Raw genomic sequence first — 143,549 nt, forward strand, 5'->3', positions numbered from 1 at the left:
ATCATTTCATTTCTAACAGTGGAGGCTGGTGGGAGAAGCTATAGGCGGACGGGCTCATTGTAATGGGTAGAATGGAATATTGGAATGGAGTCAAACATGGTATCCATACGTTTGATGTATACCGTTCCATTTATACCAATAATATATGCTGTTTAGCAGACCAATTTATCCAAAGTCATGAGTGCATACATTTTTACATGTCGGTGGTACAATGCAATGCCACTATCCTGGCATTGCAAGTGCAATGTTCTACCAAATGAGCTACAGAGGATCACATTTCTGTACTGTAGGCCCTAAATATTTTCTCAAACAGATGGTCTATTCCCATCTTGTGGCAAAGGATTTGTTTCAACATCTAAGCAAGGACTATAGGACTGAACTGTGCTTGCTATATTGGATATATTACTACAGGGGACATTATTCACCGTAGGCCTATAATCACAAACTGACTTCTTGTAAATTGATCTTTATAGGGGCTAATGGCCAATGCTGGCTTAAAAAAAGAAAGACATAGCTACATACTTAAAAAATATATGACACATGCATACATTGTCTATATTTATATTTTATAATTCTATGCAACCTAAACACACAGCCAGCAACAGACCCCCAGAACTTCACGCTACATTGGCGCGCTCCACTGCATGCGTTGCGCAGTTTACCGCATAATTGTTTGCCTAGTAACAATCCGTAGAGCAGAAAAAGACCATCGAAAACGATGGTCTTACAACATCAAGCCGTTCCTGAATATCATTCCGCCAAGTACTATATTGATGGGGATTGTTGAAGGAACCTGAATATATATCACATTACGGTATTATTTATGCATATATAAAACATATGTTTCAAAGAATTGCATACGGGAATATAATTATTATCCTAGTAAAGTGCAAAAGTGTACATATATCAGACTGGCTCTCGGAGACCGGAAGTCACAGAGGTACTATTTCCTGTCTGTGCTAGTTGGTAAGTTTAAATGGGATGCTTTCTTTTTCAATTACTTGCCTTAAAATATAATGTATATTTTGCTTTGCATGCTCATTTTGGGATGATGAAGTCGTTAACTAGCGAATGCGTACTCAAAAAGTAAAAAATATATTTATTTTGTCGCCATACTAGCTAAACGGGGATGTGAGGGGTTAGCGCGAGTGGTTTCTTTCTCTTTGGGAAGCAAGCTAACGTTAGCTAGCCTGGTTACTAAACCACAGAGTTTGTCTTTGACTAAAGCATCTGATATGGTTACTTTCTAAGTTTGATTTAATGTGTGTAGTTTATAGCAGTAATTATGCGAGGATTGTCCGTGTTCGAAATATCCATATCTTACTGTTTATCTATTTTATTCTACAACTTGCATGCTATAGATTGTCATCTTTGTGTGCCTGACTTGAACTAGAGGCACGTTGCTAGTATCTTATTTAACTAGGTAAGTCAGTTAAGAACAAATTCCTATTTACAATGACAGCCTAGGAACAGTGGGTTAACTGCCTTGTTCAGGGGCAGAACAGCAGATTTCTACCTTGTCAGCTCGGGGATTCGATCTAGCAACTTTCCGGTAACTAGTCTAACCACTAGGCTACCTGCCGACCCAGTATGGTAACGACTTATAAACCAAGGGTCGTTACCGTATGTTATGCTAGCTAGTTGAATCCTAGATCCCTGTGGTTGAATAGTATACATTTCGGTCAGTTAAATTCAGCCGTACGCATTTGCTCACTGACCATAGTGCTGGAAATGGTCATACGGAGAATACATTTGTAATTTTATGAGTACCGTATACAAAGACTGCGCGGTTCCTTGCTGTCATACTATAGAGAGTTTGCCTGTTAGAGAATTGTTGACACGTTCACTTGACTTGTTTTGTATGTTAGTTACTCATGCAAATCAAATGTCGTATTGTTACTGATTTCTTCCATTTTCTCACACGCAGCGCACATTTATTCTCTGTGAGATAGGTGCAGACTCTTGTCTGCTCTACACAATCGTAACCCTGTCTCTCCCGGCGGGAACCATGGCCTTCGTGCCGACCCCCAGCCCAACGGTGGTGGACCAGACAACCCTCATGAAGAAGTACCTGCAGTTTGTGGCAGCTCTCACGGACAACAACACCCGTAAGTGAATGAGAAACTATGATAGTTGAGTGTGCCATAGTCTGAGAGTCAGCACGAGCCTGAGAATTCTCCTGTGCTCAGAAACAAAATTATTTGCGTGATTTGATGTATACTGTAGCTGTAGGTGCTATTGGTGAGTTGTGGGCATAGTTATTCAGTAATCTAAGGTTTAGGTATAATCTCTACAGCAGGGGCAATGTGATGAGAGCGATATTCTTTAGTCCAGAATAAGGTACTGTGTATTTGTGAGTGACTGAGTGAGTGCGAGTGTGTCTGATAAAGTACCTTAAAACAATCTGGGCGCTGTAAGTAAAACTGATAAGATCTGAGTGTCCCTGTCTGCTAAGAGATGAGAAGTATATGATGACTCATTGTGTCATATGAACTGTTTTAATGTTGTTACTGTATCCTCCAACACTCAGCTGATGAAACAAAGTTGAAGATGATGCAGGAGGTCAGCGAGAACTTTGAGGTAAGTTTATACCATAGGATAACTAGAATGGGTATACCCATTGTCTGTGTTTCTACTACAGCTGTAAGTCGCAACACTGTTCACTTATCTTGTCTACATAATGAAAACTGGTCTTATGTTAGTGGTGATGTCTTTTTCAGAATGTGACATCATCACCACAGTACTCCACCTTCCTGGAACACATCATCCCTCGCTTCCTTACCTTCCTCCAGGACGGGGAGGTGCAGTTCCTGCAGGAGAAGCCCACACAGGTAGGAGGACATTAAATAATTTAAATATTTATTTGCTTAAGGACTGATGCAATTTAAACATGAAGGCATTGAATGCACAAGAATCAGATTCACCTTGTATTACTTTAAAACAGCAACTGAGGAAGCTAGTGCTGGAGATCATCCACCGGATCCCAACTAATGAACACCTGAGACCTCACACCAAGAACATTCTGTCTGTCATGTTTCGCTTCCTGGAGGTAAGTTGTCACTCGCGTCTATGACAGATATGATTTATGTTGCATCTCGTCTTTTCAGCAGAGGCGATGTGATGAGAGCGATATGCTTTAGTCCAGAGTAAGGTACAGTGTATTTGTGATGGTGACTGACTGACTGAGTGCGTGCGAGTGTGTCTGATAAATGTACCTTAAAACACTCTGGGCGCTGAAAGTAAAACTGATAAGATCTGAGAGCGCCTGTTTGCTGAGAGATGGGAATTGTGTGGTGGTGGAATGTTCCATAGGAACCAATAGTTTCGTAAATCTATCAGAAAGGTTTTGTCCACCCCACACACGCGTACTGGGTAGACAAAACATTAGGAACACCTTCCTAATATCGAGTTGCACCCCCTTTTGCCCTCAGAACCGCTTCAGTTCGTCAGAGCATGGACTCTATAAGATGTCGAAAGCATTCCACAGGGATGCTGGCCCATGTTGATGCCAGTGCTTCCCTCGGTTGTGTCAAGTTGCCTGGATGTTCTTTGGATGGTGGACCATTCTTGACACATAAGGGATACTGTTGCGTGTGAAAAACCCAGCAGCGTTTCAGTTCTAGACACACTCAAACCAGTGCGCCTGGCACCTACTACCATACCCCGTTCAAAGTCACTTAAATCGTTTGTCTTGGCCATTCACCCTCTGAATGGCATACATACACAATCCATGTCTCAAGGCTTAAAAATCCTTCTTAAACCTTCCTCTCCCCTTTATCTACACTGACTGAAGTGGATTTAGGAAGTGATATCAATAAGAGATCATAGCTTTCACCTGGTCAGCCTGTCATAGAAGGTGTTCTTAATGTTTTGTGCACTCAGTGTATTTAGTCCAGATACTTATCTGTCCCTAACCTGAACTGATTGACTCAGTGTTGTCTTTGCATTGCATCGCTCGTTGTTTGCTTTCAGATTGAGAGCGAGGAGAACGTGCTGATATGCCTGCGTATCATTATTGAACTGCACAAACAGTTCCGTCCACAGATCTCTCAAGAGGTGAGAACCTTTCTATTCTCCAATCTCACTTTGTGTTGATGAACAGAAGACCTGCCTACAGTGTCTTGCCATGACTCTATCTCAATTCCTCTTTCCATGATTCCTTGCATCTTCTTGCCTCCTTAACCGTATTGGATCAGACCTTCTTCTCCAATGTGTTTTGAGAATAAAGTGAGGAAAGAAGATGTGAGGAATCAAGCAAAGATGAATTGTGATGGAGCCCATGTCTGGATGCTGAACTGTGCTCCTCTGATCAAGATATTAACTCTCTGCTGTAATCTTTTATTCAGATTCATCACTTTCTGGATTTTGTGAAGCAGATCTATAAGGAGCTGCCTAAAGTAGTGGTAAGAACAGAAAAGCAGGTGGATTATTGAGTGGGGAAATGTTTGGTCCCTGAGGATGTAGGAATCATGTTCTCACTTTTGCATTCTCCTTCCCTCTTGTCTTTTTTCCCTGTCTCTGTTCTTGTCCCTGCTCTCTCTCAGGCTCGGTACTTTGAGAATCCCCAGGTGATAGCTGAGAACACTGTGCCTTCTCCTGAGATGGTGGGCATGATCACCTCAGTGTTGGTGAAGACCGCCCCAGAGAGGGAGGACAGTGAAACACGCACAGTGAGTAGACCTGTCCTGGATACTTCTATCAACTGTCTGTAACTCCTCTTATTACCACTTGGTGGTGTAGAAGCACTGGCAAAGCATCTCAGACCAGGGCTTGTTTTCCAGGTAGAAATGTAAGGCACAGAGCTCATGTGATTCATCATTGAATCATGTCTGTTCTACACAGTATATTTCTATCTGAATGTTCCATACTGTTGTACCGATCCTGAATATAGGCTGGCATTGCCCTTGCCTGACTGTCTTCTCCTGTTTATTTGTTTCTCCAGCACACCATCATCCCACGGGGGTCCCTGTCCCTGAAGGTGCTGGCTGAGCTGCCTATCATAGTGGTGCTCATGTACCAGCTGTATAAACTGAACATCCATAACGTGGTGTCTGAGTTTGTCCCCCTCATCATGAACACTATCATGCTGCAGGTTTCTCCTCAGGCCAGGTAAGAAGCCTGTGTGTGCGATTGAGTCTGTCTTGATTCTGTCCTTTAGACAATCATAATTGTTCTTTTTGTTAAACAACCACAAGAACATGAAATGGTATTAAAGCATACATCATTATTAAGGGTACAGTGGAATTGTTTGCTTTGTATGTAAGGAGTTATTGTAAACCCTAACATGTAACTTTCAGGCAACACAAGCTGTATAACAAGGAGCTGTATGCTGACTTTATCGCTGCTCAGATCAAGACCCTGTCCTTCCTGGCCTACATCATCCGCATTTACCAGGTACATATACCCATGTTGAGCTTTTCACTTCCTGTGCCTGTGTTCAATTTCTCATTTCCTTTTCTGTATTGTCTTTACCTGGCACATAGAGTACTTAATGCCAGTTTTCATGGAACTTTCTGTTTGTGTATATTGTGTTTGTGTGTCCCTCTGACCAGGACCTGGTAGGGAAGTACTCCCAGCAGATGGTAAAGGGCATGCTGCAGCTGCTGACCAACTGTCCCTCGGAGACAGCCCATCTACGCAAGGAACTGCTCATCGCTGCCAAACACATCCTCACCACAGACCTTCGCAGCCGTACGCATTGACGCATGCACACACAAGCATGCACAAACAAATGCAAACTCGTTCACTCAGACTAATTCTGACACTTTATTTTCATTCTGTGTTGCAGAGTTCATCCCTTGCATGGACAAACTTTTTGATGAGTCCATACTGATCGGGTCTGGCTACACAGCCCGGGAGACACTGAGGTAAGGCCACCCTCTCATCAGACACCAGCCTTCATCTTTCATTAGTCTCCATGTGAAACAAGCCGTAGCTATCAGACCTGGCAGATCTGTGGCTGGTGGAGTATAAAAAAAGGGAAAAGGTGTCTTTTAATGCTCTTTAAAGCTCCGGCACCTTCCATGCACTGATTATAAGTTGCTCTGGATAAGAGCCTTTAGTGTCTGCTAAATGACTGAGATGTTACGTAAACTTTAAAAACTTTCCATTTGATAGTGAACTCTTCTGACCTCTCCCTTCCCCCTCTCTCCTGTCACTCCAGACCACTGGCCTACATGGTAGTTGGTGATTGGACTCTTAACCCTTTCTCCCCTACAGACAATGTAACATAAAATGTAACCTTCTGTTTTGATTGTGGTGAACTTTTGCAACTCCTCTCCCCCCAGACCCCTGGCCTACAGCACGCTGGCAGACCTGGTGCACCACGTGCGTCAGAACCTGCCTCTCACAGACCTGTCTCTGGCCGTGCAGCTGTTTGCCAAGAACATAGATGACGAGTCTCTACCCAGCAGCATCCAGACCATGTCCTGCAAACTTCTGCTTAACCTGGTCGACTGCATCCGCTCCAAGAGTGAACAGGAGAACGGCAACGGACGGGACATACTGATGAGAATGCTGGAAGTAAGTAAAGAGATGGGAAACGACAGACTGAATTATAAGGAATGGGGCATATAAGGAAATGTTGTGCCCAATAACAAATCACCTCTGCGCCTTTTCTACTATCTCTAGGTTCCCCATGTAAGAAGATTATGTTCCTTTTATCATTATCAAGACATTGACTTCAATACATCTTCAATCTCCTTCTTCCTCAAGGTGTTTGTGCTGAAGTTCCACACCATCGCTCGCTACCAGCTCGCAACCATCTTCAAGAAGTGCAAGCCCCAGTCAGAGATGGGTGTGGTCGAACCTCAGGGGGCGCTACCCGGTGTCCCCACAACTCCTGCCCTCCCAGCCACCCCTGTCCTCCCTGCCCTGCCTCCCCTTGCGCCCCCTAACCCCGTCACCCCCGCCCCTCCCGCCCCCGCCACCCCCTTCGACCGGCTGGGAGAGAAGGAGGACAAGCAGACATTCCAGGTGTCGGACTGTCGCAGCCTGGTGAAGACACTGGTCTGTGGGGTGAAGACCATCACCTGGGGAATCACTTCCTGCAAGGCTCCTGGAGGTGAGGAGCCAGAAAAATGGCCCTTATATTACACTGAGGAGAAATGAACACTTGAGTTACGATGTCAAGATTGACCCTTTTTCCCCCATTGATTTCCATCCTCATTTCATGGAGATAACTCAGGATAAACTAACATCACTGATTGCTTACCACTCCTATTGTGTGTTCTGTGTTGCAGAGGCCCAGTTCATTCCTAACAAGCAGCTTCAGCCCAAGGAGACTCAGATCTACATCAAGCTGGTGAAATACGCAATGCAGGCCTTAGACATCTACCAGGTATGACTGCCAGTGTACCAGTAGGGCTTTGTCTTATGGAGATATAATTATATAGCCATACATTATACATGTATACATTACACTGTGAATAAGAGAGCTCCACTGCCCTCTTAGCTAGCTACAGATTGATCAGGATATAACCAGATAGAAAACTCTGGGTCATACCACTATATACTGTACATGTGTATACCAGCTCTCTTCCCCCTCCTGGCTAGGTACATTGCCCATGGTGTAACCAGGGCCATACAATGTAGATACTCCAGGTCGTACCACTATCAAGTCCAGGGTGTAACAAGAGCCATACAGTGTATTTACTTGTGAATATCAGCTCCCCGTCCGCCCTCGGCTACAGATTACTCAGGGTTACCATAATATAACAGCTCCCCCTCTCCTGGCTAGGTACAGATTGATCAGGGTTGCAGTAATAACCGTAATATAACTGCGCCCCACCATCAGGATTGCTGTAATAGCCGTAATATAACAGCGCCCTATCCCCCTCTCCTGGCTAGGTACAGTGTACAGATAGATCAGGGTTGCTGTAATAACTGTAATATAACAACGCCCCACCCCCCTATCCTGGCTAGGTACAGATAGATCAGGGTTGCTGTAATATAACAACGTCCCACCCCCCTCTCCTGGCTAGGTACAGGGTACAGATAGATCAGGGTTGCTGTAATATAACAATGCCCCATCCCCCTCTCCTGGCTAGGTACAGGGTACAGATAGATCAGGGTTGCTGTAATATAACAACGCCCCACCCCCCTCTCCTGGCTAGGTTCAGGGTACAGATAGATCAGGGTTGCTGTAATATAACAACGCCCCACCCCCTCTCCTGGCTAGGTTCAGGGTATAGATAGATCGGGGTTGCTGTAATATAACGCCCCACCCCCCTCTCCTGGCTAGGTACAGGGTACAGATAGATCAGGGTTGCTGTAATATAACAACGCCCCACCCCCTCTCCTGGCTAGGTTCAGGGTATAGATAGATCGGGGTTGCTGTAATATAACGCCCCACCCCCCTCTCCTGGCTAGGTACAGGGTACAGATAGATCAGGGTTGATGTAATAACTGTAATATAACAACGTCCCACCCCCCTCTCCTGGCTAGGTACAGGGTACAGATAGATCAGGGTTGATGTAATAACTAATATAACAACGCCCCACCCCCCTCTCCTGGCTAGGTACAGGGTACAGATAGATCAGGGTTGATGTAATAACTAATATAACAACGTCCCACCCCCCTCTCCTGGCTAGGTACAGGGTACAGATAGATCAGGGTTGCTGTAATATAACAATGCCCCACCCCCCTCTCCTGGCTAGGTTCAGGGTACAGATAGATCAGGGTTGCTGTAATATAACAACGCCCCATCCCCCTCTCCTGGCTAGGTACAGGGTACAGATAGATCAGGGTTGCTGTAATATAACAATGCCCCATCCCCCTCTCCTGGCTAGGTACAGGGTACAGATAGATCAGGGTTGCTGTAATATAACAACGCCCCACCCCCCTCTCCTGGCTAGGTACAGGGTACAGATAGATCAGGGTTGATGTAATAACTAATATAACAACGCCCCATCCTCCTCTCCTGGCTAGGTACAGGGTACAGATAGATCAGGGTTGATGTAATAACTAATATAACAACGCCCCACCCCCCTCTCCTGGCTAGGTTCAGGGTACAGATAGATCAGGGTTGCTGTAATATAACAACGCCCCATCCTCCTCTCCTGGCTAGGTACAGGGTACAGATAGATCAGGGTTGCTGTAATATAACAGCGCCCTATCCCCCTCTCCTGGCTAGGTACAGGGTACAGATAGATCAGGGTTGCTGTAATAACTGTAATATAACAACGCCCCATCCTCCTCTCCTGGCTAGGTACAGGGTACAGATAGATCAGGGTTGCTGTAATAACTGTAATATAACAACGCCCCACCCCCCTCTCCTGGCTAGGTACAGATTGCCAACAACCAGCAGACGTACATCAGAGTGGCTAACTGTCAGACGGTGCGTATGAAGGAGGAGAAGGAGGTGCTGGAGCACTTTGCTGGGGTCTTCACCATGATGAACCCCCTCACCTTCAAGGAGATCTTCCAGACCACAGTCCCCTACATGGTGGAGAGGATCTCCAAGAACTACGCCCTGCAGGTAACCACACTCTCTGGTGTTGTGTCCTAAATGGCACCTTGTTTGCAATGTAGTGCACTACTTTTGTTCAGGGCTCTAAGAGCAATTTCAGATCTGGGTTTAATGGAACATTTTGGGCCGGTTTCCCGGACCCAGATTAAGTCTAGTCCTAGGCTAAAGATAACTTTCAATGAAATGTGTGTATGTTTTTAAAGGATTGGTTTTGTTTGGGGACTAATGTGTAAACCCTCCCCATCTCCTTTTTCCAGATCGTGGCTAACTCGTTCCTTGCTAACCTGTCTACGTCGGTCCTGTTTGCCACCATCCTGGTGGAGTACCTTCTGGAGAGACTACCTGAGATGGGCTCCAACGTAGAGCTGTCCAACCTCTACCTCAAGCTATTCAAACTGGTCTTCGGATCTGTCTCGCTGTTCGCTGCTGAGAACGAGCAGATGCTCAAGGTTAGGGTGATGTTTATTTTCATAAATCGTGTAGCATAGTTTCGATGCCTCTTCCTCTTGGAAGCCATGTCCTAAATTGACAATGGTTGTTTAGATAACTATCTTGAGTGAATTGAAATGCAGAGGAAACAACATTAGTCTTGTCTGAAGGTTAAATTGTATCGATGTCAAACACAAATCATGTCTCTTCCTTCCCCCAGCCCCACCTCCACAAGATAGTGAACAGCTCCATGGAACTGGCACAGTCTGCTAAGGAACCATACAACTACTTCCTGCTTCTCAGGGCTCTCTTCCGTTCAATTGGTGGAGGCAGCCATGACCTGCTTTACCAGGAGTTCCTGCCCCTACTACCCAACCTGCTGCAGGGTAGTTTGCGCCACACACAAAAAATAAATTCCAGTATTGTTTTGTAGCTTTTAAAGTTAGTAGCATGTCTTTTCATATGCACTGATCTGAAGACACAGGATAGATGGGTAAAAAAAAAACATGGTGGATGCAAAGCAGGAATTTGCTTTACAGCACGTCTCCAGTCCTCTCTCCTCACTTTCGCCTTCGCTCTGTTTCCACCAGGCCTCAACATGCTCCAGAGTGGTCTCCATAAGCAGCACATGAAGGACCTGTTTGTGGAGCTGTGTCTGACGGTGCCTGTGAGGTTGAGCTCCCTGCTGCCCTACCTGCCCATGCTGATGGACCCGCTGGTCTCTGCTCTGAATGGCTCCCAGACGCTGGTCAGCCAGGGCCTCCGCACCCTGGAGCTCTGTGTGGACAACCTGCAGCCAGACTTCCTCTACGATCATATACAGCCCGTCAGAGCAGAGCTTATGCAGGTAAGGACGTACACACGGATGCAGGCACAAATACAAGCAAGCAAACACAACAGAAGCGTGCCCACACACGTCCCTTCCCCCCCACATTCAATCTATACACACATCCCAGTCTCTGCTTTCACTTCCAAACCTTTGACCCCTCTTCCCCCCTCTAGGCGTTGTGGCGGACGCTGCGTAACCCAGCTGAGACCATCAGCCATGTGGCGTACCGGGTGCTGGGGAAGTTTGGCGGCAGCAACAGGAAGATGCTGAAGGAATCCCAGAGACTGCAGTACGTGGTGACTGAGGTTCAGGGACCCAGCATCAAGGCAGAGTTCACTGACTGCAAGGCCTCTATACAACTGCCCATGGAGAAGGTATGTGACTTGTAGGGCATTACGGGTGTGAATGGGGCTTGGTATGGTAGCCATTTTGGATTATACTAGTGGTTACGGTATTCGACTGTGCTGTGTTGGGCAGTAAGTCACAGTAGCAGGGTATTGTATGTTCTCAAAGCAAAACTCTAGTGAGCAACATTTTTAAAATCTAGGCAAGAGACCACTTCAAAACCCTTCTGTTAATTCCACTTATCCCCGCCTTTCTCCTCTTCTATTTCAATGTGATTACAAAGAAGAGAAAGTAGTTAGAGAACAGTGGAAGTAGCGAGAATAAGGGTGATCGTTCCTCTGAGGGTTAATGAATCCCTGTCAGAGTTGAGCTTCTCTCTGTGAGAGAAGACTGTCTTCCCCATGTAATTAAAGACATCATGCGTCCTTATGGGCTCCTCATCTCTGCTCCAGGCATGAATAATCAATCTACAGAACCCTGGATGAATACGCATTATTTGCTTTCTAATGACTCTATCTCTGTCTGCTAATAGTGAAACACACATGCGCACTGTCATTTTTGTAATTGAGTTGACGCTCCAAAGATGGATGCCACAGTCCCCTTTCTCTCTCTAGAATTACGTAGCTTAATGGTATTTACATCATGTGTCTTATCCTGAAATTTATTTGGATGGTAAGGACGGTGTTTTTTCCTAGTTATCTCTGGTTCGTTCTGCCATCTCTATGGGGAAAATGATTTTTTTTGGATAAATGCCGAAAATAAGGTGTGAGGTGAGGTTTACCACAGACCTTATTTTTGGCGTTTATCCCCCCCCCAAAAAAGAAAAAACTTAATTTCCATATAGGCTTTGACCAAAGAGCCGTGGCGGAGTTAGTGCCTACAAAAAGACACCATTGCTATTGACCTCCATTCTCACTCATTTTCTCCCTCTGCCCCCTTCTTTTCCTGCTCTCTCTTCTTCCACTTTCCCTCATCCTCTTTATCTCCGCCGGCCACCTCTCTCCCCTGCCTCCTCATTTTGAAGTGAGACTCTGTCTATTTAAAGCGTCTGAGTCTCTCTTTATTCAAAACACTTTCTAATGTCTTTGTCTTTATATCTATGTACTTTGTTGAGATGGGATGAGTGCATGTCAGCCAGTAGCAGTGTAGCCCTAATGTGCTGACAGGGCTAAGCCAGTAGAATTCAATTATGCACTCTCCTCCTCTTCTCCTTCCTCTTCCACCAGACAGACCATCCCTCTCGCTTGTTCTTTCTCCCTCGCTCCTCTCTCTGAGTGGCGTTAATTAGTTCATTTTCTCCCTCTAAGTGTCCGGCCCGCATTGGTTTGTCAGATCATAATCTGGCAGTTGAAATGGCTTCTGCTGGGCTCGGGCCCGGCACCATGTGTAGAGTTTCTTTCTCCATGACAGGTTACGCATAGCGCCGATCTCAGGCATGAGTTAAACACACCGTCTGAGTGCAGCAGGGTTGTTATTCTACACAGGGTACAGGGCTCCAGTCTGCAACCATTTTGTCGCATTTTGTGACACTGTTACTTGTCTGTGCGAGTTAGGGTTAGATAAAATTCTATTTTTTTCCCAGATGTGACTAATTTATGTGTACAATGGATGTATTCAAATAAATATATTTAAGGCTGTCTCTCACTAATTGATTGTACAATGTAAACACATAATATTATGGTTTGAGTGTGTGATATGGGAACACATGTTTTTATTTTATTTTTGACATTGTTTATAAAAGGTTCTTCATAATGGCAACACTGCCATGTTGATCTGAGCCTTGCTGTTGGAAAACCAGATTAGTGTCCGACTTTTGGCTGTCACAGATGCACCTCACCCGACTTCGCTCCCTGACTTTTGTCTACAGTCGGTTACTTTAGTCTTACCATTTTTAAACACTCCCAATATATGCGTTGCTGCTCGTGAATTTGACTTAATCATTTTAAAGGTAATCTCAATTTGACCCGCCAGATTCAGACGCTTGAAAACATCAACACTACAACTGAACATAATTCATGTTTGGTTTTTATTTTAGTTAGTTAGAGCCAAAGATTATAGGTTTTATGTTTTCAAATGGGTTTGTTCATTTTATTTCCATTTACTCAAGTGTTCTTGTTCTTATTTTTTTAGTTTACTATAATCTTGGCTCAAAGCACCCTGTTTTACGACCATGATATCTGATATGGCTTTGAAATGTGGAGTGCATGGGGAATTGCGTATTGGCCATTGCAAAGTTTCTTTTTAGGACATTGCGTGTGCTGTTATTGTGCCTACTAGAAGAAGGTGTTATATTTAGAGTTGGCCATCTAGATCACGTGTTTTGAGTTTACACTTCCTCAGGTGGTGAATTAGCACATTGAATTAGGCCTATACAGTATTTAATACTGTTAGTGAACATAAAGATTAAGGCCAAAAAAAATCTGAATATTCTGGAGCCCTATTTTGACAGTAAAATATAACAAAACCTATCTCTGGATATACCAAAAACATTCACCGCATTAGGTTTAGAATCATTCATTCCTGCTTTGACATGTTAGATGTAACACCTTATTTATTGTATACAATCTCAGTAGTCGATTAGCCTTCTTAATAAGGCATTGGGAATTACTTGATCACTTTCACAAGATGATGACTTGAATGTATTCTTTTGTGTGATGCAGATTTCAATTTTTGTGTGGGGGGGGGGGAACCAAATCATGGGGAAATGTTAGTCTTGAGCCCTGGGGTATTTATAGTTCTACACAGATTATTTTAACTATCAATTGATTATATTACATTTGTTAACTTGGTTCAAAGGGTTGTTTTGAGAAGTGCTGAGTGAATAACCGAAATGTTAGTTAAATTTCTGTTTTTAAACAACTAATTGATGAACATCAGTTCAATTATTTGAATTCCATTTCCATTGGTTTTTCTGTAAGCTCAATGCGCACATTGCGTAGTTTCTATAGCGGGAAATCTGTACTAGGGAGCTGTAGTTTCCAACAGGACGAAATGCTACATAGTTTCGCTCAGAGAACCTGAAACTACAATGACCATAATCCATTGCGTGCCGGTCTGTGTGTTTCTTTAACGCCTGTTATAGTAGTGTCAGGCAGACCCTGAGAGAAGAGACAGAAGAATGTGTGATCGATGGGGATAGAAAGCTGTTGTTTTGAGTTATCTCTACCTGAAAATACATGATCTAAGTGATTGATAGTTGGTATTCGGCAGTCATAAAAGTATGCATTGTTTACTTTGAAGAACTACTAAAATAGTGATTTTGTCAGAAAGTAGGCAGCAGCTCTATAGAGATAAGATGATGACTTGGAATGAAATAATATCATATAAAACCAATTAATATAATCAAATATTTCAGTTGTGTAAAGTAGGCCCTAAGTAATGTGAATAAATGATGGTTAATACGTGATAAGCTGTAATGGACAGTCACTACCATCATGAGGCTTTTATTCATTGTTTGATTCTGTTACAGCATTCAACTCACACATTGCATTTCATGTAAAAAACAACAATCAAAATCAAACCGTGATTATTTAAAAAATAATCAAACCGAACCGACTTCAAAAAGCACTATTCACTCAACACTAGTGTTGAACATTTACATTTGCTTTTACTGCGTGTCAAGTGTCCTTTGTAAGTTGACAAAAACCAGCTCTTTCATCTTATAATGAATCCACCATGGTCAATTAAATGGTTTACTGTAGGATCTTATTTTGAAGCCTTGTCTGTATGGATGTTGGAAGGTAACCCTCTCTCTGTGTGTGTTTCCCCTGCAGGCTATAGAGACGGCTCTGGATTGTCTGAAGAGTGCCAACACGGAGCCGTACTACAGACGGCAGGCCTGGGAGGTCATCAAGTGTTTCCTGGTTGCCATGACAAGCCTGGACGACAACAAACACGCCCTGTACCAGCTACTGGCTCACCCCAAGTAAGACTACACACACACCCATAACCCCATATGACTTGAGGTCTTTCTCCCTCTGCCCTAATTAATCTCCATATATCCCTCCATTCCACTTTGCCCCTCTCTCATATCTTCCATCACGTGTTAAGCTGCTTCATCAGCTCTGTCTGAAGTGTTACAGCTGCTGATTACTGATAGATGCTTCGGCAGAGAGAGACAGAGGGGAGAGTGGGTCTCATTACTATCATTGATCCTCACCAGGGGCTAATTGACTTTCCCCTCTCTGTTTACACTCCTGCCTGCTCCACCCTGTCCCCCCCACCTCTGTCAGATGTTTTGATTCATGACTTCTGTTCTCTCTCTGTCTTACCGGTTGGTCACCGTGAAAAGGGCCTTTCAGTGTACAGCATCAGCTTTTCTTTAATATCACCAAATGCCAAGAAGTGAGAATGGAGCTCCATCAGAGTGGCAGGGGCTGTAAATGAACAGAAATTGATCTGGCAGTCTTAACTGCCCCCCCCCCCCCCCCCCCCCCCCCCTAAATCACTCCCTCTTCTCCCCTCTCCCTCTCCTAAAGCAAAAGTATTTTAAATGGTGATAATGAAATGGAGCAATCCATCAGGGGTAGCCATGGCATCTGGCATTATAAAACATAAGCTCAAGCATGGAGAAAACAGCCTCTCAATCAAACCAACCCGTCCCCGTCAGCAGGGCTAAATAACACACACCAAGCTGTCCCCTTCAGCAGGGCTAAATAACACACACCAAGCTGTCCCCTTCAGCAGGGCTAAATAACACACACCAAGCTGTCCCCTTCAGCAGGGCTAAATAACACACACCAAGCTGTCCCCTTCAGCAGGGCTAAATAACACACACCAAGCTGTCCCCTTCAGCAGGGCTAAATAACACACACCAAGCTGTCCCCTTCAGCAGGGCTAAATAACACACACCAAGCTCTCCCCTTCAGCAGGGCTAAATAACACACACCAAGCTGTCCCCTTCAGCAGGGCTAAATAACACACACCAAGCTGTCCCCTTCAGCAGGGCTAAATAACACACACCAAGCTGTCCCCTTCAGCAGGGCTAAATAACACACACCAAGCTGTCCCCTTCAGCAGGGCTAAATAACACACACCAAGCTGTCCCCTTCAGCAGGGCTAAATAACACACACCAAGCTGTCCCCTTCAGCAGGGCTAAATAACACACACCAAGCTGTCCCCTTCAGCAGGGCTATATAACACACACCAAGCTGTCCCCTTCAGCAGGGCTAAATAACACACACCAAGCTGTCCCCGTCAGCAGGGCTAAATAACACACACCAAGCTGTCCCCTTCAGCAGGGCTAAATAACACACACCAAGCTGTCCCCTTCAGCAGGGCTAAATAACACACACCAAGCTGTCCCCTTCAGCAGGGCTAAATAACACACACCAAGCTGTCCCCTTCAGCAGGGCTAAATAACACACACCAAGCTGTCCCCTTCAGCAGGGCTAAATAACACACACCAAGCTGTCCCCTTCAGCAGGGCTAAATAACAACACACACCAAGCTGTCCCCTTCAGCAGGGCTAAATAACAACACACACCAAGCTGTCCCCTTCAGCAGGGCTAAATAACAACACACACCAAGCTGTCCCCGTCAGCAGGGCTAAATAACACACACCAAGCTGTCCCCGTCAGCAGGGCTAAATAACACACACCAAGCTGTCCCCTTCAGCAGGGATATATAACACACACCAAGCTGTCTCCTTCAGCAGGGATATATAACACACACCAAGCTGTCTCCTTCAGCAGGGATATATAACACACATTAAGCTGTCTCCTTCAGCAGGGCTATATAACAACACACACCAAGCTGTCTCCTTCAGCAGGGCTAAATAACACACCAAGCTGTCCCCTTCAGCAGGGCTATATAACAACACACACCAAGCTGTCTCCTTCAGCAGGGCTAAATAACACACCAAGCTGTCCCCTTCAGCAGGGCTATATAACAACACACACCAAGCTGTCTCCTTCAGCAGGGCTAAATAACACACCAAGCTGTCCCCTTCAGCAGGGATATATAACACACACCAAGCTGTCTCCTTCAGCAGGGCTAAATAACACACACCAAGCTGTCCCCTTCAGCAGGGCTAAATAACACACACCAAGCTGTCCCCTTCAGCAGGGCTATATAACAACACACACCAAGCTGTCTCCTTCAGCAGGGCTAAATAACACACCAAGCTGTCTCCTTCAGCAGGGCTAAATAACACACCAAGCTGTCCCCTTCAGCAGGGCTATATAATAACACACACCAAGCTGTCCCCTTCAGCAGGGCTAAATAACAACACATCAAGCTGTCCCCTTCAGCAGGGCTATATAACAACACACACCAAGCTGTCCCCTTCAGCAGGGCTATATAATAACACACACCAAGCTGTCCCCTTCAGCAGGGCTATATAATAACACACACCAAGCTGTCCCCTTCAGCAGGGCTAAATAACAACACACACCAAGCTGTCCCCTTCAGCAGGGCTAAATAACAACACACACCAAGCTGTCCCCTTCAGCAGGGCTAAATAACAACACACACCAAGCTGTCCCCTTCAGCAGGGCTATATAACAACACACACCAAGCTGTCCCCTTCAGCAGGGCTATATAACAACACACACCAAGCTGTCCCCTTCAGCAGGGCTATATAATAACACACACCAAGCTGTCCCCTTCAGCAGGGCTATATAATAACACACACCAAGCTGTCCCCTTCAGCAGGGCTAAATAACACACCAAGCTGTCCCCTTCAGCAGGGCTATATAACAACACACACCAAGCTGTCTCCTTCAGCAGGGCTAAATAACACACCAAGCTGTCCCCTTCAGCAGGGATATATAACACACACCAAGCTGTCTCCTTCAGCAGGGCTAAATAACACACACCAAGCTGTCCCCTTCAGCAGGGCTAAATAACACACACCAAGCTGTCCCCTTCAGCAGGGCTATATAACAACACACACCAAGCTGTCTCCTTCAGCAGGGCTAAATAACACACCAAGCTGTCTCCTTCAGCAGGGCTAAATAACACACCAAGCTGTCCCCTTCAGCAGGGCTATATAATAACACACACCAAGCTGTCCCCTTCAGCAGGGCTAAATAACAACACATCAAGCTGTCCCCTTCAGCAGGGCTATATAACAACACACACCAAGCTGTCCCCTTCAGCAGGGCTATATAATAACACACACCAAGCTGTCCCCTTCAGCAGGGCTATATAATAACACACACCAAGCTGTCCCCTTCAGCAGGGCTAAATAACAACACACACCAAGCTGTCCCCTTCAGCAGGGCTAAATAACAACACACACCAAGCTGTCCCCTTCAGCAGGGCTAAATAACAACACACACCAAGCTGTCCCCTTCAGCAGGGCTATATAACAACACACACCAAGCTGTCCCCTTCAGCAGGGCTATATAACAACACACACCAAGCTGTCCCCTTCAGCAGGGCTATATAATAACACACACCAAGCTGTCCCCTTCAGCAGGGCTATATAATAACACACACCAAGCTGTCCCCTTCAGCAGGGCTATATAATAACACACACCAAGCTGTCCCCTTCAGCAGGGCTAAATAATAACACACACCAAGCTGTCCCCTTCAGCAGGGCTAAATAACAACACAGTCTTGTGAGAGAGTCGGGGGAGACAGGGAGGCAGATACCAACTAGTTCAGGCACAAAGAGTGTCTCTGTCTGTCGGTCCTCAGGGTTATTAGGCACTGGCAGTGACAACAGATGATTTACCCAGAGACATTTACTGCAGGATAAAAACATGATGTGACTGGCCCTGTAAATGATGCATTACAGTTTTAATGTCATATGATCCAGTGTTTCCCGTATATGCATTCAGCAGCTGCGCACAGTCGTTGCTAAATCTTGGCCGCCACTAACTCTCCCCTCCTGAAAATAATCCTAGGTGAAACACTGAGGAAAATGTTAATGGGAGTGTTTTGTCATTTGCTTTTGTCTATTGAATGTCCTATGGCGGCATGTTCATTTAGTGTGTTTTGCGGTGTGTCCAGTTTCACAGAGAAGTGGATCCCTAGTGTGATCATCTCCCACCGCTACAAGGCCCAGGACACACCAGCCCGCAGGACTTTTGAACAGGCACTGACCGGTGCATTCATGTCTGCTGTCATTAAGGACCTCCGCCCCAGCGCTCTGCCCTTTGTGGCCAGCCTCATCAGACACTACACCATGGTGGCTGTCGCTCAGCAGTGTGGTGAGAGAATGAATCTTTCTCTCTGCTCTCTCCCTGTGTTTTTGTCCCACTCACATTTTGGACATGATCATCTCTCCACCCTTCTCTTCTTTTCTCTCATTTGGCTGGAAGCTCTCCAGCTCTTTGTCTCTGTCCTTCAGTATCTCATTCTCTCACTCTTTTCTCCTCCTTTTCTATGCTCCTCATGGTTGTTGTGTTGGTCTCCCCCACCCACAGGTCCGTTCTTGCTGCAGTGCTACCAGTTGGGCAGCCAGCCCAACACAGCTATGTTCCACAGTGAGGAGAACGGTTCTAAGGGCATGGATCCGCTGGTTCTGATCGACGCCATCGCCATCTGCATGGCCTACGAGGAAAAGGAGCTGTGTAAAATAGGAGAGGTGGCTCTGGCTGTTATCTTCGATGTAGCCTCCATCATCCTGGGGTCCAAGGAGAGGGTGAGAAAGGGGGCTTGGGGGTTTACAAGTGGGATTGCATCACTTTAATGCGTGTTGGTGGTGATTTCTAAAAATGTATATGTTTTAAGTAGGATGTGAAGTCTTGATTACTGTAAGTGTTTTCAATTTTGTCTGTGAATAAGTACTTGCTATGAGTTAATTCTGCTAATCTTTCTATTCCCCCTCGTCTCCCTTCTCGTCTCCGTCCCCAGGCGTGCCAGCTGCCTCTGTTCTCATACATCGTGGAGCGTCTGTGTGCATGCTGCTATGAGCAGGCCTGGTACGCCAAGCTGGGCGGGGTTGTGTCCATTAAGTTCCTGATGGAGAGACTACCTCTCATCTGGGTCTTGCAGAACCAACTCACCTTCCTCAAGGCTCTGCTCTTTGTCATGATGGATCTCACTGGAGAGGTACAGTTACCTGAGTTAACCAACTGTTGCAGACACTAGTTGTCTGATTTGTGTTGACACACAGGGTTAAAACAATCAAATCAAAGAAAAATGTGTTTACGGGGAGGGTAAAAACAATAATTAAATATATAAAGTTTGACCTCCAGGTGTCTAATGGTGCAGTAGCCATGGCGAAGACCACTCTGGAGCAGCTCCTGGTCCGTTGTGCCACCCCTCTGAAGGATGAGGAGAAGACTGAGGAGCTGCTGGCTGCTCAGGACAAGTCATTCCACATGGTCACCCATGACCTGGTGAGAGAGGTCACCTCCCCCAACTCCACGGTCAGGAAGCAGGCCATGCACTCCCTGCAGGTGCTAGCTCAGGTCACCGGGAAGAGTGTCACCATCATCATGGAGCCACACAAAGAGGTGGGTCTAAGATGCCGTACCAGAGTTTTGTGGCACATTTTGTATTTATCATGGATCCCCATTAGCTGCTGCCTACTCTTCCTGGCCCGGCAGAATTAAGGCAGTTATACAATTTTTAAAACATTACAATACTTTCATTACAGAATTCACCATGCACTGTGTGTCATCAGGCTCCTACTCCTCCTACTCTACTACCAAATATCTACAACACAAAATCCATGTGCACATGTGCGTATGTTATCGTGTGTATGTATGCATTCACCATCATAGAAATTGAATGGGCAAACAGAATTTTTCGTAGCTCATAAAGTGGTGACTGTTAGGCAGTGGTAGATATGGTCCTTGCTCTACGCATGCTACAGATATTGGGACGAAGGTCTTGGTGATCATTACCAACTGGTTAACAAGAATGGAGTCACGGATGCCATTTCAAGTGCACTACACAAACTAACCTTGTGTGTAACCCCAGGTGTTACAGAATGTGACCCCCCCCCCCCCCCCCAAGAAGCACCTGTTGATTTATAACCTTTTATAACCCCTCCCACCCACAGGTGCTACAGGACATGATCCCCCCTAAGAAACACCTGCTGCGCCACCAGCCGGCCAACGCCCAGATCGGCCTGATGGAGGGCAATACCTTCTGCACCACCCTGCAGCCACGCCTCTTCACCATGGACCTCAACGTCATGGAGCACAAGGTCTTCTACACAGAGGTGAGAGGTCATGGCATAGCCATGGCAACGGACTGAAAGGAATAGTTTATCACAAAGTCAAACGTTTATCATAGGTTTTGTTTTCATACCTTAAAAGTGGTCTAGCCAATAATTATCACAAACTGTTGAAAACAATTTGCCCTATTGAGTTAACAATGTATTGAGTTGACTCTGTATTTCCATCCCCTATTGATCCGTATTGATTCCATTTCTTGCTCTTTCTCCAGCTGTTGAATCTGTGTGAGGCTGAGGACGCTGCTCTGATGAAACTGCCCTGCTATAAGAGCCTCCCCTCTCTGGTTCCCCTGCGCATCGCTGCCCTTAGTGAGTACATGACAGGAGTCGGAGTACTTACTACACTGAAGGACTCCAAATAATTCAGCCATTCAACATGTAGAACAAACACGTATATCACAATCAACTTGACAAAATGGGAACAACATTCTTTCTTATTCTGCTTTGTTCGTCATCTACTATTCTACAGCATCTCAAAACAAATGTGTTAATCCAGCATGTTGTCTTATATAAAGCAGTAAATTGACAGTTCTCTGTCTGCATAGATGCCCTGGCAGCTTGTAACTACCTGCCTCAGTCCAGAGAGAAGATCATTGCTGCCCTTTTCAAAGCCCTCAACTCTACCAACTCTGAGCTGCAGGAGGCAGGAGAGGCCTGTATGAGGAAGGTTAGTATATTACACACCTCCCAGGTAGCCTAGCCGTTAAGAGCGTTAGTTCAATTCCCTGAGCCGGCAAGGTGTAAAAATCTGCTGTTCTGCCCTTGAGCAAGGCAGTCAGCCCCAACAACTACTCCTGGGCTGACGATGTGGATTTTAAGGCAGCCCCACGCACCTCTCTGATTCAGAGGGTTTGGGTTAAATACGGAGGACATATTTTGGTTGAAGGCATTCAGTTGTGCAACTTATTGGGTTCCTCCCTTCCCTCTCCCTTCTTTTATCCTCATCACCTCATTCATCCCTTTCTTATTTCTCTTCCTTGATCGCCTTATTGCACACCTTTTTCTCCCTCCATCACAAAATCATTGATGAATGTCTTCTACATGTGCCTCTTCCTCAATGCAACACTGACCTCCAGTCTTCCTCCCTCAATCTACCTATCAACACCTTCATCTCTCCCTCCATCCAACAATCATTTCTCCCTCCATTCTCTCCTCTCATTCTCGCCTCCTCTCACGCTGTCTTCCCTGGCCTAACACTAATGAGCGTTGCCAGGGAGCGGTCGATACAGGATGGAGTGTTTGTTCTGAGCAAAGAGGGGAGAATTAATGTGGCTGCCATACATCATCCCTGTGTGTGTGACTGGCCCTGGCCTTATTGTTGCGGCCTTTCTCTCAGGCACTGGATCATCCAGAGCTGTTTTACTGGGCTCTTGGGTTGAGAGACAGAAATAAAGTTGAGAAAAAGCCATGATTCATGCTGAGAATGACCTGAATTGAAAAATGATTATGCTTAAAGGAATGTTTTTTTTTTTTTCTCTTTGTTCTGTCTCCCAGTTCCTGGAAGGGGCCACCATCGAGGTAGACCAGATCCACACCCACATGCGCCCTCTGTTGATGATGCTGGGGGACTACCGCAGTCTGACCCTCAACGTGGTCAACCGCCTCACCTCGGTCACACGCCTCTTCCCCAACTCCTTCAACGACAAGTTCTGTGACCAGATGATGGTAAAGAAGGAAGGCTGCTGAGTTTGGGCTAAACATGATTTATTAAGTCGCTATTAACGCATCATGTAGGTAGTCATCCATTTTAATAAATGAATTATTAAATATCTGATTCATCTCTCTCTCACTCTCAGCAACACCTTAGGAAGTGGATGGAGGTGGTAGTGATAACTCACAAGGGAGGCCAGCGCAGCGATGGCAGTGTGAGTATGAACACATAGGAAGATGACTTTACACACACGCACCCTGACAGCTCCTCAGTGAGGCCTGCTCCAGATGAGAAGTGAGTGGCCATATTACAATCAATGATTAATTAGGCGCCAGCCAGAGCGCAGAGCCAGCAGCCCAGCCACCGTCTCTCCACTCGTTATCTCTGACAGATAACCTTGTAAAGGGGAAGAAGAGGTGTTGCAGGGGGGAGAGATGCACCGTCCACCGTCAGCCTTCGCAGAAATAGCATCCATTATTTCCTGCTTTTCTTTTCTCTTCCTCTCTCTGCGCTCCTCAAACGTAGTGGTAATGAGATGTAAATTGGCCCTCTGTTCGCCTGCCACTACTCTTCTCTTTGAGGGCTGCCACTGACAATGAGGCAGGGACCACCAGGTCAACCGCACAGGGAGAGAGGGGATGAGGGGGGCAGGGAGGGGAAAGAGGGATGAGGAGAGTGAGGGGTAGAGAGTGGATGGAGGGATAAGGAAGGAAGCACAACTAGACCAGTTTGTTTAACCAATTGTCCTGTTTTTTTCCCCCCTGTTCAGTATGAAAATGTTTGAGATTTCTCAGGTCTTTGCCACTGTCTGAATATTTGCACACACACTCATTCCACTCCATGCCATCCTTCATGCACCCCCCTCCCCCACACACACACACTGCTTTGCTGACTCTTTCCATTCTCTCCCATTCTGTTCCGGCACAGCCTGCATTGGAGGGTGTTGAGGTGAGACTGGGTCCAATGTTGCCCCCCCCCCCCCCCCCCCCCCCCCCATAGTTGAACTGTTGTGGTAGTGCTGGTGTATTGTTTGGTTGTTTAACATTAACCTTACCTGGTGCTATATCGTATCAAAATGTTCTATGACATTTTATACCAACTCAGTTTACCCCCCCATTTCATTTTAATGTCATATTAGAGTCACTAATAGTAAAGTCATAGAAATCATTGTCATCATTGAAGTCAGCAAGTTGTAGATGGTACTCTCAACCCCTCTCATCCATATTCCAAAACAACCAATCACCACTCCCCTACTAGTGACATCACTTCCTCATCCCCTGAAGCTGTTTTCCCTTAGAAATGCCCTGTCGCGCAGTTCCAAATTGACCCCTAGCCCCTACTCCCTAAGTACTCGTGGAGCTCTAGCCAATCCTCTCAGATCTCAAAAAGTGTTTAGGGATTAGGCCGGACTAAGGGGTCCATTTGGTATTGGGCTAGTGTATCTCTAAAGTTACTGCAAAATCAAGATGTCTGTCCAAGATGTTGGTAAAGATTACTTAATACTATTTTATTTTCTCACCTCCACCTTCCCTCTCTCCGTCTTGTCCTCTCCCTCTCTAGGAAATGAAGATATGTTCGGCCATTATCAACCTGTTCCACCTGATCCCAGCAGCTCCTCAGACTCTGGTCAAACCTCTGCTGGAGGTGGTCATGAAGACCGAACGGGCCATGCTTATAGAGGTACTAGGCACTTCTCTCGCCTCAATTCTCTCCATCCCCCCACTCTCTCTTTTTCTTTCCTTCTAATCTCCTCATTCCACCTCTCCATCTACCCCTGAATTATAGTTCCCCTTCACTTCCTTTTCAGTCCATTTAATTTTTTTTTTTTAGATTGTCAACACATCATTGTTTGTCATGGACATGGTTAACTGTCCCCCCCAGGCTGGCAGTCCGTTCAGAGAGCCCCTGATCAAGTTCCTGACGCGTCACCCGTCCCAGACCGTAGAGCTGTTCATGATGGAGGCCACACTCAATGACCCACAGTGGAGCCGCATGTTCATGGTGAGACAAATGCCCTCCTGCTCAAGAGCCTCAGGCACATTGTCTCACTACCGTGCTTTAACTGTGTCAAGGAATCCCTGTGTGAAAACAATTGCCAAATACAAGTGCAGTTTTGGCTGCTAACATTTTGCTCTGGGTGTTCTCATTAAGCTGGTTTGTGTGGATCTCTGTAAGAAATTAATTTTATATTTCCCATTCTCTTAATCCCCTCTCCACTGTTGTGCTCCAGAGTTTCCTGAAGCATAAAGAAGCCAAGCCCCTGAGGGACGTGCTAGCCTCCAACCCGAGCCGCTTCGCCCCCCTGCTGGTCCCTGCTGGTACCGCAGCCACCGCTAGACCTGGGTCCCCCTCCACCAACACAGCCAGGCTTGACCTGCAGTTCCAGGCCATCAAGGTGAGTGAGGACGCACACGGATGCACAGCTTTGGACACGAGTGCACTCCATTACGCGCACACACACACATTCCTTACCCCATGACACTTCATGCTAATCTACCGCTGACAGGCTAGTTTCAGCCATATTGCTTACGTCTAGGGCTGTTGTGTTCGTATTACCGCCACACCGGCGGTCACGAGTCATGATGGCAGTCAAATTCCACGTGACTGTTTAGTCACGGTAATTAAGCTTCTCCAAGCTCTGATGATGCTGATGGTCATTGGTAGCTTACCAAACTGGCTAACTGCCTGATACTCAGCACTCTATTGTCTCTCTAATCACTCTGACATCAATGCAAATGTCTTCGAAAATCTAATCAAACACTTCATGAGAGCCCATGAGCTCATGTTGCGCAACATTTCAATAGGCTATGCAATTGCTTGAGAAAAAAGTGATGGCCTCTACTAAAAATAGCACAATCAGCTTTCTATAGGCTAGGCCTACTATATTTACTTTTCAACTTTCCTAATATTAAGCACATTGCTTATATTTACAAAAGGAGTTGACTGGCTGGCATGAAAATTAAACACGGGGAAAAGCATTCTCCATTCGCTATTTAAGTGCATAGATGACATGGATTTTTCCCCCAGCTGCCCCTGTTTCAAGAAAGGTGCATGATAATGGTCCATTCTAAATATTTTTAAAAAATCACATATTTAGTATATGTCAAGACAGATTAAATCAACAATAGGCTAATATTGTCACCATCACACTATTACTTGTTAATGATATATTATCACTTGTGAATGATGCCCAGCGAAGGCAAGAAACAATATATATATATATTTTTTTGCGAATTTCATACCATAGTGGCACACCTCATGTAGTCTAGCCCATAGGCCCAAATGTTTTGATACAGTTTGTATCACAACTGAAGTGGCCAAATTACTTCTTAAAATGAGCACATTAATCTGCTTTACAAGGAGTGTAGAGCCTAACTGGCATACATAAGCAGCGCGTGAGTTTCAAGTTGGGTAAGTTAATTTTCACCATGAAAGCACCTTTTTTTATAATAAAAGCATAACATGCATAATCGCATGTGCGGTCACTTTTGATAATGGTGTTTTTCTGTTAATGGAATATTCACGCTTATAGCCTACTGCCATGTGCGCATTGCTGCGCTTATAATGTGAATAAATCAACTATTAGGCTATCAACATTTTTAGATAAATGTTCTGATCTGTTGCGTCAACCACATTGCGTAAAGTGTTTTTGATGCTAGTTTGGGTCTATCGCATCCCACAACTGTCCCAGACTATGCTTGGAATATTTATTTCTCGAATAGAATAGGTCGACCTTTGTACTATGGGGGATAGTAGATTAATGTAGGCTAGTGCTTTTGCTGTTTGTTAGGCCTACTCATCTTGTTGGCTGAAAAATTAAATGTGGACGGTTCTTCCAATATCTTCAACATGCACCTCAGAATTGGATAAGGATGCGCGCAGTTGCGTCCCCGATGTGTGTCTTCACTTGTAGCCTGTGAGAAAGACCAGATCACATGACGGAGAGCCTTGTGAGTGAGATGAGAAGGGCTTTGGAGCGGGCAGCATTTATGGAGAAGGGCTGCAAAAGGCATGGCTTTTTTGGGGGGTGCATTATGGCCATACAAAGGGGATGCTGCTGGGAAATCAAGTGCTTGTCAAATTGTGAATGAGTGACCGATGAAGTGTGTATAGCTTGCGCAAAAAACAAAGCAGAGCTCATGCCTTTCAAGCTACTTTTTTCAATTCATCATTAGAGTCGCATCATGCAGCCTTACAATGTATTAAACATCTAAACTTATAGCCAACATTCAATAATAACTTACTTTAATAACTGTTAATTAAGCATATAGGAAAACCTATTTCTTTGTTAACCGCTCAACACAGAATAGCCGCATGTGCGCACTCCTTCAAATCGTTTGGAGAAAAGATTCTTTCTATTTTATTCAGCTTTGTTCAATTGTATTCTTCATACTATAAAATAATGCCACAGAATTCTAAGCAAATCTTGTCTGCTAATTGAGCTAGCGTAGCCCACAGCCATATGGCATAGCCAGATCAGGACCTAACATAAGGACAACTCAGAGTATGCTATTCTATTCTTCTGAAATAGACTACATTTTCTTATCATGTTTCTTTAGACCTGTCTAAAATAAATAATGGATTTATTGTGAAGTTTAGCATATATTACATGGATTTATTAGACTTTTTCAACTGTATCTGTTCTTAAGGTCTGCATCAGTGGCTTGTAGGCTATGTGGAAGCCAGGAGATGCTAAGTGTTTGTTAATTAACGGTCAATTACTGTGAGACTGACAGTTATTTTCTAGACAATCACCGGCTGATGAAATTTCATCACCGCCACAGCCCTACTTACACCTATCAAATGTTTTCCAACAGAGTGAGTTTGTTATAACTTCTCACACCTGAGTCTACTGTTGTCTCTCCCCTCTTTCTGTCCTCAGATTATCAGCATCATAGTGAAGAATGAGGAGGGCTGGTTGGCAGGTCAGCACTCTCTGGTCAGCCAGCTCAGACGGGTCTGGGTCAGCGAGGCCTTCCAGGAACGACACCGCAAAGACAACATGGCCGCCATCAACTGGAAGGAGCCCAAGCTGCTGGCCTACTGCCTGCTCAGCTACTGCAAGTATGTACCTCACACACACGCCATGATAGTGCTGGCCTACTGCCTGCTCAGCTACTGCAAATATGCATCAGTTGCACTACCACTTGTCAATATTTCTTAACTCAAGGCTTGAGAGAAATGCATCCTTGACTGTGCAACCTCGAACTTTCATGTAAATCTTCAGACATTGATGTATGACTTATACAAAAGTCAAAGGATTTGTACTTGTACTCACCCTCCCTCCCTCCTTGCCCCTCTCTCCTTGCCCCCCCCCCCACCTCCTCCAGACGAAACTTCAATGAGATCGAGCTGCTGTTCCAGCTGCTGAGGGCGTTTACGGGTCGTTTCCTGTGCAACATGACCTTCCTAAAGGACTACATGGAGGAGGAGATCCCTAAGAACTACAGCATCGCTCACAAACGAGCCCTCTTCTTCCGCTTCGTAGAGTTCAACGACCCACACTTCAACGACGAGCTCAAAGCCAAGGTAACCAACCCATTCTCGCTATCGCACTCTTTCACACACACAGACACACAGAGATGTATATGGGAACACAGCATCCCCTCAAATGCATTCACTCACGCCCACAAATATATGGTGAATGACCATTATATTAAAGGCAAAAAGTCTGTAATTAAATGGCAATATTCTTCACGAACTCGTGAGTGTTCCCTGCAGAGTTTTAATTTCAGCGGTGCAGCGCCTGTTCTCCCCCTGATGAATTATGCTGCTCATATAGTCATCCTCTTAATTGTTCTCTCGCGAAGAGCAGATGCTGTCCGTGTGTGTGTGCTAGTGCTTGAGTGTGTGTTCTTGTGCCTGCGTGTGTTTAGAGCTGGGACGATAAACCGAAAATGATCAACATTGACACACCGATGACTTATCGCAGGCATTTTTCTGATATCGTCATTACAATAAGTAGCCTATACTAGAGAACTGTAAAGTTTGACATGAACGAGGTATGCTAATATGGGTGTTTGTTAATGGTACAACCGGTGGCCACAACCATCAAATTACTATAAGTAGTTGAAAGTTTAATTAACTAAAAAGCTGAAGTGCACATTAATGTTATAAACTTATTGTTCTATTTTTCGTTCTTGCATCAATTCAGGCAATTTTTCCAGTGTGGATGTTTGTCCATATCACACATATCTCTACTGTGAATCATTGTCTTAAGCATTTTCCTGAAAACAAGGCTCTATAGGGAGAAATGGTGTGCTGTGCAATAGCACTATTCAGATGGGGGTGGATATTTCACCTTAACTGAGAGCAGCCAGGACCTCCCCACTCACAGGATGCGTCTCAACTGGCGCCCTATTCCCTTTATAGCACACTACTTTTACCAGGGCCCATAGGGCTCTGGTCAAAAGTAGTGCACTATATAGGGAATAGGGTGCTATTTGGGATGCAGTAATAGAGGCCTATTCTCATATGGTGAAATATTAGGCCCACTGTTGCTAACAAAGGGCTGTTCTTTCTAGTAGCCCTCCTCCCCTAGCCTAACATCTGGACGATTTAACATAATGCATATCTCTCTCTCTGGTTCAGCCACAGGCACTGCCTCTGCTTTAATAGATAATGCTAATGTCTCCGCTAGAGAGAGAGACACACACACACACACACTCTGTAGAAGGAGGACACTATTCATCTAATGGCAATAAAGTAATGTTGGGCGACGTCTGTATGATTGATATCACAGACACTCTAAAATGAATAGGAACATATGAGACCAAATAAGAGAGCGTGGCGCTATGCATTTCCTCTCCCTATATTATCTGTTCCTGTGTGTGTTAATGGCAGCGCGGAGCATATGCTGCCACATGATGCCTCTATTAAAATATGTCCTGCCTAGAGGATGATGTATAGGGTGGAGACTAGTTCATTAGGAGATGGTACCTATAAATGCTCCGTTATGCTGCTGCTGACTGCTTAATCATTCCTTTGTCTTCAATGTCTACCATTGATATATGTTATTGTGAGGAGTTTAAATGATTAAGTTGTACTTTTTATTGATTTATTTTTGATTGAAAGATTTGACTAAGTCGCTCTGGATCAGCTTGGTCATTTAGCAGACAATGTAAATGTTTGTTTTTTAAACAACGTGGAATTTTATTTAACGGACATTCCTGCTCTTATCTCCTCTATAGACCTTTAAAAAAGACCACACCCATTAGTGAGGTTTGAGAAGTTCTCTTCTTTAAGTGTGGATCTGTTATTACAACCTGTCTCTTCCTGTCCCAGGTGTTACAGCACATCCTGAACCCAGCGTTCCTGTACAGCTTTGAGAAGGGGGAGGGGGAGCAGCTTCTGGGACCGCCCAACCCCGAGGGAGACAACTCCGAAAGCATCACCAGTGTCTTCATCACCAAGGTATAAAAACCAACCAACGCCTCTCCCTCAAGACTCTTCATGGATGGCCTATCCTTTCTCTACACCCCTGTCCTTCTTTCCTCTTCTCATCCTTTTCTCTCATCATTTGTTACATCCATCACTACCTCTTTTTCCTTTTATTCTGATCCTCTCTGATCGTCTTCTTCCTTTCTCCTCTCATCCCTCTCTTCTCTTGCCCCCTCTTCCTGCTCTCATCCTATTGCCTTCTCTCCTCTCATCACTCTGTCAATCCATCAGAGCAGTGTGTAATGTCCTGGCCTGCCTGGCAGTACTGTCACCGTGGCAACAGTAAAGGTCACTGTTTTGTTTGTCTTGAACACGATCTAATCATAGTCTCTGACTCAGTCTGACCAACACCAGACCTAGTATGGGTCTGGTTGGGTTTTAAACTCATTTCCTCTCTCCTCCTTTCTACATGACAAATTATGCATTATGCGAGTCTTTGTGGAAAATTCCACTGCCAAAAACAACTTGTCGCCCCCCCCCCAAAAAAAAATCATATTATATTGTATTTATTAATTAAATTATATCAGTTGCTTCGTTTAAAAATACCTATAGAATGTACATCTTCTCCTTGCCTTTCTCTCTGTGGGAATAAATGTCTTGAAGGACAAGAAATATGTAATACATCCATCTTCTCTCTCTTATAGGTCCTGGATCCAGAAAAGCAGGCAGACCTCCTAGATTCCCTCCGTATCTACCTGCTCCAGTTCTCTACTCTCCTGGTGGAGCACGCCCCCCACCACATCCACGACAACAACAAGTCCCGGAACAGCAAGCTGCGGCGCCTCATGACCTTCGCCTGGCCATGCCTGCTGCCCAAGGCCTGTGTTGACCCTGCCTGCAAGTACAGCGGCCACCTGCTCCTGGCACACATCATCGCGAAGTTCGCCATCCACAAGAAGATCGTACTGCAGGTTACTTTACTTTTTAAAAATATATTTGGAATTTTCTGTGAAAAAGCTTGTAATGTATATATTGTGGCAGGTTGTTGCCATCGATTTATCAGCTCTTTTGTCTTGTCCACATTGATGTGGAGGGCACTTGACCGCCACCATTCTTGGAGGTTGCTGGCCTGTTTTTAGGCTACATAATCCAATTTACAAAGGATATCTGCTCACTGATTTATGCCCTCAAAAGTAACGTTTTACATTTGACATGGATCATATTTCTTCCACCTGTGCGTGTATCTAGGTGTTCCACAGCCTGCTGAAGGCCCACACTATGGAGGCCAGGGCTATCGTCCGCCAGGCTATGGCCATCTTGACCCCGGCCGTGCCAGCCCGCATGGAGGACGGACACCAGATGCTGACCCACTGGACACGCAAGATCATCGTGGAGGAGGGACACACCGTCCCTCAACTGGTCCATATACTGCATCTTATCGTCCAGCACTTCAGAGTGCGTAACAAACGCTCACACACATCCTAGCACACAGGGTGGATTTTTCTGTATAATTCTACTTTAAAGAATCTACTAATTCTATGGGTTTCCCCCCCTTGTGCTTCCTACACCCTTCATCATTATGATCCTAGCCAGCTGTTCAGAACTATAGACTGATGCCTGGTCAAGTTCATTCTAGATTGATCTGTGGCACTTTGACACACTGCTCTCTGACCGAGACCACTCATCTCATCATCATTACCCTGGAGAGATGAGTCTGTCACGATGGACGTGTGCGTAGAGTAGTGTGAATGCGTCTCCATCTGATGATCTCTGGCAGTGTAGACTGCACTTTGACAGGAAGCTCATTTCACACTCTGTGCAGTGTGTATGCATGTAGACAGGGCTTAGCTGTGCTTTCTGTTTGGGGTTGAGAAGTCCCTGGCACCCATCAGAGATAATCACTCCATCTGAACAGCTCTAATCATCTCTGAAAATGCTGACAGCACTCCCAATAGGAGTGTCATAGAGGCACCCTCTTCAGAGTGCTTGTGTCTCTGCGCTTGACCCTTTGGGGTTTGAGTGTGTGCTCTGGCTAAGTATAGGCCTAATAAGTGTGTGGGCTTTGTCACAGAGTTTAAATCAATGTTATCTAGAGTCCCAAGCATACCTGTGTAGCTTAGATGAACACACACAAAAGGTATTTCCCCTGTCCCACTGTTTTCTCCCATGTGGTGTCTAACCACGCATCCCCCCTCCCTCCCCGTCTGCAGGTGTACTACCCGGTGCGTCACCACCTGGTGCAGCACATGATCAGTGCCATGCAGCGTCTGGGCTTCACCCCCAGTGTGACTATTGAACAGAGGAAGCTGGCTGTGGACCTGGCTGAGGTCGTCATCAAGTGGGAACTACAGAGGATCAAAGACGCACTGGTACACGTGCAGACACATTTAATAGGGTCATTATTTGAGGAAAGAACACGTTAATTGTTTCTCCTACGATACTCTTCCTTTTACAACTGTAGAAAGTAGATTTTGATATTTGATTCACTTTTCCTAGCCGGAGGCAGAGGGGGCCGACCCAGGTGGTAGTGGTGAGGGGACCAGTGCAGGCGGTACTGGGGGGGTGAAGAGAGGCCTCTCCATGGACTCTGCTGCCGGACAGGACGTCAAGAGGTTCCGTACCGCCACTGGAGCTGTCGCCGCAATAACACCGCCCAGCACAAGTGTATGTATCAGGAGGGAACAGATTATATTCTCCAGTCACATGGTCAGGAAATCCTGATGGGTCTAGGTAACAGCTCCACCATGCCTTCTGATTGGCTAGGTGGAATATGCATGTGTGTCTGGCCTCACCCTGTCCCGTGTGTGTGTAGGTGTTTGGCCGCAGTACATCCATGCCGGCAACAGAGACTCTCCTCACCAAGCCAGTGGAGAAACAACACACAGACACCGTGGTCAACTTCCTCATCCGCATCGCCTGCCAGGTAACACCTTTGTCACGATCACCTTGCTCACACAGTGCCCCAGGTACCCCCCCCAGTCACTGCGTCACAGTCAGCAGGCCTTGGTAGCAGCAGCAGATGTTCACCCCTGGACTTGCAGAGGGACATGTCCTTGGTTCTGGATCTGTGGGCTTTACCTGAAATAGAACTGGGAAAGAATGTCACCACCTCCTCTGGGCACCATTGTACATAATTGCCATGTGTAGCAGTCTCTGAATGTGCTTCATTTGACTTATATTACAATTGTCTGACACTGAAACAGCTGCTGCTTTTTCTCCATTTTGTTTCACAAGACCCGAGGACCCTTAATTAACCTCTGTCTATTTTCAATGGAAGACGATAATGATGATTGTTACTTTCCCATAGAAAAACAAGGTTGCTCAAAAAGAAGTGGAACTAACAAAGTCACTGATGAACAAACAAACAAAGTGGGGTTTTAGGAGGGTTCTGAAATACACTCATGGGAGTGTCCACTGAAAGTTGATTAGCAACAACAACCGGGATCTGACAGACACCCACAATGAGCGCGCACTAAGAGCCAAACAAAGGAAAAACCTACACCAAACTAAATGACAGGAAGCAAACCAAAAGGAGGAGCAAAATGATGTAGACAGGGAAGATCAGATAAAGGATTGTCTTTCTAGAAATCAAACGGGGAGAGACAACTAAAGGTGTTGACCGTCCACATCTCTCTAGACAACTGGAGCATTGGGCCAGCCGCTCTGAATTAGCACCTGGGCCAGCACAGGTCAAACACCTTCCCATTAACAAGATGGCAACCAGCACAGGTGTAACTTATACTGACTAATGAGGTGACACCAATCCGTCTAACCTCTAAACATAAATGGAAAAACCTGTACCATGATGATTATGATGTGTCCTCCAGGTCAATGACAGTGCCAACGTGGCGGGGTCTCCAGGTGAGCTCCTGTCCCGTCGCTGTGTAAGCCTGATGAAGACTGCCCTCCGCCCTGACATGTGGCCCAGAGCTGAGCTCAAACTACAGTGGTTTGACAAACTCCTCATGACTGTGGTAAGGCTTCACAGAAATCTCCACTTCTAGCTTTCTAGTTGTTGATTTTGGTTTCACATTGAGGTTTTACTTCTCTTCCGGTCAAAATTGCTTTATCATGCCTCCCAGAAATGAATTGTAATACTCACATCATACATGCATCAGCTCAATCCACCATGTAGAGCTGTTTTCAATGAGTGAGTAACTGAAGTATGTTCTTGCCAAGTTTCCTCCTGGGATTTGGCTTTCAGTCAGTTGTTTTCCTCAGCTCCTAAGTTTGTCTTCCTATTTGAAATCCTTTGCCCCTTATCACTTCCCTGTCATTATTTAGTCATTATTTGAAGCAGCAGCCTCACTCAGTGTAGGAGAGATAACTAAAGTAAATCCACCCGGACTGACTTGACTGTGTCCCATCCTCCACTCCTCCCTATTCATATGCTTCCTAAGACAAGGTTATCTGAGAGCAACCCCAAATGTCTGACAATGATTGTTTTTTTCTCTGTGGGTCACTGCAGCCCCCCTCAAACCGAGCCCCAACCTTACCTGGGGGGTGGGACTGAACAGTAAATGTCCAGCAGTCTTATCCAGACCAATGAACAAAGCTGTAAATCAGATTGCCTTTTCTCATCTCATTGTACTGTCATGTCAGTCATTAAAGGGACAGTGAGAGAGGGCATCACACACACACACCTCTATCTGAAACACACAAGAGACTAGGCCTTATTCTGTTCCTGCAGCGCTGAATCAATACCTTTTAACTTAGACCAGAGCCTTATCAACCGAGTCACCTTGTTCATTATTACACATTAGACCAAATGGTCTGCTCCAAATCATCTTTCGATCTCTCTTCTCTCCTCCCTCTACTAGATAGAGTGAAATTGACAGCACTCCAAAAGGATTGATGTATTACCCTGCACTCACATTCTATTTCTCTCTCCCTCCCTTCCATCCTCCAGGAGCAGCCAGCCCAGGCTAACTTCTCTAACATCTGTACTGGCCTGGAGATCCTGTGCTTCCTGCTGACGGTACTCCAGTCCCCAGCCATCCTAACCCACTTCAAGCCCCTCCAGAGGGGCATTGCTGCCTGCATGACCTGCGGCAACACCAAAGTCCTGCGGGCCGTCCACTCTCTGCTATCCAGACTGATGAGCGTATTCCCCACCGAGCCCAGTGAGTCCCAGCTGTATTAGTAGATCCCAGACTGGTGTCTGCTGTGACATACTTTTAGGAGTTTTCCTGTGACCCCGTTGATCCAAAAAGAATCAGCTGCAGACACGCCTATTTGGGAAATTGCGTTTTGAGTCGATATGCCAAACTTAATTCTACTATAATCAAATATGTTGCCTTTTTCTGTTCCTCTCCTAGGCACGTCAACTGTGGCGTCTAAGTATGAGGAGTTGGAGTGTCTGTATGCAGCGGTGGGGAAAGTAATCTACGAGGGCCTCACCAACTATGAGAAGGCCACCAGTAGTGCTAACCCAACACAGCTGTTTGGTAAGACATCTACCAGAACCAAGACACTCTTTTACTTTCTCTGTCAGTCTCTTATTCTCCCTTGCACTCATTCACTCAATCATTCATGCTCTCGCTCTCTCAGGCGCGCCTGCACACACCATCTCTCTATCCAGTAATTAGAGGAGCAGGTGTGTCGTTTAAATCTAAAGCAGTGGTCTATGCTGGGTGGGTTAACAGCTCGTTTGGGTAAATGAACGGTGCAGCACAGGTCAGTCAGTCTGTGGAGGTAAAGCCAGATTTTTCTCTTTCACTACTTCTATCAGGTTTAACCAGATGTCAGAAGTTTTTCTGAAAAGCTTATTTTTCATGCATGAGAATAAAGTCTCAATTTACATGGAGGTGGCATTATTTATTTAAGTGGCACAAAGTGAGATGGCTATTGGAGAACACTCTAAAGGTGACGCTATTTGATACCGTTTCCCGAAATGGCAAAAGTGGTCAATAACTGCTTTCATACCCTGTCCTCTCCTTGAGGGGTTGAGTTACACACACACACACACTGCTGGTATGATGCATGTCTCGCCGACGGTGACATTTTAACATTCGTCTCCCCTCTACAGGAGACCGATGCTTTTTCTGTAATTTGGTTTGATTTCCTCCAAACGTCTTTAGTGTGTGTGGGAGACAGTGGCATTGTCTCAGATGTATTTTTCTCTTTCTCCCAGGTACGTTGATGATTCTGAAGTCGGCTTGTAGTTACAACTCCAGCTACATTGACAGGCTCATCTCTGTGTTCATGCGCTCGCTGCAAAAGATGGTCCGAGAACACCTCAGTCCCCAGCAGGCCACCCCCGGGCCCACCGAGGCCAGCACAGGTTGGGAATACACACAGACTCACACACATTCAGAGACGCTAACACACAGGGCTCCAGACTAACTTTCCCCCTGGTTGCACTGGAGCTACTTACATTTTCAGTTGGTGGCACCAGCCCATCATTTGGTCGCACCTAAATTTTACCGCAGTGTCACGCAATAGATTTTTTCCCCCGTAATCCTCTCAGAATTTATTTTTCATCTAACATGTCCAACTTAAAGCAGTGATTTTCATTGATTTTTGGTTGATAATTAGGCTATTGTTGCTATACACTGAGTGTACAAAACATTAGGAACACTTGCTCTTTCCATGACAGACTAACCAGGTGAATCCAGGTGAAAGGTATGATACCTTATTGGTGTTTAATGTTAAATCCGCTTAAATCAGTGTAGATGAAGGGAAGGAGACGGGTTAAAAAAGGATTTTTAAGGCATGAGACATGGATTTTGTATGTGTGCCATTCAGAGGATGAGTGGGCAAGACCAAAGATTTAAGCGCCTTTGAATGGAGTATGGTAGTAGGTGCCATGCGCACCGGTGTGAAAACCAAGCAGCGTTGCAGATCGACTTATCACGCTCAGCAGTTTCCTGTGTGTATCACTAATGGTCCACCACCCAAAGGACATCCAGCCAACTTGACACAACTGTGGGAAGCATTGGAGTCAACATGGGCCGGCATCCCTGTGGAATGCTTTCAACGCCTTGTAGATTCCATGCCCCGATGAATTCAGGCTGTTCTCAGGGCAAAAAGGGGGTGTGCAACTCAATATTAGGAAGGTGTTCCTAATGTTTTGTACACTGAGTTTATTTTACTGTCAAAATAGAAGTGATTTTTTTTATTTTGTTCAATAGATTCATTTGCATACATTAGTCCACTAATATCACATGCAGTAGGCCAACTGGTGGCCCGCGGATTATTTAAATTATAAAAAATAAAAAAGATTTTTATTTTATTTATATTTGGACATAATACTCAACACCAGCAAATCAGCTCCAAATGGTTTTAATTTTGGACGTCTGTTTTACAGGATTCCCACACATAATAGAGATACAGTGCGTTCAGAAAGTATTCACACCCCTTGACTTTTTACACATTTTGTTAAAATGAAGGAAAAAAATATTAAAAATGATTTAACTGTAAAAAATTGTCAGCAATCTCCACAAAGTACTCCGTAATGTAAAAGTGGAAGAAGAATTATAACATTTGTAAAGAAAAATATGGCTTAAAAACACTATCATTGATTAGATAAGTATTCAACCCCCTGAGTCAATAAATGTTAGAATCATCTTTGGCAGCCATTACAGTTGAGTCTTTCTGGGTAAGTCTCTTAGAGCTTTGCACACCTGGATTGCTCGACATCCATTTTCAAGTCTTGCCATAGATTTTCAAGTTGATTTAAGTCAAAACTGTAACTAGGCTACTCTGGAACATTCAATGTCGTCTTGTTAAGCAACTTCATTGTATATTTGGCCATGTGTTTGTGGTTATTGTTCTGCTGAAAGGTGAATTTGTCTGGTGGAAAGCAGACTGAACCAGGTTTTCCTCTAGGATTTTGCCTGTGCTTAGCTCTATTCTGTGTATTTGATCATAAACTCCATAGTCCTTGTTGATGACAAGCATACACATAACATGATGCAGGCAACACCATGCTTGAAAATAGGAAGAGTGGTACTCAGTGACGTGTTGTTGGATTTGTCCCAAACATAACGCTTTGTATTCAGGACATAAACTTAATTTCTTTGCCACTTTTTTTTTTTGTAGTTTTTCTTGAGTGCCTTATTGCAAACTGGATGCAAAATATTTTTTCTGTACAGGCTTCCACCTTCACTCTGTCAATTAGGTTAGTATTGTGGAGTAACTAAAATGTTACTCCACAATGTTACTCCGTTTTCCACAATGTTACTCGTTTTCTCTTTTCACAGCCATTAAACTCTGTAACCGTTTTAGTCATCATTGGCCTCGTGGTGAAATCCCTGAGTGGTTTCTTTCCTCTCCGGCAACTGAATTAAGGACACCTGTGTCTTTGTAGTGACCGGGTGTATGAATACACCATCCACAGTGTAATAAATAACATCACCATGCTCAAAGGGATATTCAATATCTGCTTTTTTATTTTTACCCTTTTACCAATAGGTGCCCTTCTTTGCGAGACATTGGTAAACCTCCCTGGTCTTTGTGGTTGAATCTGTGTTTGAAAGTCACTGCTCAACTGAGGGACCTTACAGATAATTGATTGTGTCGGGTACAGAGATGAGGAAGTAATTCAAAAATCATGTTAAACACTATTGCACATAGTGAGTCCATGCAACTTATTATGTGACTTGTTAAGCACATTTTTACTCCTGAACTTATTTAGGCTTCCAATGACAAAGGGGTTGAATACTTATTGACTGAGGACCTTTCTGCTTTTTATTTTTAATTCATAAAAAATTAACCATAATTCCACTTTGACATTATGGGGTATTGTGTGTGTAGGCCAGTGACAATCTCAATTTTAAATTCACTCTAACTAGGAGTTGGAACCAAAATTATTTTCCAATTTCGTTCTGAAGGCAAGCATTTTTCCCCCCGTTCCGACCAGCAAAACAAACTTCGGTACCGGTAAAAAAAATAATTGTTTTGTTCCTTTTTAAACCTCTGACATTACTTCACCATTGGATAGAGCTTGCCCACTCCTTAGCAAGCTGCTATGTACATGCGTTGGGCGTACAAGTCTAGTGTAGGGTTGGACATACGACTGAAATTTTGCGGATGAGGAGAACGCGGGGTGTGAATACTTTCTGAAGGCACTTTATATGTGATCTATACAAATGTAAGCAGGTTAGAAATTATGTTTTAGCCAAATATGTTTTGACTTCTTGAGGTCAACTTTCAGTCTACAAAGTATTTGTAAATATATTCCGGTCCTCAGACCATCCTCTCCAGAAAAGGTTGTCCCGCGGCTGAATCTAGTTGATGCCTGCTGTCGGCTAATTCATTTGGGACTTATTCACCTCTTAAGGAAGTGGAAATTTAAAAAAAAACATTTGCTAGATTACTAAATAAATATAATATGGCTGCTAGTTAGCCGTGTAATTGATTTAATGTAATACTAAATGATTTGTCCCAACAACAAAACGTAGCCTACCCAGTGACTTATATAGGCCTACCGGTATGCACTGACTCACAAAACACTGCAGTGTGCACTCGTGCGTGCGCTCTGTATCTTAAAGCCATAAAGAAACTTTAGTTTTAAAACGGTACCAATCACCCAATATTGAGAAATACATGTTATACCTAGAGCAAGCTGGGATCCTCTATCCAACAAACATTGTGCTTTCAAAACAATTTTACAGTTTGAAATGTTGCGCAATCAGAACACATTTTTCTCTCCCTCTAGAGCGCACAGGAGGGAGAGGGAGTGAGAGTGGCTCGCTCATCACAGCAGCCGCCAGCGAAACAGGTACAGGGGCAGATCAGACACGTTCATTGTAGGAATCAGGATAACTCTGTTTGACCAAATCATGGTTTTGAAAAATAGGGAGTTTTGAATGACATTAACTCAACATTAACTCGCACAGCCAAGTCAAAGGGACTTAAAATGCAACTAAATGGTTGCACTCTGGAGCGTTAACACACACACACATACACCTTTTACCACATACTCAGGCCCACTAGTCTCAGGTCTCCCAGTAGACGTGTTACCCAGCGCCAGCAGCCCAGGTGGGATGGCATCAGGTTACTTCTTACACTGCCTGGCTCTCTGCTCCATTTCCTCCAGTCATCAGCCATTATTGCTCTCCCAGTTCTATAATACAGTCTTCCTTAGTTAGCCTTCATCAAACAGGGGTGACTTTTCAGCTGGCTGACCTTAGCACCCCCTGGAAACAGTTGGAATTCCTTATGTGTGACACTGAGATGAGCGGGTGTAGCAGTCAAATCACAATGTGTCTGTGTTCCGGACACCTCCAGAAACCCCTCAGGACCCAGAGCTCAGAAGTCCCCCTATCTCGGGTCTGTTTGGCCCATACAGAAGCCCATGTATCAGTGTGAATGGCTGGAAGGTCTGGCAGATCCACTGGGCTGATTGAGGTCTCACTGGGAATCTACCACGGCTCTGATTCCCCTCCTGGGTTGTAGATGCCGTGAGATGCCTCTGGCTGAGACAAACAGCCTTTTTACCCTGCACCGTTTCTCCAAAGGTTAGATGGTCCTCCTGTTTAGTGTTTTCTGCAAGTTCAGTCTTGCAGTGTTCGTGTGGCCACTGGGTGCTGCTGCAGTGAGACTGCATTTACTGTTGGTCAAAGCCAATGAGCACAAGCCAAGCACCTCTATCCCTGCTCTTCCTAAGACCGGTAATGATAGTGAGATGTTATCAGGCTTTTAAATGGATCTCTAATGACCTGTATGTTCACTGTCAAAGAATACAAACACACTCTTTTACACTCACTTTGTAGTGAATGCAGTTAAGTGAATTGACATTCTATGTCATGACCTCTAACCTCTCCCTACAGTGACCTAGCGAACTAGTGATGCTGTCTCAGGACCTGGTGAAGACGCGTCTGTCCGTCATGACCTCTAACCTCTAACCTCTCCCCACAGTGACTAGCGAACTAGTGATGCTGTCTCTGGACCTGGTGAAGAGTCGTCTGTCCGTCATGTCCATTGAGATGAGGAAGAACTTCATCCAAGTCATCCTCACGTCGCTCATCGAGAAGTCGCCTGATGCCAAGATCCTCCGCGCCATCGTCAAGATCGTGGAGGAGTGGGTTAAGAACAACTCCCCCATGGCAGCAAACCAGGTGAGAGGACCATTTTTCATCACGTTGCCCGTTTAGCACACGCTGTGAAAACCCAGGACATGCACTGCTAATGATCTGTGTAAGAACAACAAGCCAGCAAAGCAATCTGGGAACCAGGAAACACAAATCTACCCAGGTGTCTTTGCTCTGAGTCCAGCAGAGACAATGAGGGGGGGAGCGAGGACCAAAGGTACTACACACTCCCCCCTTCAGATGCACTAAAGATAAATGAACTGAATCAATCTGCTCTCTCTCTCGCTCCCTCCATCCCTCTCTCCATCCACAGATGCCCAATCTTCGTGAGAAGTCCATTCTGCTGGTGAAGATGATGACCTATATAGAGAAGCGTTTCCCTGATGACCTTGAGTTAAATGCCCAATTTCTGGACCTCGTTAATTACGTTTACAGGTAATTACCCCCATTAATCACCTGGATGAGTATGCACGGCAAACATACTCGGCGCCGCTACGCTATTTCACCCATCGATTGGGGGGGATGGGCGTTGAAAGGCGGGAGGGAGTCGGGTACAGAGAGGAGTATGCCAGGTCACCGCCACAAACCATTCATCCATTGAGCAGGAGGGATGGGAGTGGGTTGGAGAGAGCGCGGGAGTATGCCACCACACCACTCCATCTATCAAGAGAAAAAGACAGAGGTTGGGGATAGGGTAGACAGAATGATGGGGGTTGAATTTGAGGGTCTTCCAGTGACAGGACACATGGTGTGAGGGAGAGATGGGAGGGTGGCAGAGGGGTGAGGCAGCCAAGCGAAAGGCGACTGACTCCTCAGCCCACTGCTATTCATCCTGGCTGGCCCTCTAACCACAAATACCACTCCCCCGTTCCTCCCCTCCAGTCCTCAAGACTGCCCCACCCCTTTTCCCATTCTGCCTGTCCACAGACGATCTGCTCTGTAAGTCACGTAACTTTGAACAAGCTGTAAAACTATGATTGACGCATCACCGTCCACATAGCATCTGCTACACGACGACGTCTCTGAATAAGTAGATGGTTTAGTAGCTTCAGTATAATACACTCACAGCTGAGACATTACTCTTCCTCTCTTTTAAATACTCTAGAGGCCCATTCACCAGGGCTGTGGAATGATCTAGAAATGATTGTATAGCTTATTACACAGCATTTAATGTGGGATGTTAACCGTTTTACTATTCCGCTAGGATTATCATTAAAGAAAAGGTGATCCGTTTTTAAACATTAAGTTAAAGTAACTGTCTGCATCCTACACTGTTTCACTTCAATGACCTTCATTGATTCTTCACTCATTGCCATGATACCTTTAGCTCCATTTGTATCTTAATTGTTATTAAGGAGCTTGCTCTGAAATGCATTAGCATTAATAACTGTATAAGATAAATAAATTGCAGTCGTAAACCATTTTCAATTAGATATAAAGAATGGTTACATAGATGCATTTCAACCCTCTTTGTCCAATCAGGGACGAGAGTCTCTCAGGAAGTGACATCACGTCGAAGTTGGAGCCGGCCTTTTTGTCGGGGCTGCGTTGCGCCCAGCCTCTGATCAGGGCTAAGTTCTTTGAGGTGTTTGACCTCTCCATGAAGAGACGTGTCTACGAGAGGCTACTCTACATCTGCTGCTCTCAGAACTGGGAGGCCATGAGCAGCCACTTCTGGATCAAACAATGCATAGAGGTAAGGAGATGTACTGGGACGAGGGGTCGAGTCATGACTGTTTTGATGTCAGTTGAGACATTTGAGCGCTTGGGGCTATATGGTTACCTGCATTTTAATCAATGCAGTTGACAGCCTTGTTCTCAATGTTTTCAGTGTACTCGGTGTAAATACCCCCAATTCATGTTAAGTTCAAAGGAACACAAGATAAAAATTGAAACCAATGACGGTTCGCAACTTTAAAGCCAATGATTTCCATTTATCTTTTTACGGGTAGAACCTTATAGTCCCAAGCTCTCCATGTTTCTGAATACTCCAGTTAGGACTAAGTCCTTTGAAGAGTTTCCTGATTTGAGCTTTGAAATCTAACTATGTCCTGCCTGTTTTAGCACAAATAATTATTGTATACAGTGGTATGTGATGTAGCTTGTCCATAATGTCTCTACAGACTGCCTTTTTTGTGAAGTGTCTCCATAATGCTTCAGACCCCCTAGAAACTGTTAACCTGAATTATTATTATTATTTTTTTCTGTGTCACTTTCTCTCTGTTAGCTGCTACTGGCGGTGTGTGAGCGTAACAGCATCATCGGGACCAGCTGCCAGGGCTCCATGCTCCCATCCATCACCAACGTCATCAATCTGGCCGACAGCCATGACCGTGCCGCCTTCGCCATGGCAACCCACATCAAGCAAGAGCCCAGAGAGAGGGAGAACAGCGAGACCAAGGAGGAGGTGAGGATGCCGCGCAACAGGAGTCCGAGGGTCACATGGACACACTCACTAAGAGACGTGTTGACACACACACAAAGACCCATTATCCCATCGTGTGTTTGTTATTGGGGAGGAATAACATCTCTAGTTCTCCCTCTTTGTTGACCTGTATTTCCTGCTGCAGCAAACTGTTTCCCCCACAGATTTGATGCAGTATTCATAGCAGTATTTATATAACAGTCAATATTTTCTGTTTACCTTTCTTCCCCCATCTCATTATGATCATCTCTCCAAGGGGAAAGACTAAGTGCTTTTGCATATATTACAACAAATGACTAAATGCATCCCCCATCTCTTCTGTTCTTCCTTTCCTCAATCTTCTACTCTCTCTCCCTGTCCTTTCCTCTCCCTCCCCCCTCTTTCTCCTCCAGGATGTGGAGATCGACATAGAGCTAGCCCCAGGGGACCAGACAGCCATCCCCAAGAACAAGGAGCAGGCAGAGAAAGACACAGGCAACCAGCTGCACATGCTCACCAACCGCCACGACAAGTTCCTCGATTCCCTTAGAGAGGTCAAGGTGAGTTATGACACCAACCCTTGCCCTGTTAGTTAAAATCAACCCTCCCCGCCCTCACTGTCAAGTTCAACGCTTTTAGCAAAAAAGACTTTTGCTTTGAGCACATATTCTACATTTGATCGATTAAATGGATGAACCTTAAGGAACAAGATTTGGAAGGTGATAAGTTGAACCCTGAACCTTTCTTGTAGGTTGTTCCACAGGAAAGTAGCCACAAAATCCTGTGGTATTTCCTGCACAACTGTTAATATGGGTTTTTTGCTGAATGATTCTTGTAGGGCTGTTTTGTAAGAGTGAGATGTTAACCCCTTATTGTCATTTTGTCTGATGCTGACCTGTGTTGTCATTGTGTCTGTGTCAGACGGGGGCGCTGCTGAACGCCCTGGTCCAGCTGTGTCACATCTCCACTCCCTTGGCTGAGAAGACCTGGGTACAGCTGTTCCCTCGACTGTGGAAGATCCTCTCTGACCGACAGCAACACGTAAGTACTGCCAGGTCAATGTGCATTAACATGTCTTGTACTTCCAGGTCATAAGGTTGGCACTAGATGGCCAGGCTACAATGGACAATACATTCAATGTGCTCACAACTGAATTGGGGCATGTTCAAAAGGGGGCAACATTCTGCAATGTTTAGGTGGAAGACTTCATGTCCGCTCCATAGAAATAGATGAACTATTGTAATAGTAATTATTTTCCAATGTCTATTCATGGTGTTTCTATCTGCAATGTTGATATGAGCTATTTATACCTTCTGTGCAAGTTTACAGGTCAAAACCCTGGTTGTCATGCCGTGATAGAGGTCAAAGGCTATGGCGTGACTCATTGTCTGTCATCATTATTTACCTGGACAGGGCCGACACGGGTCACAGTCTCTGGTCTGACCTGACTGGTCAGCACCACACTCTGAGACACTCAGACACTCTGACACACCTCAGCTCCGTGACGTTGGTTAGCAGACAGTCAGCCTGACCTTGGCTCTGCCATTTCTTCCTTAAAACATGCAATTTCCTCTTAATGAGGAACCATTAATTTATGCAGGATATGTAAGAAGAAAAACATACTGAGTTTAATGAACCAGATGCCTCCAGTATTAAGAGGCTCATTTAAGGGCTCCTGATTTGAAGTGATTTGAGCTATTAACTTTCTGAGACGCGTTGGAAATAGAACTAGACGTCTTAATGATGTTTGTCACTCACAGACGGACATGGATAAAGACTTAAATAGGATGCATATTTAGGCTGATGATTATCTGGTTCTAAATATCTTCATGTGGTTTTAGGGTACTGACTGGAGGAAAAATCTTTTCAAAGCATTTAAATAGTGATTATTTTTGCTGAGGCTGTCTCTTAGATGATTATTCTGTGGTAGCTAGTATGGTGACGTCCAATTAGTTCTAGCTTGTTTTCAGTTGTGCATAATATTGCATGCTTTTGGCTATAGAAACACATTCTGTCTGTTCTCTTACCCTTGACTCTCCTTCCCCTCCGTTCCTCTCCCCAACCATCCTCCCACGTCACCTCCCTCCCAGGCCCTGTCAGGTGAGATGAGTCCTTTCCTGTGCAGTGGGAGCCACCAGGCTCAGAGGGATTGCCAGCCCAGTGCCCTCAACTGCTTCGTGGAGGCAATGTCCCAGTGTGTGCCCCCTATCCCCATCAGGCCCTGTGTGTTGAAGTACCTGGGGAAGACTCACAATCTGTGGCTGCGCTCCACTCTGATGCTGGAACAGCAGGCCTTTGAGAAGGGCCTCAGCCTTCACAGCAAGCCCAAACAGAGCACCAACGAGTTCTACGAACAGGAGAGCATCACTCCACCACAACAGGTACGCGTTTACAGACGTCATCTTGTTCACTTTCAGTTCTATTAGATGAGTACATGGTTAGCTTGGTAACTTTTCTTCAGACATTGCCTTTGTATTTACTGTCCATTCATTAAATGGGTATGGCTGCTTGACAGGCACTGCATCCTAACTAGAGATGTAACGATTCATTGATACGAATTGGAATCCAGTTAAAATGTTTAAGATGCGAGTGCTTTGGTCCACAAAACTCCAAACCGATTCAAATGTAGCGTGAACTGGTTCACTAACCTTTCACCATTGAAATGCTTGTAAGATGACTTGTGCAATAGTCAATCATAGGCTTTATTAGTTGGAAGACAACCCACCGGTGCCCACTGTCCAGTAAACTCTAGTTGTACATACTAGAAAGCACAGTTTTCGGTATATCGTTGAAGCTTATAGGGAAACTGACACGATCAGTACTACTTAAAAAAAAAAGAAAACTCAAATCAAGTCTCAATTTTATGGGTAGAATGTGTTGTTTTAATCAAATTGCTACAATTTAGGCAATTTAAAATTGAATTTCAACAGTATCCACCTTTAACCATGTCAATGTTCCAATCTGAACTTTACCTGCGGTGATCTTTGTGGCATAACGATGCACGTGATTGACTGTAAATTATACCTACAGTAACATTGTTTCTTTAGATTGATTTAAACCTGCAGTGACATTATACTGGAAATAACATTAGATTGGTGATATTTACCCACCATTTTAGTGGGGAAGGAACAAAATTGACTTAAAATGTGCACATTCTCTTCAAGAACATGTATTTACATTTTTGTAGCTTTATGTTATGAGAACCATGTCGGTTTAACTTGAAGATTAGGGTTAGACGTACCTCTGTCATTTTATATCATGATAGTAGAAACTGTCAACCATTCCCATACCCAACACAGACATAAGACACCTGCTCGTCTTTATACTAATGCTCAACTTTCTATTTTTATTCCATCAAGCTTCTATTTTTATTACCTCTTTTTTTCTATTATTGTTGTTGCATATCGAGAGGTGAACCTGCAAGTAAGCATTTCATTGTACTATGTACAGCGAGTATCCTGTGCATATGATAAATCCATTTGACTTGACACAGCTTTGACTGAACCTGCTCAGAGAGGCCCAGCTCCATGAGCAGCAGATTTCCATTTAGACTGGAAAATGAATGTCTTCATGCAATAACTGTTAGTGCATTGAATCTAATTGTATCGAATCACATCGATTTGTTCCCCTTATCAATCCGAATCATTTCAAACTAAAAAAATATATAGTTCCTTTATCGGGTCCCATGTATCTAGATGTGTATGGAATAGTCTTTGAAAGGGACGATGTACACCCCTGATCCCAACTCTGTGTGGTCCTATAGGAGATCCTGGACTCCCTGGCAGAGCTGTACTCTCTACTGCAGGAGGAGGACATGTGGGCGGGGCTGTGGCAGAAACGCTGCAAGTTCCCAGAGACCTCCACGGCTATTGCCTACGAGCAGCATGGCTTCTTCGAACAGGTGAGGTCTTGTTGATTGATGCACTGGCAAATTTTATAATGTTGAAAACATTGTACAATTTCGACTACAAAGCCTACAGCTGGGTAGGTAGCCTTGCACGAGCCTTGGCTTGTGCGAGATGGAACAGCTCATGGGAGAAAAGGCCTATCTCCTGTTTCTGTAGCATGAGGCAGCTTGATTTATAACACCTCCTGGACAGGGCGCTAGTCTATCGCAAGGCCTTGCCCCCAATCTATCTCCTTAATGCCGAGTCCAAGGCAGAGATGCACCAGGTCCCATTTTTACAGTATTTGGTATGACTCGGCCGGGGATCGAACTTCTAATCTCAGGGCGGACACTCAATCCACAAGGCCACTGAGTTGGTCACAGCTGGGTAGTACTGACTATTTACTATTTTACCTTCAACAGGCCCAGGAGAGCTATGAGAAGGCCATGGAAAAAGCTAGGAAGGAACACGAGAGGAGCAACGCCTCTCCTGCCATCTTACCGGAGTACCAACTCTGGGAGGACCACTGGATACGGTAAATAACTTATGCATTTACTGGTGTAGTTGTTAATCCATGGTAGGTGTAGTAACTGCATAATTACTGTCATAACTATGCAGTTGCTATGTAATATTTGTATTTGCCATGTAATTAATGGTGTATAAAGTAACTACATGTTTCTTCCATGACATTATGAACACCTACTCTTTCCATGACAGACTATCCAGGTGAAAGCTATGATCCCTTATTGATGGCACTTATTAAATCCACTTCAATCAGTGTAGATGAATGGGAGGAATTTTAAGCCTTGAGCCATGAATTGTGTATGTGTGCCATTCAGAGGGTGAACTGGCAAGACAAAATATTTAAGAGCCTTTGAACAGGGTATGGTAATAGGTGCCAGGAGTACCGGTTTGAATGTGTCAAAAACTGCAACGCTGCTGGGTTTTTCACGCTCAACAGTTTCCCGTGTGTATCAAGAATGGTCCACCACCCAAAGGACATCCAGCCAACTGATACACATGTGGGAAGCGTTGGAGTCAACATGGGCCAGCATCCCTGTGGAACGACGCTTTCAACACCTTGTAGAGCATGCCCTGATGAATTGAGGCTGTTCTGAGGGCAAAAAGGGGGTGCAACTCAATATTAGGAAGGTGTTCCTAATGTTTTGTACACTCAGTGTATATTATTCAAATCAAATGTTATTTGTCACATGTGCCAAATACAACAGGTGTAGACCTTACAGTGAAATACTTACTTACAAGCCCTTAACCAACAATGCTTTAAGAAGTTATGAAAAATAACAAATAACTAAACAGCAACAGTAAAATAACATGTGAGGCTATATACAGGGGGTACCGTTGTGGGGGAACCGGTTAGTTGAGGTAATATGTACATGTAGGTAGAGTTGGTAGTTAGTGACAATGCATAGATTATAAACAGAGAGTAGCAGCAGCGTAAAAGAGGGGTCTGGGTAGTCTGATTAGCTGTTCAGGAGTCTTATGGCTTGGGGGTAGAAGCTGTTAAGAAGCCTTTTGGACCTCGAATTGGCGCTCCGATACCGCTTACTGTGCGGTAGCAGAGAGAGCAGTCTATGACTAGGGTGGCTGAAGTCGTTGACAATTTTTAGGGCCTTCCTCTGACACCGCCTGGTATAGAGGTCCTGGATGGCAGGAAGCTTGGCCCCAGTGATGTACTGGGCCGTACGCACTACCCTCTGTAGTGCCTTGCGGTCGGAGGCCGAGCAGCTGCCATACCAGGCAGTGATGCAACCAGTCAGGATCTTCTCAATGGTGCAGATGTAGAACCTTTTGAGGATCTGGGGACCTATGCCAAATCCTTTCAGTCTCCTGAGGGGGAATAGGTTTTGTCAAGCCCTCTTCACGGCTGTCTTAGTGTGTTTGGACCATGATAGATTGTTGGTGATGTGGACGCCAAGGAACTTGACGCTCTCAACCTGTTCCACTACAGCTCTGTCGATGAGAACTGGTATTCCTCTTGATATCAACTCTCCTCCCTGTTTCTGCAGCTGTTCTAAAGAGTTGAACCAGTGGGAGCCTCTGACAGAGTACGGCCAGTCGAAAGGCAACAGCAACCCCTACCTGGTACTGGAGTGTGCCTGGAGAGTCTCCAACTGGGGCGCCATGAAGGAAGCGCTGGTACAGGTAAGGGATGCCCTACACACACACACACGCTGACACAGCTATACACAGACCACACAAGCACACATAGACAGTCAGACACACACACACACTCGGCTGAGGTCTGGTTCCCAGCTCCAGAACTCTCGTAAAGCTGTGGAAATGTAGTTTGGCAGTCGTTAGGAAGGTTCATTTATCAGCCTCGTGTTTTCTAAAGCAGAGTAGAGGAGGGAACGTGATAGTAGCTGACACATAACAAATACTCCTGCCTTGCTTTCTGCTCAAGGAGATTTTTAAACGAGCCACTGTCCTGAGGTGACATCTCATTAAACTGTCCAGCAAAACCTTTAACTAGCAGCCTCTTACGTTCAGTCTCTATCTCGGTCTCTTGGCATGGGAAACATATGTTTACATTGCCAAAGCAAATGGAATAGACAATAAACAAAGGAAAATGTAGTAAACATTACACAATTTTTAAAATAATAGACATTTCAAATGTTATTATTGGCTATGTAGAGTGTTGTAACAATGCAAGTTTTAGAAGTTTTAAAGGAAAATAAATATGGTTTGTAATTACAATGTTTGTGCTCTACTGGTTGCCCCTCTCTCTCTCATTCCTCCATGGTTTTGCATAGATCTAATATTTACGTGTCTGTGTGATTAATTGGCCCAAAATCTGTTGTGTGTTTTGTTACGTGGCGGTGGTAGAAGACAGAGTAGAGCAGGCTGCTGCTGTTGTGCTGAGGCTCCGTCTGTCTATCTGAATGGCCCAGCTTTCAATTAAACAGCCTCTGATAAGGCCACCACTGTCTACGGGAGATTCATCACCTATCCCCTCGTCTGTGATAAGTGCACGTTGACCGATCGCTGTAATTCTCTCCCCCATCAACACACACAGACCGAGGGACACACACACACACACACACACCTAATAATGTTTCCCAGGTTTGACTGCGCAGAAGGCAGGCTCCCATTGGGCTTTTGTCAGTGTTGTGGTGAATGCACTCAGTGGTCTGATCAATATAGTCTCTGCTCACCTCTGTCAGGCTGATTATTCATTAACCACTCAGGCCTTTTAAAAATGATGAGGAGAATGAATAGAACAGGTGGTGTATTGTGTCCTGTTAGAGTGCTGCTTTGTGACAGTGGCATGAAGTAATTCACTTGAGATGCACACAAAGAATTGCAGTCCAAATTGTCAGAGCTGTGACACCACAGTCACACATACTGACAAAGGCTCACGTGTTACTTTCTCATATGCACTGAACGTGTGTGTGCGCGTATAACCTTTTGTTTTCATAGGTAGGTAACTAGTGTGTGTAACCTGTCTCTAATCTGTCTGTAAGGTGGAGCTGAGTTGTCCTAAGGAGATGGCGTGGAAGGTGAACATGCACCGTGGTTACCTGGCTATCTGCCACCCAGAGGAGCAGCAGCTCAACTTCATAGAACGGCTGGTGGAGATGGCCTCCAGTCTGGCCATACGGGAGTGGAGGAGACTGCCTCACATCGTGTCCCACGTACACACACCACTACTTCAGGTAAGAGATGGAGGCAGACACACAAGCACCACCTGACTGTCTCAATTCTTAATCAAGATGAAATAAAAGTCTGGAACACATCTCTTTTGATCACTGTATTGCCAAATGAAGAGTCGATCAGTGATCCCAGCCAATTTACTGGGGAAAACACTGATAATCTGTTTTCTGGGAATGAAGAGAGGAAAAACACTTCCCTGAAAGTGCAATAAAAACCAGAGGGAGGGAGATAATGGAGTGAGACAGACTGAGAAGGAGGAAAAGAAAGAGGAGAGTGAAATAAAATGGAAGAAAGAGGGAGTGAGAGGAGAAGAAAAATGGAGACAGAAAGTAAAGTGGCGAGACCGAGGCAGTAACTTTAGACTGTCTGTAATTGCTTCCCCCCATCAGATAGTGTTTGAATAAATACCTGCTCCAAAATTACATTTGCATGATGAATGGCCACTCCAAAATGAAGGTTATAAATGTGCCATCAGCTGATATTAACAGATAATTGTGAGAATATTGTACTGCCCAATTTATTTTGTTTCTGGTGATTTGATTTGGTCCGTCCACCGACCGATTCAGGACATTTCTCTTTTGAAGGCAGCTATTTGAATTGAGTGCCGCTACATTCATTTGTCTGTGGTCCCATTCATTATAAAAGCAGGAAAACAATGTTTCTTTCCTGCTTAGTGAACTCAGCAGTCGTAAATCTTTATTTCAGTACCGTACACTTAAAGCCCTGGGAGCCTCTAAAACAAAGGCTTTCTGCAGGTAAATAACTAGAATCAAACTGCATTCGGAATCAAGCCATCAAAATACAGGACTTTCCAATGAATTTACACCAGCTATATTGATCGTTGGCTTTAGTATTAATCTTGATTGATGGGTTGATGAAAATGATTGATCGTCATTCGTGTGTAGATTCTAGCAGCTCAACAGCAATTCATATCCCGGTTTAGACTCTCTGTACTCACTAAAGATCCCATGGCACTTATTGTAGGGGTGTTAACCCCGGTGTCCTGGCTACATCCCCAGTCTGGCCTTTAATATGATGTTCTGTCCCTGCCACCAGCCCTTGCCTTAATATGATGTTCTGTCCCTGCCACCAGCCCTTGCCTTAATATGATGTTCTGTCCCTGCCACCAGCCCTAGCCTTAATATGATGTTCTGTCCCTGCCACCAGCCCTAGCCTTAATATGATGTTCTGTCCCTGCCACCAGCCCTTGCCTTAATATGATGTTCTGTCCCTGCCACCAGCCCTTGCCTTAATATGATGTTCTGTCCCTGCCACCAGCCCTAGCTTTAATATGATGTTCTGTCCCTGCCACCAGCCCTTGCCTTAATATGATGTTCTGTCCCTGCCACCAGCCCTAGCTTTAATATGATGTTCTGTCCCTGCCACCAGCCCTAGCCTTAATATGATGTTCTGTCCCTGCCACCAGCCCTAGCCTTAATATGATGTTCTGTCCCTGCCACCAGCCCTAGCCTTAATATGATGTTCTGTCCCTGCCACCAGCCCTAGCCTTAATATGATGTTCTGTCCCTGCCACCAGCCCTAGCTTTAATATGATGTTCTGTCCCTGCCACCAGCCCTTGCCTTAATATGATGTTCTGTCCCTGCCACCAGCCCTAGCCTTAATATGATGTTCTGTCCCTGCCACCAGCCCTAGCCTTAATATGATGTTCTGTCCCTGCCACCAGCCCTAGCTTTAATATGATGTTCTGTCCCTGCCACCAGCCCTAGCCTTAATATGATGTTCTGTCCCTGCCACCAGCCCTAGTCTTAATATGATGTTCTGTCCCTGCCACCAGCCCTAGCCTTAATATGATGTTCTGTCCCTGCCACCAGCCCTAGCCTTAATATGATGTTCTGTCCCTGCCACCAGCCCTAGCCTTAATATGATGTTCTGTCCCTGCCACCAGCCCTAGCCTTAATATGATGTTCTGTCCCTGCCACCAGCCCTAGCCTTAATATGATGTTCTGTCCCTGCCACCAGCCCTAGCCTTAATATGATGTTCTGTCCCTGCCACCAGCCCTAGCCTTAATATGATGTTCTGTCCCTGCCACCAGCCCTAGCCTTAATATGATGTTCTGTCCCTGCCACCAGCCCTTGCCTTAATATGATGTTCTGTCCCTGCCACCAGCCCTTGCCTTAATATGATGTTCTGTCCCTGCCACCAGCCCTAGCCTTAATATGATGTTCTGTCCCTGCCACCAGCCCTTGCCTTAATATGATGTTCTGTCCCTGCCACCAGCCCTAGCCTTAATATGATGTTCTGTCCCTGCCACCAGCCCTAGCCTTAATATGATGTTCTGTCCCTGAAGGTAAATAGATGGATCAAAGTGTCTTATCAACTATCAGGTGTTTGCTTCTCGGACCTCATTTCAGAGAAGGTTTTTCCAATAGTCATCATAAGCCTGTAATACAGTGGGCTAATGGCTCTGGAATTGGCCTGGACACCTTGCCTTTTCTATTGTCATAGAGAAAGAACAGAAACCCCGCCAAGTCTCATCCCTTTTTATTTATCTCCATCCCTCCGTCTTCTGTACCCTTCTCTTTCTCTGTTTACCCTGTCTCTCTGTCTCGCGCCCTCTCTGTCTCGCACTATGTCTCTTTCCCAATCATTTCCTGTCACCACTGTTCTCCACACTCATTCTTTCTTCATCTCCCCTTCTCTCTCTCCATTCCTCCATTCTCTCAAAACCCTTAAACTTTCCCACCCCTCTCCTCCCCAACCAGGCTGCCCAGCAGATCATCGAGCTCCAGGAGGCGGCCCAGATCAACGCTGGACTGCAGCCAGCTAACCTGGGCCGTAACACCAGCCTCCACGACATGAAGACTGTGGTGAAGACCTGGAGGAACAGGCTGCCCATCGTCTCTGACGACCTCTCCCACTGGAGCAGCATCTTCATGTGGCGGCAGCACCACTACCAGGGTAGGACGCACACACCTATCTCTACTCACAATGGGGACGTCTCTAAAAGGCCATAGTGAGCTGAACCCCTCAGGCTCTCTCTACCTTCCCAAATGTCAGCTCTCTAAATGACTTGTTTACTCTGCACGACACACACACACAGGAGAGGGGGAGAGAGAGAGAAGAGGCAGAGACAGACAGTGAGTGGGAAAGAGAGGTAGAGGGGGAAAAAGCAATGCAGAGAGACTGCAAAGGGACTGCATGACAGCACAGACTAAGTTGGAGGGAAAGAGCTGGAGATGAGAAGAGATGAAACTCTGTGGCAAAGAGGGGGAGGAAGGAGGAGTGAAAAGAACAGCACAAAAAACGAAGAGGGGAAAGATGGAACAAATTGGAGGTAGAAGATGAGAAGACATGAAAAGAGATGGTAAATAAAGGGAGAGTTGAGTGAATTAAAAATATGGTCTCATTGTTGTCTGTCCTCTACAACATGACACACGCTGTGGTGCCATGCGTTGTCCTGCAGTGACTTTGAAACCATTCAGACTCAGCATCCTGAAAAAGATGTTGTCTGTGGCAGCTTTAGTGCTGCTATGAAACTACTACAGCTATGATGACTGGTGTAACTACAAAACTCGAGAACATGAGACAACTTTGTCTTTGATATTCACCCGTAGAAATATAACTAATGCTTTCATCCAAATTAACTTCGTTACATAGTCAAGCTCAATAATATGAAGCTCCCTCTACTCTCTACACTGACTGGACTGTAGTGACAACTTGTTCTCTTCCTTCCTATCCCAGCCATCGTGACGGCGTATGAGACCAACACGCAGCACGACCCCAACACCAGCAATGCCATGCTGGGGGTCCACGCCTCCGCCTCTGCCATCATCCAATATGGCAAGATAGGACGCAAACAGGTACAATGCTCACTGTGTGATAAATCACTATCTGCCAAGATTACGTGTTCACCAGGGTTGGATTTATTTTCAGTTGTCAATTATAGAAATTAAATTAGATTAGACCCTTGAAAATGAAATTTCCCATTCTTTTGAAGATTTTCCAATGTATGAATTTAATTGTTTTCAACTCCTGTGTGACTGTTGGTAGAGCATGGTGCTTGCAATACCAAGGATCGTGGGTTCGATTCCCACGGGCCACCCATACAAAAAATATTTATGCATGAGCTTTGGATAAAAGCGTCTACTAAATGGCACATACTGTGCCTTCAAAGTATTTACACCACTTTTCCCACATTTTGTTACAGCCTGAATTTAGAGATTTTGTCACTGAGTGACAGAGTATGTCAAAGTAGAATTTTGGTTTTAGATTTTGTATTACAAATTAATTAAATGAAACGCTGAAACGTCTTGAGTCAAAAGGTATTCAAGCCCTTTGTTATGGCAAGACTAAATAAGTTCAGGAGTCAAAATCGTTGTGGAAAATTAATGCTCAGTTTCAGTCGCGCACGGCATTGCAGTACCACGTACGCCTAGCAGCATTTTAGCCACAGACTTATGTGCTGTCTAGTTTGTGTTTTTATAATTGTGCAATGTGCATAAATGTACTTTTTCTATGGAATTGGCATATCGTTCTCATTCTGAGAGGTAGGCTTATATTTCTCCAGGTAGGCCACTTGATTTCCAGTTGTTCAAACAGTTGGAGACGAGTCATAACAGGTCAACTCTTCTACCTTGTTAGCAAGCAAATAGATCCAAGTTGGCTAGACTTGAAATATACATTTTAACTGGCTTACTCACTAGCATGTGGGCTTGAGAGATTGTTAATGAGACCTGTTAATTGTTGGTCATTATTGGTGGATGTGCGTGGTTCTGGTTACATTTCTAACAAAAGGGGAATTTTCATAGACTTGAAAGACTGAAGTGATTTTTGCAAAATAAAGCAGGTTAAACTATTTAGATTAAATTAGTGGATTTTATGGTTGTGGAAGGCTTATATTTAGCCTTGGTATCATTTTAGAAGCCCTGAATTCATTAGATTACACCACATTTCAAAAAGTCAGGAATAGTGAACTTTAATTGTACTACAAAGCTTGTTCAGAGATTTCAACAAAAATAAAATTGAGGGTAACACTGCACCCCCTTTTGCCCTCAGAACAGCCTCAATTTGTCGGGATATACATTTAGACTCTACAAGGTGTCGAAAGCGTTCCACAGGGATGCTGTCCAATGTTGACTCCAATGCTTCCCACAGTTGTCAAGTTGGCTGGATGTCCTTTGGGTGGTGGACCCTTCTTGACACACCGGAAACTTTTGCATGAAAAACCCAGCAGCGTTGCAGTTCTTGACACTACCATACCCCGTTCAAAGGCACTTACATATTTTGTCTTGCTCACTCATCCTCTGAATGGCACACATACATACACAATACCGGTCTCAAGGCTTAAAAATCCTTCTTCAACCTATCTCTTCCCTTTCATCTCCGCTGAAGTGGATTTAACAAGTGACATCAATAAGAGATCATAGCTTTCACCTGTATTCATCTTGTCAGTCTGTCATGGAAAGAGCAGTTGTTCCTAATGTTTTGTACACATAGCATATTGTGAATTCCCCATACGTTTTGAAAAAATGTAGCTATGATTTTTAGGCCATATTGCCCAGCCCTAATTCTGTGTTCAATAATAGTGGTTAACAGTATTTCTGAGGGACCTTACATTCCAATTATCTGTAAGGTCCCTCAATCGAGTCATGAATTTTAAGCACAGATTTCACAACAAAGACCAGGGAGATTTTCCAATGCCTTTCAAGAGGGGCACCGATTGGTAAATATGTATAAAAAAAATGAATTTCCCTTTGAGCATGGTGAAGTTAATAATCAGGTTTTAGATGGTGTATCACGCACAGTCACTACAAAGGTAAAGGCGTCTTTCCGAACTCCGTTGCCGGACAGGAAGAAATCTACATGAGTCAATGGTGATTTTAAAACTATTACAATGTGTAAACTGAGGATGGATCAACATTGTAGTTACTCCACAATACTAACCTAAATGACAGAGTGAAAAGGAAGCCTCTACAGAATAAAAAAATATTTCAAAACATTCATCCTTTTTGCAACAAGGCATGTAAGTAATACTGCATACTTTTTATGCTGAATACAAAGCATTGTTTGAGGCAAATCCAAAGCAACGCTTCACTGAGTACCACTATTCATAATTTTAAGCTTGTTTGAAAGGAGTTTTTAGGATAAAAAGAAATGGAATACAGCCAAAATCCCAGAGGAAAACCTGGTTGTCTGCTTTCCAACAAACACTGGGAGACAAATTCACCTTTCAGCAGGACAATAACATATACCAAGATGACATTGACTGTTCCTGAGTGGCCTAGTTACAGTTGACTTAAATCAACTTGACAATCTATGACAAGACTTGAAAATGGCTGTCTAGCAATGATCAACAACCAACTTGAGAGCTTGAAGAGTTTTAAAAGAGAGAATAATGTGCAAATATTGTATAATCCAGGTGTGCAAAGCTCTTAGATTTACCCAGAAAGACTCACAGCTGTAATCGCTGCCAAAGGTGATTCTAACATGTATTGGGGTTGAATACGTATCTAATCAAGATAATCAATATTCAACATTTCCTTCCACTTTGGAGTATTTTGTGTAGATCGAAGACCAAAAATTACAATTAAATAGAATTTTAATCCCACTTAGTAACACTGGATGAAGTCAGGGGTGTCAATACTTACTGAAGGCACTGTATTATAATGTTATTACTATTTTTAATGTAACGATGTTAACCTGTGTGTTTCCCCTCAGGGTCTTGTGAACGTGTCTCTGGACATCCTGAGTCGTATCCACACCATCCCCACGGTGCCCATCATAGACTGCTTCCAGAAGATCCGCCAGCAGGTCAAATGTTACCTGCAGCTGGCTGGGGTCATGGGAAAGAACGAGTGTATGCAGGTGAGGAAGTGGTCATTTGTAGCTCAGTTGATAGAGCGTGACGCTTGCAACGCCAGCGTAGAGGGTTCAATCCCCAGGACCACCTGGTTGTACATGTGTGCATGACTAAGTCGCTTTGGATAAAAGCATCTGCTAAGTGGAATATATTATTACATTAAGTATTTTTTTTTGTGATGATAAGACCTTTTTTATCTGATAAATGTTCCCGTCTGAAGTTTTTTCTTCCCCGTTTAAAAACCCCATTGAAGACTTCACTTCAATGCCTTTTGAAATACGTGATCTTAAATGATGAAAGAACGCTTATTGACATTGGCTTTCTAACTAGTGACTGAGTATATTTGGTGAACACAGTTGTTTTCATCTCCCTCTGCAGGGTCTGGAGGTGATCGAGTCGACCAACCTGAAGTACTTCACCAAGGAGATGACAGCTGAGTTCTACGCTCTCAAAGGCATGTTCCTGGCTCAGATCAACAAGTATGTGCTCATCTAGACACTTACAAGTGATGTATGAGTATCTGAGTATATGAGTGTATGAGTATCTGAATGAGCTCTTCAGGTTGACTTGGTGACGGACTCAGGTTCTAATCTCAGACTCTTATTTCTATCTGTGTCATCAACACACGCCTGTGTCTACACTACATTCTCACTGCAGGGGGTGCCTGCAGAGCAAACACACACACACGCCCGTGTCTACACTATGTTCTCACTGCAGGGGGTGTCTGCAGAGCACACACACACACACGCCTGTGTCTGCAGAGCAAACACACACACACACGCCTGTGTCTGCAGAGCAAACACACACACACACGCCTGTGTCTGCAGAGCAAACACACACACACACACGCCTGTGTCTGCAGAGCAAACACACACACACACACGCCTGTGTCTGCAGAGCAAACACACACACACACACACACGCCTGTGTCTGCAGAGCAAACACACACACACACACGCCTGTGTCTGCAGAGCAAACACACACACACACACACACGCCTGTGTCTGCAGAGCAAACACACACACACACACACGCCTGTGTCTGCAGAGCAAACACACACACACACACACGCCTGTGTCTGCAGAGCAAACACACACACACACACACGCCTGTGTCTGCAGAGCAAACACACACACACACACACGCCTGTGTCTTCAGAGCAAACACCCACACACACACACGCCTGTGTCTGCAGAGCAAACACCCACACACACACACGCCTGTGTCTGCAGAGCAAACACCCACACACACACACGCCTGTGTCTGCAGAGCAAACACCCACACACACACACGCCTGTGTCTGCAGAGCAAACACACACACACACACGTCTGTGTCTGCAGAGCAAACACACACACACACGCACGCCTGTGTCTGCAGAGCAAACACACACACACGCACGCCTGTGTCTGCAGAGCAAACACACACACACGCACGCCTGTGTCTGCAGAGCAAACACACACACGTACGTTCTCAGCCATACACAACCCTCTTTCCCCCTCACCCTTCAGTGCCCACTCTCCGCATCAGCCCTGACATGATGACGGCTCCCCGCGGGGGTGAAATAAAAATGGGGGATAGCTTATTAAATATCCGCGCCCGAATAATTAACTCGCTGGCAATGTACTGGAATCTCTGGTATCAGCAGAACTTAGCCTAACCTCAGCAGTAGGGACTCAACGCAGTCATTACGAACACACACGCACACATACACACACTCACTCTGCGGGAGTATCAACAGCTTTGGGCCTGGGGTTTGGGCCTGGAGTAGACAGTTGGGGCGTACAGTTAAGTGGTGTATGTGACTTGACACTCTGGGCGTTTCTCCCTCTTTCCTCCCCTCTACTGCACTCCCGCTGAGGAGAAACTGTTTATGTACTTTGACACGGCCAATGTGACGAGCACATAAAGTATGGCTGGAGGGGCCTGGCTTAGACTCCCACAGCAATCAGCCTCCATGTTCCTTTATCGCAATGCCAAATAGGTTGTTATAGTAACCCTTTATAATTGATTGGCCCACGAGCCATTTTAAAGTATGTGTGCTTACTCCTCGCTGTTTGAAACCTCTCCCAAAATGGTGGGTAAAGGTTGTTTGACTAAGTCCCGTTGAGCTCTTGTTTTGTTTACAGACAAGTGTTTTTATTTTGACTAAGGGGCAGATGTTTATTTTTTATGGGGTGCCTTGCCCCTTATTCCTTAATCAAGTCCTGAATTGGTTGTAAAATTATTCAAATGTTTTATGTCTTATGGGGGAGGAGGATGCATTGAAAGCGGTTGATGACTGTACATATTTTTCACCTTCAGCATAAACTAAATTCAAACGTAGGTCTCTGCCAGGTTCTACCCTGTCTGTCTCCCTCGCTCTTCTTGGTATTTTAAGCTATAAACTTGAGCTGAACACTTGAGCCATGAGTTCCAGATTCTGAAAGCAGGATCAAGAATCCTCTTCTGGGTTGAAGTTTATTCCAGTATACGGAACCATTACCTGCTTTGTGACATTGATGAAATGTTGCGATGCTGTTAAGCTGCAATGTCACTGTTATTAAAGCTCATTGATCAGCTCTGTGTAATACTGTGTGGCTGGCTCTGACATACTCCACAACATTGAACGCTCTAGACCTTCACTGACATAGTCATGCTACTTTCTAACGATAGCCGTAATACAATTGGCTCATTCATCCCCCTCCTCTCCCCTGTAACTATTCCCCAGGTCGTTGCTGCAAATGAGAACGTGTTCTCAGTCAACTTACCTGGTAAAATAACGGTATAATAAATAAATAAATAATGGGAGAGCCTTGTCGATGAGGGGAGTTTTAAAATGATGGCTATTGATATACATATTCAAAATATAATTTTAACGCTATCCTCGCTCTCTGCCGTACTCTACCCTTTCCCAATCTCCATTTCGCTCCATCCTTCATCCCCTCTATTCTCTCTCAACGTACTCTCCCCTCTATTCTCTCTTCCTCTTTCTCCTTATCTTCCCATTTCCCCCCTCTTTCTCCTCTCCTCCCTTCTCCCTTACTCTCTCTTCATTACTCCCCCTCTCCAGGTCAGAGGAGGCCAACAAGGCGTTCTCAGCAGCGGTCCAGATGCATGATGTCCTGGTGAAGGCCTGGGCCATGTGGGGGGACTACCTGGAGAACATCTTTGTTAAGGAGCGCCAGCTGCACCTGGGTGTCTCTGCCCTCACCTGCTACTTGCACGCCTGCCGACATCAGAACGAGAGCAAGTCACGCAAGTACCTTGCCAAGGTGGGTTAGAGATGGAGTTCTGCTCGTGTGATCCAAGCACATATAGATGAGCTGGAGTTCTATGCCTCATGAGAAACAGCTACTGGTAACCTTCCAGCTTCTGTGAAGGACATGGCTCTAGCATGCCATCATTTGGTGTAAGCAACTGCTAATATTATCGATCACAAATGGTGAAAAGGCTAGAGGTACGTTTATTTGCTTGCCTTGCAACTTCACCTGTGAAGGTCTCTCACATGGATGAACAGGAAAGCACTTGTGAAGTTAAACCCACAAATGGTTTTCAGTGTGTAGGAGTTATTTTCATTTAGACATAATTTAGACTCCACTGGGCTGTAACTTGTTTCTCGAAATTGAGTATTTAGAGAAAGCACTTTCTCTTTCTGATTGTTTGCGTGGCGTACCTATGTCAAAGAAACACTATCTATTCTTCACCACCAATCACTACTATAGTCTCCTTTTCTCTAGGGAAGGGATTATCAACTAGATTCAGTCTGAGGAAGATTTTTTTGTCTTGAGTGGATGGTCAGGGGGCCGGAACATATCAACAAATCATTTGTAGACTGCAAATTGACTGCCAGAAGCCGAAACAACAGATATAATATTTGACTAAAACGTAATAATTTCAAACCTTGCATACATTTGTGTATGATCACATGTATCTCTCTATTATGCGTGGGAATATTTTGGAACTTAGAGCTGATTTGCCCCCCAACATGCAACAATTTTAATATTTGGAAATCAGCCATTTGAAATGAATTCATTAGGCCCTAATCTATCGATTTCACATGACTGGGAATGATCACAGATGCCGTAATTTAAAAAAATAAAATAAAAAATAAGTGTGGCGTGGATCAGAAAACCAGTCAGTGCTGTGAACACCATTTACCTCATGCAGTGCGACACACTTCCTTTACATAGAGTTGAAGTGGCAGCCTCTTCAATGGCTGTGCGAAGTTGTTGGATATTGGTGGGAACTGGAACATGTCTTACACGTCGATCCAGAGCATTCCGAACATGCTCAATAGGTGACATGTCTGAGTATGTAATCCGTGGAAGAACTGGGACATTTCCAGCTTCCAGGAATTGTGTACAGATCCTTGCAACGTGGGGCCATGCATTATCATGCTGAAACATGAAGTGATGGCGGCGGATGAATGGCACGACAATGGGCCTCAGGATCTCGTCACGGTATCTCTGTGCATTCAAATTCCCATAGAAAATGGCAATTGTGTTCGTTATCCGTAGCTTATGCCTGCACATGCCATAACCCCACTGCCACCATGTGGCCTATTATAGCTGGCAGGAAGCTTGGCCCCAGTGATGTACTGGGCCCCTACGCACTACCCTCTGTAGTGCGTTATGGTGGGATGCTGAGCAGTTGCCATACCGAGCGGTGATGCAACCGGTCAGGATGCTCTCGGTGGTGCAGCTGTAGAACTTTTTTGAGGATGCCCATGCCAAATTCAGTCTCCTGAGGGGGAATAGGCATTGTCGTGCCCTCTTCACGGCTGTCTTGGTGTGTTTGCACCGTGATAGTTTGTTGATGAGGTGGACACCAAGGAACTTGAAACTCTCGACCCACTCCACTACAGTCCCGTTGCTGTGAGTGGGGGCGTGTTCTGCCCTCCTTTGCCTGTAGTCCACGATCAGCTCCTTTGTCTTGCTCACATTGAGGGAGAGGTGGTTGTCCTGGCACCACACGATGGGACTACCTATAGGCAGTCCCATCGTTGTCTGTGATCAGGGCTACCATTGTTGTCGTCAACAAACTTAATGATGGTGTTGGAGTCCTTCTTGGCCACGCAGTCGTGGGTAAACAGGGAGTACAGGAGGGGACTAAGCACACACCCCTGAGGGGGCCCTGTGTTGAGGATCAGGGTGGAAGATGTGTTGCCTACCCTTTACATGTTGTTTATTTTTGTTCTATGTATTTATATGTGTATGCACACACTGAGTGTACAAAACATTAAGGAAACCTGCTCATTCCATAACAGACTGACCAGGTGAATACATGTTAAAGCTATGATCCCTTATCAATGGGAGGGTACAGGTTAAACTGGGGGGGGGGGGGGGGGGGGGGCAACTCAATATTAGGAAGGTATCCTTAATGTTTTGTACACTATACATATTCATTCATTCTCAGGAAACTTGGCGGTCAAATAAAATGAACCACAGAAAATATTGGTATGCCAGTTGGGGAACCCTGCTCTAGAGAGTCAATCTCATGCTGCACTCTAAAATGGCTGAATACAAGTTCACCAATTTCCCCCAGCCGCCCCTTGTCTTTCTACAGTGACTTGAGGTTGCGCTACTTTCTTTATCCCCTGCCACAATTACACCAGGAAGTGGCAGTAGGAATGGGATCCTATTATGGCCCCTTGGGTTAAGAGATTAATGGCTCCCCTGTCACTCCAATCTAACCAGCCCCTGTTTCCATGCTTAGACTGACCCTCACTAACAACCAGACCACCCTGATGTGCCTCAGCTCCAGACTGACCCTCACTAACAACCAGACCACACCTCCCTGCCTCGCCTCCAGACTGACCATCACCAACAACCAGACCAATCAGTAGTACACACTCTGATCCTTTGATGCGCTCTCTGGAGGTCATGACCTAGCTGACTGTGGTACCAGAAATGGCAATGGACAGTTGTAGCTAATAGTCCTACAGCAAAGCTATTCCGGTGGGGGTGTTGAATCTTCTGCTCTGTGTTGTAGAAATATGTCCAGGTAAGATGCTGTAATTGGATCCTTCTTGTGTGATGGTGGACATTGGACAGCAGCATAGAAAACACTAAATGGGCAGTAGGGCATCATTAACATGACGATCCCCTGACTCTTTCACCTGTTGTAAAAATGAGAAACGGGACAAAAGTCTCTCCCTCTCCAGTATTAGCTGTGAATATTGGCCGTCACACAAGTACTATAATCAGCTCTTACAGAAATAATCAGGGCCATTAGCTTCCATTTCCTCTGGGCTGGTGTTTCTGGGGGGAGAACATTAAACAGTGCACTCTCACACAAAGAGTTGTTGGGGGGGGTCTGTTGCCCTTGCTATTGTATGGAGAGAGGAGATGGCTGGCCGGGGCTCGGTAACCGTGGGTGTGTCCCAAATGGCTCCCTATATAGTGCACTACTTTTCAAAAGTAGTGCACTATATAGGGAAAAGCTTTCCGTTTGGGACACACATTGGGTCTGGTCCTGGCAGCGTTTAGAGCCTGATGGATGAGCAGAGATGTCCAGTGATTATCAGTAATTATACACAAGCTGTGTGGCCTAGCTAGCTGGCTGATAGGGGGTGGGGGGGGGGGTTAATGTCTCCATCAACAGCCCCCCCAGGAGGGAATTCACCTGCTCTGTGACCCACTCCTCCCCTTCTCAAAGCGGCTAGAGCTTGCCAGGAACGCAACCTCCCTCTCACTGTTCATGTGTGCCACTGATCTGAGCTCCAGAGATGGTCTGGTGATGATATTACAGGCAATTAAGCCCTTTAGTCACCATTTGAAATGTTGATGTAATTTGTGTCCATGCTGCCTGAGCTCGCCAGCAACCTCCCTCTAACGGTGTCACTGTTCTCTCTCCTGCCACCCCCCCCCCCCCCCATTCCCAGGTGCTGTGGTTGCTGAGCTTTGATGACAAGAACACCCTGGCGGATGCCGTGGACAAGTACTGCATTGGGGTGCCGCCCATCCAATGGTTGGCATGGATACCACAGCTCCTGACCTGCCTGGTGGGGTCAGAGGGCAAACCCCTGCTCAACCTCATCAGCCAGGTACGTCAGTCAACCGGTGTACCTACAGCACACCTGTGACCACTCACAACCCCTGTACCCACAGAGATCCTATTCAATGAAGTTGTAAAATGTAATTCTACGCCTGTACCCACCTCCCGTCCATAGAATAAGCCCATCTGTCTACAGCACAGCCCGTTAGAATTCTAGAGTAGAAAAAAGGAAGGGAAGCATTGCTATTAGATTGGTGCTCTTTGGCAAAGGGTTTATAGGTTAAAAAAAAACAAGGAGCACCAAAAGTGCCTTGGTCCTTGTTTTTTATTTTCTTTCTCAACTTTCCTGTACCAGGGACAGACAAGCTAAGGACCTTTCTGTACCTCAAGCACTCAGCCCTCCTCCTCTCCTAAATGTCAATGTTTCCCCGTCTGTATCTGGCATTTCATCTGTCCGTCTGTAAGCACTGAATGGACAGTGGTGTGTGTGTGTGTGTGTGTGTGTGCATTAGTGTGGAGGCACGTCAACCTAATCGAGATGGATTAACAGCACTCAGTGCCAGAGTGGGCTCTCTCCAGCACTTTCTATTTATCAAATTAACCATTCAGATTCCTCTCCTCATGTATTGGCTTCCCTTTTCTCCAGTGAGCTCTTTTCAATTATTTATAGAAGGAATGAATATTAAGTTAATATCAAACTCATCCGCAGTGCAGGAACAGAGCTGACAAATAAAGTAAGGGACTAATTTGCTTTCCGTTAATGGAGTATTATTTCCGAGCAATTGAGAGGTGGGAACTTCAAAGACTATTTGGCTACATCAAACACCCCTTATCCACCCAGTAGAGCGGGAAATGGGAGAGAAGAGACAGCGAGGGTGGGAGAAGAGGGAGCGAAGAGATTTAAAGATAATCTCTCACATGAAGTGGAAACACGCTATTCTAAGGCTAGTCAGTCAAGCCCATATCATGTGCTTAATGGGATATAAATATGGTTTGTTTAGTTATTAAATCATGGTTTCTCAACCTTTTTGTAGCTTATTAAGGTAATGGAGAGATCATGGAGAGGTTTATGAATGGCTTTTGGAGTTTGGTATTTGGGGAATGGATGGGTGAAGCATTTTGTCGCCCGTCTGTCTTCCTCCTCACCATATGATGAGTGAAGGGTAAAAGGTTGACTGTCTGTAAAAGAGAAAAGCAGGAAAGCACCTTTAATGGATGGAAGCCTTTATCTTAGCGACGCTGAATAATTTAGTGTTGTGGGCGGCGGCCGCACGGCGGGATGCTTTAAAAACAGACAGTGAAATATTAATGAAGGTTAACCCTGAGGGGCAGAGGAGAGATGAATCACAGCGTTAACAGTCCTACAGCGAATCTAATCCCCCTCCAAAATATAACATCCTTCATCTCCCATTAAGAGCCTGATCTCTCCTTACGCTCCTCCTCCTTTCTCTCCTTCTGCCTCATCTTTAATGCCCTGCTAAGCTGCCACTTATCTATCCATCCCTCCACCCCCCTCCATCCTCCTCTCCATCACCCAGCATAGCCCTCCCTCTGTGCTCCTCTGTACTGTTAATGGGAGGCTGAGCCAGGGTTAGCGAGGTGTCTCTTTACACCTACAGGTTACTCCTCACCCCTCTGTCAGCAGGGTAGGGGAACAGGGGTGTAGGGTGTCAGTCTAATGGGGCCTGAGAGGTGCTGTGGTCTGGGCTCAACCACCTTGTTGTCTCTGTCATCAAGGCCTCACTGTCACTGTGCATAACTCCTGTGTGTTGAGTTGATCGCCGTTCTATCTCCCACCTAGCGAAAGGTGCTGAGCTCACACCTATGGCCTTCTACCTGTCAAACTCTTACATCCATCCTGTTTATTCCCTGGAGTGTTTGTGTTAAATCGCGTTTGGTTTTCTGAGCCGTCTTGATGACGTCTGTAGAAATGTAGATCATGGAGTGTATAGTTAGTTTGCGGAAAAAAGTAATGCCGCTGAACTTAGGTCAGTCTCGAGCAGTCTAGGCCAAGGTAACCCTCCAAATTTAGAGTTGTTGGAACCTGAAATACCCTCCAGGGTTTCATATCATAACTCCATCTCCATTACACATTACAGAGCTGCTTGCAGGGTATCAATGTTTGATATTCTTTGGGATTCTCTGCAGCGTACGCTCCTCTCCTGTGTGCAGTGAGATCTCTGAGGGTAGCTTCTTCTTTGAATGGTAATCTGACCCCCCCCCCCCTCTGTCTGCTAGGTGGGACGAGTGTACCCCCAGGCAGTCTACTTCCCCATCCGCACCCTCTACCTGACGCTCAAGATAGAGCAGAGGGAACGCTACAAGAGCGGTAAGTTGTGTGCGTGCCGATTTCAACACGGTTTGAACATTAATGGTGATGTTATGTCCCCTTTTGGACACGAAGGGTGTGACTGTGTTTAAAAGCGGCGCTACTGTTGAGTAGGGTATTTATGTATTCACCTTGTAGATACAGGAGTGTTCTAGCTCACTGACTTCTTCTTAAAGAAAAGCGTTTATCAAACAAAGCTATGACTTTGTTTTGCAGGCTTTGAAGTGCATTTTAGAACTCATTGTCTTTTTGCCTCCTAACGCCTTTTCTTTTATCTACTCATCTTTCTCACATCACTACCCCTCGATTCTGCCTCCACTGTCTTCACACCTCGTTTTTCTTTCTCCCCACCTCTTCCTCCTCTCCTTTCTAGACTCGGGCCAGCAGCAGCCCAGTTCGGTGGGGGCCCAGACCCACTCGGCGTCCGACCCAGGCCCCATCAGGGCCACGGCCCCTATGTGGCGCTGCAGCAGGATCATGCACATGCAGAGAGAGCTGCACCCCACCCTGCTCTCCTCTCTGGAGGGCATTGTGGACCAGATGGTCTGGTTCAGAGAGAACTGGCACGAAGAGGTGAGGCAGGGGCACCTGGTCACCTGGGATGGTGGTGAGAGGTTGTGTGTGTTAGTGGACTGTGTTAGTCAGCGACCCATGAATCCGTCATCCTCCTGAGTATTTATTTATATTCTACTCAGGAACGCAACGGAAAGACCGGTGCAGACTGGCCCCCGTAGAGACATTTCTAAACAAATTCTTATTTTTTTGGAAATAGTACGTTAACAGCCAGGTTTAACCACAGTTCAGTTCCCTGGCCACTGGTTTAAACAAGAAAACTCTGCATTAACCTCCAACTCCTTCCCTGTGTCCACATAACTCTCCCTCTCCTATGGCTCTCTTGTCAACGCTGTATGACTGAGTACACACACACAGAGCTGCCCATTCCCTGTCCTCCTACACACCCAAGCACTCATCTGTCCTCCTCTTTTCTACCACTACCATTAGCCACATCTGTTCAGTCCAGTGCTCCTTTCTACCGGAGTAGTCTGAAGCCCTGTTGAAGGAAGGGCTCTGTCATGTTTCTGACATGACGAAGCTAAACTGCGACTTTTCCATCCGACCTCCAACACAGCGAGCTTACAGATTGGAAAATGGAAATGACTGTCAGTGAACGCAACATTTACACAGAGGATTAACTCTTTTTTTCTGAAACACTTTCTGCAACCTCGTCTGGAATCACTCCCTCATCTAGAACACTATATCCTACCCCCCTGTAGAAATGTCAGTCAAGGTTTCAATAAATCGGGAGAGAGCTGACAACACAAGCTTCCAAATGCAACTTGGCGGTGCTGCAAAGTGCTTTAGCCATGAGAGGGGGGGGGGGTGTAGTAATGTCTTCGCTCGAGGGGCTCACAGAAGGCGCAGCGCTGCAGTCCGTTCCATTGGTTAAACCTGGACAGAGGAACACCGTGGGAACAACCTCACCTGGATGCACCTGCCTGGGGAGAGGAGTTTTCAGTAGGGGGGAACTATTGGAAAAGGAGGGAGGGTTGGCGGATTAGGGGAGTATGGTGAGCTTGTGGGTGGCATATTTTGCTCACTGCCGGCATTTCTGGGGTCACAAACAGTGTATTATACATGTTCATGATCAATATCTTCCTCCCCCCTTCCCTTCCAGGTCCTGAGACAGCTCCAGCAGGGTCTGTTTAAGTGCTACTCGGTGGCGTTCGAGAAGAGCGGCGCCGTGTCGGACGCCAAGATCACGCCGCACACTCTGAACTTCGTCAAGAAGCTGGTGAGCACTTTTGGCGTGGGGCTGGAGAACGTCTCCAACGTTTCCACCATGTTCTCCAGCGCGGCGTCCGAGTCACTCGCCCGCCGAGCCCAGGCCACCGCTCAGGACCCGGTCTTCCAGAAGATGAAGGGACAGTTCACCACAGGTACACACTGCTCTAACCTCATGTAGTTTGTCGCTTCTGCTAGGTTAATTATTTCCCTGTTATTGATTTTATTTTTAAGAAATATAACTCACTTTTGGAATCTTACCAACAGTGTTGACCCATAGGAATCTAGGGGTAAATCTCAAATCACCCCCTATTCCTTATGCAGTGCTCCGTCTCATTCTAGCCATAGCCAGACAACCAAGCTGCCAGATGTAGCCACGCTGTGTGCATCAGCAGGCCAGGGTTATTTTTCACCAGGCAGAAACAACAGAACAGTGGTGTTCCGGAACGTAATTGGGGCTTCTGAACCAGATGATTTGATTTAATGGAGGGCTGACGTGTGTGTGTGTGTGTGTGTGTGTGTGTGTGTGTGTGTGTGTGTGTGTGTGTGTGTGTGTGTGTGCGTGTTTGCTGGGCTGGTTTGGGGTGTTGATTACACAGGCATTACACAGCTCTGCTAATCCAACCCACCGACTTGCCCTCCAGGCCTGTTTAGCGGTCATTTGGGTACATACAGGCACAGCATGTGGAGAAGAACAAAACTTACTGATACTGGAGCTCCAATGAGAGTTCAGTTTGAACTGATGGATGTTTAATAGCAGTAAGAGAAACTATTGAAAAACTGCAGCCATTTTTTATTATTGTGGCCTTTGTATTTGACCTCAGCAACTGTTGTAACTAAAATCATCAGCCTACCACATACTGCTTTCATAACAATACCATGAACAGTTATGCAGAAGTTAAATTGAATCATGAAGTGGTCCGTTTATCGCTCGTATGCATGTATTTGTGCATGTTAGTCAGCGACCCATGAGACAGACCCTCATCCTCCTGAGTATGTATTTATATTCTACTTAGGAATGCAACAGACAGGTGCAGACTAGCTCCCGTAGAGACATTTCTAAAAAAACAAATTATTATTTTTTGGAAATAGTATGTTAACCACAGTTCAGTTCCCTGGCCACTGGTTTAAACTAAGAATCTCTGCTTCAACCTCTAACTCCTTCCCTGTGTCCACACAACTCTCCCTCCTCTCCTCTGGCCCTCTTCTCAACACTGTATGACTGAATATACACAGAGTTGCTCATTCCCTGGCCTCCCTCTGTTCCCCCTGTTTTCCACTTCTGTTTTCCCCTCCACCAGACTGGAGAGGCTAGCTGAGCTAATGTGTCTGGCTAAGGTACTGCATGTTGACTGGGCAGGGAGAGAGGGCCAGAGAATAGAGAGCAAGAGAATGAAAATAAAATACAAAAGAGGGAAAGATAATTGAGTAATGGAGAAATTGAAAATTAGGAACACGAGCCTATGAGAGAGCTGGAAAGCGGTAGAAGGGGAGCGTGTGGCATTCATTCATGTTACCAGATGTGTGGGTACTGGGTGCCAGCTGTGTTGGCTCGGCCAGGCGTCACCGGAGCTCCGACTCAAAGGGTGCCTGCCAGGCGACCGGCCGTCGCTCCCCAGCTGTGCCCACGCCAACCGAGCGCCGCAGAGAAACCCGACAAGCCTCCGGAGCGGAACAAACAGGGTTTACAGCCCCGCACTTCTGCTGCTGCCGAGCAACCAACCTCGCCGCGTTACCCGCTCCCTCCCTCGCTTTCCCTGGGTTTGTGGGCTGGAAAATCTGTGTTTATGTGCGCACACATAACATTAGTCAGAGGGGACTGGGGGGGGGGGGGGCATTCAAATCCAATTATGGGGAATGCTCTTTGCACGAGGTACTGTTTTATAAATGGATTCACTCCAAAGCTCTCTGCTTGTCAGAACCCTGGAAAAAATATTTTAAATAACTTCACTGTTCACAGCAGCCAGCGCATGTTTTCAGCTGCAATATTTTCACCTATCTCTGTCAGGCTCTCAAACTACAGTACATTGGCCACATGGAATGTGAATGCTCTTGAGTTTTTCAAACAATTTTCACACTGAAATAACTGTTTTCTGTAAAAGGACATTTTACTTGGCTATGAGAAACACTCTGGTAGGATTTTCTTATTTTGTCTGATGGTTTGTGCAGGTGAACATACAGGAATAAGTCCCCTTGCACTGAATCTACCGGACTCTCAACACATTTTCTATTTTTATCAATAACAAATATAGCAGTTCAACACACAATCGCACCAGTAGCCTTCTGCACCGCTGTTGTTGTATGAGACTGATTGGCTCTGAGGTGAGGTCAGCCAACCAGTGGCCATCCAGCCGTAACATCTATAGCTGAACAAACCACTGAGTATAACTCGCCTGAGACTGCTGCTCCTGCTGCTGCGATAAAGTCTAGGGGCTATTTATAGAGACGGACCACCGACCACTGTGGTTCTCTGGTTATGAGGGGGTGGGGGGGGGGGGGGGCTGAGAGCAGAGGGAGCTGGAAGAGGGAGAGTTACATGCCTCCTAGTGTTCCAGTCTCCGGTCAGGGAGAAGGTAGCTGTTTTAGGAGACTATGGATCCGAGAGAAGGGGGCTTGTTGTTCACAGAAGCATGAGATGACTGATCAGTGGTCAGAGAAAAAAGGAGCTAAAATAGCTCTCCTTACTTCTGCTCTGACTCAGTTACCACTATATGGCCAAGCTCCAATGTGTCAACGTGATATTTTCAGCTCTCCTATTATTTCCTATTTTTACCTGCCTTTTACATCACAAAACAATTGAGACGGTAATGAATTCTTGTAAAATTAAGACACAGTTCATGTATTCTATTTGTAGGTAATATATACTTTTATGCTGCTGAATCATTGGCAATTCAACAAGACTAGCCTAATTCACCATTTCCCCTAGGCTAGCAAACAGGTAAAATGGATGCTATGAAGGAACATTGGATTTTTTATAAAGGTTTATTTAAAGTGTAAGAGTTCACTCAGAAAGGGGTTTGAAATGGCAAGGCCTTTCATTCTCTGATACACTTTCATGGTTTCATTACAACAAGCAGAGCACAACAGGCTTGTAATAATGGAGCAGGTTTGTACCTGCTTGATAAAGATGTCCTGGGGCCATCACCGTGGCTCCCTTTCTGCTTGCACCTTTTGTTCTACCGTTCCCTCCCAAGAATATGCACAATGTCAGTTGTGACTTGAATATGAAATGTAAACCCTTGTGATTATATCAGTAGACTACCTCCATGGGGGACTGGGTGGAAAACGTACAGCACTTTGGTTGATATGGCAACGAAGCTCTTATTTCTGCTTCTTACGTATTGGTTCTTTTCAGTCTCAGCTTTACTGTCATTGATCATTTATCTTATTGCCTTATATCCATCCGTCGAAATCTAACCATTTTTTATTTCTCTTTGACCCTTAATAGATAAGCCATTTGAACCCAAACCTTGATTTTCATACTTGTCAGTCTAGGCTTTGGTGTTGGCTTCTTTCTAATCTAACAGGTTGTCTACCTCCACTTAATAATAACCTCCTGCTGGTCATCTGTCTCCATGCAGACTTTGACTTCAGCGTGCCTGGCTCCATGAAGCTCCACAACCTCATCTCTAAGCTCAAGAAGTGGATCAAGATCCTGGAGGCCAAGACCAAGCAGCTGCCCAAGTTCTTCCTGATCGAAGAGAAGTGCCGCTTCCTCAGCAACTTCTCAGCCCAGACCGCCGAGGTGGAGATCCCTGGGGAGTTCCTCATGCCCAAACCCACACACTATTACATCAAGATCGCACGGTGAGGAGGGTGCACGTTTATATAAAGAGAGCCCGCACACACAAGTGTTACACATTCATTACCTACAGGTACTAACTGTGTGTCTGTGCGTTTCCTTCAGGTTCATGCCCAGAGTGGAGATAGTCCAGAAACACAACACGGCAGCACGACGTCTCTACATCAGAGGTCACAATGGGAAGATCTACCCCTACCTGGTGATGAACGATGCCTGTCTGACTGAGTCCCGCAGGGAGGAGAGGGTCCTGCAGCTACTGAGGCTGCTCAACCCCTGTCTGGAGAAGAGGAAGGAGACCACCAAGAGACACCTCTTCTTTACTGGTATGACACACACTGGGCTAGCTCTCTCCACCGTCTCTAGTCTCTCTCAGACCACCAAGAGACACCTCTTCTTTACAGGTATGACACACACTGGCCTAGCTCTCTCCACCGTCTCTAGTCTCAGACCGCCAAGAGACACACATTATTCCTGGGACAACTCTCTGGACTATTGTTTTACGTCTGTCTGGTCTCTCTTTCCCTTTCCTCTCTGACTCTGCTCTTTCATATATCACTCTACAGGTCTGTCTGGTCTCTCCTTCCCTTTCCTGTTTGACTCTCCTCTTTCATATATCATTCTACAGGTCTGTCTGGGCTATCTGTTTCTCTCATTTTCTTCTTGTCAGGTCAGTTTTTTTGACAGGCAGTCTAAAATCTCTTCTCTCTGTATCTTGGGCTCTTAACCCAGGAATAGAGAATTCAAGAAGCGAGTAGAAATGTCAAGTGTAGCTCAGTCTAAACTGTTTTTCCAAGGGCATGTCTATACAGTCCGATAAGGCAGGCGGGTGATGTTTAAATCCTAGCAACCTCTTTAGCTGTACTGTACATGCGGTTTTCTTTAAAGAAAAATATGGCAGAGGAGAGAGGAATGGGAGAAATGAAATTGAGGTGAATTGTCGACATGTGTCAGGGCAGAGAATCTGTGAGTGAGTGAATGAAATAAGATGCAAGGTTATTCCCACGGGAGGCTGGCTGGGAGATTGAATCTAAATTGCCTTTCTGTGATTGATTTATCAGTATTGTGGTGAACCACTTCCAGGTCAGGGATCAAGAGCATCTTCATGGGGGTGCTACATTCTTCTGGTCTGATGACCTAAAGAAGTGCATTTCAAAATAGAATAAGAGGGCTCATGTCTTTCCTTTCATCTGCTCTGATCTGAAGAGATGGGATAGACATTAGAGAGACATTGGAGAGACTGAGTGTACAAAACTTTAGGAACACCTTCCCAATATTGAGTTGCACAACCCCTTTTTGCCCTCAGAACAGCCTCAATTTGTCAGGGCATGGACTCTACAAGGTGTCAAGTATTCCACAGGGATACTGGCCCATGTTGACTCCAATGCTTCCCACAGTTGTGTCAAGTTGGCTGGATGTCCTTTGGGTGGTGGACCATTCTTGTTAAACAAGGGAAACTGTTGCGTGTGAAAAACCCAGCAGCGTTGCAGTTCTTGATACAAACCGGTGCGCCTGGCACCTACTACCATACCCCATTCAAAGGCACTTAAAACTTGTCTTGCCCATTCACCCTCTGAACGGCACACATACACAATCCCTGGCTCAAGCCTTAAAAATTAAGGGATCATAGCTTTTACCTGGTCAGTCTGTCATGGAAAGAGCAGGTGTTCTTAATGTTTTGTACACTCAGTGTAGATTAAATAGATGGGTTATACATTAGAGGGGGATGGGAGAGACTCTCACAATCCCATTGTATACACAATTTCCTTTCCTGTCCTCCCCCAGAGTTTTCCTTCCATCCAGATGTTTGCCCACTCTCCCTCTCAGCGACTGATTGGGTTGTTTAAGAGGGAATATGGACTTCTGTGGTCCCTCTACTCATTCCCTCTAAGTGAAATGGTAGTGTTCAGTTGGTGGTTTCCCATGTTATGTGAATGTTTCCGTGGGTGTGATTATATTCCATGTTCTGTCCTCTGAACCTCTAGTAACCCTAGTGTTACATTATGACCCACAGGAGCCCTAAACCTCTTGTGTTGACACATCTTAGGTTAGATATGTAGACCTGCTGTGCAGTGTTGGGTGTACTAGTTTACTTTACACAGTGTATTGAAATGAAGATGGCTTGTTTTCCCTTGGAAAATGTAGATGTTTAGTATTGCAATGTTGTATCGAGGTGGCTTTCTCCCTCGTCCTCCAAGGTTAGGTTGTATACAGTGTATTGATGTGTGTAATCAGTTTACCATGTTATTAAATTGTGCTTACTCTCCCCCTTCCTATCTCTCCAGTCCCCAGGGTGGTAGCTGTGTCTCCTCAGATGCGTCTGGTAGAGGACAACCCATCATCTCTGTCTCTGGTGGAGATCTATAAGCAACGCTGTGCCAAGAAAGGCATTGAGCACGACAACCCCATCTCACGCTACTACGACCGCCTGGCTACTGTACAGGCTAGAGGCACACAGGCCAGCCACCAGGTACTGTCTGGAACATACGCATGGAGACACACATACAACGACCACCTGGCTACTGTACAGGCTAGTGGCACACTGGCCAGCCACCAGGTACTGTCTGGAACACACAGACACACTCCCTCTGACTCTAACCTCCCCTGTCCCCACCAGGTGCTGCGTGACATTCTGAAGGAGGTGCAGGGGAACATGGTACCTCGCAGCATGCTGAGGGAGTGGGCGTTACACACCTTCCCCAACGCTACAGACTACTGGACCTTCAGAAAGATGTTCACCATCCAGCTGTCTCTCATCGGCCTGGCTGAATTCATGTTACACCTCAACCGCCTCAACCCTGAGATGCTGCAGATAGCACAGGTAGGGGGAGAGAGATGAGCACACACACACACACACCTGGACATACACACACACACTAGGGCTGGGTGACATTGCCAAAATATCATATCACGATTTTTCAAATCTTGATGGTATTTTATGTTTTTTAATAATAAGAGTTCTGAATATGCTTTATGGGTAGTTCATGACCCCAGGGTGGCAACACATACATCCTAAATTATTTCAATGGGTCTTTCTCCATTCTGATTGTTTTGTACTGTTCAATCCAACTTCAAACAACAATTTTCATACATTTCTGCATTTCTTGCATGTTTGTGTTCATTTCCACACTGCCACGCAGGGCTATGTGATATTGACAAAAAAAACTAGGCCTAGTTAATTGGTGAACTGTTGGAGTCATAGAAATATAATGATAAACTATAGTTTATATATAGTGGGCAGCACCTTAAAACATTGTTTTGACATGACACCGAATGAATAAGCCAGGGAGGAATTATTGAGAGGGTAGGAAGCAAAGTGTCGGTCAGTGTTTCCAGGGGACCCTAATTCGATGTTACATTACATGTTTTCTTACCTTATGTAGCTATCAAACATTCATGCTTCGCCTAGTCCTCTCTGATTTAGAAGATACCGTGATTGAGCAACTGCTCTCTTTGAGTGACAGGGGCAGGGCATGCAGCAGGAGAGAGAGAAAGACGACTCGAGTAGCAAACAGCGTTAACTATAAAAACTAACATTACATTCGCCGAAGTTGCGTATCACATTTTTACAAACCAAACATTGAAATACCGTTATGGAAGGTAAAGTGAAAAAAATGTAGCTGGTCCGTGCATTTCTCCCGGTATATAGTAAAATATGGTTTACCGCCCAACCCTAACACACACACACACACACACACACACACACACACAGATAAACGCATACTCACACTCATAAAAGCGTGCACACACACACACACCTAACCCAGCCAAGGACACATGCTGAAGGGAATTTGAAGCAGTCTGTCAAAGGAGGATTCATGTCAAGGAGACTAATTCAGTATGGAGATGTTCCTCCTAGACCCTTAGATTCATTAGAGATGAGCATCGCTCTGACTGGTAATATGCATGACTTCCTCTCTATGACATCAATGCAGCCCTGTCAGTCAGTGAGCCTCTATGGGACGATGCTGTTTTGACAGTCAGTCTTATTCCGACTCTTTGCTCTGCTATCAGAGACCATTCAATATAAAGAGCCAGTGTGTGTGTGTCGCACCAGAGCAGTGGTACACACGCAGTCCGTTCGGAGGGCAGAGAGTACATCTCTGAAAGTCATTATTAAAGATGATTGTGTGGAACAGACGGACAGCCTTCTCTCCTTTCCCCTCTCCTCTTCTATGATCTGCTGACAGGCGTTTCACTGGGCAGCTAAGCGGACGCATTAAGCCCCCTCTCTGCCTGTTCCACGCCATAGATCCCATTAGACACAGGCAGGATTACACGCACGCACGCGCACGCACGCACACTGACACCAGCATATCAAGGACATTACTGACATGTGTAACCACTAGCCTAGCCCTAATAAACACCCCAATAACCCCATATTTTACCCCTAGAATAGTCAACTTTTCTAACATAGTGCATTGAGATGGTTTGGCCTCTGCATGCCCCCATCCTCAGAGTATGGATTGTATGTCACCTCCCTCGTATTGTGTTGACTCAGTCTATTGATACAGCGTCAAAGTGGATTAGCAGTCACCTGTTAATGTGTTATTATTCAGGACCCTGCCTCAGTCCGGAGCCAAAGGAGTTTCTCTCTGAGCTTCTCTGATCCTCCTGGGGTCTAGCATCTAACCCTGTTGGCTCAAGGCCATAGCTTTGAGAGACTGAATTTTTTTTTTTTTTAAATGCTTTTGCTATAAAGCTGTCATAAGCACACTCACTTTCTCCCATAAACAGCTTATCTTCCCAGAATGCTCTTTGCTCTTCATACATCATACGGGTCCCTCTTTACACAAACGCAGGCTTAAAGACAAAGTCCTGCTGTATATACTTAACTCGACAGAGAAAGAGGGATGGCGGGATTATGGATGTGCTTGGGGTGATATGTTGTTTTATGGTGCTCTGTCTATGGCAGATCAATAAAAGCAGCCATTTTGTAGTTAAACACACACTTTACTGGAAGGCAGCTGTATCCTGTCCATGGGTTCTATACAGGAGTAACATGTCCATAGAGAATACCTCAGGAGAATGTTTATAGATGACTTGTCTTAGTGATCGTACACGGTGGAATCCAGACTGGAATCTACAGTGCATTCGGGGAGTTTTCAGACCCCTTGACTTTTTCCACGTTTTGTTAGGTTATAGCCTTATTCTAAAATGGATGAAATTGTGTGTGTCCCCCCCCCCCCCCTCATCAATCTACACACAATACCCCATAATGAGAAAGAAAAAACAGGTTTTTAGACATTTGCAAATGTATTACATTTTTGTTGTTGTTGAAATATCACATTTTACATCAGTATTCAGACCCTTTACTCAGTCCTTTGTTGAAGCACCTTTGGCATCGATTACAGCCTAGGCCCTAGAGTCTTCTTGGTATGACGCTACAAGCTTGGCTAACCTGTATTTGGCGAGTTTCTCTGCAGATCCGCTCAAGCTCTGTCAGGTTGGATGGGGAGTGTCGCTGCACAGCTATTTTTAGGTCTCTCTAGAGATGTTCAAGTCTGGGATCTGGCTGGGCCACTCAAGGACATTCAGAGATATGTCCCGAAGCCACTTTTGCGTTGTCTTGCCTGTGTGCTTAGGGTTGTTGTCCTGTTAGACTGGGGCGAAGGTACACCTGAGGTCCTGAGCGCTCTGGAGCAGGTTTTCATCAAAGACTGAAAGGGATATGAAAAACATCCCCACAGCATGATGCTAAATCTGTTTCTTACTTTCATTATGGAGTATTGTGGGTAAATTGATTAGGAAAGTGTTTAATTTAATCCATTTTAGAATAAGGCTGTAACAAAACGTGGAAAAAGTCAAGGGGTTTGAATACTTTACAAATGCACTGTATTAGGCCATATCAGGAAGTGCAGACGCACGCACACACACATCCTAACTGTCATACTTATCTCCTCCAACAGGACACGGGGAAGCTGAATGTGTCTTACTTCCGCTTTGACATCAACGATGCCACTGGTGACCTGGATGCCAACCGGCCCGTGCCCTTCCGTCTGACGCCCAACATCTCAGAGTTCCTGACCACCATCGGCGTCTCTGGCCCCCTCACCGCCTCCATGATTGCTGTGGCACGCTGCTTTGCTCAACCCAACTTCAAGGTAGGCCCGACAACAAGCACACACCTGTTGCACAACAGCAAATTACTTTCATGGTTTGTTAGCTATGTTTATTGGACAAAAATAATGAATCGGCATATCACAGTTTAAATTGAAGCCATGGTTGGTGAGAATTCTCCTTTACAGCGGTAGACCACTGCTGTGCACCGTGTAGAACTCACTGGTAGAACCATACACTTGAATTAAGTTAGTGTGAGTGGACGCGTTTCTCAATTCTTGTCTTAATTTAGACACTATAATTCTTGATGGATGTTATTCTGTGTGGGTGTTTTACATCCCACAAATGTAAACTTGGAGGGAAATTCACTGAAGCGTATCAAAACAAAAACAACAGCCTCCGCCTCAGTCCCAGCTGTGGCAGGAGGAGGGCTGTATATCTATGTTGGTCCTGTAATGATAGGGCATCAGGCAGGCAGCTATATGTCTATGTATAGCTTCATCCTGTAGCTACAGCCGGAGAGGAGAGGGGCTGCTTCCTTCTGGAGGTGAACAAACTGGGATGTTGAAGACAGGGACTTTTGGATGGAGGGCGTGCAGAGATGCGCACACAGAGAGCTAGAGTTACACACACACACACACACACACACACACACACACACACACACACACACACACAGAGCTAGAGACGTATCCCAGAGGCCACTGCTTTCTTTGGTGAGGGGGGCGGTTACACATACAGTGGGGCAAAAAAGTATTTAGTCAGCCACCAATTGTGCAAGTTCTCCCACTTAAAAAGATGAGAGAGGCCTGTAATATTCATCATAGGTACACTTCAGCTATGACAGACAAAATGAGAGAAAAAAATCCAGAAAATCACATTGTAGGATTTTTAATGAATTTATTTGCAAATTATGGTGGAAAATAAGTATTTGGTCAATAACAAAAGTTTATCTCAATACTTTGTTATATACCCTTTGTTGGCAATGACAGAGGCCAAACGTTTTCTGTAAGTCTTCACAAGGTTTTCACACACTGTTGCTGGTATTTTGGCCCATTCCTCCATGCAGATCTCCTCTAGAGCAGTGATGTTTTGGGGCTGTTGCTGGGCAACACGGACTTTCAACTCCCTCCAAAGATTTTCTATGGGGTTGAGATCTGGAGACTGGCTAGGCCACTCCAGGACCTTGAAATGCTTCTTACGAAGCCACTCCTTCGTTGCCCGGGCGGTGTGTTTGGGATCATTGTCATGCTGAAAGACCCAGCCACGTTTTATCTTCAATGCCCTTGCTGATGGAAGGAGGTTTTCACTCAAAATCTCACGATACATGGCCCTATTCATTCTTTCCTTTACACGGATCACTCGTCCTGGTCCCTTTGCAGAAAAACAGCCCCAAAGCATGATGTTTCCACCCCCATGCTTCACAGTAGGTATGGTGTTCTTTGGATGCAACTCAGCATTCTATGTCCTCCAAACACGACGAGTTGAGTTTTTACCAAAAAGTTATATTTTGGTTTCATCTGACCCTATGACATTCTCCCAATCTTCTTCTGGATCATCCAAATGCTCTCTAGCAAACTTCAGACGGGCCTGAACATGTACTGGCTTAAGCAGGGGGACACGTCTGGCACTGCAGGATTTGAGTCCCTGGCGGCGTAGTGTGTTACTGATGGTAGGCTTTGTTACTTTGGTCCCAGCTCTCTGCAGGTCATTCACTAGGTCCCCCCGTGTGGTTCTGGGATTATTGCTCACCGTTCTTGTGATAATTTTGACCCCACGGGGTGAGATCTTGCGTGGAGCCCCAGATCGAGGGAGATTATCAGTGGTCTTGTATGTCTTCCATTTCCTAATAATTGCTCCCACAGTTGATTTCTTCAAACCAAGCTGCTTACCTATTGCAGATTCAGTCTTCCCAGCCTGGTGCAGGTCTACAATTTTGTTTCTGGTGTCCTTTGACAGCTCTTTGGTCTTGGCCATAGTGGAGTTTGGAGTGTGACTGTTTGAGGTTGTGGACAGGTGTCTTTTCTACTGATAACAAGTTCAAACAGGTGCTATTAATACATGTAACGAGTGGAGGACAGAGGAGCCTCTTAAAGAAGAAGTTACAGGTCTGTGAGAGCCAGAAATCTTGCTTGTTTGTAGGTGACCAAATACTTATTTTACACCATAATTTGCAAATAAATTCATTAAAAATCCTACAATGTGAATTTCTGGATTTTTTTTCTTCTAATTTTGTCTGTCATAGTTGAAGTGTACCTATGATGAAAATTACAGGCCTCTCATCTTTTTAGGTGGGAGAACTTGCACAATTGGTGGCTGACTAAATACTTTTTTGCCCCACTGTACTTACTGGGAGAGGAGACAGTTGTTCTGACAATCAGGCCCTCAACACACCATAAAGTGGGCACAATGAGTGGAGAAGGCCGAGTACCCAGCTAGGTGGTTAGCTAGTATTGTGGCCTCTGTATAGTTTATATGGCTGCTGTGTATAGCCCTACCCAACATAGTGAGTTAACAATACGCAGTGGTTTCAGTATGGCATGTTCTCACAGTATCTCCTGGTTCCTGAATTAGTGTGAATTCATAGTTAGGTTCCCATAAATAGTATTGCTAGAGCGCACGATGCATTTTGCTGCTCCCCGTCATTCTCTGTTCTCTCCTTCTCCCCCACTAGGTGGACGGCATCCTGAAGGCGGTGCTCCGTGACGAGATCATTGCGTGGCACAAGAAGACCCAGGAGGACACGTCCATGCCCCTGTCCCCAGCAGGCCAGCCTGAGAACATGGACTCCCAGCAGCTAGTGTCCCTGGTGCAGAAGGCTGTGACGGCCATAATGACCAGGCTCCACAACCTGGCCCAGTTCGAGGGAGGGGAGTCAAAGGTCAACACCCTCGTGGCTGCTGCCAACAGCCTGGACAACCTCTGTCGCATGGACCCTGCCTGGCACCCCTGGCTATAAGGGGGGAGAGGAGATGCCTGGCAGCCCTGGTTGTGAGGGGGAGAAGAGCGGGGGGAAAGATGAAGAAGACAATGGACATGATAAAACCTATGAAATGAGGGGGTACTAATGCACATTATAAACAGGGTGGTTCGATCCCTGGATGCTGATTGACAGACAGCCGTGGTATATCAGACCTTATACCTCGGGTATGACAAAATATTTATATTTACTGCCCTAATTATGTTGGTGACCAGTTTATAATAGCAATAAGGCACCTCGGGGGTTGGTGGCATATGTCCAATATACTGAACCGTGGCTAAGGGCTGTATCCAAGCACGCCCCCTTGCGTCGTGCATAAGAACTGCCCTAGCCGTGGTATTTTGGCCATATACCACACCCCCTCGGGCCTTATTGCTTATGCTGATCACACAACCATAAGATGTCATCATTGGCCACTGAATAGCGTGACAGGCTCCTTTCACTATTGAGCCACAGAAAAGAGGAAATCATAAGATGTAAACTGGAAGTGAAGAAAATGCTTTTGTCATGTAGAAATGGTTCTGTCAGGTATTATTTCTGAAGAGGGCTTCCTGGTCTCAAGTTGAAAGGATGCAGCGATTTTACTGTAGCAAGCAAGGGAACGATGTAGCGGAGTTGAGTACTGCAGAACCAGTCAGGTACCCATGTTATCAGGAAATAGCCTGGTAAAACCAGTCTGGACGCGTTCAGTCTTGTTTAACCAGGCTAATCAGGAAACTCACTATGATGGAGAAACTAATTAAGGCACTCGAACCAAACGTAGTCTGACACATGTTTATTCTGCATCGCCTCTCTGTACTTGACTTACTGTGTGTTGTGTATCATCCCTCCATGAAAATGAAACAGTCCAGGGAGTATTGGAGAATGTACAGTACTGATTTATAATGCTCATTTTGTGTAGAGGTCATATGATTTTCAGTTGACGTTGTGATAGTCTCAACGAGTCTTTACTAAGTTTACAGGTTGACTCCAGTGAATCAACAACGCAATGTTAAAGTCCTTCTTTTTGAGTTTGTATCCTTATTTAAATACCAAATTATGTGTTTGACATTTTTATATATATCCCTAAAAAATGTAGAATATAATGCTCTTGTGAATAATTATGCCGTGACATTCCTTTTCACTGCCTGGAGTGTGTGTACTGTACAATGTCCGAGCTACTCAAAAGCCATTTTTACTTTAGGTTTTGGTTCTATTGCAACTGTCTTGCACTCAAGCGTTCAGGTTCAAGACTCACACTGTACTCCGTAAGCAGTATCTATACATACAGCATGTCTGTAGTAGCCTATATGGCCTACACTGACATATTTTTGTATGCGTTATCCCCCATTTTGTAAAGGTACAGTGCTTTTCGACCAACTGAAGGATTGTTACCTCCTGCCTTGTAAATATGCATTTTGTTTTAATAAAATGCTCTTTTAAATAATTTCCATTTTCTGGAGACCCTCATTTGTGTGTTGCCATTCAATTTCACGGTAAAGAGAAACACTTCCTGGATTTGAATTACATATCAACCCAGACATACAGACAGTGCATCTCATGCCCATTCAGTTACAATAGAGTTGATGAAATTACACTTCTTTCAGAAAAAAAAGACCTCGTCTTACATTGCAGTTGCTACCTCTCACATTGCACACATTATGCTTGGCACAAAGGGAGATAAATCAATCGTGCCACACTTGGACAATGTTTTTTTTCTATTCTAAATAACTGAAAATGAAAAGCACTACATTTAGGTGGTCTCCAGTTTCAAGTAAATCCCTGTTAACATTTTCGCTGAGGGTTATGTGGAGGCAGAATAACCTTGTTTGCCTTTTTTATTTTGTTTTTCCTCAGTGCCTGGCCACCCCTCCCTGCCATGGAAGTCCAGGGGAAGACTACTGAGGTGGGGTCAGCCTCAGCCTCTCCCCTGGCGACTGATTTATCCATGTCCGTATATCTCAGTATGGTCTGGCCTACGTTGAGTTATACTGTCAGCCTGCTCTCCACACTCATACACCATGTCTTTAATACTGCAAATGTCTCTTTCTCTCGCTTAATCTCACTCTCTGTCATCCAACTTCTCTCTGTTGCAGCTCTCTCCCATCTCTCTCTCGCAGCTCACGGTCCCCATTTATTGTTTGTCAGACTACCAACCTGCATTTAACAATGATACTTTATGGCAATCTGTTTGGCAGGTTAAAAACAATTGGGGCTGAAGCAAGAAAAGACTGCCACCCAGGCTACCATCACATCACATGGGGCCTCGCCAGAAAATGTCAAATATGACATCTGAAAGAAAGTATACCACCATGTACTGTATGTTCATATGTAATAGTTTAACTTTAGTCCGTCCCCTCGACCCGGGCGCGAACCAGGGACCCTCTGCACACATCAACAACAGTCACCCACAAAGCATCGTTACCCATCGCTCCACAAAGGCCGCGGCCCTTGCAGAGCAAGCGGAACCACTAATTCAAGGTCTCAGAGCAGAGCAAGTGACGTCACCGATTGAAAGTCTACTAGCGCTCACCACCGCTAACTAGATAGCCATTTCACATCGGTTACACATATATCATGTTTGATATCCCTTTCCAATGGCACGTAACACTTAACAAACATCTAGGACACCCACGATCCATTTCTCTCTAAACAATAGCATTTGAACTTGTGGGTGTTCTTATTGGCCTTTGTAGTTAAGGCATCCATTTCACGCCTCAGGTGTCTCTTCTGATATGAGGCTGGCAGTGAGATATGAAATTCAACAGCACACACACACATCACAACAGAGAGATGTGTTGTATCCTGTGTGCTGTGTCCTGGCATGTGTCCCGGCCGGCCTAGGCGTCTGCTGATGTCTAGACTGATATCTGGGAAGAGGATGTGATTGATGCAGACCGGTGGGATTGAAGTGGGGAAGGAGGAAGAGGGCGGGAACGTGGTTGCTGGCACTGCCTGGGACTCTAAGGACACACTCAGTGGAATAGAACCTGTCAGGAAGAGGGATCAGAATTCCCTCTGCTGATATATCCGCAATCTGACAATGGATGGTTGGATAAAGCAAGAAAATAAAACATGTTTTGTGCATTGTTAGATTATCTATTAAAGAATTTTAACGTATATTTCATGAATATACACAAAAATAAGTTATAATATTGCAAGTCAACATGTATTATAATAGTACAGCATTCTTACCCTTTATAGTTCACAGCATACTTACATTGTAGTAATTTAGCAGACATTCTTATCCAGAGCGACTTGTTAGCATGCCAGCAGATACCCATAGACTTATTCATTGTGCAAACACGAGTTAGCATTGGCTCAGGAAACTACCTCAAACTTCCTTCAAACTGGACACAGAGACAGTATGGTATCCACGAGTTCATCTGACTCTGGGTAAGTAGATAACGGACCTGTCTCTGTGTCCAGTAGAGTAGGCCAGTCAAGTTCTTCCACACTGATCTCGGTAAACCATTTCTACATGGACCTCGCTTTGTGCACGGGGGCATGTCATGCTGAAACAGGAAAGGGCCTTCCCAAAACTCTTGCCACTAAGTTGGAAACACAGAATCATCTAGAATGTCATTGTATGCTGTAGGGTTAAGATGTCCCTTCACTGGATCTAAGGGGGCCTAGCCCAAACCATGAAAAACAGCCCCAGACCATTATTCCTCCACCAAACTTTACAGTTGGCACTATGCACTGGGGCAGGTAGCGTTCTCCTGGCATCCTCCAAACCCAGATTCGCCAGTCAGACTGCCAGATAGTGAAGCGTGAATCATCACTCCAGCGAACGCATTACCAGTGCTCCAAAGTCCAATGTCGGCGAGCTTTACACCACTCCAGCTAACGCTTGGCATTGTGCATGGTGGTCTTAGGCTTGATTACTTTTACGCGCTTCAGCACTCGGCAGTCCCGTTCTGTGAGCTTGTGTGGCCTACCATGTCGCAGCTGAGTCTTTGTTGCTCCTAGACATTTCCACTTCACAATAACAGAATTTACAGTTGACCGGGGAACTCCAGCAGGGCAGAAATTTGATGAACTGACTTGTTGGAAAGGTGGCATCCTATGCAGTGCCACGTTGAAAGTCACTGAGCTCTTCAGTAAACCATTTTACTACCAATGTTTGTCTATGGAGATTGCATGGCGGTGTGCTCGATTTGATACACCTGTCAGCAACAGGTGTTGCTGAAATAGCTGCAATTTTGATTGGGTGTCCACGTACTTTTGTGTATATGGCTACAGTAAATCTGTCTAGTGACAAGGAAAACATAATCCTAATCTGTTTGGATTACTCTACTGTAATGCATCATTCAAGATCAGGATGTTATCGCCTGTCATACAGCAGGCCCATGGCTTGATATAGATCTGAGGGATTTATTACATCAGTGTCCCAAAAGTGCCCTATTCCTTATTTAGTGCACTACTTTTGACCAGAGCCCTATGGGCCCTGCTCAAAAGTAGTACACTAAATTACTGATCCCCTCCCCACTATATAGGGGATAGGTTCCCATTTGGGAGGCATCCTGCATGTTTTATTTTTATGTTAACAAACAACATTAATCCAGACGTCAGATTATATATCATAGTAGTATTTTTTTCTTTAAATGCCTGTTTTCATCTGAGGAAGATTTGATTCCTGTTCTATGACAGAACACCATTAACACAGCTAATGGAATTCATTAAACATGTTTCCCATGATCCTTCAGGCTATTAGAATTTCACTGTGTCAAACGTCATCTCATCGCATGGTTGTTGAAACCAAGGTTGAAGAATGAATTACATTGTCTGTGTAAAAAATGGGTCAGTGCTGATGATGATTTAAATGTCCATTTCCATTTCATTTAATTCAGTTTGTGAGCAGATTTTTTCAGTCTTCTGTGAATTAAAATCACATCAACTGTAGTCATTATTTTGGTCATTCACTGACTTCTTCTCTACAGGATCCATTCAGTACATTGCTGTAATGCTTATGCTTACTGACTGTTTCAGCATCCAATCCCTTGTTCCAAAGTCTGCACACTGTTAGGAACAGTTCCTTGATATTCTTAGGAGTTGGGCAAGAGAATTAGTGGTATTTTACACAGCTAGTGCTATAGTCAAAATCATGGATGATATAAAAAATATAGATATTTGGATGAAACCAGATTGAAGTATGATGACCAAAGTATGAACAATGACTTTTGCGTCGATAAAGTTAGTGATCCCCTTCCCGTTGTCAAACGCTTGGATTCAGGAGGCGGGATCATTAAGGGGATAGGGTGACATCACTCTAATTTGAATACGCTAATGGGAACATGATATTATCTTACCTAATTTTAAATAAGGTACTGCCTTGTAACCAACATCGGAGAAGTTGTGTTTGTGGATTTATGTAGCTACAGTGTCTTCAGAAAGTATTCACACCCCTTGACTTTATCCACATTTTGTTGTTCCAGCCTGAATTTAAAATGGGTTAAATTGAGATTTTGTGTCACTGGCCTACACACAATACCGAATTATGTTTTTAGAAACATTTGACAAATTAATTAAAAATTAAAAGCTGAAATGTCTTGGAGTCTAAGTATTCAACGCCTTTGTTATGGCAAGCCTAAACAAGTTCAGGATTAAACATTTGCTTAACAAGTCACATAATAAATTGCATGGATTCATTCTGTGCCATACTGTTTAACATGATTTTTTTAGACTAACTCATCTCTCTACCCCACACATACAATTATCTGTAAGGTCCCTCAGTCAAGCAGTGAATTTCAAACACAGATTCAACCACAAAGACCAGGGAGGTTTTTGCGGTTTACTTTTGCCTTGCGAAGAAGGGCACCTATTGGTAGATGGGTAAAAAATAAAAAATCTGACATTTAAATATCCCTTTGAGTATGGTTAAGTTATTAATTACACTTTGGGTGGTGTATCAATACACCCAGTCACTACAAGATACAGGCGTCCTTCCTAACTCAGTTGCCAGAGAGGAAGAAAACCGCTCAGGGATTTCACCATGAGGCCAATGATGACTTTAAAACAGTTGGATGGCATTGACAGTTTTCTCCTGATGATGTTGCTCCACAATAATAACCTAAATGACAGAGTGAAAAGAAGGAAGCCTTTACAGAAAAAATATTCCAAAACATGCATCCTGTTTGCAATAAGAAACTAAAATAAAACTGCAAATGTGGCAAAGAAATGAACTTGATGTCATGAGTACAAAGCGTTATGTTTGGAGCAAATCCAACAGAACACATCGCTGAGTACCACTCATATTTTCACTGTAAGGTGTCATCAAATATAATTAAAAGTTTACACTTCATCTATGGCAAAGATACTTATGTCGCCCCTTTCATCTGTGTCAGGTGTTAGCTAGTTACTGGCTAGCTAGGTCTTCAGCTAGCATGGAACAAAAGAGGGGGGAAGGGTAGTTCAAAACTGATACAGTTGTCATGTCAACACATCCGTCAGTGCTGCTGTGAACCGCATCACAAATAGACATGCCAAACGGGAGATATACACTGAGTATACTAAACATTAGGAACACCTTCCTACTCAATAGAGTTGCACAACCCATTTTGCCCTCAGAACAGACTAAATTTGTTGGGGCATGGACTCTACAAGGTGTCGAAAGCGTTCCACAGGGATGCTGGCCCATGTGGACGCCAATGCTTCCCACAGTTGTGTCAAGTTGTCTGGATGTCCTTTGGGTGGTGGATCATTCTTGATATACACAGGAAACTGTTGAGCGTGGAAAACCCAACAGCGTTGCAGTTCTTGATACAAACCGGTGCGCCTGGCACCTACGACCATACCCCGTTCAAAGGCACTTAAATCTTTTGTCTTGCCCATTCATCCTCTGAATAGCAGACATACACATTCCATGTCTCAATGCTTAAAATCCTTCTTAAACTCATCTCCTCCACTTCATTTACACTGATTGAAGTGGATTTAACAAGTGACATCAATAAGGGATCATAGCATTGACCTGGTCAGTCTATGTCATGGAAAGAGCAGGTGTTCTTAATGTTTTGTATACTCAGTGTATAATATATATTTTTTAAATTGTTGATGCAATTTCTATGTTATCTGAGTTACTTTGTGTATCACCAACTTTGCTTGAGATGACTTCACTGCTCACTGCATCCACATTTCTTGAAATAGGCATTTCAAAGAGCTGTCAGTCAAGCCGAGCTCATGAACATAAGCTCCCCGCCCACTTTTCGGACTTCCTGGTAGTTAGACATCAGAGAGAAAGTAATTGTCACGATCGTGTGGAGGATTGACGGACCAAAACGCAGCAGTAGGAAAATAAGCCATCTCTTTTATTGATGACGACGGCAAAACGAAAACAAAACACTTACAAAACTAACAAAACAAACAAACGACCGTGAAGCTAATAACGTAGTGCACATACAGGCTACAAACGTATAACATAGACAATTACCCACATCAAATGAAAGCCTATGGCTACCCTAAATATGGCTCCCAATCAGAGACAACAGAAATCAGCTGTCTCTAATTGGGAACTCATTCAGGCAACCATAGACTCTCCTAGAAAACTAAACCAACATAGACACAGCTAGACACATGCACTCAACACAAACCCATACACTACACCCAACACCCCCTTTACCATATAATCACCCAAAACCGACAAAACACAAACATTCCCCATGTCACACCCTGACCTAACTAAAATAATAAAGAAAACAAAGAATACTAAGGCCAGGGCGTGACATAACCCCCCCCTTAAGGTGCGAACTCCGGGCGCACCATTACACAGTCTAGGGGAGGGTCTGGGTGGGCTTCCTTCCACGGTGGCGGCTCCGGCACTGGTCGTGGTCCCCACCCCACCACAGTCACTAACCGCCTCCTTAGCTTCCTCCAAATGACCCCCCTCCACATTAACCCCACTGAATTAAGGGGCAGTTCCGGACCTAGGGACAGCTCCGGACTAAGGGGCAGCTCCGGACTAAGGGGCAGCTCCGGACTAAGGGGCAGCTCCGGACTAAGGGGCAGTACCAGGGTAAGGGGCAGCACCAGGATAAGGGGCAGCACCAGGATAAGGGAGAGCACCAGGATAAGGGGCAGCACCAGGATAAGGGGCAGCTCCGGACTGAGGAACGGCAGCTCCGGACTGAGGGACGGCCCATGGCTGGCTGACAGATCTGGCTGCTCATGGCTGGCTGACGGATCTGGCTGCTCATGGCTGGCTGACGGATCTGGCTGCTCATGGCTGGCTGACGGATCTGGCTGCTCATGGCTGGCTGACGGATCTGGCTGCTCATGGCTGGTTGGCGGCTCTGGCAGATCCTGTCTGGTTGGCGGCTCTGGCAGATCCTGTCTGGTTGGCGGCTCTGGCAGATCCTGTCTGGTTGGCGGCTCTGGCAGATCCTGTCTGACGAATGGCTCTAGCGGCTCCTGACTGACGAACGGCTCTGACGGCTCGGGACAGACGGGCGGCTCTAATGGCTCGGGGCAGACGGATGGCTCAGATGGCGCTGGGTAGACGGATGGCTCAGATGGCGCTGGGTAGACGGATGGCTCAGATGGCGCTGGGTAGACGGATGGCTCAGATGGCGCTTGGCAGACGGGCAGTTCAGGCATCGCTGTGCAGACGACAGACTCTTGCCGGCTGAGGCGCACTGTAGGCCTGGTGCGTGGTGCCGGAACTGGTGGTACCGGGCTGGGGACACGCATCTCAGGGCTAGTGCGGGGAGCAGGAACAGGGCATACTGGACCCTGGGAGCGCACATTAGGCCTAGTGCGTGGTGCCGGAACTGGTGGTACCGGACTGGGGACACGCATCTCAGGGCTAGTGCGGGGAGCAGCATCAGGACGCACAGGACTCTGGGGACACACAGGAGGCTTGGTGCGTGGTTTATGCACTGGTGGTAAAGGGCTGGAGACACGCACCATAGGGCTAGTGCGTGGAGGAGGCACTGGTGGTACTGGGTAGGGGCGGGGAGGTGGCGCCGGAAATACCGGACCGTGCATGCGTACTGGCTCCCTTGAGCGCCGAGCCTGCCCAACCTTACCTGGTTGTATGCTCCCCGTCGCCTGACCAGTGCGGGGAAGTGGAATAACCCGCACCGGCCTATGTAGGCGAACCGGGGACACCATGCGTAAGGCTGGTGCCATGTACGCCGGCCCGAGGAGACGCACTGGTGACCAGATGCGTTGGGCCGGCTTCATGACATACGGCTCAACGCTCAGTCTAGCCCGGCCGATACGTGGAGCTGAAATGTACCGAACCGGGCTATGCAGCGTACAGGAGACACCGTGCGCTCTACTGCGTAACACGGTGTCTGCCCGTACTCTCGCTCTCCACGGTAAGTACAGGGAGTAGGCGCAGGTTTCCTACCTGACTTCGCCACACTCCCTTTAAGGCCCCCCCCAAGAAATTTTTGGGTTGTACTCACGGGCTTCCAGCCTTGTCTCCGTGCTGCCTCCTCATATCGCCTCCTCTCGGCTTTAGCTGCCTCCAGCTCTTCACGAGGAAGGCGATATTCTCCCGGTTGTGCCCACGGCCCCTTACCATCCAGGATCTCCTCCCATGTCCAAGAATCCTGTGTAGGTGGGTCCTGTTGCCGCTTTACATGCCGCTTGGTCCTGTATTGGTGGGTAATTCTGTCACGATCGTGTGGAGGATTGACGGACCAAAACGCAGCAGTAGGAAAATAAGCCATCTCTTTTATTGATGACGACGGCAAAACGAAAACAAAACACTTACAAAACTAACAAAACAAACAAACGACCGTGAAGCTAATAACGTAGTGCACATACAGGCTACAAACGTATAACATAGACAATTACCCACATCAAATGAAAGCCTATGGCTACCCTAAATATGGCTCCCAATCAGAGACAACAGAAATCAGCTGTCTCTAATTGGGAACTCATTCAGGCAACCATAGACTCTCCTAGAAAACTAAACCAACATAGACACAGCTAGACACATGCACTCAACACAAACCCATACACTACACCCAACACCCCCTTTACCATATAATCACCCAAAACCGACAAAACACAAACATTCCCCATGTCACACCCTGACCTAACTAAAATAATAGAGAAAACAAAGAATACTAAGGCCAGGGCGTGACAGTAATTTTTCTAAAGTTTTGAGCATTTCTATCCCCCAAAAATATGAGTGATTTTTGTCACTCAAAAGGCTATTTTACATGGGAGTCAGAATGACTGTTCTGGACCTTCTAACCATTTTGAAGGCTTTCCCATCAAGCATATAATGATACTGTAACAAGACCAACACTCAGTCACTGTGAGAGAATTCAGTTGTATTCTAGCTAGTTCTGTGTTAATGTCCAGGCATCATGGCTCTCTCCACCTCTTTTCTCCTCCCTCAGCAGCACTGCCTTGCTCCAAAAAGCTCAACATCCTCAACCAATTATTGACTCTCTTAACAATGTCCCGATCCTCTGGCAGACGAGGCGGGAAGGAGACTAGCTCAGCCCTGTTTGACAGCCTCCCCCCCCCCCCCCTCTTCCACTCATCATCCCTCCACCCTACTCTTCTCTCCTCATCCCGCTTTCTCCCAGACGTGTGATTTAATTTGTTTGGTAATATCAGGATTGGCATGTTCAGCCCAGCCTCACTCCAAAGTGAAATTGGACAGGGGCATTGGAGCCTCACTATGTAAAACTGTCTCACCTTGACAGCTGCTTGAGTGGGCAGAGGATTGCTGCTGTGGAGAGGAGCACCTGAACAGGGAGGCCGACACCAATTTACTTCCGTTCTTTACTCAGGGGTGTGCTCTGTCAAGACGCGCGGCACTATGAAGACGGAGGTAAATGGGGACAAAGAGCCAGGTGCAATGTTCCATTCTGTATCCCTGTAACTTCTGCAGCTAATCCATCCATTCTGTATCCCTGTAACTTCTGCAGCTAATCCATCCATTCTGTATCCCTGTAACTTCTGCAGCTAATCCATCCATTCTGTATCCCTGTAACTTCTGCAGCTAATCCATCCATTCTGTATCCCTGTAACTTCTGCAGCTAATCCATCCATTCTGTATCCCTGTAACTTCTGCAACTAATCCATCCATTCTGTATCCCTGTAACTTCTGCAGCTAATCCATCCATTCTGTATCCCTGTAACTACTGCAGCTAATCCATCCATTCTGTATCCCTGTAACTTCTGCAGCTAATCCATCCATTCTGTATCCCTGTAACTTCTGCAGCTAATCCAATACATCCATTCTACCTCTCCTATGAGAGTATGTCAGGTCATATTATCTCCTGATGAGATTTGTTGTACGTTGTCAAACTTATTTGAGGGATTTCCTCCCTAATAATGCAATGCCTGTTTCCAGATCTTGTTCATACATATTCTCGATGTACATGTAATATGTGTGTGCTTTCACATTGACAGCATTACCTCAATGTCTCCCAACATGTTTTGTTCAACAGAGCATGACAAATATTTCCGCAACTTTTGAGTACTCTACAGTGAAACGTTTCCATGACGACCTGCTTATTGACTCATATCAACCTGCCATGGTGATGCTGAGCTAGATGCACAGGCGATGCTTTCTAGGTGTTCTCAGAGTAACACCTTGACGACCGACAATCCGGCTCACATTCACAACCAGCATATACCTGCTACTAGAGCAGGTACATGTCAGGTGTGTCAGCTCAGCCTAGCAGAGTAGACGGAAAGCCAAACCAGTGAACCATACCGTACTGGAGTTGAACTTTCACACCTTTTCCCACTTTCTAAAAGTGGAGAGCTCTTCGACTAAAGAAGTGCTGAGACGGCAACGAGAGATGATAATCAACTTATTGTAGTTTGCCCTGAACTTTCCAAAGCCCAGAGGCAAATGAAAATTAGGGATGTTGATTCACTTTGTCAGTGTCAAGCATGGTGTCAAGCTCTCTGTCGGCTCTGATCAGTCACACTGCTTAGACTGACAGTGATCTATTCCCTGTGAAATGAAGAGAATGGAAGTGTTGAGCTGACTCGACTGTTTCAGTGGACACCGAGGAATTAAAGATAATGAAATCAAACAGTAGAATGAAATATTACTCAATATCCAGTACAATTACTCATCCAAACGATTTGTCATCAAATAGGCCTAACTGTAAAATGTGAAAAAGAGGATTCTTCCAAACTTCTGAAATACCATCAAATAGTAATTCCATTACAACACAGTTTGGTGAAAATACCCTTGACAAAGGTGTCATTTTGACAAACGAAAATAGGGCATAACAAATGCACACACACAACCACCACACAGAAAATACAGTTCACTCTGTGTTTTACATTCACTGTATGTAGCAAGTGTAGCCTATTCACCAGGCAACTCTCCTCTGTAACAGGTTCTCTCCTCTTTCTCCTCCTGATAATGATAGTCGGGAACACAGAGACAAACAGGCAGGGAGAGAGTGGAGAGAAGAGACTGAAGAGGGGAGAAGACGAGGAAAGCAGGCAGGTAGACTGGCAGGCCGGCAGGGAGGGAGACATAGGGAGAATCTCAATTGCACACTCCTCGCTTCCTCTCTCCTCAACGCCTTCTCATAACTCATTGGAAGAGAAAGACAGAGGTCCCTCCACTCTGACCTCCAATAGGTTTTGAGAAGGAGGTGAGGAGAGAGGACGCGAGGACTATGCAATAGAGATTCTCTCATAGACAGCGTAGCAGGAGGAGGGGAGATGGAAGTAGAAAGGGGAGGAGAAGAGTAATGCAGGCAGTTAGGCGAGGGAAGCAGGAATACAGGGATGCAAAGAGACTGAAGAAGAGGGGAGGAGAAGAACGAGGCAGGCAGGGCGAGAGAGAGATGACAGACAGGAGGAAAGTGGATCTCAGTCCAGACTCATTTCCACCTCCAGTGGAGGGAGACCACCTACTTAGCCTGTCTGTGAGGAGGCCAGACCTCAGGCACGATAACAGATCACAGCCCATCAGGCAGAGGAGTGAGCTCAGATCAAACTGATTGGCAAGGAGTGAGGTTGGAGGTTTGAGACACATCTCCCTATTTCCATCTCCATATAATTATCTATGTCGGCACCCCCAAAGTAGTTCCTCCACTACCTAGTTTTTTCTCCTATAATCGCATTGTACCTACAGGGTGATACTGTATCTCAGTTAAGGTGAAATGCTGTGAAGCATATCCCAACATCTACCTTCTCACAATCTACCACACTTGAATAATATAGCCGGGAGGGATCCTCATTTAACTCCACTTAAATCACTATCAACATAACTTTATCTGGCAGGACGAGAGGGAGAGGGGTGAGGAGAAAGAGAGAATAAAAAGAGAGCGAGAGGAGAATGTGATGTAGTAGCCTCCTGAGTGCAGTTGGGTTCTCTGGGACACGTGGGGTGCGCGTGTGTATTCCATGGGAGTCATGGAGTAAACCACGTTCAATGTGGCAAAGAAATGAACTTGATGTCATGAATACAAAGCGTTATGTTTGGGGCAAATCCAACACACATCACCGAGTGCCACTCTTCATATGGTGGTGACTGCATCTTGTTATGGGTATGCTTGTCATCGGCAAGGACTAGGGAGTTTTTTAGGATAAAAAAAACACGGAATAGAGCTAAGCACAGGTCAAATACTAGACGAAACCCTGGTTTAGTCTGCTTTCCAACAGACACTGGGAGACAAATTCACCTTTCAGCAGGACAATAACCTAAAACACAAGGCCAAATATACATTGGACTTGCTTACCAAACAACATTGAATGTTCCTGAGTGGCATAGTTACAGTTTTGATGTAAATCGGTTTGAAAATCTATGGCAAGACTTGAAAATGGCTATCTAGCAATGATCAATAACCAACTTGACAGAGCTTGAAGAATTTGAAAAAGAATAATGTGCAAATATTGTACAATCCAGGTGTTACTTACCCAGAAAGACACACAGCTGTAGTAAATTCACTTTGTCAATATTATGAGGCATTGTGTGTACATGGGCGGGGGAAAAACGACAATTTAATCAGAGCGAGAGAGACCTACCTATCTACATGAGTTATATGCTCACCCTGGTTAGTACTTTGTTTGATTATCATAAAATAAGCATCATTCTAAATCATAAAAGCCCTTGCCCCCGTATGGAAAACCTATTAGGTACCGTCACTAATGTACATAAACTAATGACTATAATATCCCTCTCTACACCACATGAAATCATTTAAACCTAGTTTACAAAATGAGGAAATTCTCTAGCCTCTATTCCATTATTACAGTTTACTCTGTGTGTTATGTATATCTGCTGCTGCAAAATGGATTCACAAACACAACATGTAGGCTAATGGGTTGAGGAATCACCATGGGAGTTTTCATCAGTACGTTGTCGAGAAATCAGATGTATTGAATTTACATCTCTATTTTAAAGGTTAGAAAGAGTTAATATTGCAGATAATCCTGATTGTAGACTATAGATGTTGAGGATGTTTTCTAGGCCTAGTAATATCTAGTAATATTTGTTCTGGATTAGACCTAGGCTACTTTGTTTCTCTAAATTGGTAAATTACAGTGTATTTATTCCAGCCAAACAGTCCGAGCACAAACTTGCAGTTCAGTATTCTAAAAAATTTGAGGAAAATAAACTAGGCTTTAGCTTAATCACCGATTCACACTACACTTCTTTCTCTTCACCCAATAATCTAAAACCGAAATGTATTGCTTCTCCTATTTTCCCCTCTACAGGCTAATGTAATGTCACAGCTAATATAATCTCAGTTGACGTGACAGACACAATTTATTTCCCAACACGCTCAAAGAGAGCGAGAGAGAAAAAGAGAGACTCACTCCTGCTGCCTCAGCTAGTCGTATCCCACCTGGGTGAAAGCCACCAGCGGAAGGAGATCTTGTTCCAACTAGCACACGGTGCTCTGCGCTGAGCTCATTTAGACACCGCTATACAGCTCGTCTCTCTGTGGTACCGGTAATGGAGGAACAGGATGAGACCAGATTAGACACATCGCTACTGTTGTGACTATTATGGCACTTTGGTTTAGGCCGGCACCAGAATTTTATCTACCCATGTATTCAATATGGTCATTTATCATCTATAATTACTACAGTAGTATTACCTAGTTATAGATTACATCTACCACATCAGTTATCTATTAGATATATCTATTTATTGTAATTAGATTAGGTTTGTCTGAGACTTTAGCTTCGTTGGCTTAGTTTTCCCCAGGTATATCATTTTTGGCAAAAGATGAACTCTGTAGGTGCTTTTGAAGTCAACAGTTGAAGTTCAGAGGGTGAGAAAGTTCAGTGGGTTCACAGATATAAATAAGAAAAAACACCCAGAACCTTCTCATTAGTGTTGACCTGCTGTATAATTATGACTGCACACTATCTCAGTGGAGCGGTAGGAAATAGTGTAAAGAGCATTATGGCAGCTGAATGCCCTCCCTGTTGGCAGATGAAAAGAATCACAGAGACAGTGGAAGAGACCCAGGGATAAGCAGGCATGAGAGAAAATGATAAGAAAATGCCACTAATACAGTATGACTCAAATTAAATATACTAAAGGCCATCACATCACCTCAGATCCTTTACGCTCTGGTGGGTTTGGACCTCCTCAAAGCCTGTCTAGCCCTGCAGATGTCAGGTTATCTCTGCTCTGGAACAACAGGAGGCTCTTTGACAACTGGCTGGACCAATGGTTGAAAATAGCAATAGTTGTGGGTATTGAATTAGAAAGAGGGAGAGGACAGGATGCGACAGGAAGCGAGAGGCAGTCTAGTTGAAGCAAGTGTTAAGAGGCGACAGACAGCCTGCGGGGAGAAGTCGATAGGGGATACATATCTCAGAGGCCTCAATTACATCTGCAAACATCTGCTTTCAATCTCATCAGAGCTGGGGCCAGACCAAGAACAGCAGCACCAGATGGCTGCTAACATGTTATACATGGGCAGACACAGTGCACTACTTTTGACCCTGTAACACCCTATTTCCAACAAAGTGCACTACTTTTGACTAGAGCGACACACTCTTAGAAAGGGTTTCAAAATGAGGTTTCATTGGAGAACCCTTTTTGGTTCCAGGTAGAACCCTTTTATGTTCCAGGTAGAACTCTTTTAGGTTCCATGTAGAACCCTCTGGAGAAGTAGTCCTACATGGAAACCAATAGGGTTCTACCTGGAAGCAAAAGTTTTTTTCCAAAGGGTTCTCCTATGGGGACAGCCAGAGAACCTTTTCAGGTTCTAGATATCACCTTTCTCCCTAAGAGTGCATAGGGCCACATTGCCACCTTGTTTTTCAGTTGGAAAAACAGTTAGTGGATTAGGATGAAACTACTACATGTTTAGTTCTCGAAAGACTGCGTATACCCTTCTGAAACGACTATAACATTTGAATATCTGTAATATATTGGTTAAGGAATATTCTCCAAGCATGTGTGTCGTTCCACCTCAAAAAGCACAAGAAAGAGGATTTTGACACTCACTATCTCAGGGTGTTTTCACATATAATCCTCTTTAAAAGAACCAATCCCAGTCCTCTCTTTAAAGTGAACTCTGAGGTAAAAACAAGCGAAATAACTCAGTTGTCTTTTTATTCACACTGCCCTTGCCTTGGAATGAGGACTTAACTATTTTGCCAGTTCACTTCACCTATTTCGTGGTCCGAGTCCTCTTTGCATTTGCATTGCTATGTTTATAAAGGAACCTAAATATTTTTTCAACATTCACTAAATGCACTTTTTTACAAAGTGCAGGACAAGCCATTCCATCAGAATGTGTTATTGGACAGCTAGATATACCTACTTACATTTTAATAGCTAATATATTGCATTTAGTTTAAAGATTAGACAATAATTGTAATCAGAAGATACTATTAACATATACATATTATTGGTAACAGAATAAATATCAGAAGAATAACTGCAGATTAAATAATGCTGTCATTGAAAATTGTACACCCAATGTACTGTAGGCTACTGACCCTTTAAGAGCTAGAATAGATTTTGTACTATGTTGTGATTCTCATCAAATATGCTTTTGTCTTCTCACATTATTCAAGCCCCACAATCGAGTAAACAGATTATGAAGCTATCACAGCCTATAGATCACAGTTTGCAACAACAAAAAATCGGAACAAACAATTTAATAAATGTTTTCCTTTCTGTGCATCTGTCACGTTCCTGACCTGTTTTCCTTTGTTTTGTATTCATTTTAGTTGGTCAGGGCGTGAGTTGGGTGGGTTTGTCTATGTTTTGTATTTCTATGTGGGGTTTTGTGTTCGGCCTGGTATGATTCTCAATTAGAGACAGGTGTGTATTGTTTGTCTCTAATTGAGAGTCATACAAAGGCAGCCAGGGTTTCACTGGTGTTTTGTGGGTGTTTGTTTCCTGTGTCAGTGGTTGGACCACACAGGACTGTTTTGAGGTATGTCACGTTTGTTGTTTTGTAGTTTGTAGTGTTTTCCTGTTATTTTCATTAAATCATGAACACTTACCTCTCCGCATCTTGGTCTGATCCATGCTCCTCCTCGTCTGAGGAGGAGAACAACAATGACTGCCTTTACAGAAACACCCACCACAACAGGACCAAGCGGATTGAGGAGAGAGAACAAGAACTAAAGCAATGGAGAGAAGAGGAATGGAGTTGGGAGCAAATTTTCAATGGAGAAGGACCCTGGGCTAAGGTGGGAGAGAATCGCCGCTCTCGGGAGGAGAAGAAGGCAGCCACAGCCCAGGAGCGCAGGTATGAGGGTACGCGGCTAGCACGGAAACCCGAGAGGCTCACCCAAAAATTTCTTGGGGGGGGGCTAAAGGGGAGTGTGGCGAAGCCGGGTTGGATACCTGAGCCAACTCCCCGGGCTTGCCGTGGAGTAAGAGGGCGTCGTACTGGTCAGACACCGTGTTATGCGGTGAAGCGCACGGTGTCCCCAGTACGCGTGCTTAGCCCAGTGCGGGCTATTCCACCTTGCCGCACTGGGAGGGCTAGGTTGGGCATCGAGCCGGATGCCATGAAGCCGGCCCAACGTATCTGGCCTCCAGTACGTCTCCTCGGGCCGGCGTACATGGCACCAGCCTTACAGGTGGTGTCCCCAGTTCGCCTGCATAGCCCAGTGCGGGCTATTCCACCTCGCCGCACTGGCAGGGCTACGGGGATCATTCAACCTGGTAGGTTTGGGGAGGCTCGGTGCTCAAGAGCACGTGTCCTCCTTCACGGTCCGGTATATCCGGCGCCACCTTCCCACCCCAGCTCAGTACCACCAGTGCCTACACCACGCACCAGGCTTCCAGTGCATCTCCAGAGCCCTGTTCCTCCTCCACGTACTCTCCCTATGGTGCGTGTCTCCAGCCCAGTGCCTCCAGTTCTGGCACCACGCACCAAGCCTCCTGTGCGTCTCCAGAGCCCTGGACGCACTGTTCCTTCTCCCCGCACTCGCCCTGAGGTGCGTGCCCTCAGCCCGGTACCTCCAGTTCCGGTACCACGCACCAGGCCTAGAGTGCGCCACGAGAGTCCAGTGTGCCCTGTTCCTGTTCCCCGCACTCGCCCTGAGGTGCGTGCCCTCAGCCCGGTACCTCCAGTTCCGGTACCACGCACCAGGCCTATAGTGCGTCTCAGCCGGCCAGAGTCTGCCGTCTGCCCAGCGGTGCCTGAACGGCCCGTCTGCCCAGCTCCGTCTGAGCCATCGGTCTGCCCAGCGTCGTCTGAGCCATCTGTCTGCCCAGCGCCGTCTGAGCCATCTGTCTGCCCAGCGCCGTCTGAGCCATCTGTCTGCCCAGCGCCGTCTGAGCCATCTGTCTGCCCAGCGCCGTCTGAGCCATCCGTCTGCCCAGCGCCGTCTGAGCCATCCGTCTGCCCAGCGCCATCTGAGCCATCCGTCTGCCACGAGCCATTAGAGCCGCCCGTCTGTCCCGAGCCAGTAGAGCCGTCCGTCAGTCAGGAGCCGCTAGAGCCGTCCGTCAGTCAGGAGCTGCCAGAGACGCCCGCCAGTCAGGAGCTGCCAGAGACGCCCGCCAGTCAGGAGCTGCCAGAGACGCCCGCCAGTCAGGAGCTGCCAGAGACGCCCGCCAGTCAGGAGCTGCCAGAGACGCCCGCCAGTCAGGAGCTGCCAGAGACGCCCGCCAGTCAGGAGCTGCCAGAGACGCCCGCCAGTCAGGAGCTGCCAGAGACGCCCGCCAGTCAGGAGCTGCCAGAGACGCCCGCCAGTCAGGAGCTGCCAGAGACGCCCGCCAGTCAGGAGCTGCCAGAGACGTCCGACAGTCCGGAGCTGCCCTACAGTCCGGAGCTGCCCTACAGTCCGGAGCTGCCCTACAGTCCGGAGCTGCCCTACAGTCCGGAGCTGCCACTCAGCCCGGACCTGCCGGAGTCCCTCAGCCAGGACCTGCCGGAGTCCCTCAGCCAGGACCTGCCGCCCCTTGTCCCGGTGCTGCTCCTTGTCCCGGTGCTGCCCCTTATCCCGGTGTTGCCCCTTGTCCCGGTGCTGCCCCTTGTCCCGGTGCTGCCCCTTATCCCGGTGCTGCCCCTTGTCCCGGTGCTGCCCCTTGTCCCGGTGCTGCCCCTTGTCCCGGTGCTGCCCCTTGTCCCGGTGCTGCCCCTTAGCCCGGTGCTGCCCCTTGTCCCGGTGCTGCCCCTTGTCCCGGTGCTGCCCCTTATCCCGGTGCTGCCCCTTATCCCGGTGCTGCCCCTTCATTTAGGTGGGGTTAGTGGGAGGGTGGTCATTGGGAGGGGGATAAAGAAGCGGGGATTGATTATGGTGGGGTGGGGACCTCGTCCACCGCCAGAGCCGCCACCGTGGACAGACGCCCACCCAGACCCTCCCCTAGACTTTGTGCTGGTGCGCCCGGAGTTCGCACCTTAAGGGGGGGGTTCTGTCACGTTCCTGACCTGTTTTCCTTTGTTTTGTATTCATTTTAGTTGGTCAGGGCGTGAGTTGGGTGGGTTTGTCTATGTTTTGTATTTCTATGTGGGGTTTTGTGTTCGGCCTGGTATGATTCTCAATTAGAGACAGGTGTGTATTGTTTGTCTCTAATTGAGAGTCATACAAAGGCAGCCAGGGTTTCACTGGTGTTTTGTGGGTGTTTGTTTCCTGTGTCAGTGGTTGGACCACACAGGACTGTTTTGAGGTATGTCACGTTTGTTGTTTTGTAGTTTGTAGTGTTTTCCTGTTATTTTCATTAAATCATGAACACTTACCTCTCCGCATCTTGGTCTGATCCATGCTCCTCCTCGTCTGAGGAGGAGAACGACATTGACAGCCTTAACAGCATCCTTGACAATCCCTAATCAATATCCAAAACCAATACACGTTTTTTTTCTGCGAACCTGGGGTGTAGCCAAACAGTCAACTAAAACTAGAGTTTCTATTGAACAAATTCAGTTAGGTTCCTCCCTGTTTCGTTCCATCTGCTTCTGTTAAAAAGAAATGTTTAGCAACAAAATTGGTATAATGAATACGCCCCTGCATATCATATCTTCTCTTTTTTTGTGGCATCAATGTGAGGGGTTATGTTAGGGGAAACAGTGTTACAGTAGTCTAGTGTGAGGGATTATGACAGTAGTCTAGTGTGAGGGGTTATGGCAGGGGAGACAGTGTTGCAGTAGTCTAGTGTGAGGGGTTATGGCAGGGGAGACAGTGTTGCAGTAGTCTAGTGTGAGGGGTTATGACAGGGTAAACAGTGTTGCAGTAGTCTAGTGTGAGGGGTTATGACAGGGTAAACAGTGTTACAGTAGTCTAGTGTGAGGGGTTATGTCAGGGGAAACGGTGTTACAGTAGTCTAGTGTGAGGGGTTATGGCAGGGGAGACAGTGTTGCAGTAGTCTAGTGTGAGGGGTTATGACAGGGTAAACAGTGTTGCAGTAGTCTAGTGTGAGGGGTTATGACAGGGTAAACAGTGTTACAGTAGTCTAGTGTGAGGGGTTATGACAGGGTAAACAGTGTTACAGTAGTCTGGTGTGAGGGGTTATGTCAGGGGAAACAGTGTTACAGTAGTCTAGTGTGAGGGGGTATGACAGGGTAAATAGTGTTACAGTAGTCTAGTGTGAGGGGTTATGACAGGGGAAACTGTTGCAGTAGTCTAGTGTGAGGGGTTATGGCAGGGGAAACAGTGTTGCAGTAGTCTAGTGTGAGGGGTTATGTTAGGGGAAACAGTGTTGCAGTAGTCTAGTGTGAGGGGTTATGACAGAGGAAACGGTGTTGCAGTAGTCTAGTGTGAGGGGTTATGTTAGGGGAAACAGTGTTGCAGTAGTCTAGTGTGAAGGGTTATGACAGGGGAAACGGTGTTGCAGTAGTCTAGTGTGAGGGGTTATGACAGGGGAAACGGTGTTGCAGTAGTCTGGTGTGAGGGGTTATGACAGGGTAAACAGTGTTACAGTAGTCTAGTGTGAGGTGTTATGACAGGGAAACAGTGTTACAGTAGTCTAGTGTGAGGGGTTATGTTAGGGGAAACGGTGTTGCAGTAGTCTAGTGTGAGGGGTTATGTTATTGTAAACAGTGTTACAGTAGTCTAGTATGAGGGGTTATGACAGGGGAAACGGTGTTGCAGTAGTCTAGTGTGAGGGGTTATGGCAGGGTAAACAGTGTTACAGTAGTCTGGTGTGAGGGGTTATGGCAGGGGAAACAGTGTTACAGTAGTCTAGTGTGAGGGGTTATGGCAGGGGAAACGGTGTTGCAGTAGTCTGGTGTGAGGGGTTATGGCAGGGGAAACGGTGTTGCAGTAGTCTGGTGTGAGGGGTTATGACAGGGGAAACAGTGTTACAGTAGTCTAGTGTGAGGGGTTATGACAGGGGAAACAGTGTTACAGTAGTCTAGTGTGAGGTGTTATGACAGAGGTAACGGTGTTGCAGTAGTCTAGTGTGAGGGGTTATGACAGGGGAAACAGTGTTACAGTAGTCTAGTGTGAGGGGTTATGTTAGGGGAAACAGTGTTACAGTAGTCTGGTGTGAGGGGTTATGTTAGGGGAAACAGTGTTACAGTAGTCTAGTGTGAGGGGTTATGGCAGGGGAGACAGTGTTGCAGTAGTCTAGTGTGAGGGGTTACGACAGGGGAAACCGTGTTGCGGTAGTCTAGTGTGAGGGGTTATGGCAGGGGAAACAGTGTTGCAGTAGTCTAGTGTGAGGGGTTATGACAGGGTAAACAGTGTTGCAGTAGTCTAGTGTGAGGGGTTATGTTAGGGTAAACAGTTTTACAGTAGTCTAGTGTGAGGGGTTATGACAGGGGAAACAGTGTTGCAGTAGTCTAGTGTGAGGGGTTATGACAGGGTAAACAGTGTTGCAGTAGTCTAGTGTGAGGGGTTATGTTAGGGTAAACAGTTTTACAGTAGTCTAGTGTGAGGGGTTATGACAGGGGAAACGGTGTTGCAGTAGTCTAGTGTGAGGGGTTATGTTAGGGTAAACAGTGTTACAGTAGTCTAGTGTGAGTGGTTATGGCAGGGGAAACAGTGTTACAGTAGTCTAGTGTGAGGGGTTATGGCAGGGGAAACAGTGTTACAGTAGTCTGGTGTGAGGGGTTATGGCAGGGGAAACGGTGTTGCAGTAGTCTGGTGTGAGGGGTTATGGCAGGGGAAACGGTGTTGCAGTAGTCTGGTGTGAGGGGTTATGACAGGGGAAACAGTGTTACAGTAGTCTAGTGTGAGGGGTTATGACAGGGGAAACAGTGTTGCAGTAGTCTAGTGTGAGGGGTTATGACAGGGTAAACAGTGTTACAGTAGTCTAGTGTGAGGGGTTATGACAGGGGAAACAGTGTTACAGTAGTCTGGTGTGAGGGGTTATGACAGGGTAAACAGTGTTGCAGTAGTCTAGTGTGAGGGGTTATGACAGGGTAAACAGTGTTGCAGTAGTCTAGTGTGAGGGGTTATGGCAGGGGAAACAGTGTTACAGTAGTCTAGTGTGAGGGGTTATGGCAGGGGAAACAGTGTTACAGTAGTCTAGTGTGAAGGGTTATGTTAGGGGAAACAGTGTGACAGTAGTCTAGTGTGAGGGGTTATGTTAGGGGAAACGGTGTTGCAGTAGTCTAGTGTGAGGGGTTATGTTATTGTAAACAGTGTTACAGTAGTCTAGTATGAGGGGTTATGACAGGGGAAACGGTGTTGCAGTAGTCTAGTGTGAGGGGTTATGGCAGGGGAAACAGTGTTACAGTAGTCTGGTGTGAGGGGTTATGGCAGGGGAAACAGTGTTACAGTAGTCTGGTGTGAGGGGTTATGGCAGGGGAAACAGTGTTACAGTAGTCTAGTGTGAGGGGTTATGGCAGGGGAAACGGTGTTGCAGTAGTCTGGTGTGAGGGGTTATGGCAGGGGAAACGGTGTTGCAGTAGTCTGGTGTGAGGGGTTATGACAGGGGAAACAGTGTTACAGTAGTCTAGTGTGAGGGGTTATGACAGGGGAAACAGTGTTACAGTAGTCTAGTGTGAGGTGTTATGACAGAGGTAACGGTGTTGCAGTAGTCTAGTGTGAGGGGTTATGACAGGGGAAACAGTGTTACAGTAGTCTAGTGTGAGGGGTTATGTTAGGGGAAACAGTGTTACAGTAGTCTGGTGTGAGGGGTTATGTTAGGGGAAACAGTGTTACAGTAGTCTAGTGTGAGGGGTTATGGCAGGGGAGACAGTGTTGCAGTAGTCTAGTGTGAGGGGTTATGTTAGGGTAAACAGTTTTACAGTAGTCTAGTGTGAGGGGTTATGACAGGGGAAACGGTGTTGCAGTAGTCTAGTGTGAGGGGTTATGTTAGGGTAAACAGTGTTACAGTAGTCTAGTGTGAGTGGTTATGGCAGGGGAAACAGTGTTACAGTAGTCTAGTGTGAGGGGTTATGGCAGGGGAAACAGTGTTACAGTAGTCTGGTGTGAGGGGTTATGGCAGGGGAAACGGTGTTGCAGTAGTCTGGTGTGAGGGGTTATGGCAGGGGAAACGGTGTTGCAGTAGTCTGGTGTGAGGGGTTATGACAGGGGAAACAGTGTTACAGTAGTCTAGTGTGAGGGGTTATGACAGGGGAAACAGTGTTACAGTAGTCTAGTGTGAGGTGTTATGACAGAGGTAACGGTGTTGCAGTAGTCTAGTGTGAGGGGTTATGACAGGGGAAACAGTGTTACAGTAGTCTAGTGTGAGGGGTTATGTTAGGGGAAACAGTGTTACAGTAGTCTGGTGTGAGGGGTTATGTTAGGGGAAACAGTGTTACAGTAGTCTAGTGTGAGGGGTTATGGCAGGGGAGACAGTGTTGCAGTAGTCTAGTGTGAGGGGTTACGACAGGGGAAACAGTGTTGCGGTAGTCTAGTGTGAGGGGTTATGGCAGGGGAAACAGTGTTGCAGTAGTCTAGTATGAGGGGTTATGACAGGGTAAACAGTGTTGCAGTAGTCTAGTGTGATTGGTTATGGCAGGGGAAACAGTGTTGCAGTAGTCTAGTGTGAGGGGTTATGTTAGGGTAAACAGTGTTACAGTAGTCTGGTGTGAGGGGTTATGACAGGGGAAACAGTGTTGCAGTAGTCTAGTGTGAGGGGTTATGACAGGGGAAACTGTTGCAGTAGTCTAGTGTGAGGGGTTATGGCAGGGGAAACAGTGTTACAGTAGTCTAGTGTGAGGGGTTATGGCAAGGGAAACAGTGTTACAGTAGTCTGGTGTGAGGGGTTATGGCAGGGGAAACGGTGTTGCAGTAGTCTGGTGTGAGGGGTTATGGCAGGGGAAACGGTGTTGCAGTAGTCTGGTGTGAGGGGTTATGGCAGGGGAAACGGTGTTGCAGTAGTCTGGTGTGAGGGGTTATTGCAGGGGAAACGGTGTTGCAGTAGTCTGGTGTGAGGGGTTATGACAGGGGAAACAGTGTTACAGTAGTCTGGTGTGAGGGGTTATGGCAGGGGAAACAGTGTTACAGTAGTCTGGTGTGAGGGGTTATGACAGGGTAAACAGTGTTACAGTAGTCTAGTGTGAGGGGTTATGGCATGGGAAACAGTGTTACAGTAGTCTGGTGTGAGGTGTTATGGCAGAGGTAACGGTGTTGCAGTAGTCTAGTGTGAGGGGTTATGGCAGGGGAGACAGTGTTACAGTAGTCTAGTGTGAGGGGTTATGACAGGGGAAACAGTGTTACAGTAGTCTAGTGTGAGGTGTTATGACAGAGGTAACGGTGTTGCAGTAGTCTAGTGTGAGGGGTTATGACAGGGGAAACAGTGTTACAGTAGTCTAGTGTGAGGGGTTATGTTAGGGGAAACAGTGTTACAGTAGTCTGGTGTGAGGGGTTATGTTAGGGGAAACAGTGTTACAGTAGTCTAGTGTGAGGGGTTATGGCAGGGGAGACAGTGTTGCAGTAGTCTAGTGTGAGGGGTTACGACAGGGGAAACCGTGTTGCGGTAGTCTAGTGTGAGGGGTTATGGCAGGGGAAACAGTGTTGCAGTAGTCTAGTATGAGGGGTTATGACAGGGTAAACAGTGTTGCAGTAGTCTAGTGTGAGGGGTTATGTTAGGGTAAACAGTTTTACAGTAGTCTAGTGTGAGGGGTTATGACAGGGGAAACGGTGTTGCAGTAGTCTAGTGTGAGGGGTTATGTTAGGGTAAACAGTGTTACAGTAGTCTAGTGTGAGTGGTTATGGCAGGGGAAACAGTGTTACAGTAGTCTAGTGTGAGGGGTTATGGCAGGGGAAACAGTGTTACAGTAGTCTGGTGTGAGGGGTTATGGCAGGGGAAACGGTGTTGCAGTAGTCTGGTGTGAGGGGTTATGGCAGGGGAAACGGTGTTGCAGTAGTCTGGTGTGAGGGGTTATGACAGGGGAAACAGTGTTACAGTAGTCTAGTGTGAGGGGTTATGACAGGGGAAACAGTGTTACAGTAGTCTAGTGTGAGGTGTTATGACAGAGGTAACGGTGTTGCAGTAGTCTAGTGTGAGGGGTTATGACAGGGGAAACAGTGTTACAGTAGTCTAGTGTGAGGGGTTATGTTAGGGGAAACAGTGTTACAGTAGTCTGGTGTGAGGGGTTATGTTAGGGGAAACAGTGTTACAGTAGTCTAGTGTGAGGGGTTATGGCAGGGGAGACAGTGTTGCAGTAGTCTAGTGTGAGGGGTTACGACAGGGGAAACTGTGTTGCGGTAGTCTAGTGTGAGGGGTTATGTTAGGGGAAACAGTGTTGCAGTAGTCTAGTGTGAGGGGTTATGACAGGGTAAACAGTGTTGCAGTAGTCTAGTGTGAGGGGTTATGACAGGGGAAACTGTTGCAGTAGTCTAGTGTGAGGGGTTATGGCAGGGGAAACAGTGTTACAGTAGTCTAGTGTGAGGGGTTATGGCAAGGGAAACAGTGTTACAGTAGTCTGGTGTGAGGGGTTATGGCAGGGGAAACGGTGTTGCAGTAGTCTGGTGTGAGGGGTTATGGCAGGGGAAACGGTGTTGCAGTAGTCTGGTGTGAGGGGTTATGGCAGGGGAAACGGTGTTGCAGTAGTCTAGTGTGAGGGGTTATTGCAGGGGAAACGGTGTTGCAGTAGTCTGGTGTGAGGGGTTATGACAGGGGAAACAGTGTTACAGTAGTCTGGTGTGAGGGGTTATGGCAGGGGAAACAGTGTTGCAGTAGTCTAGTGTGAGGGGTTATGACAGGGGAAACAGTGTTACAGTTGTCTGGTGTGAGGGGTTATGGCAGGGGAAACGGTGTTGCAGTAGTCTAGTGAGAGGGGTTATGGCAGGGTAAACAATGTTGCAGTAGTCTAGTGTGAGGGGTTATTGCAGGGGAAACGGTGTTGCAGTAGTCTAGTGTGAGGTGTTATGACAGGGGAAACGGTGTTGCAGTAGTCTAGTGTGAGGGGTTATGGCAGGGGAAACGGTGTTGCAGTAGTCTAGTGAGAGGGGTTATGGCAGGGTAAACAATGTTGCAGTAGTCTAGTGTGAGGGGTTATTGCAGGGGAAACGGTGTTGCAGTAGTCTAGTATGAGGGGTTATGACAGGGTAAACAGTGTTACAGTAGTCTAGTGTGAGGGGTTATGACAGGGGAAACAGTGTTACAGTAGTCTGGTGTGAGGGGTTATGACAGGGGAGACAGTGTTGCAGTAGTCTAGTGTGAGGGGTTATGACAGGGGAAACAGTGTTACAGTAGTCTAGTGTGAGGGGTTATGACAGGGGAAACAGTGTTACAGTAGTCTAGTGTGAGGGGTTATGACAGGGTAAACAGTGTTGCAGTAGTCTAGTGTGAGGGGTTATGTTAGGGTAAACAGTTTTACAGTAGTCTGGTGTGAGGGGTTATGACAGGGTAAACAGTTTTACAGTAGTCTGGTGTGAGGGGTTATGTTAGGGTAAACAGTGTTACAGTAGTCTAGTGTGAGGGGTTATGGCAGGGGAGACAGTGTTGCAGTAGTCTAGTGTGAGGGGTTACGACAGGGGAAACCGTGTTGCGGTAGTCTAGTGTGAGGGGTTATGGCAGGGGAAACAGTGTTGCAGTAGTCTAGTATGAGGGGTTATGACAGGGTAAACAGTGTTGCAGTAGTCTAGTGTGAGGGGTTATGTTAGGGTAAACAGTTTTACAGTAGTCTAGTGTGAGGGGTTATGACAGGGGAAACGGTGTTGCAGTAGTCTAGTGTGAGGGGTTATGGCAGGGGAAACAGTGTTACAGTAGTCTAGTGTGAGGGGTTATGTTAGGGTAAACAGTGTTACAGTAGTCTGGTGTGAGGGGTTATGTTAGGGTAAACAGTTTTACAGTAGTCTAGTGTGAGGGGTTATGACAGGGGAAACAGTGTTGCAGTAGTCTAGTGTGAGGGGTTATGACAGGGGAAACTGTGTTGCAGTAGTCTAGTGTGAGGGGTTATGGCAGGGGAAACAGTGTTACAGTAGTCTAGTGTGAGTGGTTATGGCAGGGGAAACGGTGTTACAGTAGTCTAGTGTGAGGGGTTATGGCAGGGGAAACAGTGTTACAGTAGTCTGGTGTGAGGGGTTATGGCAGGGGAAACGGTGTTGCAGTAGTCTGGTGTGAGGGGTTATGGCAGGGGAAACGGTGTTGCAGTAGTCTGGTGTGAGGGGTTATGACAGGGTAAACAGTGTTGCAGTAGTCTAGTGTGAGGGGTTATGACAGGGTAAACGGTGTTGCAGTAGTCTAGTGTGATTGGTTATGGCAGGGGAAACAGTGTTACAGTAGTCTAGTGTGAGGGGTTATGTTAGGGTAAACAGTGTTACAGTAGTCTAGTGTGAGGGGTTATGACAGGGGAAACAGTGTTACAGTAGTCTAGTGTGAGGGGTTATGGCAAGGGAAACAGTGTTACAGTAGTCTGGTGTGAGGGGTTATGGCAGGGGAAACGGTGTTGCAGTAGTCTGGTGTGAGGGGTTATGGCAGGGGAAACGGTGTTACAGTAGTCTGGTGTGAGGGGTTATGTTAGGGTAAACAGTGTTACAGTAGTCTAGTGTGAGTGGTTATGGCAGGGGAAACAGTGTTACAGTAGTCTAGTGTGAGGGGTTATGGCAGGGGAAACAGTGTTACAGTAGTCTGGTGTGAGGGGTTATGGCAGGGGAAACGGTGTTGCAGTAGTCTGGTGTGAGGGGTTATGGCAGGGGAAACGGTGTTGCAGTAGTCTGGTGTGAGGGGTTATGACAGGGGAAACAGTGTTACAGTAGTCTAGTGTGAGGGGTTATGACAGGGGAAACAGTGTTACAGTAGTCTAGTGTGAGGTGTTATGACAGAGGTAACGGTGTTGCAGTAGTCTAGTGTGAGGGGTTATGACAGGGGAAACAGTGTTACAGTAGTCTAGTGTGAGGGGTTATGTTAGGGGAAACAGTGTTACAGTAGTCTGGTGTGAGGGGTTATGTTAGGGGAAACAGTGTTACAGTAGTCTAGTGTGAGGGGTTATGGCAGGGGAGACAGTGTTGCAGTAGTCTAGTGTGAGGGGTTACGACAGGGGAAACTGTGTTGCGGTAGTCTAGTGTGAGGGGTTATGGCAGGGGAAACAGTGTTGCAGTAGTCTAGTATGAGGGGTTATGACAGGGTAAACAGTGTTACAGTAGTCTGGTGTGAGGGGTTATGACAGGGGAAACAGTGTTGCAGTAGTCTAGTGTGAGGGGTTATGACAGGGGAAACTGTTGCAGTAGTCTAGTGTGAGGGGTTATGGCAGGGGAAACAGTGTTACAGTAGTCTAGTGTGAGGGGTTATGGCAAGGGAAACAGTGTTACAGTAGTCTGGTGTGAGGGGTTATGGCAGGGGAAACGGTGTTGCAGTAGTCTGGTGTGAGGGGTTATGGCAGGGGAAACGGTGTTGCAGTAGTCTGGTGTGAGGGGTTATGACAGGGGAAACAGTGTTACAGTAGTCTAGTGTGAGGGGTTATGACAGGGGAAACAGTGTTGCAGTAGTCTGGTGTGAGGGGTTATGACAGGGTAAACAGTGTTACAGTAGTCTAGTGTGAGGGGTTATGGCATGGGAAACAGTGTTACAGTAGTCTAGTGTGAGGTGTTATGGCAGAGGTAACGGTGTTGCAGTAGTCTAGTGTGAGGGGTTATGACAGGGGAAACAGTGTTACAGTAGTCTAGTGTGAGGGGTTATGTTAGGGGAAACAGTGTTACAGTAGTCTGGTGTGAGGGGTTATGTTAGGGGAAACAGTGTTACAGTAGTCTAGTGTGAGGGGTTATGGCAGGGGAGACAGTGTTGCAGTAGTCTAGTGTGAGGGGTTACGACAGGGGAAACCGTGTTGCGGTAGTCTAGTGTGAGGGGTTATGGCAGGGGAAACAGTGTTGCAGTAGTCTAGTATGAGGGGTTATGTTAGGGTAAACAGTTTTACAGTAGTCTAGTGTGAGGGGTTATGACAGGGGAAACGGTGTTGCAGTAGTCTAGTGTGAGGGGTTATGACAGGGGAAACAGTGTTGCAGTAGTCTAGTGTGAGGGGTTATGACAGGGGAAACTGTGTTGCAGTAGTCTAGTGTGAGGGGTTATGGCAGGGGAAACAGTGTTACAGTAGTCTAGTGTGAGGGGTTATGGCAAGGGAAACAGTGTTACAGTAGTCTGGTGTGAGGGGTTATGGCAGGGGAAACGGTGTTGCAGTAGTCTAGTATGAGGGGTTATGGCAGGGTAAACAGTGTTGCAGTAGTCTAGTGTGAGGGGTTATGACAGGGTAAACAGTGTTGCAGTAGTCTAGTGTGAGGGGTTATGACAGGGTAAACAGTGTTGCAGTAGTCTAGTGTGAGGGGTTATGTTAGGGTAAACAGTGTTACAGTAGTCTAGTGTGAGGGGTTATGACAGGGTAAACAGTGTTGCAGTAGTCTAGTGTGAGGGGTTATGTCAGGGTAAACAGTGTTGCAGTAGTCTAGTGTGAGGGGTTATGGCAGGGGAAACGGTGTTGCAGTAGTCTAGTATGAGGGGTTATGACAGGGTAAACAGTGTTGCAGTAGTCTAGTGTGAGGGGTTATGTCAGGGTAAACAGTGTTGCAGTAGTCTAGTGTGAGGGGTTATGGCAGGGGAAACGGTGTTGCAGTAGTCTAGTGAGAGGGGTTATTGCAGGGGAAACGGTGTTGCAGTAGTCTGGTGTGAGGGGTTATGGCAGGGGAAACGGTGTTGCAGTAGTCTAGTGTGAGGGGTTATTGCAGGGGAAACGGTGTTGCAGTAGTCTGGTGTGAGGGGTTATGGCAGGGGAAACGGTGTTGCAGTAGTCTAGTGAGAGGGGTTATGGCAGGGTAAACAATGTTACAGTAGTCTAGTGTGAGGGGTTATGACAGGGTAAACAATGTTGCAGTAGTCTAGTGTGAGGGGTTATGACAGAGGTAACGGTGTTGCAGTAGTCTAGTGTGAGGGGTTATGGCAGGGGAGACAGTGTTACAGTAGTCTAGTGTGAGGGGTTATGGCAGAGGTAACGGTGTTGCAGTAGTCTAGTATGAGGGGTTATGACAGGGGAAACGGTGTTGCAGTAGTCTAGTGTGAGGGGTTATGGCAGGGGAGACAGTGTTACAGTAGTCTAGTGTGAGGGGTTATGGCAGGGTAAACAGTGTTACAGTAGTCTAGTGTGAGGGGTTATGGCATGGGAAACAGTGTTACAGTAATCTGGTGTGAGGTGTTATGGCAGAGGTAACGGTGTTGCAGTAGTCTAGTGTGAGGGGTTATGGCAGGGGAGACAGTGTTACAGTAGTCTAGTGTGAGGGGTTATGACAGGGTAAACAGTGTTACAGTAGTCTAGTGTGAGGGGTTATGGCATGGGAAACAGTGTTACAGTAGTCTGGTGTGAGGTGTTATGGCAGAGGTAACGGTGTTGCAGTAGTCTAGTGTGAGGGGTTATGGCAGGGGAGACAGTGTTACAGTAGTCTAGTGTGAGGGGTTATGGCAGGGGAAACAGTGTTACAGTAGTCTAGTGTGAGGGGTTATGTTAGGGGAAACAGTGTTACAGTAGTCTAGTATGAAGGGTTATGACAGGGGAAACGGTGTTGCAGTAGTCTAGTGTGAGGGGTTATGTTAGGGGAAACAGTGTTACAGTAGTCTGGTGTGAGGGGTTATGTTAGGGGAAACGGTGTTGCAGTAGTCTAGTGTGAGGGGTTATGGCAGGGGAGACAGTGTTGCAGTAGTCTAGTGTGAGGGGTTATGACAGGGGAAACTGTGTTGCAGTAGTCTAGTGTGAGGGGTTATGGCAGGGGAAACAGTGTTGCAGTAGTCTAGTGTGAGGGGTTATGTTAGGGTAAACAGTGTTACAATAGTCTAGTATGAGGGGTTATGACAGGGGAAACGGTGTTGCAGTAGTCTAGTGTGAGGGGTTATGACAGGGGAAACTGTGTTGCAGTAGTCTAGTGTGAGGGGTTATGGCAGGGGAAACAGTGTTACAGTTGTCTAGTGTGAGGGGTTATGGCAGGGGAAACAGTGTTACAGTAGTCTGGTGTGAGGGGTTATGGCAGGGGAAACGGTGTTGCAGTAGTCTGGTGTGAGGGGTTATGGCAGGGGAAACGGTGTTACAGTAGTCTAGTGTGAGGGGTTATGACAGGGGAAACAGTGTTACAGTAGTCTGGTGTGAAGGGTTATGGCAGGGGAAGCAGTGTTACAGTAGTCTGGTGTGAGGGGTTATGGCAGGGGAAACGGTGTTGCAGTAGTCTGGTGTGAGGGGTTATGGCAGGGGAAACGGTGTTGCAGTAGTCTAGTGTGAGGGGTTATTGCAGGGGAAACGGTGTTGCAGTAGTCTGGTGTGAGGGGTTATGACAGGGGAAACAGTGTTACAGTAGTCTGGTGTGAGGGGTTATGTTAGGGGAAACAGTGTTACAGTAGTCTAGTGTGAGGGGTTATGGCAGGGGAAACGGTGTTGCAGTAGTCTAGTGTGAGGGGTTATGACAGGGTAAACGGCGTTGCAGTAGTCTAGTGTGAGGGGTTATGACAGGGGAAACATTGTTACAGTAGTCTAGTGTGAGGGGTTATGACAGGGGAAACAGTGTTGCAGTAGTCTAGTATGAGGGGTTATGACAGGGGAAACAGTGTTACAGTAGTCTAGTGTGAGGGGTTATGTTAGGGGAAACAGTGTTACAGTAGTCTAGTGTGAGGGGTTATGACAGGGGAAACAGTGTTGCAGTAGTCTAGTATGAGGGGTTATGACAGGGGAAACAGTGTTACAGTAGTCTAGTGTGAGGGGTTATGACAGGGGAAACGGTGTAAGTCTAGTGTGAGGGGTTATGACAGGGGAAACAGTGTTACAGTAGTCTAGTGTGAGGGGTTATGACAGGGGAAACGGTGTAAGTCTAGTGTGAGGGGTTATGACAGGGGAAACAGTGTTACAGTAGTCTGGTGTGAGGGGTTATGACAGGGGAAACAGTGTAAGTCTAGTGTGAGGGGTTATGACAGGGGAAACAGTGTTACAGTAGTCTAGTGTGAGGGGTTATGACAGAGGAAACGGTGTTGCAGTAGTCTAGTGTGAGGGGTTATGTCAGGGTAAACAGTGTTGCAGTAGTCTAGTGTGAGGGGTTATGGCAGGGGAAACGGTGTTGCAGTAGTCTAGTATGAGGGGTTATGACAGGGTAAACAGTGTTGCAGTAGTCTAGTGTGAGGGGTTATGTCAGGGTAAACAGTGTTGCAGTAGTCTAGTGTGAGGGGTTATGGCAGGGGAAACGGTGTTGCAGTAGTCTAGTGAGAGGGGTTATTGCAGGGGAAACGGTGTTGCAGTAGTCTGGTGTGAGGGGTTATGGCAGGGGAAACGGTGTTGCAGTAGTCTAGTGTGAGGGGTTATTGCAGGGGAAACGGTGTTGCAGTAGTCTGGTGTGAGGGGTTATGGCAGGGGAAACGGTGTTGCAGTAGTCTAGTGAGAGGGGTTATGGCAGGGTAAACAATGTTACAGTAGTCTAGTGTGAGGGGTTATGACAGGGTAAACAATGTTGCAGTAGTCTAGTGTGAGGGGTTATGACAGAGGTAACGGTGTTGCAGTAGTCTAGTGTGAGGGGTTATGGCAGGGGAGACAGTGTTACAGTAGTCTAGTGTGAGGGGTTATGGCAGAGGTAACGGTGTTGCAGTAGTCTAGTATGAGGGGTTATGACAGGGGAAACGGTGTTGCAGTAGTCTAGTGTGAGGGGTTATGGCAGGGGAGACAGTGTTACAGTAGTCTAGTGTGAGGGGTTATGGCAGGGTAAACAGTGTTACAGTAGTCTAGTGTGAGGGGTTATGGCATGGGAAACAGTGTTACAGTAATCTGGTGTGAGGTGTTATGGCAGAGGTAACGGTGTTGCAGTAGTCTAGTGTGAGGGGTTATGGCAGGGGAGACAGTGTTACAGTAGTCTAGTGTGAGGGGTTATGACAGGGTAAACAGTGTTACAGTAGTCTAGTGTGAGGGGTTATGGCATGGGAAACAGTGTTACAGTAGTCTGGTGTGAGGTGTTATGGCAGAGGTAACGGTGTTGCAGTAGTCTAGTGTGAGGGGTTATGGCAGGGGAGACAGTGTTACAGTAGTCTAGTGTGAGGGGTTATGGCAGGGGAAACAGTGTTACAGTAGTCTAGTGTGAGGGGTTATGTTAGGGGAAACAGTGTTACAGTAGTCTAGTATGAGGGGTTATGACAGGGGAAACGGTGTTGCAGTAGTCTAGTGTGAGGGGTTATGTTAGGGGAAACAGTGTTACAGTAGTCTGGTGTGAGGGGTTATGTTAGGGGAAACGGTGTTGCAGTAGTCTAGTGTGAGGGGTTATGGCAGGGGAGACAGTGTTGCAGTAGTCTAGTGTGAGGGGTTATGACAGGGGAAACTGTGTTGCAGTAGTCTAGTGTGAGGGGTTATGGCAGGGGAAACAGTGTTGCAGTAGTCTAGTGTGAGGGGTTATGTTAGGGTAAACAGTGTTACAATAGTCTAGTATGAGGGGTTATGACAGGGGAAACGGTGTTGCAGTAGTCTAGTGTGAGGGGTTATGACAGGGGAAACTGTGTTGCAGTAGTCTAGTGTGAGGGGTTATGGCAGGGGAAACAGTGTTACAGTAGTCTAGTGTGAGGGGTTATGGCAGGGGAAACAGTGTTACAGTAGTCTGGTGTGAGGGGTTATGGCAGGGGAAACGGTGTTGCAGTAGTCTGGTGTGAGGGGTTATGGCAGGGGAAACGGTGTTACAGTAGTCTAGTGTGAGGGGTTATGACAGGGGAAACAGTGTTACAGTAGTCTGGTGTGAAGGGTTATGGCAGGGGAAGCAGTGTTACAGTAGTCTGGTGTGAGGGGTTATGGCAGGGGAAACGGTGTTGCAGTAGTCTGGTGTGAGGGGTTATGGCAGGGGAAACGGTGTTGCAGTAGTCTAGTGTGAGGGGTTATTGCAGGGGAAACGGTGTTGCAGTAGTCTGGTGTGAGGGGTTATGACAGGGGAAACAGTGTTACAGTAGTCTGGTGTGAGGGGTTATGTTAGGGGAAACAGTGTTACAGTAGTCTAGTGTGAGGGGTTATGGCAGGGGAAACGGTGTTGCAGTAGTCTAGTGTGAGGGGTTATGACAGGGTAAACGGCGTTGCAGTAGTCTAGTGTGAGGGGTTATGACAGGGGAAACATTGTTACAGTAGTCTAGTGTGAGGGGTTATGACAGGGGAAACAGTGTTGCAGTAGTCTAGTATGAGGGGTTATGACAGGGGAAACAGTGTTACAGTAGTCTAGTGTGAGGGGTTATGTTAGGGGAAACAGTGTTACAGTAGTCTAGTGTGAGGGGTTATGACAGGGGAAACAGTGTTGCAGTAGTCTAGTATGAGGGGTTATGACAGGGGAAACAGTGTTACAGTAGTCTAGTGTGAGGGGTTATGACAGGGGAAACGGTGTAAGTCTAGTGTGAGGGGTTATGACAGGGGAAACAGTGTTACAGTAGTCTAGTGTGAGGGGTTATGACAGGGGAAACGGTGTAAGTCTAGTGTGAGGGGTTATGACAGGGGAAACAGTGTTACAGTAGTCTGGTGTGAGGGGTTATGACAGGGGAAACAGTGTAAGTCTAGTGTGAGGGGTTATGACAGGGGAAACAGTGTTACAGTAGTCTAGTGTGAGGGGTTATGACAGAGGAAACGGTGTTGCAGTAGTCTAGTGTGAGGGGTTATGACAGGGGAAACAGTGTTGCAGTAGTCTAGTGTGAGCGGTTATGGCAGGGGAAACGGTGTTGCAGTAGTCTAGTGTGAGGGGTTATGACAGGGGAAACAGTGTTACAGTAGTCTATTGTGAGGGGTTATGGCAGGTGAAACAGTGTTACAGTAGTCTAGTGTGAGGGGTTATGTTAGGGGAAACAGTGTTGCAGTAGTCTGGTGTGAGGGATTATGGCAGGGGAGACAGTGTTGCAGTAGTCTAGTGTGAGGGTTTTTTCAGGGGAAACAGTGTTGCAGTAGTCTAGTGTGAGGGGTTATGGCAGGGGAAACAGTGTTGCAGTAGTCTAGTGTGAGGGGTTATGGCAGGGGAAACAGTGTTACAGTAGTCTAGTGTGAGGGGTTATGTTAGGGGAAACGGTGTTGCAGTAGTCTAGTGTGAGCGGTTATGACAGGGGAAGCAGTGTTGCAGTAGTCTAGTGTGAGGGGTTATGTTAGGGGAAACGGTGTTGCAGTAGTCTAGTGTGAGGGGTTATGGCAGGGGAAACAGTGTTGCAGTAGTCTAGTGTGAGGGGTTATGACAGGGGAAACAGTGTTACAGTAGTCTGGTGTGAGGGGTTAAAGCAGGGGAAACGGTGTTGCAGTAGTCTAGTGAGAGGGGTTATGGCAGGGTAAACAATGTTGCAGTAGTCTAGTGTGAGGGGTTATGACAGGGTAAACAGTGTTGCAGTAGTCTAGTGTGAGGGGTTATGACAGTAGTCTAGTGTGAGGGGTTATGTTAGGGGAAACAGTGTTGCAGTAGTCTAGTATGAGGGGTTATGGCAGGGTAAACAGTGTTGCAGTAGTCTAGTGTGAGGGGTTATGACAGGGTAAACATTGTTACAATAGTCTAGTGTGAGGGGTTATGGCAGGGGAAACGGTGTTGCAGTAGTCTAGTGTGAGGGGTTATGGCAGGGGAAACAGTGTTACAGTAGTCTAGTGTGAGGGGTTATGTTAGGGTAAACAGTGTTACAGTAGTCTAGTATGAGGGGTTATGACAGGGGAAACGGTGTTGCAGTAGTCTAGTGTGAGGGGTTATGGCAGGGGAAACGGTGTTGCAGTAGTCTGGTGTGAGGGGTTATAACAGGGGAAACAGTGTAAGTCTAGTGTGAGGGGTTATGACAGGGGAAACAGTGTTACAGTAGTCTAGTGTGAGGGGTTATGACAGAGGAAACGGTGTTGCAGTAGTCTAGTGTGAGGGGTTATGACAGGGGAAACAGTGTTGCAGTAGTCTAGTGTGAGCGGTTATGGCAGGGGAAACGGTGTTGCAGTAGTCTAGTGTGAGGGGTTATGACAGGGGAAACAGTGTTACAGTAGTCTAGTGTGAGGGGTTATGGCAGGTGAAACAGTGTTACAGTAGTCTAGTGTGAGGGGTTATGTTAGGGGAAACAGTGTTGCAGTAGTCTGGTGTGAGGGATTATGGCAGGGGAGACAGTGTTGCAGTAGTCTAGTGTGAGGGTTTTTTCAGGGGAAACAGTGTTGCAGTAGTCTAGTGTGAGGGGTTATGTTAGGGGAAACGGTGTTGCAGTAGTCTAGTGTGAGCGGTTATGACAGGGGAAGCAGTGTTGCAGTAGTCTAGTGTGAGGGGTTTTGACAGGGTAAACAGTGTTGCAGTAGTCTAGTGTGAGGGGTTATGACAGGGTAACGGTGTTGCAGTAGTCTAGTGTGAGGGGTTATGACAGGGGAAACAGTGTTACAGTAGTCTAGTGTGAGGGGTTATGGCAGGGGAAACAGTGTTACAGTAGTCGGGTGTGAGTGGTTATGGCAGGGGAAACGGTGTTGCAGTAGTCTAGTGTGAGGGGTTATGACAGGGGAAACAGTGTTACAGTAGTCTAGTGTGAGGGGTTATGACAGGGGAAACAGTGTTACAGTAATCTAGTGTGAGGGGTTATGACAGGGGAAACGGTGTTGCAGTAGTCTAGTGTGAGGGGTTATGACAGGGAAACAGTGTTGCAGTAGTCTGGTGTGAGGGGTTATGACAGGGGAAACAGTGTTACAATAGTCTAGTTTGAGGGGTTATGACAGGGAAACAGTGTTACAGTAGTCTAGTGTGAGGGGTTATGAAAGGGGAAACAGTGTTGCAGTAGTCTAGTGTGAGGGGTTATGTAAGGGTAAACAGTTTTACAGTAGTCTAGTGTGAGGGGTTATGTCAGGGTAAACAGTGTTACAGTAGTCTAGTGTGAGGGGTTATGACAGAGGAAACGGTGTTGCAGTAGTCTAGTGTGAGGGGTTATGACAGGGGAAACAGTGTTGCAGTAGTCTAGTGTGAGCGGTTATGGCAGGGGAAACGGTGTTGCAGTAGTCTAGTGTGAGGGGTTATGACAGGGGAAACAGTGTTACAGTAGTCTAGTGTGAGGGGTTATGGCAGGTGAAACAGTGTTACAGTAGTCTAGTGTGAGGGGTTATGTTAGGGGAAACAGTGTTGCAGTAGTCTGGTGTGAGGGATTATGGCAGGGGAGACAGTGTTGCAGTAGTCTAGTGTGAGGGTTTTTTCAGGGGAAACAGTGTTGCAGTAGTCTAGTGTGAGGGGTTATGTTAGGGGAAACGGTGTTGCAGTAGTCTAGTGTGAGCGGTTATGACAGGGGAAGCAGTGTTGCAGTAGTCTAGTGTGAGGGGTTATAACAGGGGAAACAGTGTTACAGTAGTCTAGTGTGAGGGGTTATGGCAGGGGAAACAGTGTTACAGTAGTCGGGTGTGAGTGGTTATGGCAGGGGAAACGGTGTTGCAGTAGTCTAGTGTGAGGGGTTATGACAGGGGAAACAGTGTTACAGTAGTCTAGTGTGAGGGGTTATGACAGGGGAAACAGTGTTACAGTAATCTAGTGTGAGGGGTTATGACAGGGGAAACGGTGTTGCAGTAGTCTAGTGTGAGGGGTTATGACAGGGGAAACAGTGTTGCAGTAGTCTGGTGTGAGGGGTTATGACAGGGGAAACAGTGTTACAATAGTCTAGTTTGAGGGGTTATGACAGGGAAACAGTGTTACAGTAGTCTAGTGTGAGGGGTTATGAAAGGGGAAACAGTGTTGCAGTAGTCTAGTGTGAGGGGTTATGTAAGGGTAAACAGTTTTACAGTAGTCTAGTGTGAGGGGTTATGTCAGGGTAAACAGTGTTACAGTAGTCTAGTGTGAGGGGTTATGACAGGGGAAACAGTGTTACAGTAGTCTAGTGTGAGGGGTTATGGCAGGGGAAACAGTGTGACAGTAGTCTAGTGTGAGGCGCTATGACAGGGGAAACAGTGTTACAGTAGTCTAGTGTGAGGGGTTATGGCAGGGGAGACAGTGTTGCAGTAGTCTAGTGTGAGGGGTTATGACAGGGGAAACTGTGTTGCAGTAGTCTAGTGTGAGGGGTTATGGCAGGGGAAACAGTGTTGCAGTAGTCTAGTATGAGGGGTTATGACAGGGTAAACAGTGTTGCAGTAGTTTAGTGTGAGGGGTTATGTTAGGGGAAACGGTGTTACAGTAGTCTAATGTGAGGGGTTATGACAGGGGAAACTGTGTTGCAGTAGTCTAGTGTGAGGGGTTATGACAGTAGTCTAGTGTGAGGGGTTATGGCAGGGGAAACGGTGTTACAGTAGTCTAGTGTGAGGGGTTATGTCAGGGGAACAGTGTTACAGTAGTCTAGTGTTAGGGGTTATGGCAGGGGAAACGGTGTTACAGTAGTCTAGTGTGAGGGGTTATGACAGGGGAAACAGTGTTGCAGTAGTCTAGTGTGAGGGGTTATGTTAGGGGAAACGGTGTTGCAGTAGTCTAGTGTGAGGGGTTATGACAGGGTAAACAGTGTTGCAGTAGTCTAGTGTGAGGGGTTATGACAGGGTAAACGGTGTTGCAGTAGTCTAGTGTGAGGGGTTATGACAGGGTAAACGGTGTTGAAGTAGTCTAGTGTGAGGGGTTATGACAGGGTAAACAGTGTTGCAGGAGTTTAGTGTGAGGGGTTATGACAGGGGAAACTGTGTTGCAGTAGTCTAGTGTGAGGGGTTATGGCAGGGGAAACAGTGTTACAGTAGTCTAGTGTGAGGGGTTATGTTAGGGGAAACAGTGTTGCAGTAGTCTAGTGTGAGGGGTTATGGCAGTAGTCTAGTGTGAGGGGTTATGTCAGTAGTCTAGTGTGATGGGTTATGGCAGGGGAAACAGTGTTACAGTAGTCTAGTGTGAGGGGTTATGACAGGGGAAACAGTGTTGCAGTAGTCTAGTGTGAGTGGTTATGGCAGGGGAAACAGTGTTGCAGTAGTCTGGTGTGAGAGGTTATGACAGGGGAAACAGTGTTACAGTAGTCTAGTGTGAGGCGCTATGACAGGGGAAACAGTGTTACAGTAGTCTGGTGTGAGGGGTTATGGCAGGGGAAACGGTGTTGCAGTAGTCTAGTGTGAGGGGTTATGACAGGGGAAACAGTGTTACAGTAGTCTAGTGTGAGGGGTTATGACAGGGGAAACAGTGTTACAGTAGTCGGGTGTGAGTGGTTATGGCAGGGGAAACGGTGTTGCAGTAGTCTAGTGTGAGGGGTTATGACAGGGGAAACAGTGTTACAGTAGTCTAGTGTGAGGGGTTATGGCAGGGGAAACAGTGTTACAGTAGTCTAGTGTGAGGGGTTATGTTAGGGGAAACAGTGTTACAGTAGTCTAGTGTGAGGGGTTATGTTAGGGGAAACAGTGTTACAGTAGTCTGGTGTGAGGGGTTATGTTAGGGGAAACAGTGTTACAGTAGTCTAGTGTGAGGGGTTATGGCAGGGGAGACAGTGTTGCAGTAGTCTAGTGTGAGGGGTTATGACAGGGGAAACTGTGTTGCAGTAGTCTAGTGTGAGGGGTTATGGCAGGGGAAACAGTGTTGCAGTAGTCTAGTATGAGGGGTTATGACAGGGTAAACAGTGTTGCAGTAGTTTAGTGTGAGGGGTTATGTTAGGGGAAACGGTGTTACAGTAGTCTAATGTGAGGGGTTATGACAGGGGAAACTGTGTTGCAGTAGTCTAGTGTGAGGGGTTATGACAGTAGTCTAGTGTGAGGGGTTATGGCAGGGGAAACGGTGTTACAGTAGTCTAGTGTGAGGGGTTATGTCAGGGGAACAGTGTTACAGTAGTCTAGTGTGAGGGGTTATGGCAGGGGAAACGGTGTTACAGTAGTCTAGTGTGAGGGGTTATGGCAGGGGAAACGGTGTTACAGTAGTCTAGTGTGAGGGGTTATGACAGTAGTCTAGTGTGAGGGGTTATGGCAGGGGAAACGGTGTTACAGTAGTCTAGTGTGAGGGGTTATGTCAGGGGAACAGTGTTACAGTAGTCTAGTGTGAGGGGTTATGTTAGGGGAAACAGTGTTACAGTAGTCTAGTATGAGGGGTTATGTCAGTAGTCTAGTGTGAGGGGTTATGTCAGTAGTCTAGTGTGAGGGGTTATGGCAGGGGAAACGGTGTTACAGTAGTCTAGTGTGAGGGGTTATGGCAGGGGAAACGGTGTTACAGTAGTCTAGTGTGAGGGGTTATGTTAGGGGAAACAGTGTTACAGTAGTCTAGTGTGAGGGGTTATGACAGGGGAAACAGTGTTACAGTAGTCTAGTGTGAGGGGTTATGGCAGGGGAAACGATGTTACAGTAGTCTAGTGTGAGGGGTTATGGCAGGGGAAACGGTGTTACAGTAGTCTAGTGTGAGGGGTTATGGCAGGGGAAACAGTGATACAGTAGTCTAGTGTGAGGGGTTATGGCAGGGGAAACAGTGTTACAGTAGTCTAGTATGAGGGGTTATGTCAGTAGTCTAGTGTGAGGGGTTATGTCAGTAGTCTAGTGTGAGGGGTTATGGCAGGGGAAACAGTGTTACAGTAGTCTGGTGTGAGGGGTTATGTCAGGGGAAACGGTGTTGCAGTAGTCTAGTGTGAGGGGTTATGACAGTAGTCTAGTGTGAGGGGTTATGACAGGGGAACGGTGTTACAGTAGTCTAGTGTGAGGGGTTATGACAGGGGAAACGGTGTTACAGTAGTCTAGTGTGAGGGGTTATGACAGGGGAAACGGTGTTACAGTAGTCTAGTGTGAGGGGTTATGTTAGGGGAAACAGTGTTACAGTAGTCTAGTGTGAGGGGTTATGGCAGGGGAAACAGTGTTGCAGTAGTCTAGTGTGAGGGGTTATGGCAGGGGAAACGGTGTTGCAGTAGTCTAGTGTGAGGGGTTATGACAGGGGAAACAGTGTTACAGTAGTCTAGTGTGAGGGGTTATGACAGAGGAAACAGTGTTACAGTAGTCTTGTGTGAGGGGTTATGGTAGGGAAAGAGTGTTACAGTAGTCTAGTGTGAGGGGTTATGGCAGGGGAAACGGTGTTGCAGTAGTCTAGTGTGAGGGGTTATGACAGGGGAAAACGTGTTACAGTAGTCTAGTGTGAGGGGTTATGACAGGGGAAACAGTGTTGCAGTAGTCTAGTGTGAGGGGTTATGACAGTAGTCTAGTGTGAGGGGTAATGGCAGGGGAAACGGTGTTGCAGTAGTCTAGTGTGAGGGGTTATGTCAGTAGTCTAGTGTGAGGGGTTATGGCAGGGGAAACGGTGTTGCAGTAGTCTAGTGTGAGGGGTTATGGCAGGGGTAACAGTGTTACAGTAGTGTAGTGTGAGGGGTTATGACAGGGGAAACGGTGTTGCAGTAGTCTAGTGTGAGGGGTTATGACAGTAGTCTAGTGTGAGGGGTTATGGCAGGGGAAACGGTGTTACAGTAGTCTAGTGTGAGGGGTTATGGCAGGGGAAACGGTGTTACAGTAGTCTAGTGTGAGGGGTTATGTTAGGGTAAACAGTGTTACAGTAGTCTAGTGTGAGGGGTTATGACAGGGGAAACAGTGTTACAGTTGTCTAGTGTGAGGGGTTATGGCAGGTGAAACAATGATACAGTAGTCTAGTGTGAGGGGTTATGGCAGGGGAAACGGTGTTACAGTAGTCTAGTGTGAAGGGTTATGGCAATGGAAACGGTGTTACAGTTGTCTAGTGTGAGGGGTTATGGCAGGGGAAACAGTGATACAGTAGTCTAGTGTGAGGGGTTATGGCAGGGGAAACAGTGTTGCAGTAGTCTAGTATGAGGGGTTATGTCAGTCGTCTAGTGTGAGGGATTATGTCAGTAGTCTAGTGTGAGGAGTTATGGCAGGGGAAACAGTGTTGCAGTAGTCTGGTGTGAGGGGTTATGTCAGTAGTCTAGTGTGAGGGGTTATGGCAGGGGAAACAGTGTTACAGTAGTCTAGTGTGAGGGGTTATGGCAGGGGAAACAGTGTTACAGTAGTGTAGTGTGAGGGGTTATGACAGGGGAAACGGTGTTGCAGTAGTCTAGTGTGAGGGGTTATGACAGGGGAAACGGTGTTGCAGTAGTCTAGTGTGAGGGGTTATGACAGTAGTCTAGTGTGAGGGGTTATGGCAGGGGAAACGGTGTTACAGTAGTCTAGTGTGAGGGGTTATGGCAGGGGAAACGGTGTTACAGTAGTCTAGTGTGAGGGGTTATGTTAGGGTAAACAGTGTTACAGTAGTCTAGTGTGAGGGGTTATGACAGTAGTCTAGTGTGAGGGGTTATGGCAGGGGAAACGGTGTTACAGTAGTCTAGTGTGAGGGGTTAGGTCAGGGGAACAGTGTTACAGTAGTCTAGTGTGAGGGGTTATGGCAGGGGAAACGGTGTTACAGTAGTCTAGTGTGAGGGGTTATGGCAGGGGAAACGGTGTTACAGTAGTCTAGTGTGAGGGGTTATGTTAGGGGAAACAGTGTTACAGTAGTCTAGTGTGAGGGGTTATGACAGGGGAAACAGTGATACAGTAGTCTAGTGTGAGGGGTTATGGCAGGGGAAACGGTGTTACAGTAGTCTAGTGTGAGGGGTTATGGCAGGGGAAACGGTGTTACAGTAGTCTAGTGTGAGGGGTTATGGCAGGGGAAACAGTGATACAGTAGTCTAGTGTGAGGGGTTATGGCAGGGGAAACAGTGTTACAGTAGTCTAGTATGAGGGGTTATGTCAGTAGTCTAGTGTGAGGGGTTATGTCAGTAGTCTAGTGTGAGGGGTTATGGCAGGGGAAACAGTGTTACAGTAGTCTGGTGTGAGGGGTTATGTCAGGGGAAACGGTGTTGCAGTAGTCTAGTGTGAGGGGTTATGACAGTAGTCTAGTGTGAGGGGTTATGACAGGGGAAACGGTGTTACAGTAGTCTAGTGTGAGGGGTTATGACAGGGGAAACGGTGTTACAGTAGTCTAGTGTGAGGGGTTATGGCAGGGGAAACGGTGTTACAGTAGTCTAGTGTGAGGGGTTATGTTAGGGGAAACAGTGTTACAGTAGTCTAGTGTGAGGGGTTATGGCAGGGGAAACAGTGTTGCAGTAGTCTAGTGTGAGGGGTTATGGCAGGGGAAACGGTGTTGCAGTAGTCTAGTGTGAGGGGTTATGACAGGGGAAACAGTGTTACAGTAGTCTAGTGTGAGGGGTTATGACAGAGGAAACAGTGTTACAGTAGTCTTGTGTGAGGGGTTATGGCAGGGAAACAGTGTTACAGTAGTCTAGTGTGAGGGGTTATGGCAGGGGAAACGGTGTTGCAGTAGTCTAGTGTGAGGGGTTATGACAGGGGAAAACGTGTTACAGTAGTCTAGTGTGAGGGGTTATGACAGGGGAAACAGTGTTGCAGTAGTCTAGTGTGAGGGGTTATGACAGTAGTCTAGTGTGAGGGGTAATGGCAGGGGAAACGGTGTTGCAGTAGTCTAGTGTGAGGGGTTATGTCAGTAGTCTAGTGTGAGGGGTTATGGCAGGGGAAACGGTGTTGCAGTAGTCTAGTGTGAGGGGTTATGTCAGTAGTCTAGTGTGAGGGGTTATGGCAGGGGAAACAGTTTTACTGTAGTCTAGTGTGAGGGGTTATGGCAGGGGAAACAGTGTTACAGTAGTGTAGTGTGAGGGGTTATGACAGGGGAAACGGTGTTGCAGTAGTCTAGTGTGAGGGATTATGACAGGGGAAACGGTGTTGCAGTAGTCTAGTGTGAGGGGTTAAGACAGTAGTCTAGTGTGAGGGGTTATGGCAGGGGAAACGGTGTTACAGTAGTCTAGTGTGAGGGGTTATGGAAGGGGAAACGGTGTTACAGTAGTCTAGTGTGAGGGGTTATGTTAGGGTAAACAGTGTTACAGTAGTCTAGTGTGAGGGGTTATGACAGGGGAAACAGTGTTACAGTTGTCTAGTGTGAGGGGTTATGGCAGGTGAAACAATGATACAGTAGTCTAGTGTGAGGGGTTATGGCAGGGGAAACGGTGTTACAGTAGTCTAGTGTGAAGGGTTATGGCAATGGAAACGGTGTTACAGTTGTCTAGTGTGAGGGGTTATGGCAGGGGAAACAGTGATACAGTAGTCTAGTGTGAGGGGTTATGGCAGGGGAAACAGTGTTGCAGTAGTCTAGTATGAGGGGTTATGTCAGTCGTCTAGTGTGAGGGGTTATGTCAGTAGTCTAGTGTGAGGAGTTATGGCAGGGGAAACAGTGTTGCAGTAGTCTGGTGTGAGGGGTTATGTCAGTAGTCTAGTGTGAGGGGTTATGGCAGGGGAAACAGTGTTACAGTAGTCTAGTGTGAGGGGTTATGGCAGGGGAAACAGTGTTACAGTAGTGTAGTGTGAGGGGTTATGACAGGGGAAACGGTGTTGCAGTAGTCTAGTGTGAGGGGTTATGACAGGGGAAACGGTGTTGCAGTAGTCTAGTGTGAGGGGTTATGACAGTAGTCTAGTGTGAGGGGTTATGGCAGGGGAAACGGTGTTACAGTAGTCTAGTGTGAGGGGTTATGTTAGGGTAAACAGTGTTACAGTAGTCTAGTGTGAGGGGTTATGACAGGGGAAACAGTGTTACAGTTGTCTAGTGTGAGGGGTTATGGCAGGGGAAACAGTGATACAGTAGTCTAGTGTGAGGGGTTATGGCAGGGGAAATGGTGTTACAGTAGTCTAGTGTGAGGGGTTATGGCAGGGGAAACGGTGTTACAGTTGTCTAGTGTGAGGGGTTATGGCAGGGGAAACAGTGATACAGTAGTCTAGTGTGAGGGGTTATGGCAGGGGTAACAGTGTTGCAGTAGTCTAGTATGAGGGGTTATGTCAGTCGTCTAGTGTGAGGGGTTATGTCAGTAGTCTAGTGTGAGGAGTTATGGCAGGGGAAACAGTGTTGCAGTAGTCTGGTGTGAGGGGTTATGTCAGTAGTCTAGTGTGAGGGGTTATGACAGGGGAAACGCTGTTACAGTAGTCTAGTGTGAGGGGTTATGGCAGGGGAAACGGTGTTACAGTAGTCTAGTGTGAGGGGTTATGTTAGGGTAAACAGTGTTACAGTAGTCTAGTGTGAGGGGTTATGACAGGGGAAACTGTTGCAGTAGTCTAGTGTGAGGGATTATGACAGGGGAAACTGTTGCAGTAGTCTAGTGTGAGGGGTTATGACAGGGGAAATGGTGTTGCAGTAGTCTAGTGTGAGGGGTTATGACAGGGGAAACGGTGTTGCAGTAGTCTAGTGTGAGGGGTTATGACAGGGGGAACAGTGTTACAGTAGTCTAGTGTGAGGGGTTATGTTAGGGGAAACAGTGTTGCAGTAGTCTAGTGTGAGGGATTATGACAGGGGAAACTGTTGCAGTAGTCTAGTGTGAGGGGTTATGACAGGGGAAACGGTGTTGCAGTAGTCTAGTGTGAGGGGTTATGACAGGGGAAACAGTGTTGCAGTAGTCTAGTGTGAGGGGTTATGACAGGGGGAACAGTGTTACAGTAGTCTAGTGTGAGGGGTTATGTTAGGGGAAACAGTGTTGCAGTAGTCTAGTGTGAGGGTTTATGACAGGGGAAACTGTTGCAGTAGTCTAGTGTGAGGGATTATGACAGGGGAAACTGTTGCAGTAGTCTAGTGTGAGGGGTTATGACAGGGGAAACAGTGTTACAGTAGTCTAGTGTGAGGGGTTATGACAGGGGAAACTGTTGCAGTAGTCTAGTGTGAGGGGTTATGACAGGGGAAACGGTGTTGCAGTAGTCTAGTGTGAGGGGTTATGACAGGGGAAACAGTGTTGCAGTAATCTAGTGTGTGGGGTTATGGCAGGGGAAACAGTGATACAGTAGTCTAGTGTGAGGGGTTATGGCAGGGGAAACGGTGTTACAGTAGTCTAGTGTGAGGGGTTATGGCAGGGGAAACGGTGTTACAGTTGTCTAGTGTGAGGGGTTATGGCAGGGGAAACAGTGATACAGTAGTCTAGTGTGAGGGGTTATGGCAGGGGAAACAGTGTTGCAGTAGTCTAGTATGAGGGGTTATCTCAGTAGTCTAGTGTGAGGGGTTATGTCAGTAGTCTAGTGTGAGGAGTTATGGCAGGGGAAACAGTGTTGCAGTAGTCTGGTGTGAGGGGTTATGGCAGGGGAAACGGTGTTACAGTAGTCTAGTGTGAGGGGTTATGGCAGGGGAAACGGTGTTACAGTAGTCTAGTGTGAGGGGTTATGACAGGGGAAACGGTGTTACAGTAGTCTAGTGTGAGGGGTTATGTTAGGGGAAACAGTGTTACAGTAGTCTAGTGTGAGGGGTTATGGCAGGGGAAACGGTGTTGCAGTAGTCTAGTGTGAGGGGTTATGACAGGGGAAACAGTGTTACAGTTGTCTAGTGTGAGGGGTTATGGCAGGGGAAACAGTGATACAGTAGTCTAGTGTGAGGGGTTATGGCAGGGGAAACAGTGTTGCAGTAGTCTAGTATGAGGGGTTATGTCAGTCGTCTAGTGTGAGGGGTTATGTCAGTAGTCTAGTGTGAGGAGTTATGGCAGGGGAAACAGTGTTGCAGTAGTCTGGTGTGAGGGGTTATGTCAGTAGTCTAGTGTGAGGGGTTATGGCAGGGGAAACAGTGTTACAGTAGTCTAGTGTGAGGGGTTATGGCAGGGGAAACAGTGTTACAGTAGTGTAGTGTGAGGGGTTATGACAGGGGAAACGGTGTTGCAGTAGTCTAGTGTGAGGGGTTATGACAGGGGAAACGGTGTTGCAGTAGTCTAGTGTGAGGGGTTATGACAGTAGTCTAGTGTGAGGGGTTATGGCAGGGGAAACGGTGTTACAGTAGTCTAGTGTGAGGGGTTATGTTAGGGTAAACAGTGTTACAGTAGTCTAGTGTGAGGGGTTATGACAGGGGAAACAGTGTTACAGTTGTCTAGTGTGAGGGGTTATGGCAGGGGAAACAGTGATACAGTAGTCTAGTGTGAGGGGTTATGGCAGGGGAAATGGTGTTACAGTAGTCTAGTGTGAGGGGTTATGGCAGGGGAAACGGTGTTACAGTTGTCTAGTGTGAGGGGTTATGGCAGGGGAAACAGTGATACAGTAGTCTAGTGTGAGGGGTTATGGCAGGGGTAACAGTGTTGCAGTAGTCTAGTATGAGGGGTTATGTCAGTCGTCTAGTGTGAGGGGTTATGTCAGTAGTCTAGTGTGAGGAGTTATGGCAGGGGAAACAGTGTTGCAGTAGTCTGGTGTGAGGGGTTATGTCAGTAGTCTAGTGTGAGGGGTTATGACAGGGGAAACGCTGTTACAGTAGTCTAGTGTGAGGGGTTATGGCAGGGGAAACGGTGTTACAGTAGTCTAGTGTGAGGGGTTATGTTAGGGTAAACAGTGTTACAGTAGTCTAGTGTGAGGGGTTATGACAGGGGAAACTGTTGCAGTAGTCTAGTGTGAGGGATTATGACAGGGGAAACTGTTGCAGTAGTCTAGTGTGAGGGGTTATGACAGGGGAAATGGTGTTGCAGTAGTCTAGTGTGAGGGGTTATGACAGGGGAAACGGTGTTGCAGTAGTCTAGTGTGAGGGGTTATGACAGGGGGAACAGTGTTACAGTAGTCTAGTGTGAGGGGTTATGTTAGGGGAAACAGTGTTGCAGTAGTCTAGTGTGAGGGATTATGACAGGGGAAACTGTTGCAGTAGTCTAGTGTGAGGGGTTATGACAGGGGAAACGGTGTTGCAGTAGTCTAGTGTGAGGGGTTATGACAGGGGAAACAGTGTTGCAGTAGTCTAGTGTGAGGGGTTATGACAGGGGGAACAGTGTTACAGTAGTCTAGTGTGAGGGGTTATGTTAGGGGAAACAGTGTTGCAGTAGTCTAGTGTGAGGGTTTATGACAGGGGAAACTGTTGCAGTAGTCTAGTGTGAGGGATTATGACAGGGGAAACTGTTGCAGTAGTCTAGTGTGAGGGGTTATGACAGGGGAAACAGTGTTACAGTAGTCTAGTGTGAGGGGTTATGACAGGGGAAACTGTTGCAGTAGTCTAGTGTGAGGGGTTATGACAGGGGAAACGGTGTTGCAGTAGTCTAGTGTGAGGGGTTATGACAGGGGAAACAGTGTTGCAGTAATCTAGTGTGTGGGGTTATGGCAGGGGAAACAGTGATACAGTAGTCTAGTGTGAGGGGTTATGGCAGGGGAAACGGTGTTACAGTAGTCTAGTGTGAGGGGTTATGGCAGGGGAAACGGTGTTACAGTTGTCTAGTGTGAGGGGTTATGGCAGGGGAAACAGTGATACAGTAGTCTAGTGTGAGGGGTTATGGCAGGGGAAACAGTGTTGCAGTAGTCTAGTATGAGGGGTTATCTCAGTAGTCTAGTGTGAGGGGTTATGTCAGTAGTCTAGTGTGAGGAGTTATGGCAGGGGAAACAGTGTTGCAGTAGTCTGGTGTGAGGGGTTATGGCAGGGGAAACGGTGTTACAGTAGTCTAGTGTGAGGGGTTATGGCAGGGGAAACGGTGTTACAGTAGTCTAGTGTGAGGGGTTATGACAGGGGAAACGGTGTTACAGTAGTCTAGTGTGAGGGGTTATGTTAGGGGAAACAGTGTTACAGTAGTCTAGTGTGAGGGGTTATGGCAGGGGAAACGGTGTTGCAGTAGTCTAGTGTGAGGGGTTATGACAGGGGAAACGGTGTTGCAGTAGTCTAGTGTGAGGGGTTATGACAGGGGAAACTGTTGCAGTAGTCTAGTGTGAGGGATTATGACAGGGGAAACTGTTGCAGTAGTCTAGTGTGAGGGGTTATGTTAGGGGAAACTGTTGCAGTAGTCTAGTGTGAGGGGTTATGGCAGGGGAAACAGTGTTACAGTTGTCTAGTGTGAGGGGTTATGGCAGGGGAAACAGTGATACAGTAGTCTAGTGTGAGGGGTTATGGCAGGGGAAACAGTGTTGCAGTAGTCTAGTATGAGGGGTTATGTCAGTCGTCTAGTGTGAGGGGTTATGTCAGTAGTCTAGTGTGAGGAGTTATGGCAGGGGAAACAGTGTTGCAGTAGTCTGGTGTGAGGGGTTATGTCAGTAGTCTAGTGTGAGGGGTTATGGCAGGGGAAACAGTGTTACAGTAGTCTAGTGTGAGGGGTTATGGCAGGGGAAACAGTGTTACAGTAGTGTAGTGTGAGGGGTTATGACAGGGGAAACGGTGTTGCAGTAGTCTAGTGTGAGGGGTTATGACAGGGGAAACGGTGTTGCAGTAGTCTAGTGTGAGGGGTTATGACAGTAGTCTAGTGTGAGGGGTTATGGCAGGGGAAACGGTGTTACAGTAGTCTAGTGTGAGGGGTTATGTTAGGGTAAACAGTGTTACAGTAGTCTAGTGTGAGGGGTTATGACAGGGGAAACAGTGTTACAGTTGTCTAGTGTGAGGGGTTATGGCAGGGGAAACAGTGATACAGTAGTCTAGTGTGAGGGGTTATGGCAGGGGAAATGGTGTTACAGTAGTCTAGTGTGAGGGGTTATGGCAGGGGAAACGGTGTTACAGTTGTCTAGTGTGAGGGGTTATGGCAGGGGAAACAGTGATACAGTAGTCTAGTGTGAGGGGTTATGGCAGGGGTAACAGTGTTGCAGTAGTCTAGTATGAGGGGTTATGTCAGTCGTCTAGTGTGAGGGGTTATGTCAGTAGTCTAGTGTGAGGAGTTATGGCAGGGGAAACAGTGTTGCAGTAGTCTGGTGTGAGGGGTTATGTCAGTAGTCTAGTGTGAGGGGTTATGACAGGGGAAACGCTGTTACAGTAGTCTAGTGTGAGGGGTTATGGCAGGGGAAACGGTGTTACAGTAGTCTAGTGTGAGGGGTTATGTTAGGGTAAACAGTGTTACAGTAGTCTAGTGTGAGGGGTTATGACAGGGGAAACTGTTGCAGTAGTCTAGTGTGAGGGATTATGACAGGGGAAACTGTTGCAGTAGTCTAGTGTGAGGGGTTATGACAGGGGAAATGGTGTTGCAGTAGTCTAGTGTGAGGGGTTATGACAGGGGAAACGGTGTTGCAGTAGTCTAGTGTGAGGGGTTATGACAGGGGGAACAGTGTTACAGTAGTCTAGTGTGAGGGGTTATGTTAGGGGAAACAGTGTTGCAGTAGTCTAGTGTGAGGGATTATGACAGGGGAAACTGTTGCAGTAGTCTAGTGTGAGGGGTTATGACAGGGGAAACGGTGTTGCAGTAGTCTAGTGTGAGGGGTTATGACAGGGGAAACAGTGTTGCAGTAGTCTAGTGTGAGGGGTTATGACAGGGGGAACAGTGTTACAGTAGTCTAGTGTGAGGGGTTATGTTAGGGGAAACAGTGTTGCAGTAGTCTAGTGTGAGGGTTTATGACAGGGGAAACTGTTGCAGTAGTCTAGTGTGAGGGATTATGACAGGGGAAACTGTTGCAGTAGTCTAGTGTGAGGGGTTATGACAGGGGAAACAGTGTTACAGTAGTCTAGTGTGAGGGGTTATGACAGGGGAAACTGTTGCAGTAGTCTAGTGTGAGGGGTTATGACAGGGGAAACGGTGTTGCAGTAGTCTAGTGTGAGGGGTTATGACAGGGGAAACAGTGTTGCAGTAATCTAGTGTGTGGGGTTATGGCAGGGGAAACAGTGATACAGTAGTCTAGTGTGAGGGGTTATGGCAGGGGAAACGGTGTTACAGTAGTCTAGTGTGAGGGGTTATGGCAGGGGAAACGGTGTTACAGTTGTCTAGTGTGAGGGGTTATGGCAGGGGAAACAGTGATACAGTAGTCTAGTGTGAGGGGTTATGGCAGGGGAAACAGTGTTGCAGTAGTCTAGTATGAGGGGTTATCTCAGTAGTCTAGTGTGAGGGGTTATGTCAGTAGTCTAGTGTGAGGAGTTATGGCAGGGGAAACAGTGTTGCAGTAGTCTGGTGTGAGGGGTTATGGCAGGGGAAACGGTGTTACAGTAGTCTAGTGTGAGGGGTTATGGCAGGGGAAACGGTGTTACAGTAGTCTAGTGTGAGGGGTTATGACAGGGGAAACGGTGTTACAGTAGTCTAGTGTGAGGGGTTATGTTAGGGGAAACAGTGTTACAGTAGTCTAGTGTGAGGGGTTATGGCAGGGGAAACGGTGTTGCAGTAGTCTAGTGTGAGGGGTTATGACAGGGGAAACAGTGTTACAGTTGTCTAGTGTGAGGGGTTATGGCAGGGGAAACAGTGATACAGTAGTCTAGTGTGAGGGGTTATGGCAGGGGAAACAGTGTTGCAGTAGTCTAGTATGAGGGGTTATGTCAGTCGTCTAGTGTGAGGGGTTATGTCAGTAGTCTAGTGTGAGGAGTTATGGCAGGGGAAACAGTGTTGCAGTAGTCTGGTGTGAGGGGTTATGGCAGTAGTCTAGTGTGAGGGGTTATGGCAGGGGAAACAGTGTTACAGTAGTCTAGTGTGAGGGGTTATGGCAGGGGAAACAGTGTTACAGTAGTGTAGTGTGAGGGGTTATGACAGGGGAAACGGTGTTGCAGTAGTCTAGTGTGAGGGGTTATGACAGGGGAAACGGTGTTGCAGTAGTCTAGTGTGAGGGGTTATGACAGTAGTCTAGTGTGAGGGGTTATGGCAGGGGAAACGGTGTTACAGTAGTCTAGTGTGAGGGGTTATGTTAGGGTAAACAGTGTTACAGTAGTCTAGTGTGAGGGGTTATGACAGGGGAAACAGTGTTACAGTTGTCTAGTGTGAGGGGTTATGGCAGGGGAAACAGTGATACAGTAGTCTAGTGTGAGGGGTTATGGCAGGGGAAATGGTGTTACAGTAGTCTAGTGTGAGGGGTTATGGCAGGGGAAACGGTGTTACAGTTGTCTAGTGTGAGGGGTTATGGCAGGGGAAACAGTGATACAGTAGTCTAGTGTGAGGGGTTATGGCAGGGGTAACAGTGTTGCAGTAGTCTAGTATGAGGGGTTATGTCAGTCGTCTAGTGTGAGGGGTTATGTCAGTAGTCTAGTGTGAGGAGTTATGGCAGGGGAAACAGTGTTGCAGTAGTCTGGTGTGAGGGGTTATGTCAGTAGTCTAGTGTGAGGGGTTATGACAGGGGAAACGCTGTTACAGTAGTCTAGTGTGAGGGGTTATGGCAGGGGAAACGGTGTTACAGTAGTCTAGTGTGAGGGGTTATGTTAGGGTAAACAGTGTTACAGTAGTCTAGTGTGAGGGGTTATGACAGGGGAAACTGTTGCAGTAGTCTAGTGTGAGGGATTATGACAGGGGAAACTGTTGCAGTAGTCTAGTGTGAGGGGTTATGACAGGGGAAATGGTGTTGCAGTAGTCTAGTGTGAGGGGTTATGACAGGGGAAACGGTGTTGCAGTAGTCTAGTGTGAGGGGTTATGACAGGGGGAACAGTGTTACAGTAGTCTAGTGTGAGGGGTTATGTTAGGGGAAACAGTGTTGCAGTAGTCTAGTGTGAGGGATTATGACAGGGGAAACTGTTGCAGTAGTCTAGTGTGAGGGGTTATGACAAGGGAAACGGTGTTGCAGTAGTCTAGTGTGAGGGGTTATGACAGGGGAAACAGTGTTGCAGTAGTCTAGTGTGAGGGGTTATGACAGGGGGAACAGTGTTACAGTAGTCTAGTGTGAGGGGTTATGTTAGGGGAAACAGTGTTGCAGTAGTCTAGTGTGAGGGTTTATGACAGGGGAAACTGTTGCAGTAGTCTAGTGTGAGGGATTATGACAGGGGAAACTGTTGCAGTAGTCTAGTGTGAGGGGTTATGACAGGGGAAACAGTGTTACAGTAGTCTAGTGTGAGGGGTTATGACAGGGGAAACTGTTGCAGTAGTCTAGTGTGAGGGGTTATGACAGGGGAAACGGTGTTGCAGTAGTCTAGTGTGAGGGGTTATGACAGGGGAAACAGTGTTGCAGTAATCTAGTGTGTGGGGTTATGGCAGGGGAAACAGTGATACAGTAGTCTAGTGTGAGGGGTTATGGCAGGGGAAACGGTGTTACAGTAGTCTAGTGTGAGGGGTTATGGCAGGGGAAACGGTGTTACAGTTGTCTAGTGTGAGGGGTTATGGCAGGGGAAACAGTGATACAGTAGTCTAGTGTGAGGGGTTATGGCAGGGGAAACAGTGTTGCAGTAGTCTAGTATGAGGGGTTATCTCAGTAGTCTAGTGTGAGGGGTTATGTCAGTAGTCTAGTGTGAGGAGTTATGGCAGGGGAAACAGTGTTGCAGTAGTCTGGTGTGAGGGGTTATGGCAGGGGAAACGGTGTTACAGTAGTCTAGTGTGAGGGGTTATGGCAGGGGAAACGGTGTTACAGTAGTCTAGTGTGAGGGGTTATGACAGGGGAAACGGTGTTACAGTAGTCTAGTGTGAGGGGTTATGTTAGGGGAAACAGTGTTACAGTAGTCTAGTGTGAGGGGTTATGGCAGGGGAAACGGTGTTGCAGTAGTCTAGTGTGAGGGGTTATGACAGGGGAAACGGTGTTGCAGTAGTCTAGTGTGAGGGGTTATGACAGGGGAAACTGTTGCAGTAGTCTAGTGTGAGGGATTATGACAGGGGAAACTGTTGCAGTAGTCTAGTGTGAGGGGTTATGTTAGGGGAAACTGTTGCAGTAGTCTAGTGTGAGGGGTTATGACAGGGGAAATGGTGTTGCAGTAGTCTAGTGTGAGGGGTTATGACAGGGGAAACAGTGTTGCAGTAGTCTAGTGTGAGGGTTTATGACAGGGGGAACAGTGTTACAGTAGTCTAGTGTGAGGGGTTATGTTAGGGGAAACAGTGTTGCAGTAGTCTAGTGTGAGGGATTATGACAGGGGAAACTGTTGCAGTAGTCTAGTGTGAGGGGTTATGACAGGGGAAACGGTGTTACAGTAGTCTAGTGTGAGGGATTATGACAGGGGAAACTGTTGCAGTAGTCTAGTGTGAGGGGTTATGACAGGGGAAACGGTGTTGCAGTAGTCTAGTGTGAGGGGTTATGACAGGGGAAACAGTGTTGCAGTAGTCTAGTGTGAGGGGTTATGACAGGGGAAACAGTGTTGCAGTAGTCTAGTGTGAGGGGTTATGACAGGGGAAACGGTGTTACAGTAGTCTAGTATGAGGGGTTATCTCAGTAGTCTAGTGTGAGGAGTTATGGCAGGGGAAACAGTGTTGCAGTAGTCTGGTGTGAGGGGTTATGTCAGTAGTCTAGTGTGAGGGTTTATGACAGGGGAAACGGTGTTACAGTAGTCTAGTGTGAGGGGTTATGGCAGGGGAAACGGTGTTACAGTAGTCTAGTGTGAGGGGTTATGACAGGGGAAACGGTGTTACAGTAGTCTAGTGTGAGGGGTTATGTTAGGGGAAACAGTGTTACAGTAGTCTAGTGTTAGGGGTTATGGCAGGGGAAACGGTGTTGCAGTAGTCTAGTGTGAGGGGTTATGACAGGGAAACGGTGTTGCAGTAGTCTAGTGTGAGGGGTTATGACAGGGGAAACGGTGTTGCAGTAGTCTAGTGTGAGGGGTTATGACAGGGGAAACAGTGTTGCAGTAGTCTAGTGTGAGGGATTATGACCCGGGAAACTGTTGCAGTAGTCTAGTGTGAGGGATTATGACAGGGGAAACTGTTGCAGTAGTCTAGTGTGAGGGATTATGACAGGGGAAACTGTTGCAGTAGTCTAGTGTGAGGGATTATGACGGGAAACTGTTGCAGTAGTCTAGTGTGAGGGGTTATGACAGGGGAAACGCTGTTACAGTAGTCTAGTGTGAGGGGTTATGACAGGGGAAACAGTGTTGCAGTAGTCTAGTGTGAGGGGTTATGTTAGGGGAAACGGTGTTGCAGTAGTCTAGTGTGAGGGGTTATGACAGGGGAAACAGTGTTGCAGTAGTCTAGTGTGAGGGATTATGACAGGGGAAACTGTTGCAGTAGTCTAGTGTGAGGGATTATGACAGGGGAAACAGTATTACAGTAGTCTAGTGTGAGGGGTTATGGCAGGGGAAACAGTGATACAGTAGTCTAGTGTGAGGGGTTATGGCAGGGGAAACAGTGTTGCAGTAGTCTAGTATGAGGGGTTATCTCAGTAGTCTAGTGTGAGGGGTTATGTCAGTAGTCTAGTGTGAGGGGTTATGTCAGTAGTCTAGTGTGAGGGGTTATGGCAGGGGAAACAGTGTTACAGTAGTCTAGTGTGAGGGGTTATGGCAGGGGAAACAGTGTTGCAGTAGTCTGGTGTGAGGGGTTATGTCAGTAGTCTACTGTGAGGGGTTATGACAGGGGAAACGGTGTTACAGTAGTCTAGTGTGAGGGGTTATGGCAGGGGAAACGGTGTTACAGTAGTCTAGTGTGAGGGGTTATGACAGGGGAAACGGTGTTACAGTAGTCTAGTGTGAGGGGTTATGTTAGGGGAAACAGTGTTACAGTAGTCTAGTGTGAGGGGTTATGGCAGGGGAAACGGTGTTGCAGTAGTCTAGTGTGAGGGGTTATGACAGGGGAAACGGTGTTGCAGTAGTCTAGTGTGAGGGATTATGACAGGGGAAACTGTTGCAGTAGTCTAGTGTGAGGGATTATGACAGGGGAAACTGTTGCAGTAGTCTAGTGTGAGGGGTTATGACAGGGGAAACGGTGTTGCAGTAGTCTAGTGTGAGGGGTTATGACAGGGGAAACAGTGTTGCAGTAGTCTAGTGTGAGGGGTTATGACAGGGGGAACAGTGTTACAGTAGTCTAGTGTGAGGGGTTATGTTAGGGGAAACAGTGTTGCAGTAGTCTAGTGTGAGGGATTATGACAGGGGAAACTGTTGCAGTAGTCTAGTGTGAGGGGTTATGTTAGGGGAAATAGTGTTGCAGTAGTCTAGTGTGAGGGATTATGACAGGGGAAACTGTTGCAGTAGTCTAGTGTGAGGGATTATGACAGGGGAAACTGTTGCAGTAGTCTAGTGTGAGGGGTTATGACAGGGGAAACGGTGTTGCAGTAGTCTAGTGTGAGGGGGTATGACAGGGGAAACAGTGTTGCAGTAGTCCAGTGTGAGGGGTTATGACAGGGGGAACAGTGTTACAGTAGTCTAGTGTGAGGGGTTATGTTAGGGGAAACAGTGTTGCAGTAGTCTAGTGTGAGGGATTATGACAGGGGAAACTGTTGCAGTAGTCTAGTGTGAGGGATTATGACAGGGGAAACTGTTGCAGTAGTCTAGTGTGAGGGGTTATGACAGGGGAAACAGTGATACAGTAGTCTAGTGTGAGGGGTTATGGCAGGGGAAACGGTGTTACAGTAGTCTAGTGTGAGGGGTTATGGCAGGGGAAACGGTGTTACAGTTGTCTAGTGTGAGGGGTTATGGCAGGGGAAACAGTGATACAGTAGTCTAGTGTGAGGGGTTATGGCAGGGGAAACAGTGATACAGTAGTCTAGTGTGAGGGGTTATGGCAGGGGAAACAGTGTTGCAGTAGTCTAGTATGAGGGGTTATCTCAGTAGTCTAGTGTGAGGGGTTATGTCAGTAGTCTAGTGTGAGGAGTTATGGCAGGGGAAACAGTGTTGCAGTAGTCTAGTGTGAGGGGTTATGGCAGGGGAAACGGTGTTACAGTAGTCTAGTGTGAGGGGTTATGACAGGGGAAACGGTGTTACAGTAGTCTAGTGTGAGGGGTTATGTTAGGGGAAACAGTGTTACAGTAGTCTAGTGTGAGGGGTTATGGCAGGGGAAACGGTGTTGCAGTAGTCTAGTGTGAGGGGTTATGACAGGGGAAACGGTGTTGCAGTAGTCTAGTGTGAGGGGTTATGACAGGGGAAACGGTGTTGCAGTAGTCTAGTGTGAGGGGTTATGACAGGGGAAACAGTGTTGCAGTAGTCTAGTGTGAGGGATTATGACAGGGGAAACTGTTGCAGTAGTCTAGTGTGAGGGATTATGACAGGGGAAACTGTTGCAGTAGTCTAGTGTGAGGGGTTATGTTAGGGGAAACAGTGTTGCAGTAGTCTAGTGTGAGGGGTTATGACAGAGGAAACGGTGTTGCAGTAGTCTAGTGTGAGGGGTTATGACAGGGGAAACAGTGTTGCAGTAGTCTAGTGTGAGGGGTTATGACAGGGGGAACAGTGTTGCAGTAGTCTAGTGTGAGGGGTTATGTTAGGGGAAACAGTGTTGCAGTAGTCTAGTGTGAGGGATTATGACAGGGGAAACTGTTGCAGTAGTCTAGTGTGAGGGATTATGACAGGGGAAACTGTTGCAGTAGTCTAGTGTGAGGGGTTATGACAGGGGAAACGCTGTTACAGTAGTCTAGTGTGAGGGGTTATGACAGGGGAACCAGTGTTGCAGTAGTCTAGTGTGAGGGGTTATGGCAGGGGAAACGGTGTTGCAGTAGTCTAGTGTGAGGGGTTATGACAGGGGAAACAGTGTTGCAGTAGTCTAGTGTGAGGGATTATGATAGTGGAAACTGTTGCAGTAGTCTAGTGTGAGGGATTATGACAGGGGAAACAGTATTACAGTAGTCTAGTGTGAGGGTTTATGACAGGGGAAACAGTATTACAGTAGTCTAGTGTGAGGGGTTATGACAGGGGAAACTGTTGCAGTAGTCTAGTGTGAGGGGTTATGACAGGGGAAACAGTATTACAGTAGTCTAGTGTGAGGGGTTATGACAGGGGAAACTGTTACAGTAGTCTAGTGTGAGGGGTTATGTTAGGGGAAACAGTGTTACAGTAGTCTAGTGTGAGGGGTTATGGCAGGGGAAACGGTGTTGCAGTAGTCTAGTGTGAGGGGTTATGACAGGGGAAACGGTGTTGCAGTAGTCTAGTGTGAGGGGTTATGACAGGGGAAACGGTGTTGCAGTAGTCTAGTGTGAGGGGTTATGACAGGGGAAACAGTGTTGCAGTAGTCTAGTGTGAGGGGTTATGACAGGGGGAACAGTGTTACAGTAGTCTAGTGTGAGGGGTTATGACAGGGGAAACGGTGTTGCAGTAGTCTAGTGTGAGGGGTTATGACAGGGGAAACAGTGTTGCAGTAGTCTAGTGTGAGGGGTTATGACAGGGGGAACAGTGTTACAGTAGTCTAGTGTGAGGGGTTATGTTAGGGGAAACAGTGTTGCAGTAGTCTAGTGTGAGGGATTATGACAGGGGAAACTGTTGCAGTAGTCTAGTGTGAGGGATTATGACAGGGGAAACTGTTGCAGTAGTCTAGTGTGAGGGATTATGACAGGGGAAACAGTATTACAGTAGTCTAGTGTGAGGGATTATGACAGGGGAAACAGTATTACAGTAGTCTAGTGTGAGGGGTTATGACAGGGGAAACAGTGTTGCAGTAGTCTAGTGTGAGGGGTTATGACAGGGGGAACAGTGTTACAGTAGTCTAGTGTGAGGGGTTATGACAGGGGAAACTGTTGCAGTAGTCTAGTGTGAGGGGTTATGACAGGGGAAACGGTGTTGCAGTAGTCTAGTGTGAGGGGTTATGACAGGGGAAACTGTTGCAGTAGTCTAGTGTGAGGGGTTATGACAGGGGAAACGGTGTTGCAGTAGTCTAGTGTGAGGGGTTATGTTAGGGGAAACAGTGTTGCAGTAGTCTAGTGTGAGGGGTTATGACAGGGGAAACTGTTGCAGTAGTCTAGTGTGAGGGGTTATGACAGGGGAAACTGTTGCAGTAGTCTAGTGTGAGGGGTTATGACAGGGGAAACAGTGTTACAGTAGTCTAGTGTGTGTTTGGGAATAATGACAAGTGAACCTGGGGAGCTTTGTGATCACATTGCCCTAAATGGAACCGGACCGCGGAATTCAAGCGAAATTCAAACTTAGACCACCTCTAGAAATGGTCTCAGTTCAGTTCGGGGACTCTTTTGAGGGATCTGAGTACCTTCGGAGTGTTCACACTGCAAACCTCACTGAGTTCACAAAAATTTACTGAAAGGGACCAAGTGTGACAACACCCTCAGATTGTTCTGAAATTGTTTCTGTTAGAAACAGATAAGATTAGCATTCCTGCAAATAATTTTCTTGAAATATAATTTGGTATCTCAGAAATGAAGCTAATTGATTGCATCCAAATTGGCCATTTTAATTCATAGGATTCATATAATATTCAAACGTCGTTCTCACAATAAGTTAGACATGAGGAATCCGAAGGAATGGTGAAAAGCCATCGACTGACCACCCCACACCCCACGCCACTCCCACCCCACGCCAATCCCACCCCACACCCCACGCCAATCCCACCCCACACCCCACGCCACTCCCACCCCACGCCAATCCCACCCCACACCCCACGCCAAACCCACCCCACACCCCATGCCAATCCTACCCCACACCCCACGCCAATCCCACCCCACACCCCACGCCAATCCCACCCCACACCCCATGCCACTCCCACCCCACACCCCACGCCAATCCCACCCCACACCCCACGCCACTCCCACCCCACACCCCATGCCAATCCCACCCCACGCCACTCCCACCCCACACCCCACGCCACTCCCACCCCACACCCCACGCCAATCCCACCCCACACCCCACGCCACTCCCACCCCACACCCCACGCAAATCCCACCCCACACCCCACGCCACTCCCACCCCACGCCAATCCCACCCCACACCCCACGCCACTCCCACCCCACGCCACTCCCACCCCACACCCCACGCCACTCCCACCCCACACCCCACGCCAATCCCACCCCACTCCCCAAGCCACTCCCACCCCACACCCCACGCTAATCCCACCCCACACCCCACGCCACTCCCACCCCACACCCCACGCAAATCCCACCCCACACCCCACGCCACTCCCACCCCACTCCCCAAGCCACTCCCACCCCACACCCCACGCCAATCCCACCCCACACCCCACGCCAATGTAAGTTACTATATTTATTGAATATTATATGATTCCTTTAAATTAAAATGGCCAATTTGGGTGCAATAAATTAGATTAATTTCTCAGAAATTATATTTCAACCAAATAATGTTTCAGGAATGCTAATCTTATATGTTTCTAACTACATAAACTATTTCAGAACAATCTGAGATGGTGGGTGTCATGGCTTGTTGAAATGACATGGAATGACCCATGTGTGAGATACACACCCAGACAGTGGGTAGATGATGATGAGGAAAACCCTTCATAGGCTTACACTCTAATTTCAGGGTTAGAGGGTTTCGCAAATGGAAAAAAAAACACCCTTCTCCTATTTTATACAATATAAATGCAATATAAATATAGCAGTATGATTAATATTCTATACGCCGTTACTGTATCCTCTCTGCAGCTACTGTAACCTTGCAGCCTCCCCTTACCAGATTCCCCATACAGACAACACTCTGAATAATTTAGCTGTTGATTGGAAAATATATTGGCGAGGCTGGAGCAGGATGATAGGGGTTGTAATTTGGGGAGCTGATGCACATTGAGGAGCAAGCTAATGCAGATGTCATTGTGAACGGACAGAGGTAAACATGGGTAGTGTTCAGTAGAGAGAAAATGGTTTAATAAAAAATGAAATGGGGACGCAATACCTGAATAGTCTTATAAAAAAAAACTTTTGATTGTGTGCCCTTCTGAACATGACACAGTTTCTGCTTTTTCATGTTTAATATATTAGCAATTCAACCCTTTATACTCTTATTCATTACACTTTGATAGTATGCTGATCAGTCTTTGATTTTGCATGTGCACTACTACCCCTCATAAATAGCATAGTGTACTATCAGAGTGTGCCAGTTCAGATGACTTGCAGTATTCTGCCTTGTCCTTGTCTGGTTCACCTCAGTGTGCCCTGCTCGACTAACCCCTACTGCTGCTTGGAATGCATTTTCATTCTTATTACATCAATTTCCCCTGGACTCCTTGAGAGCTTCCAGAAGTGGTACTGTTGTGTACTGTTGTAAACTGTACTGTGCTAGATGAAATGGGTTTGTGTGCAAGCTTTTGTCTGTGTGTGTTTGTGTGTGTCTGTGTGTGTCTGTGTGTGTGTGTGTCCTCGCAGAACAGGCCAATGTCACCGGATCATTAGAAATAACATTCTTTATCTACCAGGTTTTGTAGCTACACTTGACAAGGGGGACTATTGTCAAATGAATCAAGGTGTACGGTGCATGTTGGAACAAATAAGCCCATTACTTCCCAGAGTGATTGAGAGATTGCGCTGTGAGACTCTACTGTATTAATAATTAAAAACAGTGATGCTGTTGTCAAAGTTCATAAATCAAATCTCA

The 143,549-nt window shown here is 46.4% G+C and overlaps 2 protein-coding genes across 7 annotated transcripts; both read left to right on the forward strand.

Moving 5' to 3' along the window:
- The first annotated feature begins 925 nt into the window (after window positions 1-925).
- Window positions 926-83,418, forward strand: trrap (transformation/transcription domain-associated protein). Of its 6 annotated transcripts, none has more exons than XM_055890241.1 (73): window positions 926-966; window positions 1,928-2,108; window positions 2,531-2,580; window positions 2,721-2,831; window positions 2,945-3,049; window positions 3,973-4,056; window positions 4,347-4,403; window positions 4,545-4,670; window positions 4,943-5,109; window positions 5,298-5,394; window positions 5,553-5,691; window positions 5,789-5,867; window positions 6,288-6,522; window positions 6,715-7,063; window positions 7,242-7,339; window positions 9,284-9,478; window positions 9,727-9,918; window positions 10,119-10,284; window positions 10,489-10,745; window positions 10,901-11,101; window positions 14,846-14,997; window positions 19,033-19,232; window positions 19,449-19,666; window positions 19,879-20,076; window positions 20,223-20,483; window positions 21,035-21,196; window positions 21,424-21,520; window positions 21,757-21,878; window positions 22,706-22,876; window positions 23,008-23,076; window positions 23,790-23,810; window positions 24,423-24,542; window positions 24,744-24,863; window positions 25,093-25,257; window positions 27,745-27,926; window positions 28,193-28,391; window positions 30,147-30,275; window positions 30,947-31,213; window positions 31,491-31,697; window positions 32,453-32,611; window positions 32,739-32,906; window positions 33,055-33,165; window positions 34,070-34,216; window positions 35,152-35,365; window positions 35,561-35,689; window positions 36,376-36,525; window positions 39,904-39,966; window positions 41,106-41,305; window positions 41,592-41,713; window positions 42,761-42,974; window positions 43,506-43,685; window positions 44,096-44,242; window positions 44,604-44,723; window positions 45,773-46,063; window positions 47,446-47,583; window positions 47,992-48,104; window positions 49,597-49,732; window positions 51,055-51,246; window positions 53,970-54,165; window positions 54,949-55,067; window positions 57,925-58,071; window positions 58,445-58,545; window positions 61,117-61,318; window positions 64,930-65,091; window positions 67,281-67,371; window positions 67,745-67,944; window positions 69,047-69,308; window positions 72,735-72,960; window positions 73,061-73,278; window positions 75,238-75,422; window positions 75,570-75,773; window positions 78,862-79,056; window positions 81,687-83,418. In XM_055890241.1, exons 2-73 carry the CDS (start codon window positions 2,009-2,011, stop codon window positions 81,969-81,971), a joined length of 11,655 nt encoding a protein of 3,884 aa, XP_055746216.1. In that variant the 5' UTR covers window positions 926-966; window positions 1,928-2,008; the 3' UTR covers window positions 81,972-83,418. The 6 variants fall into 6 exon arrangements, with proteins under 6 accessions (XP_055746216.1, XP_055746218.1, XP_055746221.1 ...); XM_055890243.1 differs by having other exon boundaries at window positions 9,290-9,478; XM_055890242.1 differs by having other exon boundaries at window positions 952-966; window positions 1,953-2,108.
- A 58,051-nt stretch (window positions 83,419-141,469) lies between these two features.
- Window positions 141,470-142,195, forward strand: LOC129828500 (uncharacterized). The gene has a single exon (XM_055889531.1). It carries the CDS (start codon window positions 141,470-141,472, stop codon window positions 142,193-142,195), a length of 726 nt encoding a protein of 241 aa, XP_055745506.1.
- The last annotated feature ends 1,354 nt before the right edge of the window (window positions 142,196-143,549 follow it).

Source organism: Salvelinus fontinalis, chromosome 30, assembly GCF_029448725.1.
Source record: "Salvelinus fontinalis isolate EN_2023a chromosome 30, ASM2944872v1, whole genome shotgun sequence".
Classification (NCBI taxonomy): domain Eukaryota; kingdom Metazoa; phylum Chordata; class Actinopteri; order Salmoniformes; family Salmonidae; genus Salvelinus; species Salvelinus fontinalis.

What these genes read in the sequence shown, in the direction of transcription:
- trrap (XM_055890241.1), top strand. Translation starts at nt 2,009, where the DNA reads ATGGCCTTCGTGCCGACCCCCAGCCCAACGGTGGTGGACCAGACAACC. An exon ending in TCCTGGGGTCCAAGGAGAGG is followed by an intron (nt 19,667 to 19,878) that starts GTGAGAAAGGGG and finishes CTCCGTCCCCAG; the next exon opens with GCGTGCCAGCTGCCTCTGTT. An exon ending in ACAAACTCCTCATGACTGTG is followed by an intron (nt 34,217 to 35,151) that starts GTAAGGCTTCAC and finishes TCCATCCTCCAG; the next exon opens with GAGCAGCCAGCCCAGGCTAA.
- LOC129828500 (XM_055889531.1), top strand. Translation starts at nt 141,470, where the DNA reads ATGGTGAAAAGCCATCGACTGACCACCCCACACCCCACGCCACTCCCA.